At 51.2% G+C, this 144179-nt stretch overlaps 5 protein-coding genes across 8 annotated transcripts in view; 2 read left to right on the forward strand and 3 right to left on the reverse strand.

Annotated features, from left to right (window-relative positions):
* Nucleotides 1-32721: 32721 nt before the first annotated feature.
* Tfb1 (transcription factor B1) lies at nucleotides 32722-44589 on the reverse strand. Of its 3 annotated transcripts, none has more exons than XM_037214870.1 (11): nucleotides 44551-44589; nucleotides 41831-42004; nucleotides 40987-41188; nucleotides 40206-40359; nucleotides 39746-39989; nucleotides 39212-39362; nucleotides 38567-38711; nucleotides 37651-37854; nucleotides 37095-37188; nucleotides 36539-36714; nucleotides 32722-32984 (listed from the first exon to the last, which is right to left on the reverse strand). In XM_037214870.1, the coding sequence occupies exons 2-11, from the start codon at nucleotides 41979-41981 to the stop codon at nucleotides 32865-32867; spliced, it is 1641 nt and encodes a 546-aa protein (XP_037070765.1). In that variant the 5' UTR covers nucleotides 41982-42004; nucleotides 44551-44589; the 3' UTR covers nucleotides 32722-32864. The 3 variants fall into 3 exon arrangements, with proteins under 3 accessions (XP_037070765.1, XP_037070766.1, XP_037070767.1); XM_037214871.1 differs by having other exon boundaries at nucleotides 44565-44586; XM_037214872.1 differs by lacking the exon at nucleotides 44551-44589 and adding an exon at nucleotides 42388-42964.
* A 2134-nt stretch (nucleotides 44590-46723) lies between these two features.
* On the reverse strand, nucleotides 46724-50746 carry LOC119091314 (uncharacterized protein B0303.7). Its single transcript, XM_037214021.1, has 4 exons — nucleotides 50706-50746; nucleotides 50087-50161; nucleotides 49415-49624; nucleotides 46724-48073 (listed from the first exon to the last, which is right to left on the reverse strand). The coding sequence occupies exons 3-4, from the start codon at nucleotides 49547-49549 to the stop codon at nucleotides 47945-47947; spliced, it is 264 nt and encodes an 87-aa protein (XP_037069916.1). The 5' UTR covers nucleotides 49550-49624; nucleotides 50087-50161; nucleotides 50706-50746; the 3' UTR covers nucleotides 46724-47944.
* A 20374-nt stretch (nucleotides 50747-71120) lies between these two features.
* LOC119091417 (choline/ethanolamine kinase) lies at nucleotides 71121-91113 on the reverse strand. 2 transcript variants are annotated; one of them, XM_037214200.1, is made up of 9 exons: nucleotides 90992-91113; nucleotides 84695-84800; nucleotides 81161-81260; nucleotides 79466-79591; nucleotides 78691-78824; nucleotides 76477-76596; nucleotides 74548-74800; nucleotides 73832-74032; nucleotides 71121-73283 (listed from the first exon to the last, which is right to left on the reverse strand). In XM_037214200.1, the coding sequence occupies exons 1-9, from the start codon at nucleotides 91059-91061 to the stop codon at nucleotides 73164-73166; spliced, it is 1230 nt and encodes a 409-aa protein (XP_037070095.1). In that variant the 5' UTR covers nucleotides 91062-91113; the 3' UTR covers nucleotides 71121-73163. The 2 variants fall into 2 exon arrangements, with proteins under 2 accessions (XP_037070095.1, XP_037070096.1); XM_037214201.1 differs by lacking the exon at nucleotides 90992-91113 and adding an exon at nucleotides 86132-86256.
* Nucleotides 91114-95221: 4108 nt separating this feature from the next.
* LOC119091979 (protein mesh-like) lies at nucleotides 95222-119724 on the forward strand. Its single transcript, XM_037214921.1, is given in 22 exon segments — nucleotides 95222-95384; nucleotides 103136-103353; nucleotides 103506-103696; nucleotides 103927-104110; nucleotides 105134-105271; nucleotides 105531-105699; nucleotides 106297-106554; nucleotides 107062-107255; nucleotides 108095-108240; nucleotides 108881-109019; nucleotides 109234-109376; nucleotides 109828-109960; nucleotides 111041-111188; nucleotides 111828-112016; nucleotides 112754-112891; nucleotides 113189-113325; nucleotides 113796-113925; nucleotides 115117-115252; nucleotides 115615-115766; nucleotides 116170-116352; nucleotides 118448-118501; nucleotides 118504-119724. Coding segments are annotated over 22 exon segments (3738 nt in total). The 5' UTR covers nucleotides 95222-95245; the 3' UTR covers nucleotides 118923-119724.
* Nucleotides 119725-129158: 9434 nt separating this feature from the next.
* Nucleotides 129159-144179, forward strand: part of LOC119092111 (uncharacterized) — a 29485-nt gene continuing 14464 nt past the window's right edge. The window contains exons 1-2 of the mRNA XM_037215084.1: nucleotides 129159-129311; nucleotides 130555-130666. The gene's annotated coding sequence lies outside the window, so the exon portion shown is untranslated. The remainder of the gene's footprint in view (nucleotides 129312-130554; nucleotides 130667-144179) is intronic.

Here is a 144179-nt window from a genome sequence, read left to right on the forward strand (position 1 = left end):
ATAGACATGTGATTGTTTCTGAGGACAATGTTGGCTAATTGCTGATGATAGCACCCCTACTGTAAGAGGAACCTCTGTAATTGGGTTATCCTGCAGTGCTCATTCGTATGTATATTTGTTCATATGTAAGCGTGACATTTGCACCGATGCAAATGTGGCGTATTCCAGCATTGTTTTTGCAAACATTGAACTGTAAATTGCATATCCTGCAGCCTACATTAACATTGCAAATCTATATAGTTTGTGTGGTGGTGACATAATGACAAGAGTGTTAATTGTTATGCATGATCAGGAGCGAGGTGACAGCCAATAGGCCTCACAACCTTTCTTCCCCTAAATTTGGTTGTCAGCGGACTCACTATACTTTGTTTTGATCACAGACCTCTTCTATTCTGAATTTATTTGTTTCGTTTTCAAAATAATTGTTTGGGAAGCATGGTGCTGGAAATCACTGTAGCTTGTCCGGTGGTGGCATAATGACAGGAGTGTCAGTTTTTATGCATAATGAGGGGAAAGAAGTAGCCCATGGGTCATGACCAATGAGTAACAATCAGAGAAAATAGGTTTAGTGATAAAGTTAGCTTTTTCTCATATATTTTGGCAATCTTGACTTAGACGTGCTTTATGTGGGGGCGGGGAGGAATTAGCATTTTGGAGGGCCCAACCCAACGTGCGAGTTGGGCAGGGTCCCAAAAATTGGTTTGAATTGACACTAGTGCATGCCTGGCAAGTATCATACGTAAGCTTAGATTTGCATGCTACTTACAGTGCAAAGGGCAATTTTGGCTTGCTGATTAAATTCCTACTGATATTTGGATGTTTGTAGCAAAATGCGTCATTTTGCTACCAACAATTGTACTCGCTGATTTTTCCATGATCTGAGATGCAAATTTTTACGCTAGCATATTTAAAATAAAAAAGGAGGGTGGCCAACAATTTTGATCTTGCACTGATTCACCGTTTTTTCACAACGCTGCGGAAAAACAGCAAATTTTCTTGAACGAAAGCTCAGGATTGGTAAGAAGTCTGATGTCGTTAAATGACCCCACTAGACCAAGTGCAAGGTCAAATTTTCCTGAACATCGAACTATTTCAGCTTTGTATACATATAAGTACGAAACCATGCAGCGTAGGTACGTGGAACATAAAGAGGAGTGTTCCTTATTTGATTATTGGGTCATTGGTGTGTAGTTTTATCTGTTTCGAGCCTATGTTTATAATGTAGGGCTTTGTTAATACAACAGTATCAGTCCTCCACGCGTGGCCCGCGAATCGTCGCTTGCCGCCTGTCGTTCCCCTCCCCCCCCCCCCCTGCCTTGGATCGCCTTGCGGTGAGACCGTCGCTGATCTGAAACTAGAAATGCTAGGGACAAGTTTTTGGTGTGCCGAGGCTATCAATGATTTGAACGCGACTGCGCAATATGTCAGACTGGCATCCCCAGAAAACCTCGGGGGAGCATCGAATCGACCCCCTTCCCCTACGGTCAGATCGAGTATGTTGTTCCCAAAGAGCTAGCAGCCTGATATAGAGTTATTAATAAATTTCATCACAATTTGCTTCTGCAATATGGCGAAATGCGTCCACCAGGCAACACATGTGCCAGGTTTGGAGCATGCCTAAGGAAGAGTGAAGAGTTGGACGACGGTTGAGATGGGGTTCGAAGCGTGCATGTGATTTTCGTAAGGGAGCATGGCTTCGAGGAAGCCTGCATATTGGATGCCATCTCCAGTGCTGCTTACCACTGGTTTTAAGTGTGCCATGCATGCTGCTGGCTATCGAGATCCTTCCTTTTTGTCTTGTTTTTGTTTTTGTTTTGCTGTCGAGGAAAGGAAATCTATCTGCAGACCGAGTTTAAACGTGAGGCCCCAGCAAATCCCGAGGGTGGAAGAAAATTTCTGCTGTGATTGGGCTATCTCATAGTTTACGGCAGATGCGCTTGTTTCCCAGCAGCAACAGTTATACTGACATTTGCACAAGGACATTGTATAATTGAGCGCTTTGGTTGTGCGTTGTGCGAGGCTTTCGGTGATGGTCGATTCTTGATGACGCTACTAAGCATGGACTTCATACAATTTCATGTCATATGGTTTCGCTCTACGCTGCTGGCGACAATTTTGACAACTTTGCCTGCATAAATTTGGTCGGCGACAAAAAAACACATTTTTATCACCCCTGCTTGCTTCGACAAGCGACAGTGCGTCTATGGACGATTTGTGCTCGCGTTATTTCGGGACGCATTCAACACCGCTCATGGGATTTCCTGGCCGACACGAGCTCTAGCTGCAGGGATGCCCGACGAGGGTCGCTCTCCAGATTTCCACTGCGGTTTGAAGCGCTCTCATGAATTTCAGAAGTCCAAGAAAACCGCCCTAGTTACCACCGTTAACACCAGATCTTCCTGATGTCGGTACTGCCACTTGTCAATGCCGATGCAATGCTTTTGTGTTGTAAGACTATTTAATGACTTCAAGTACACCCAGCAAAGCCAATGACAGTGCTGCTTTGCTATAGCCGTGAGCTTCGTTGAAATCCGACTCCATTTCGCGGTTCCCCTTATCGTACCGCTTACAAACCATTTTGCACTCGATGGGTGGTTTCTCAGGCATTTTCCAAAGCAAGATCGGGTCATGCATTTGCTTATGCCCCATTTTTCTCGCCACACCTACACATGCACGCAATCAATCGGTGCGCGCGGTGATGTAAATTTCGCCAGGACTCTGAATATAGTTTTGACGACAGCATCTTGTATTGGGCACCGCGCTCTTTCATATCTCACAGACACCTACATGCATAAGGGAGAAATCCTCGCAGGCTTCACCTTATTTCCTGTCCCACGGAGCGACCTTCCGCTGTATCGAACGGCCGCGATGGCCGCGGAATTGCCGCGCATATCACCGGCCGCACCGACCGAGTCGATATGGCCGCGGCCGCGCATGGGCTCGCTGGTGGCGGCGGCGCCCACCGCGGCACGCGTGACCGGGGGTCGCCGGGGCGCTGCGCAGCGCCCGGTCCGCGACCGGCTAAAGTGGAGCGGCGTCAGGCAGGCACCGCCGGGCCGAGGCGAGCAGACGCTCCGCAGACGAGCATCGGCCCCCGGGCTGCGCGCGCCAACACCGAGCCGTCGGGCTGCTTAGAATCTCCCGGTGTCATGGCGTCCTTTGTCCAGTGACAGCGGCGGCACTTGTGCCAGGTCGGACAATGGCGCACATGCGGCTGCAGCGATCGCCATCGACCCAGGTCACCCGCGGGCGCACCGACGCCGCGTGCACATCTGTGACACCTGCACATGACGTCATGGTGCCACTGGCAAACTGCTTGGACGGGGGGGGGGGGGGGGGGCGGGACGACAGGCCAAACGCGGGGCGTGCTTCAACCGGGTTAAATAGACCTGTGCAACGTATTTCAGTTCTTGGCATGCAAGCTGTTTGGATAGCCACAAATTCCACCCAATAAAATTATTGATTTTGCAGCTTTGAAGGCAGCTGGGGGTATGCAGCCTTATGGACTACCTACGAACGAAATCGATGTGCACCACTTGGTGATGACACGCTTTAAATAGTTTTATTTTTATGCGGTGAATCATGTTGTTTCGGTTAACTTCCCGGTTGATTATGAGCGCGGCGCTTATAACCTCTGAAATTGGAAAATCTTTTGGAACAATTTTATCGTTTTAGGGCACAGGCCAACTGCCGAAGCGTGAGCTCCCTTCCGACAAACTAATTTAAAAAGCTTTGTCAATGGCGCGCTCACGAGTGGAAGAGGCCGCATCAACGTACGCAAGGCAGCCTTGCGTGTTAAACATCCGCGAAGCTGGCGGTTTACTTAATCACGAGCCCTCATGTCAGAAAAACGCCTGAGATGGCCAATTACGGAACCGGAACACCAAATCTCGTGGTTGCTTTTTCCCGATGTCTGTCTGAACACTGGCAGGTTCATATCGCCCTGAAGTTAATGGCCGATTTTGTGTTCTTCAGCAGCGTGATTTTCTTCAGTGCATGGCCTAACGTTTACGCCCTTCAGACCCCGCACTAGCGAAGTCCGGGGTTTTCCATGACCGCTAGTTTATGTGCAAAATAAATTGTCTCAGAATTAAGATTCCGAAATCGGCCGGTAACGTTGGGTAATGTAGTTTCCTGCCAGTTGATCTTGACTTTGACATAAAAACTAGATACTGAAAGGTCACGATTTTAATACGGACGTTAGACCACGCGCTGAAAAAGAATATAACGCTAAAAATAGTGCATTTAGGGTGAACTGAGCTTTCCATCATTTAACCTCAAAGTTAACTGTTTTGTTTCCATTTAAGGGCCACTGAATGTGCTGGTACTCGCCCCGATCAAACAAGACGTGGTCGTATAAGCAACCAATCCACAATATAAACACAATGGCTGCACATGGCGTGCTCCATCTTACACAGATAATTGTTTCTGTGTAATTTTTTGGGGTACGCCATTGCAAGAAATATTCCCAAACATTCATATTGAGCTACAACCATACGTAATTTAATCAATCCCAATCACATGTGCGTGCGTGCGTGGGTGCATGCGTGCGTGCGTGCGTGCGTGCGTGCGTGCGTTCATCCGTCCGTTCGTGAGTGGTATAAGCGTACTGCCAAGACCGGCAGCCTATGAAAATATCTACGCTGCACCATTTGCTTTTTATTGCATCAATCAATAACTGTTCTGAATTCCCCCATCTTTGTTAAATATTTCTAGATCATTAATAGCCTTAAACTCATGATCATTTTTGCGTGCTGCTATTTTTGTGTGCTCATCACCATTGATAGAACAGGCGTTGTAGACAACTGAATAGCAGATCGTTTGGCAGCAAAAATGTAGGTGTACTTTTCAAGGTCACTGACCTATGGCAGGTCAAAGTCAGGCCATGGTCTCAGCAAAGGCAATTCCTAGGGAATCCTTCAATCTGATCGAATAACGGAGTGTTAAATCCAGAGACCTTTCCGTGGGCGTTGACCATAGTCACACCTTGTCACGTTATTATGTTGTGCGTCCCAAACTGTACAGTAAAATTATTGCGTGTTACGCGGTTAGACGAGCGTACGATCACACTCAAGAATGCCTGCTGGGACCAGGCACCTGCCCGCGCCACACGTGTTTGCCGCTCAGACGCAGGGTTGGCAGACCAAAATATGCTGCCATCCGGCAAAAGGTCACATTTGGGCTCACTTTCCATCCGCTTAGAACACAGAGAGGGCCAACGCTGTGTCTGCCGTTATTTCACCCGTGTATCCTGCCGTGCTCTCTTCCGAGAGCACAGTTAGAGCATTTGGCATGATGAATAATGGGAACGCATTCTGCAAGGACACTGCCCCATAATCGCGCAGCGCATAGCCACGCATTACACACGCACTTATAACACCGCATGCATCTAAGACGCACTCATCATATACGCACACCACGCATGCAGCGGTTCTTGCACACGCCGGGGGCTCGCGGATTGGCATAGGTCAGCATTGAAAGACAGAGATTTGTTTATTCGAAGATGTTTGGGAGTTCTCTTATGCTTCCTTACGCTAGGATTCCACCCTTGAGTAATGGTTAGCATGAATAGAATGCTAATGAACTGCAGTTTCTTATAAAGACCAATACAAGAAACGTGACGTGATGGATTATATTCGTCAGGCAGGCTTCAAAGCAGTCTTTCCTCAAGATACCTACATGGCAGCTAGACCGTTGCCTATTCAATAGCGTTTGGAGAGGCAGATGCTACCACCAGACCTGTGCTCGAATCGAGTTGGATCATGAATAGACTCATGAGTCGATAATATTTGGATCAGTCATGAGCTGAATCGATTAACTAGAAAGGAAGTGTCGCTTTGAGTCATAAGCTGAATCACATTATTCGCAAATTTCATCGACTGAATCATCGGCAGCCATCAGTTCAATTTGCCAACGATAGCCCCGTTCACAACGTGCAATTCGTTTGAGCCACCCCACGTGATTTTTGGTAGGTAGCTTACTTGGTCCATTTTTTAGCTCTTTTGGATTTTACGCATCAGTAGATTGATAGGCTACAGCGAGGGAGCTTTCAGGTATCTTGGAACAATTTATAGCTCTCTGTCAACAATTATGTGGTTTATCTTCCACAGGTTCCATATCGAGAGGCTTCAGTTGTGGTGTAGTAGCCAACTATAAAAGATGCTAATAATATCAGGCAGCGGTCATGATTTGTTGTGAAGATTAAGACACAGGTTTGTTCGCGTCGAGTGGACCATTGAGACGAATTTGTACCTAATTTATCGAATAAAGCTTCATGCTGTGAGACAAATACGATAATAATGCACCGAAACGTCACGTTGTTCACATCAAATGTTGACGTAATTGCGCTCACCATCGGGATTTTACCTTCCGAGTTACAATCCAAAAACTTTTCGTCTCGTGACATGCGCTCGGGTGGGAGGGTCAGATTGCCCCCTCCCCCGAAGGTTTTTCCAGGATGGTTTCCGAACGGCACGGCCTAGCCGCGCCAAAATTTTTTCCATAGCTGTAGACAATTGAATAGTGGATAGTTTGGCTTTAAAAATTTAGGTGTACCTTGTAAGGTCACTGACCTATGGCAGGTCAAAGTCAGGCCATGGTTTCAGCGAAGGCAATTTCTAGGGAATCCTTCAATCTGATCTAACAACGGAGTGTTAGACGAAGCCATACATCTCTGAGATGTTTTCTTAGGCAGCACAACAGTTGAATGAGCAAATTACATCGACCAAAGGTCAGGTATAAAGGTCACACCAAGGTCAAAACCAAGCTGTTTGGTTACTCTAGGGCTTTGGTGTGTGGGATAGTTTCGGGTGCTCATTTCGAATTTATTGATGGCAGGAACCGCATTAAGCATCTTCCATAGACTTCTCAGAGGTCAAAATAGGCCATCAACCTAGAAGGACCCTGATCAACGTTTTGTTTTAGGAGCATACTGCCTATCTCTGTCGCTTAGTCAAATGCAAAACTCAAACAATCTTGCATGATTTTGGTCACCTTGACCTTAAAAAGGTGTAACAAGGTCACTGGCCATGAATTAACATGTGACCTTTTGCTTAGAAACGATCATCTAGGTTCTGGGGCACTTCGGAGACCATCCTGGAACTTGACCTTGTTTGACCTTTTTGGCCCGAAGGTCATGACCTAGGACCCTGAAACTTTGACATAAGTGAGTTCACGTACAGGTCAACACACCCTGTGAATTTGGTGTTTCTAGCTTTCTTAGTTCCCGAGATTTCAGGGGAGACTCAAATTGACTCCCCACCCGAGCAAAGGGTATCTAGCCGGCCACCCGCGCGCGTGTTAATCGTGAGAGAGTGTTGGGAATGCCTGACTGAATTTTGTCTCCACAATTGCGCAGGCTAGAAGGAGGCTTCGCACCAACGACTCATAACTCAGAGACGTCATTCTATTTGACAATAATTTGAAACATCCCCTTTTAAATATTACCAGCCGGTTGAAGGGTTAAACAGGTCTGCGGTGAAACACATCCGCTGTAAACATCCCCTCTGAGCCCATGGTTTTATGATGTTTTTTTAGAGAGGCGGTATGACTAGAGAATTATATTGTTTCTGAGACTATTTATTTGTGACTGGGTTTGTAATCGTTGGCAAATTGTATTTAAACATTCAAAAGATCAATGTAAAATGTGGTTGATTTTATCATCCTAGCAGCCAACAGTCTTTCTTCCCCATACGCCAGCTGACGCGCTACGTTGGGCAGTGGCCGGTTAGCCATATGACTGCAATCGGCCTTTGGCATCATCAGGTGTTTGGGCCAAGCATATTTCACACTATTAAGAAAGGTGCTAATATCGATCATCTTCAACACATTGCGGTCATAATTTTGCGCTGGCTTTGTGCGTTTTATTTCATCTCCTTTGTTGCTTCATACGAAACTAAACGTTATCGCTTCGATTTGTGTTATAAATCGAGCAGACGAGTTCGGCAGTGCCATGAACAAATGGACCAGCTTTGATCGTAGCAATGCTTTAACAACACATATCTTTCCCGACAGGGGTAGGATTTCGTCTGTCCCTTTGTTTTATTTCTTGTCGAATCAGAAGTACTCTAAGCTGAATATTCCTTTCCGTTATCGCACTGATATTGGGGTTAAGGTATATTTCGAGCATTTTTGTTTCTTGTAGCAGCTTAATGTTCAGCTCGGTAGATACCTGATCTGTTGTTAGTGTGCCGGTGGACAGGCATGATGTTTTGTCTAAATTTTATTTTAGTCCAGATAATTTGACGAATCTAGCTGATTCATTCAGAGCACCCTTTGAAGATTTGGTAGCCATCAAGCAGTGAAATCGTGTCGTCCGCGTACAGTGAGATGCGGATCTCTTTTGTTGGCGAGATGTGTACTCCTCTTGTGTGCGCTGAAAACTGGGTGATCTGACCTACTAGTGCTCCGACAACAAAGTTGAACAGGTATCCAGGAGATGGATCGCCGTCTTAACCCAATGTCCATGTAATAACAATCCAATCCCATTGACAGAAGATTTAGATAAAGCTCACCTGCCAGATCACTTTTTTGCCAGATAATCTTAACTCGCAACTGACGACCTGCCGGCCCCCGAGACCGCGCTTGCGGATCCACCGCCCACGTTAGATGGCATAACCATTACAGAGGACGAAGAACTGGACGCACTCAACTTTCTCCATCCCAACAAATCATACGGCTTTGACGGTCCCCGGAAAAAGCATTAAAAATGGGTGCCATATTGATAAAGATTCCACTAACTAAACGGTTTAACATGCCACTAAGCCAAGGTATTTTTCCTCCCAACTGGAACAAAGCAAAGGTTCATCCCATTTTCAAAAACGCAAGGATCTTGCTCGGACCCCGCTAACTACAGACCAATCAGGCCACTTCCTTGTGTGTCAAAATTTTGGGGAGAACTCTCTTTAATAGTACATATCAACACTTCCTTGAGAATGGGCTGCTCTCTGAGAAACAAAGTGGATACCGTCCACAACATCGCACACAAATTCAGCTTGTACATGTAATTGACAATGTTTATGCAGTTTTGGACTGAGGTAATGACCTTACAGCCATCTACTTGGACATTAGTAAATGCTTTGACCAGATATGACGGCGCCACTGGCGGTCCCCCTCGGACGCTGGGCGCGGACGGAGGACGGGCGCCCGGCGTCACCGGCGGCCCCCCTCGGACGCTGGGCGCGGACGGAGGACGGGCGCCCGGCGTCACCGGCGGTCCCCCTCGGACGCTGGGCGCGGACGGAGGGCGGGCGCCCGGCGTCACCGGCGGTCCCCCTCGGACGCTGGGCGCGGACGGAGGACGGGCGTTCGGCGTCACCGGCGGCCCCCCTCGGACGCTGGGCACGGACGGACGGCGGGCGTTCGGCGCCACCGGCGGCCCCCCTCGGACGCTGGGCACGGACGGAGGGCGGGCGTTCGGCGCCACTGGCGGTCGCCCTCGGACGCTGGGCGCGGACGGAGGGCGGGCGCCCGGCGTCACCGGCGGCCCCCCTCGGACGCTGGGCACGGACGGAGGGCGGGCGCGCGGTGCCACCGGCGGCTCCCTTCGGGCGCGCTCCGTGGCTGACCGCTGCAGGGGGCGCACGGAATGCTCCAGCACAGCATTACGTGTATCACCGTAACACAGCGATGTGTAGTCTTGGGTTCCACTATGTATGGTGTTCAGTATAGCGGCTGGTAGTCAGGAAATACTTGGTAGTCCTGTGATCATGTAAAAAGCAGCATTTGACTAAATATGGCATTGTCGCTTCCTTAACGAAATTGGGTTGACCCAAGAAAGTCTCATTTTCTTTCCCAGAACGAGCAGAAAATTACGACTACAAAAAGTTTCCTTTGAAAAATGCAATGAATGTCATATATCTGACGGTGAGTCCCAGTAGCGTTTATCCGCCTCAGTTTGTATGTCTGTCTTAGCACTCGTGGCGGTGGGTGAGCGGGAACAGCTGTGTTGTCCACTATTTTGCCCATGGCTGGGATGACCCGCGTCCGGTGGCAGTGGCCGCTCAAGGTCAGTTCATGTCAGAGGGCGGGGTGGACTCTGCCAAACAATGTGGAACATGAGAAACACCACACATTCTTCTGAAAACTGTACGCCCTACGAGCAGATATGTTCAAGGCCCACACCAAGTTTTGTTATTTTGGACACTGGTCCCAGAAGTCCATTCATGGAAAATGGCTTGGGCGAAGTTAAAAAAACGTCATCATTGGACAGCTTTGTGTAACTAATGGGCGAAAAGTTGTTTTCTGTAATATTGTTTTATGCTTGCTTTTATTTTGCTCCTTGCCAGAAATAACCTTTTCGGGGAAATATGTTGTCGGCAACAAAAGGCCATAGTAATAGATGCCAACATGAATTAATTATGACTCGACTTCGTTGCATGACTCCAGAACGTTTCGCGTCTGCAGCCGTATCTCCGACCAGGACATCCTATGGCCGGTGAAGGTGTCTAGGAACGTCCCACACGTGCGTTCGCTCCTGGAGGCCATCGTGAACAAGCGCGTGCAAGTCACCATCACTGGTCGCCTGGAGTACTCCTGAGTGGCACAGCCGATTGTGCACCGAGGACATCGGCCGGAGGGGAGTCGAGAGAGCCTGATGGACAGCCGCGCCCGGCACAGCCGATTCCAGCAGTTCACATTTGTCATGACTACCTAGCCCCGCTTTGCTTGTTCTGGTGGGCGCTAGGCGTTGTCCATCGAGGACAGGAACCTCCTGGTGAAATGTCCTGTGCTATTCGAAGGCTAGCAAAATGTTAGTTTTTAGTACCGTTGGATGCGGAATTGCCAAAGACGTGTTTGTGTTTTTGTCACGTGCGTTTTGTGCAATCGCAAAACGGGCTGAGCAAGTGATATCACTTGTCGGTGTGTGCTTTGCTGAAAATGATTGGTGTATTGTATCGTGTATTTTTGGCTAGTCATATATCGGATGCGGCGGTAATACAAGGACGCATGCTTGACCCATCTTCTCATGATAGAATTCATCATGAAAGCAGCAGGGATTGCAGCCCAAAAACTGTATCATTGTTTATTATGTTATGCCACAATACAGCACTGAGGTAGTGCCACAATGACGCTGTTGACCGCGCCAGTGCACAACGCACCACGTTGGTTGACTAGTCTATGTCAGGCCCATAAGATAACAGTTAATAATTGAGGAATGACTGGTAACAATGAATTTAACGCTGTGCAAAAGGACTATCCCCAGCAAGAATGCCGTTGCATCACAATGGTTATATCAGGGTCAGCTGGCGATTGCATAAACAAACCTGAGCAATACAAATATTCTTGATAGCTCAACCTTCCCATTTTCACCATAGCAATAACAATGGTTTGGTAATCAATTCAAAGCAATGTTACAAATTTATTGTTATTTTTTGAACGTGACTACATTTCCAGCTACAATTAATAAAGTTACTACTGCACACATCACAGGATATTAATGCCCTGACTACAGCACTGCGGGCACCGGTAGGTCGAAAATGCAACACTGACATCCTCAACAGTCCTTGGCAGTTTTGGTAAGACATTCATGGCACGATATGGCGGCTTTCACAGCATGACGTGCATTAATATTACTAATCTGCCATCAAAACTGACGATTGCTACGTTGCTATGTCCAACAGCCCACCGAAGTTTTTCCTACGACCAATACCAAGACACGAAAAATCCACAAACAAGTCATCCACTAAGCCGCCGCCCGACATATTACCCGCCACAAGGCTGGCTGGCTGGTGTCAGCTTTCATGCATTTCGAGGTATTCTTTAGGTCTGACTTCTGGATGCTGCCAGGTATTACCGTCGTCACAAAACAATTCCGTAACGCCATCACACGATGACGTAAGGGGGCGCATTTTTAAAAACTTTGAAATGCTGCTATCTAGGGTCGTTTTTGACCATTGAAAGCCCACCAATAGTTATAAGTAAGCTCTTCCCATCATATCTGATGTTTCTTCCAATATCTTCAAATGTGGAACATTGCCTTTAACACGCGCCTGGGTGGCCGGCTGGATACCCTTCGCTCGGGTGGGGGTCAATTTGACTCTCCTGAGATCTCGGGAACTAAGAAAGCCAGAGACACCAAATTTACAGGGCATGTTGACCGCATGTGATCTCACTTAAGTCAAAGTTTGAGTTTCCTAGGTCATGACCTTCAGGTCAAACAAGGTCAAACGAGGTCAAATTCTAGGTTGGTCACCAAAGTGCTCCCATAATCTAGGAGACTGTCTCTAAGGAAGAGGTCACATGCTCATTTAAGATCAGTTACTTTGTTTGGCCTTTTAAGTGTAATGTGACCAAAATCATGCAAGACCGCTCCGAGTTTTGCACTTGAATAAGCGACAAAGATAACGCTAGGCAGTATGTTCCTAGAAATAAAATACTGACCTGGGCCGTTTTAGGTCAATGACCTATTCTGACCTCTAAGGAATCCATGGAAGACGTATAGTGTGGTTCCTGCTATCAATAAATTGAAATGAGCACCAGAAGTTATCACATACAGCAATCCATAGAGTAATAACACAGGCTGGTTTTGACCTCGGTCTGAACTTCATACCTGACTTAAGGTCAGCATAATTTGCTCACTCAGTACTCGTGTTGCCTAAGAAAGCATCTCAGAGATGTACGGCTCCGTTTAATACTCCGTTGTTGCACCCGATTGAACGATTCCCTAGATATTTACTTCGCTGAAACCATGGCCTGAATTTGACCTGCCACCCGAGCGCGCGTTTAGCGACCTTGGTGACTTGGGCGATCCAAGTTCGCTTTACTGACCGTTGTAGTAATGCCATCAAATATGTTTTGATAAGATGTTTTCTTTCCTTGTCTGACCGCAATTTTGAAATGTTGTTCCACAGTAGGTATCGGGAAAAAATTGATGAGTACAACTACCCTTAATTCGACTTTCCTATCCAGCCTGGATCTACCTCCGCCTGTGCGCGTGTGCGCTAGCCACCGTCGCCCGATAGTGGCTAGATCGTAAGCCACCTAGGTCGGTTACATATTCGATCAATCTCTGATAAAAATGAAAAGGCAGCTCCAATTATGCGATCGAATATCGGTGAACCGGAGACAACTTTGCGTGTATCTTGCGGTATCTTGTTGCGAAAGCTGGCGAAGGGGGTAGTCGAGTTGCCATCCCTATGCCTCCTATATGAGACCCTGCAATGTCGATTACCGCAAAGTTTGCACGGGAATATGTTATATGTAGCTAGGAGATCCAAATGAGCTTGACTGATTCGTGTGCAACTTTGGGCACTTCTCAGAATTCAAGATGTCAGTCGGGGCCATCTTGAATGTTGGTTCAGTTTCGAAATTTTTATCGATGAATCAAGAGTCGTGTGACACCGTTTTTAAGGATTTCCTATGGGAAGGAGTTCATTGCTGCAGTTATTTTTCACGCTTGACGTCAAATTCAACGTCAATTCGAGAGTCAAATGTCAAAGATGATCAAGACTAACGAAAATCACATATTGATCAATACATTTCGTTCGTAGTCTTCTTGTGCTCATTTTAAGATGCCACTCACAGCAGCTACATGCGATGTATACCATAAGTGTATAAACATGGACTACATTAATGGCGCATGCACTGTGCAAGCCGCTTTTTACTTGATTTGGTATGTGTAGTCGAGTTGCCATCCTTGCACTTCTTATATGAGACCGTGCAATTTCAGCCACTGCAAAGTTTTGACGGAAATCTTCTATGGAACCAATTTTATGCAACTAGGAGAGCCAACTAAGCTTGTTGGCCACTTCCACAACTCAATATGTTTCTCAGAATTCATGATGGTGTTCGCCGCAATCCTGAACGCTAGCGCAGTTTCTAAATATTATTTCGACAGCACAGAGAATCGTGTGGTACCGTCTTTGAGAGGTTTTCGATGGCAATGAGCCCATTTTTGAACTTGTATTTAATTTATGTGTCAACCTCAAGTCATATCAAGTTGAAATTGAAGTCCACTGTCAAACTTGATTAAATATTACGAAAGTCCGTACAGTTGGTCGCCATATGCCGTTTATCGTCTTCCCTTACTCACTGTAAGAATTCCTCCCGCAGCAGCTGGGTGTGTTATGAATCATAATGATATAAACAATGCGTTAAATACACGGCCCATGTTTAAAGGAAAATATATTACATACATAGACAAGTACTTTTGGATGTACTACCGTGTCCGTTCAGAAAATCGTCGCTCCAAAGCGACACGCCATGAGTGGCATACAACTCTGCCTGGATGTGACACCCTCTGTCACAAATTATGATACTGTAACTGTATATCGAGGAATGGAAACAGTTAATACAATTTTCGCGGGCTCGTATGGTGATCCTCCAAAGTTGCTGAAGTCCCAATAAAGCGATTTTGATTTGAAGCGAGACTCTTTGGTGTCTAGGAAATAGTGTGAGCCGAAAGACAGCCAGACCCAAGAAGCCGGGTACAGTTTAGAGAGTGCAAAACCGTGAATAAGCATAGTACAATCTCGTTCAAGTAACAGTTGGAGAACTTTTGGGGCTAGAGTGACAACGCATATGATCAGCGAGATCATGGATATGCATCTCGCTGACGCTCAATGTCATGCCTCTTGTTACATCGTTTCTGTACCGTTCCCGCGCACGGCCCCTCCAACAAGGAGCCTGCCCACATCCCCCCGGTCGACCTGCCCACATCCTCTTGGTTGAGTGCTGTCGGGCTGACTCCAGGAGGGCGCTCGTCTACTGGTATGACTTAATGCTACTGAGCAGAATACATGCAGCAGCAAGGCCATTTCCTTACACAGCTCAGGACAGTCATGGGAGTGTGCATCATGTCCGTGTGAAGCGTGCCCGTGCGTCATGAGTGTGCATTATACCCCTGTGAGTAAGCACGAGGTTGGTCCGGCGCCGAGGGTCGTTGAATGAGACTACACGTGCAGTCTGATGCAAGTAGATGTTGGCTGTGAGATATGTTTGCTGCATCCCGAGAGCAATGGAAGTCATTTCGAGACACACAAACGTGGACCGAAGAGTGTCTTACTGTCCGGTGGCAAGTCAACCATCGGCCCGAACACCACGAGTGTCTTAAACTTCAGGGCAGAGCTCGTCACCAGTCGGTCTTGCTGAGCATTGCAGCCGTTCCACTCAGCCGACTTTTCCGTCTGGTGGACTTCTGGCAGTCGTGCCGCGTTTCAGTGCTGACTGAAGCTGACGGCAGTGGATTGAATCCGCGACTCTTCAGCGGACAGAGTCTTTGTCGGGAGCTCGGGTGCGTTCAGATTGCGAGCTCCCTTGCAGCCCTGGAGCTGCATGGCTGGTGGGTGAGTCGCAAAGGGGAAACCGCGCTATCACCGTCCTGCTGCACAGGCTGTACACGAAAGGACCAAGACATACGAGAGCTGAGGAACCACCTGAAGACAGCCAAGGAGCCTGACCGGAAGCATGCGAGTGAAATACCTCTTCAAGTATACACTACTGGTGCTCATGCTCCTGTGTGGAGGGTGAACGATAACTCTCCTTTAGTAAAACTGTCTCAAGGCAATATCGCCGTATTTCTTCGTAGCACGTCACCAAAACTATGTTCGCTAAATGAGCTGGCATGCGAGACAAAATTAAGCATCTTCCGCGGCGTGCCAGGGAGAAGCTACTGACCGACGTGCACGTCTGATGACACTCGGACAGCAGGACCGCAATGCTAGTAGATCTGATGTTGGTTGGCCTCGGTCAGCTGCTGTATCACGTCATCTGGCCAGTTTCAGGGACCGCAGAAGGTCAAGCTGAAATTTTGGCGACACGACTGGCCCACTACACTCCTAGTCCCCCCTCCCGAAGAAGCTTTCCAGGAGCCCCCCCCCCCCCCCGCCCCCTGAAGAAGAAAACCTGGAGATGTTGCCAGCTTCGGCTGGAGCATCGAAGTCTCCACCATCACACCTGCCCTCTTAACAGCAGCAATTACTCCCGAAGCGCTCCTGGATGTGGTGACCTGCAGCTACATCACCGAAAGCAAGGCATGCAGCATTGCACGCTGCAGCTGCAACAGCGACAATGCAGGCCTTTGGTGTACAGACTACTACAAGTGTTAAGGAGAAATCGCATGCTATAGCTGTTGCACCAGCAAACAGATGCATATCGCAGAAAACGAAGAGCAGCTAGATGTACATAGTCATGATGACTTTGAAAAGCATTAGAGGAATGTGATGGGTGCTGGTTGGTAGTGCTGTGCTCGAAGTCACTGTATGTGTCGTTACGCTGCGTCAAAGGTCTTCTCTAAGTTTGATATTTGACCTGAAATTTGTCATTGAATTGGACCCCGTAGCTCACAAAAAAGTCCAGAAATGGACTCGCCACCCATGATAGCCATCATTTACAGGTATTGCACGACCATCTAGTCATCTAGCTGTTAAAAGACGTGTACGAGCGCATAAAAGGCCGGGATTAAAACGGTGCCACTGACTAGCACTCACGCACCGTTGACCTGGTCATCCGGAACGCAGCTGAGGACCAAGCTTCCGCCTGACTGCTCCACAGTCGGTGGGCCTGCTCTGTCAGGCCCAGTAGCCTGCCAGTGGCAACACTTGTCCGGCCGCTGTCAGGGCCGCTGCGGTCAACGCGTGTGCTGACGGCTGAGTCTCAGTCTGACATGTCCGCAGGTGGACCAGGTGCCCCAGAGCCAGCTGCTCACCGCCGAGGACACAGCGGCTCCGCACGCCGTGCCGCGCCGGCCACACTGTGTTGTTGCTTTGTGTGACTTAGTGACGGCGCGGCTGGGTCGGCTGGACACCGAGCCGGAGCGGCGACAGGCCGTGCTCCGTTGGCTGCTGCGCCCGCGCCCGGCGCCCAGCTGCCCTATCCGCCCATCGCCAGAGGCACAGTGCACGGAAACCGCCAGCACAGAAAGCAAGAAAGCAAGGATCAGCGTGCTATCGGCGACTTTCCGCCTGTATATCACGATATCCGACCACCCGCCCGGCGTTCACCATAGACTGCTGCCCACCCGCTCGGCCTTCACCACAGACTGCTGCCCACCCGCCCGGCGTTCACCATAGACTGCTGCCCACCCGCCCGGCGTTCACCATAGACTGCTGCCCACCCGCTCGGCCTTCACCATAGACTGCTGCCCACCCGCCCGGCATTCACCATAGACTGCTGCCCACCCACCCGGCGTTCACCATAGACTGCTGCCCACCCGCTCGGCCTTCACCATAGACTGCTGCCCCCCCGCCCGGCGTTCACCATAGACTGCTGCCCACCCGCTCGGCCTTCACCATAGACTGCTGCCCACCCGCCCGGCGTTCACCATAGACTGCTGCCCACCCGCCCGGCGTTCACCATAGACTGCTGCCCACCCGCCCGGCGTTCACCATAGACTGCTGCCCACCCGCCCGGCCTTCACCATAGACTGCTGCCCACCCGCTCGGCCTTCACCATAGACTGCTGCCCACCCGCCTGGCGTTCACCATAGCCTGCTGCCCACCCGCTCGGCCTTCACCATAGACTGCTGCCCACCCGCCCGGCGTTCACCATAGACTGCTGCCCACCCGCCCGGCGTTCACCATAGACTGCTGCCCACCTGCCCGGCGTTCACCATAGACTGTTGACCGCCCGTTCGGCCTTCGAGGGCTACTTGTAACGCGAGGCAGTGTAACGTTTCGAATCACGTGCGGTCTGAACCGCCATACAGTTATCTGGATCGACCGAAACAAATGTTGGTACCACTGTCATTATCTCGCTTTCGCGAATGGAGCAGCGGTTCACACGCAGTGTTTCAGGCGTGCCATGTGTTTGTTGTGCACGCATCAGGTGGATTTTCGTGCCTGGACCTAGGCTTTTGAACAATACCAACCTTTTCGTAGTTGTTTTTGCCAGGTGTGTGATAAATGACCTATGGTAGTCTTGAACGAAAACCCAGATTTTCATTTTTGTCGTGCGCCTTTCTTGCATGGCGCAAGCGCCAGACGAGTCACTATGCGGTAGCCAGAGATGCAAATAAAAAGGAAGAAGCGTAAAATACCTTTCCTTTGTCGTAGGTGGCTTCAAACCGCAGGTGCTCGTTTATTCCTATGCAAATATCTAATTCACGTTGTCATCCGGACAACTTGTCAACGAGTGCAATGACAATGACGGCCACCAATGGTGGTAATGTTGTTACATTGTCATGTTACTGACACCATTTAGAATTCGTTTTCAACGGCAGTCTTCGTTATAGCTCCAGCTGGCTTTCCGCTAATCGGATGTCTAGAATTTTCTCTCGGTTGTAGTTAATGGCTGCGTGCATAAGACTTCTGGATCAAATTATGAAAGGAGTTGCAGCGCTAACAGTCATGCACCTAGGGGTAGTTTCGGTGTTACACTTTTATGACCTTAATGAATAATTTCGGTAAAAAGACACGAAATTCACCTCTAGTCGGCTCCCTGCTGGGCGGAAGCCGAAACGTTAATTAGCTATTAAGTACAGTTGTAATGGGACCAGGCCCTGTGGTTCTCTGGTTGTGCCCCTGGCGGGGGGACATCCAGTCCAAAATACTTCGAGGAGGCACGCGAACACTGCCTCCTACCTTGAGCATAAAGAGGGGGCGAGCGATTTCCAGCCTCGATATTTCGGAATTCCTAGACAACTAGATGAAGAAGCATGATATAAGGTTGCTTGTTTGGGTGAATACGTATCTTTCAACCTACTGATATGCGGAACTTTGTTGAAGTGGATGATGCGTGCCTAAGCTTGTGATCTACAGCCGAAAAAGTCAGTTTTTTGCACAATGTCGATTTCATTTGCTACCTCGTTGCAATTCATCAACGTTTTGAGATTCCGTTAGCGGAACAATCCCTGAATGTAGCATGACGTTTGAAGCAATTACTGCAGTTTTACTTCATCTATTGCTTAAAAGCCCCGATAAGTATAATGTCACACAATCTGAGATGTTGAGGATGGGTAGCTACCCACTTTCCTGATGCTAGGATGCCACACTAATTATCGAAAATTCAGAGCGTCTTTCTGTCACGCTTGTAAATACCCCAACAACTGGTGCATACACCATTTCAAATATTCTAATATGCACATGGCTAACAATTGTGCACAAAAATCATTTGTTGCATTATTGTCATGTCAAAAAGACCTATTATTCAGCAAGCCTGGTTTAAAGCTGCACTGAGGACAGGTAAACACTGTGTGCTGTCAAAAATGGGTGCTGTACTTGATTCTTATTTTGAGACATTTGTTAAGCTATGTTCAGCCATTCAACTTTGAAGGTACCAAAGCACCAAAAATGAGACTGAAACACTATCCCTGTAAGAGGATTATCAAGTTGTGAAAATGATTGCCTGGAAGTGATGAATACCTGACGAACTAGCCTCCTGCAAATGTGTCTTTCGGTGAATTTGGATCAATTTATTTTAACAAATGACACACTGGATTATTCTTTTAGAATGGTAGACCAACAATTTTTGGTTTATCTGCCTAAGCTGCTGAACTACTGTTTTTAAGCCATTGCCAACAAATGATACTTCACCGTTCGTTATTTGAAAATGAATTCACTGCACAGCATTGCAGGCCAATCAACAATCAATGTGGACCAAAATAGCGTGGAGTACGGTCGCACAATTGGGCCAGAATACAAGCCCACGTCTCATACCTGGCAAGCATCCCTCAGGGAACCCGATAGTTTACCAGGCGCTTACTACCAACACATAGATGCTGAACGGAAATACGTATTCAGGTGGGAATTTAAACTCCGTACATGTATCCGATATCATATAACCCCTACTCCCCCACCTCAGAACTCCATCGGAAGTAGTGCGCCCAAGTAATCTGAACTTAACGACCGAACAAGTGATTAGCACGCACCCGGGTGGCCGGTTAGATATCCTTCGCCCGGGTGGGGTGGGGGTCAGTCTGACTACCCCCTGAGATCTCGGGAACTAAGAAAGCTAGAGACACCAAATTTTCAGGGTGCTTTGACCTGTACATGAATTCACTTAGGTCAGAGTTTGAGTTTCCTAAGTCATGAACTTCAGGTCGAACAAGGTCAAACAAGGTTAAATTGTAGGTAGTTCACCAAAGTGCTCCCAGAACCTAGGAAGCTGTTTTTAAGCAAAACGTCAAAAGCCCATTTGAAGTCAGTGACCTTGTTTGACCTTTTGAAGGTCATGGTGGCCAAAATAGTACAAGACTGCTCTGAGTTTTGCATTTGAGTAAGCGACAAAGATTACGCTAGGCAGTATGTTCATGTAAACGAAATGTCGATCCGGGTCATCTCAGGTCAATAACCTTTTCTGACCTCGAAAAAGTCAACGGAAGATGCATAATGCGTCTCCTGCTGTCAATAAATTATAAATGAGCACCACAAACTATCCCATACAGCAAGCCCTAGAGTAATACATCAGGTCGGTTTTGACCTAGGTCTGACCTTCATACCTGACCTTAGGTCAATGTAATTTGCTCATTCAATATTTGTAGTGCCTAAGAAAGTATCTCAGAGATATATGGCTTCGTTAAACACTTCGTTATTGTATCCGATTGGACGATTCCCTAGAAATTGCTTGCGCTGAAACCATGGCCTGACTTTGACCTGTCATAGGTCAGTGGCCTTACAAGATACATCTGAATTGCTTATGTCAAACGATCCGCTATTCAATAGTCTACAGGTACGCAAAATTTGGGGCGGCTAGGCCGCGCCGTTCGGAAACCATTCTGGAAAAACCTTCCACGGGGGTCAATTTGACCCCCACCTGAGCGCGTGTTAAGAGACGAAACGTTTTTGGATTGTAACTCGGAAGGTAAAATCCCGATAGTGAGCGCAATTACGTCAACATTTGATGTGAACAAGGTGACTTTTCGGGGCATTATTACCGCATTTGTCTAACAACATGAGGCTTTATTCGATAAATTAGGTACAAATTCGTCTCAATGGTCCACTCGACGCGAACAAACCTGTGTCGTTAATCTTCACAACAAATCATGACCGCTGCCTGATATTATTAGCATCTTTTATAGTTGGCTACTACACCACAAGTGAAACCTCTCAACATCGAACCTGTGGAAGATAAATCACATAATTTTCGACAGAGAGCTATAGATTGTTCAAATATGCAGGAAAGCTCCTTCGCTGTAACCTATTGACCCAATGATGCGTAAAATCCAGTAAGAGCTAAAAATAGACCAGATAAGCTACCTACAAAAAATCACGTGGGGTGGCTCAAACGAATTGCGCGTTGTGAACGGGGCTATCGTTGGCAAATTGAACTGATGGCTGCCCATGATTCAGTCGATGAAATTTGCGAATAATGTGATTCAGCTTATGATTCAAAGCGGCGCTTCTTTTCTAGTAAATCGATTCAACTCATGACTGATCAAAATATTATCAACTCATGAGTCTATTCATGATTCAGCTCGATTCGAGCACAGGTCTGGTGGTAGCATCTGCCTCTCCAAACGCTATTGAATAGGCAACGGTCTAGTTGTCATGTAGGGATCTTGGAGAACAACTGCATTGAAGCCTGCCTGACGAATATAATCCATAACGTCACGACGTTTCTTTTATTGGCCAAGAAACTACAGGCCATTGGCATTTTGTTCATGTTAATCGTTACTCAAGGGTGGAGTCTTGGCGTAAGGAAGCATAATGGAACTCCCAAACACCTTCGAATACGAATCTTTGTCTTTTAATGCTGACCTATGCCAATCCGCGAGCCCCCGGTGTGTGCAAGGGCCGCTGCATGCGTGGTGTGCGTATATGATGAGTGCGTCTTAGATGCATGCGGTGTTATAAGTGCGTGTGTAATGTGTGGCTATGCGCTGCGCGATTATGTGGTAGCGTCCTTGCAGAATGCGTTCCCATTATTCACCATGCCGAGTGCTCTAACTGTGCTCTCGGAGGAGAGCACGGCAGGATACACGGGTGAAATAACGGCAGACACAGCGTTGGCCCTCTCTGTGTTCTGAGCGGATGGAAAGTGAGCCCAAATGTGACCTTTTGCCGGATGGCAGCATATTTTGGTCTGTCAACCCTGCGTCTGAGCGGCAAACACGTGTGGCGCGGGCAGGTGCCTGGTCCCAGCAGGCATTCTTGAGTGTGATCGTACGCTCGTCTAACCGCGTAACACGCAATAATTTTACTGTACAGTTTGGGACGCACAACATAATAACATGACAAGGCGTGACTATGGTCAACACCCACGGAAAGGTCTCTGGATCCACCCGGCCGGGCACGCGGCTGAAAAGCGCCCACTTACCAGCACGATACGATGCGACCGTCGTCTACGCCCCAAGGCGTGCCGCGATAACCACCGCATCGGCCCGCGCGTCCGCGGCCGGTCCGGTTGATGGACGGTCAGCAGACCTTGACATAAACATTTTCCAAAGTTCAGCACGTCACGACACAAACATGTAGCCCCCGGGTAGTAGTGACTGGGTAAATGATCATGACTGCACGGACATCAGGAGGCACACATTTCGTGATGCTCAAACTATGAGGGGAACTTGATGCGCTTGGATTAACAACCGCTGTAGACCCCTACGCTATATATTACACAACAGGGGTAAAAGTCCGCCACAATCACAATGACGCAATTACAAATTGTAGCGATTTATCTTCGCAATTTCCGACACCTTAACTGGTGTGCTCCTGTACGAGCATCGTCACGATGATTGAGTTCGGCAGCCGACGGACTCTTCCCACCGGCCTGCGACACAGTCCTCAGCTGCGTATCCGCCGGTTGATCCAGTGCAAACCCCCGAGGAACGCCCGGGGCGCCGACGACTGGGCCTCCGAAGCAGCGGGCTGGCGCTGCAGATGCCCGCCCGCCGAAGAGTGTATCTGTTCCGACACCGTCGCCCTCGGAAGAGCGGTTGGGTCGGGCGCGTGTCCGGCCCGCGCCAGCCGATCGGTGCGTCCACCGGCCCCGAGCGGCCGGCCGCGACCCGTCGACGCCGGACAGCGAGGCCTGAGCCCCGTTCCTCGTAGGCAAATGGAAGCCCATTTCCTACTTGGAGTGAGCCCATTTCATTTATGATGCAGCTACCGACTTACCCACGGCGTCACGGCCCAAGCCCATTCCTCACTTGGCCGAGACGCAAAGTAAGTGCGGTAGCTCGTGGTTATTTACATAGCAACACATAGCAATGCCCATGACGCATTTGCAGCTCGGGTAAGGTGAACATTGGGGATTTCTTCGCGCACACTAGCTTTTGTCCTTTGAGGTTACGTTGTTGCCTTAGAGTAGTTTACTTCTGTTGGTTGAAGCAAGCATTAGTCAGACTAATTTGCTTGCCCTAACTGATATGTCGTCAGAAAATTACAGGCCACAGCGTACCTGGCTGCGGCGCAGTAGGGCATTGGTACATTGATGTGGGGTCAACCATCATTTTCTACTTACTGATTAAGTCGCAAATGTACACTTATATATATATATATATATATATATATATATATATATATATATATCATTAGGTAACCCCTCTGTCCAGGTTTTACTACATTATATGAATGAAAGTGTGTCTGTAATGTAAGCTGGTTTGTTTCATAGGTCTAACTGATTATTTTGAATGACCAACCGGCCGGGGTTGGTATAGGTGTACCAATTGTCAATGATAGCCATATTGTACAAACTTGCAATTGTGTGACCTGTAAGAATGATTGTTGTGCTATATGAAAATTGTATAATAGATATGGCTGCGCTTATTTGCCAAGTCACTTCTTTGCTGACCTGCTGCATGCCTGACAGATAATGGACATGGAGATGGTGGAGCTTTGGGACCCCGATGCTGAAAAGTCTGCTATGGTGACATTACCTAAAATTGATGTTAACAGATTAAAACCTAGTATGTATTTCAGCATACCTCGTTAGTAGGCAACAGAGATGTGAGGTTAATTTCATTGATTAATTGCTAGTGGCATTGAAGTGCATGTAAGAACAAGGCACGAGTATGAAGTTATAGTTGAACGTTTTTATTGGTGCTAAAGCCCACATGCATAATTTTGTGTAATCTGTTAAGCACACATCGGTATATGGCCTGTCTGTCTCTTAATTGCATTGAACGCTATTTAATGTGATCATAACATATGCACAGTTTTCCAAAGAAGCATTTGGTGTGGCCATGGCTTTGTCTGCCGAGTTTGATAAGGTGGGTGAGTTTTAAAAAGTGTATGCATGCCCTTATTCTGATTCTGCTCCATTTAAACATTGTTTAAATTAAATTTTAAGCTCATTTTGACATCATTGGGTAATCAAACAACGGAATAGCCATGCTGTATGTTGCCCGAAGGAATCCCAATAATTGAGCTGACACAAATTGCTGCCTTTTAAATGTGGAAAGTCTGCAGGGTTCTCAGTCTATGTTCCTTCCAAAGGTGCTGCTCCTGCTATTCCACTGTCTGTTTCCCAAAATGCGTGTTTGTGTTTATGCGAATCTAATTAATTGATCGTTTTTTCCTAGTTTCTTTGATCTTCGTCAATGTTTACATTCCAACATTTAACTGGAGCAAGCTGCAGGCATCATCATCTGTGTCGTGAGGTAGTCATGGCACAGATGATGTACGGTGACGACATGTACTGTTGCTTTGTGATGTCCATGCACTGCGCTCGCAGGTCCTGCATGTTGGGAGGCAACTGTGCACCTACATCGGTCTGTTCCAGGGGATCTGCCTCGTAGGGCTCTGCAGGCGCTACATCATCCGATGCGCGACGCTCACGATGCACGACGCTCACGATGCGCGACGCTCACGATGCGCGACGCTCACGATGCACGACGCTCACGATGCACGACGCTCACGATGCACGACGCTCACGATGCACGACGCTCACGATGCACGACGCTCACGATGCACGACGCATGATGCGATGATCGGTGCATGATGCAATGATAATCTCAGCTATATAATCCATGTTTTTAACTTCTAAATGATTTAGCTGCTGCAGTCTGTTTTTTCAGAATGCTGAAAACACGTTCAATTTTGACAAGTGTTTTTTGTATGGCTGTACGGCTCTGGGTGTGGCTGAGGTGATCGTTGCCTCGGCGAGTGGTGACAATCCTTGGGGGAAAGGGGAAAGCTCCTGTTCTCGATGAAGTGTGTTAGATAGGAGGAGCTGCCGCCATGCTCCCTGAGGCCGTAGCCAAAGGATTTCCTCCGGGAAATTCGAGAATCGTGGGCGGATCCCGAGAACCCTGCAAGTACATCGATGAATGCGTCGCGGTGATCGCAAACAGCCAGTAGATGCTCTGCTTGACGATACTGGTGCGTATTGTGAGCAGCTGCTATCTCCTTCCTGGGTGCATTCATGGAGATAAAGGATCCGCCGATGGCCCCAACCACACTCAGGAAACCGGCGCACGTCACGAAACCTGCGATGGTTTTATTTAGCCGCTCTCCTGTTGGCCACACCGTGGCGTCGCCGCGCGCAGCACTAACACATTTCCGAAGTGTTGCCAGACACTAGCGTGGTCCAGATTTTGAAGAGCCAAACTTATCGCCAGCGGAGTGGTGGGACACTGGCTCAGCAAGGTACTGCAGCGCAGGCATGACGTCTTCTAACGGACGCTCCTGGTTGCCCCTGCACTGGCCATGATTATCATAATAAGGAGCCAGCTTTGCTTGGATATTTTTAAAAAAGCTTGGCGCGAGATACGAGCATGCGACTTGAAAACTTTGTCATCACGTCCTGGAAACGTATCGTGTACATGATGTTCTATTTTGTTCAGGCGACGTTGACGATTTGGCAGACAGAACCGCCACGTCGGCGAATGCACCACTGTGTTAGTCACTTTCTGAGCCCTGCAACAGAAACAGTTTGTCAGGAGGGCACGACTGTCGGAATATGTTTTCTATGCATTGAATGCTTTGGAATGTAAATATACTACATAAACTGACGTCACATGGTTCCATGCATATCGCTCTTTTGTGTGTCTAAATGCAGGAATCACCTTCACGTCACGCCTCACAACATGCAGTTTTCCCTGCACACGTGCTCCGAGCAAGGCCTTAAACTTGTCAAGTCGAAACAGCACTTTGCTCCGTACATGCTTCTTAACATCGTTCATCTCACGGGCCCTGACCTCGGTGAGAGCGCATCACGCCTATCCTTTCTTTCCCGTCGGAAGTCATTGATGGTGAAACGAGACATCCGGGCCCAAAGAGGACGTGGAGTGCCCCGCCCCTTAGCTGCATCCCTGATTTCAACCACACGTGCCAAAACTTTTCCATACGTGGCATAATATGTGGACGACGTTCATATACATGTGCGATGATCTTAGTTGGCATAAGGCGTTAAGCTCCCAGCGCCGGCTGAACTTCGTGTCTGTGGCATGATCGATTGCGTGTCCCTATTTTTACGCGATGCTTAAATTAACGTAACATCTTATTAAATCGAAGGCAGTGATCTGCCATTCTTGTTAAGTTGCGTCGTTTATGGTAAAGGCGGTTGTTGTGAAAAATATACCAGAAGCATTTGCGCTTGACTGTTCCGACTCGTCCAAGTCGCCTGTGTGCGCCTCAAATGTGTTTGTTGGGAAACAGCTGATTTTACCAGTCACCATATTTAGGAAATACTTAAAGCGTTTTCCATTACGTAGATGACGTAGCTGTAGGACGTCATAAGTTGTTATCTGAAGGGGCGGAGCATTTGGCAACATTTTCCGATGAGGAACGGGGCCCTGGGGCACCGACCGGCGGCCGGCCGGCAGCCGCGCCGTGTGGGCTGCCTGCGGCGCTACACCTACCCAGGTGGCCGCCGGAGCTGCTGATGGCGATGGTTTTGCGAGATGGGACAGTGCCTCCCATGTGAAGACCGTAAAATACGTCCAGTTTTTCGCAGCAGCAGGTCGTGATAAAGACCCAATCTGGCGGTGATCAGAGACTCATTTAAGTGTCGAGGATTTATGTTGCGGCTATGATCTGAACGTTTTGCGCGCTCGGACCCCTTGTTGCAGGCTGCATAGCGAATTCCACTTCTCGGAAATTTGCACACCACTCAGTATCGCCTGGAAGACGGCGCACGGTCTGGGTGTCTGAGCTAGAGACGTGGAGGTCTGAGAACCTTCAATCCAGCACTCGGAGAGCCATGTCCTGGATGTTCTCGTTTTGCTTCAGTTTTCCGAAGTCGACGCACGTCATGATCAATGTGTTCAACAGTTGCTTGTTGGACACGGTGAGCGTTTCGATTTATTTGCGCGTGACCCTAATTTTGTATTATTGTGTCATGGCTTCTGACTCTCTCAGTTCCTGAGTCATTTTGTTCTCGAAACTGCGCAGGAGCTTTGGCACAGACGTCTGCCTCTCGTTTGGCTGGTTGTTCGACGTCTTCGGCGTCGCCAAAGACAAAGTCCATTCAATCGCTTCTTTTCCATGACTGCACTACACTACTCGTCTGCACGCGCAAGCCCATAAGCATGACCTCGGCTAAACACAATCACTGACCCACAGCCCGGCCGCTACCCTGACCGGTCAGCACATGGTCTGCGGCGGAGCGCAGGCGCCGCGATCCGACCGGGCCGAGAACCAAGGGTCAACTGACCCTAAATTTGACTGCAGGTCAATCTTAACACGCGTCCGGGTGGCCGGCTAGATACCCTTCGCTCGGGTGAGGGGGCATTTTGACCCCCTGAGATCTCGGGAGCTAAAAAAAGCTAGAGACACCAAATTTTTAGTGTGTATTGACCTATACGTGAGCTCATTCAGTCAAAGTTTGAGCTTCCTAGGTCATGACCTTTAGGTCAAACAAGGTCAAACAAGGTCAAATCTCAGGTTGGTCTCCAAAGTGCCCCCAGAACCTAGGAAACTGTTTCTAAGCAAAAGGTCATAAGCCCATTTGGGGTCAATGACCTTGTTTGACCTTTTCAAGGTCATGGTGAGCAACATCATACAAGACTGCTCTGAGTTTTGCATTTGAATAAGCGACAAAGGCTACGCCAGGCAGCATGTTCCTAAAAAAAATCGACCCAGGTCATCTCAGATCAATGACCTTTTCTGACCTTTAAGAAGTCAGTGGAGGGTTTATAATGCGGTTCCTGCTGTCAATAAATTCGAAATGAGCACCACAAACTATTCCATACAGCCAGCCCTAGAGAAATAAATCAGGTTGGTTGTGACCTTGGCCCGACCTATACACCTGACCTTCGGTCGACGTCATTTGCTCATTCAATATTTTGGTGCCTAAGAAAGCATCTCAGAGATGTATGGCTTCGTCACACACTGCATTATTGTATCAGATTGGACGATTCCCTAGAAATTGCCTTCGCTGAAACCATAGCCTGACTTTGACCTGCCATATGTCAGCGACCTTATAAGGTACATCTAAATCTTTGACGCCAAACGAATTGATATTAAATTGTTTACAGCTATGCAAAATTTGGCGCGGCTACACCGCGCTGTTCGCAAATCATTCTGGAAAAACCTTCGGAAGGGTCAAGCTGACACCCACATGACAGCGTGTTAAAAGGAAAAAACTTATGGACGGACTTAATGCGCTGTCTGTACTTAATGCTATCAAGTGTGAACTGACGACATGTGCCCTACGTTTTAAACCATGCGCCGAAGAAGATTCTGCAGCTTAAACAATACAAATCGGCTGGTGGCTCTTGGGGAATGAGGAGTTTCCTGTCACCTGACCTTGATTTTGACCTTCAAAATCGTGGGATATTGACAAACAGATATCAGGTTGGGTGTCCCTGTCGTCATTGACTATCTGACGTACTTGTATTGAATTTCGAGATCGTCGGCAAAAGCATCGCTAAATTAATCGCCATCTTCATTGACGTGTTACATAAGCAAACAAATAATCTGGACCTTTTCAAACAGATGTATTCCTGGGGTCAGAGCACACGCTAAGCAGTGCTTGTTGTTTGGAGTGTGGCCCATACCATCCGATCGTGCAATTCCAGGTCAACGGCACAATGTGATGATGACAGTTTAACGTGCCGCAATGCTCGGCATGGTCCCTCCTGTACCCTGACGTTCCCTAACTTTTACCACGACTGCTGCCGCCGGCCGCAGTATATCGGTCAGGGACAAATAGACGGGGCCTAAAGTGAACCAAAGTCGACCTAAAAGCGACTCCAACTCAGCCTACGACGAATGGATGGATCGGAAGGGAGGTACTCTAACCAACTGGAGCCATCGGGACGGCCACGGATGGATGTGAAGATGTGAATGATATTTTGCACACGGATGTAAAGCAGAGGTTTAAGAACAAATTAATGTGTACAACAACATAGAGTACTATGCAAGCATGCCAGATATGCCGATGGCTTTATTCAGTAATTCGTGCAGACACATACATGCGCTGGGGGAGGGGGCAGGGGAATGAATATGGCATCGCTGTCTTGTGGGGGGTCAATTTGACAGCCCTTGATGTTGAAACAAATTAAGAGAGCTAAAGACATCCAATTCACAGAATATATGGGCCGTTGTGCAAACTCATTTGTGTCATACCTTTAGGTCCCTTAGTAGTGATCCTCGGGGAAAAAAATTCAAATAAGGTCAAACTCCAGATCGGTACGAGGCTCCGTCAGCCTCATGTGGATAATCCGCATTTACGCCGCCGCCTATCCGCCTTTAATCTGGATAACTCGACTTAGCAAAAGGCCACTGGTGGCCATTTCCGGTCAATTACCTACTTCATCTTGGAAAGGTCACGCTGGTAACAAACCCGCGTGGTTGTTCTCATTCTTTAATTTAAAGAAGCGTTAAATATTACGTTAGGCGATACGTTCATAAGAAGTAAAAGGTTGATCGAGGTCATTCTAGGCCAGTGGCCTAATCTGACCTTTATGAGGTTGAACAACACAAATTTGTCCTCGACGTAAACCTGGCCTTATTACCAAACTAAAATTAAATGACTGTAGAAATCTTAATTTTAATTGCATTTTTGTCCAATAAGCCATCTGAAAGATGCATGGCTTCGTCTAGCACTCAGCAACATAGATTGAACGATTCCCCAGGAATTGCCTTCGCTGACATCCATGGGCTGATATTAACTTGCCAAGGGACCTAAGCAAGTAAGTCAGTCTGTGAATATTACCATGCATGAACACTGCATCTGAAATACTTGCCATACCTCAGGGACCTTGTGAAGAACACCTATGCTTTGATATGAAAATATTTACTATTGAACTTGTTATAGCAATGCAAAGCTTTGTGCGACTACGCCGCGCCGTAAGTTATTTTGGAAAAAAAAACTTTTGCGGGAGGCTGGGGCAAATTGACCCCCTCCCAAGCGCTTGTTAAGCGTGAATTCCAATTCAATTTTGAAATTTTTCAAGCTACCATGCTCATCATACCATGGATTACACCCAAATAGATAAAATATCAACTTCGGTCCTAAACGCTCGTGTTAGTTGCAAACCGTTTCGAACTGCTCATATCGTACTCAGGCATATTGGAAAATGGGGCGAAAACAAAAATGGCTGGGTTCTGCTATTTCAATGATGGAAACTATTGAAACTACCACACTGGGTTTCAACATTTGAATGCCGTAAAAGGTATGGCGATATATAAATCAGTTAACAGTGCTGCAAATATTTTAGAAAAATATCGATCAACTACTTTCGTGAAAGCCACAGGCGGATGCATGAAGGTTAACACGCACCCGGGTGAGGGTCAATTTGACCACCCAAAAAGTTTTTACAGGACAATTTCTGAACATGTTACGCGTAGCCGCGCCAGACTTTGCATACCTGTAGAAAAATAAACATCACACCTTTTGGTATATACAAATAGATGTATCGCGTAAGGTCGCTGACCTATGGCAGGTCAAAATCAGACCGTGGATGTCAGAAAAGGCAATGTCTAGGGATTTGTTCAGTTTGATATATCAACGGAGTGTTGACGAAGCTATAAATATCTGACATAGTTTCTTAGGTAATGCAACGATTAAGGATTACAGTTTCTGTTCACCTAGGGTCTGGTCTGCTGGTCTGACCGAGGTCCAAATCAACCTGCCTTTTACTCGAGAGCTTGCTGTATGAGGTAGCTTCTGGTGATCATTTCGAATTCATAAACATCAGAGACGGCAATAAACATATTGTATGGACTTCTTTACGGTCCGAGTAGGCCACTAGTTTATAGTGACCCAGGTCAACACTTTTTTAAAGTACGTACCGCCCAGCGAAATCCTTGAAGCTTATTCAAGTGCCAAAACCAGCGCAATGTCGTAAGACTCGGGCACCTTGACCCCCTAATGGTCATAAAAGGCCGTCACCTTAAATGAACACGATGGAAATGACATGTGCGCCAACTTTAAATAAACACCAGTGACTTTGTGGTTAGAACATGCGCTTAGATTCACGACGGATGCGTGAGGTCTGTAAGTACTTCGGACACCAATCTGGAGTTTCGCCTTGTTTGACCTTATTTGACTCGAGGATTATGACCGGTGGTGCAGCTTCACAAAATGAGTTTGGGAAGGGGGAGTGGCGACTGAATAGTGAAAATGACTTCACCTTCCCCAGCATATACAACCAAATAGGTTTCTCCGCAGATTTGGCCCACTTTCATTCCAAAGTTGAGGGGGACCTAAAGCCTCCCAATTGTATCGGAAAGCACAACTCCGATCATGAGGAAGGAATCTCAAGTTTTGGCACAAGCGAGTTCACATTTAGGCCAACCCACCCTGTGAATTTGGCGCCTCCAGGTCTCTGAGTTTTTTATATCTTCGGGGTTTTAATTGCCCCGCCCCCCATCCGAGCGAAGGGCATTCAACCGACCACCTGGGCGCGTGCTAAATTATGAACTGTCAAAAACAGGCAAAGGCTGCCTGGCAAGACCCGTCCGGGCAATGCACCGCATACCTAGGTCGGCTACCGAAAACAGCTTATTGTACCCTTCCGATGATGATGATGATGATGATGATGATGATTTGGGCTTTGGGGCGCACCGACTACGTTGGTCATATGGCGCCCATATTGTACCCTTCCCACACTGATGAAGGATTGTACGCCATCTGATTTCGCTGCTGTTACCTTTTGTTCCACGCATGCCGAAAATGGTGCTCATATCACCGCAGCCTAGACAGACTAATTGTAAAAACTGGTCTCGATACATTTGTGTCCCATTCAGGCGGCTAACTTAACGACGCCCTCGAATGTCCCTGTCGTGTGTGCCTCCCGAGTATCAGTGCCGTCCTTGTGCGTCGTGTTGGCAATACAAAATCCCTAGGTATGCTGTTCGATAAGAAAACAAGAAATAAATGTTTCTGCTTCAGTTCCCAACTAATCTGACACCGCCTCCGCAGACTTTTGCCTCTTGTGTGTGCGGTATATGTTACTCGCGTGCATCACATACGTGAAAGATTGCGACACCCGTTTCTAGATTAGATTGCTTTCGTACATCTAATACGATATAGATCAGGTGGAAAACCAATACCGCAAACTTCTATGGTTAGTGCTCTTCAAACTGCCACTTGCACTGTCCCTGTTCACCATTTACGCACGCAAACTGTTCATGAAATAGATCTGCAAAGCGGAGTACGGGTGGGGCCGAAAGTTGGTCAACATGTGTACCTACATATAATTAACGTCGTTACAAAGCGCGAAACAGCGCCTCACATGGCACCCCTGCAGCGGCCCGCTAAGGGCATGTGCTTCGTGTCGGAACCGTGATTCACACACGATCTGCCCTCCATCATTTCGTCGCATTGTTTACCTGACCCAGTCCTGAAAAGTCACATGGAAGCAAACCGCAGTTTCGCTCCACATGCACTCAGCCCCGCTTGTCTCACACAAGCAAAGCCGTCGCGCCTCCAGCTGACACCAGACAACTGTACGCAACCTTCGACTGTATTTGTGTTCATAAATTAACGGTTACAGCAACCGGCGGCGGCGCCCACCGGCGGCCAGACTAGGTGGCCGGCGGCGGGCGGCCCGGGCGGCCGGCCGGCTCCCGGGCCGCCCCACCCCGTGCCCATCACAGCCGCTACCGCTGCAGCCGGCGCACTGAGCGCCACTGCTCATACTTGGCGTAGGCGGCGGCCAACATCTGGTTGAGGTGGGCCGTCACGTCCGGCCCCAGGCCCGCCTGTCGACACAGGCCGTCCTGCCGGAGAGGTGCCAGTCATCAGCGCGTCGTCCTCCCACCGCGGGCACGACCTGCCCGTCCACGCACGGCTGTCGTCCCCCCGCCGCGGTCACGACCTACCGGCCGACGCACGGCTGTCGTCCCCCCTCCCGCCGAGGTCACGACCTACCGGCCCACGCACGGCTGTCGTCCCCCCGCCGCGGTCACGACCTGCCGGCCACACGACTGTCGTCCCCCCCGCCGCGGCCACGACCTACCGGCCCACGCAAGGCTGTCGTCCCCCCCTCCCCCCACCGCGGTCACGACCTACCGGCCACACGGCTGTCGTCCTTCCGCCGCGGTCACGACCTACCGGCCCACGCACGGCTAGCTGATGTGCCCCTCTAGTTTGGTGAATGGAACACGCCTCCGCTCAGTCGAAAATTTTTCGTTTTAGCGGTCGTCTTGTCTCGGAAATCTCAAGCCGATGTCAACAACGCCGATACTCTAGACGTGCCCTCGCCCTCTCCCTTCCGCTAAGTCCCCAGGTCACACTCTGGCGCAGTCGACCGCGAGCTACACCGTTCCCACCACGGACGGTGCCGTCATAGTCTGTCCGTCACAATCGACCAGAGCCTACACGCTACTGACCATGCATTTGAGCGCGGATCGATTGTCTTGGCGACGGCTTTGTTTCGGCACCGTTCCTCAGTGATCGATAACACATCGATAGCATGTCGACCATAGCACCCCAGCAGGTAACCATTGACACGAACGTCACTGGGCTTGGCAGTGAAAAGACCCGGCGTCAAGGTCTTTGGTAGACAACCCAGACACATCGCGCATGTCCACGCCCCACAACACGACAGAGGCCGGCCAGAGACATTCAGCCAGGATACAGGTACACTTATCAGCAGCACTAAATCGCAAATCAATTGTCAACAATAATTGCTGATTGACTGATTGAGCATACCGCTAGATGTGTTGTGCCCCATATAAAATTGTTTGCCCATTGAACTGGGGCTCGCTAAAATTAGCTCCGTTTATTTGGTCCGTAAAGCAGATTTTTTGCAGGTGCTAACTGGACTCTTGCACGACACGTAGTCCAAAGGCTACACTTTGATAGGAAACAGGGTCCAAAAGCTTAAGATCACGCGTGGTCCAAAACATACCAACTCCAGTCACCAGGTGAATAACTGATTAAAATACAAGATATATAAGCATATATACCCGTACACATACATACATACATATATATATAAACAATGTCTGCACAATATAATAAAACAATCCAATCCGCCTGATAGGTTACTTGTGAGATACTAAAATGGCGTAGCTAAAACATGTCGAGTGTGTGTCTCTCACGGAGCTTTTCCCGTGTTTTCCTCCAGAACATCGAGAGCAGAATCTGTTTCTGCAAAATCGGACGAAGGAAGCAGCAGTGAGCGTGGTCGCATCCTCCCTCCCCACCACTTTGCGGCGGGCGGCGATACCGGCGCGCTTAAGCTAAAGCCCACTGCCATTAAATTGCGCAGGACAATGAGGTTGTCTCAAGGCCATGCTACTCCTTTGCATTACACGGCCCGACATCGTACGGATACGCATACACGACTTTGCCCTCGTATTATCTTGTACTTGCAATGCACATGCCAAGCCTATGTAAGTGTGCTGGAAATTGTACAACAGAATAACTTTCAGCAATTTGCAAAACAAGCTATCCATGGTTCTTCGAGGGATCGCCTGGAACCCGAATTAAAAGGACTTTCTTCGTCAATGGCATAAAACATTTTTTGAGTCAAATATACCGACGTGTTAGCTAGTCTGTCAGTTCACGATCTGAACCTAACAGGCCTAGCTTCATACGATTTCCACAGATGTTATAGGCCCTGATGATGCTACCTTAAGGTAGCGTTCCATATTTGTATAAAGTTTTGGACTGAAATGATCATTTTGAAGATCACTCGGTGTATTTAACAGCTCTGCCCTTCTCGACACCCGAAGCCTTCTGGTCTCTAAGCGACACGCCCGCATGTGCTGGTATTGCGTGCCGACTTTTTCAAGGTCATTCAAGCATGCAAGACGCTATCGCAACGCCATTCAAATCCGCGGCGTTCAGGACCAGGAGTATTATCGTCCAGCCATTCCGATCTGGCTTCCATGAACAAGATTTTACAACATCGTAGGGGTCAGTTGGTTCTTAATCGATGTTCAGCAAGCGGCGCGAGCTTCAACCACGGATCATACCACGGATCATATCTTGTGGTACTTTTATCAAAAGTCGGAAATATTGCATAAAATTGTAAAATTGTTGGAAAAATGCTTTCACTTGCTGGTAATGACGGAAATAATACTTGCAATCAAATAACTTGATAACGCCATAACCGAGTACAGTGAATATAAGAAAACACATTAAACTCACGGACACACGTGATGAAAGCGGGCCAAAACAAGGGCGCATGAAGATATTTGGCTCAGCGAACACTTGCAGCGCCGCCATTGCCATCTCTAGGCCAGCCTAAAGTACAAGTTAATGCTAGGGTGGCAATTTGGCACGGTTAATTTGGCAGCACCTTAATGGCATACAAAAGTACCATAACACAGTCAGACAATGACGTCTTGAAAAAACACACCCACGAAAAAGGAAGTTCTGTTGTCTAGAGCGGCATTTCCGCTTGAAAGTATACCAATGGTTGTAGGTGAGCTCAAGTCATCATATCCGACGCTTGTTTCAGTATCTTCAAGTGTGGAACACTTCCTTCAATCAGTTCAGGCGTTCGGCAACGCCAGAAAAGATGGAGGGGTGCACCAAGTGTTCAGTGTACGTCACCAAGAGCCGGTTTCACACATGTTCGCAATGCAGACTTTGAACACCTCATATCCCGACGCATTGGTATGGAAGGAAGTTAAAACTGTGAGGTCAAGAGTACAACGCACCAAAGTGTGTCAGCCCATATTTCAACGCACCCATCCAACGGAGAGGTTGCACTACGGCCCAAGATTGTTAAAAGCCAGCGAAAGCAACGGACATTGGCGCTGCCCCACTCCCACCCGGCGAAGTGTGCATGCCATGACTTCATGCTGGTGATGATCACAGCATCACAAAGGCTTCGTAGCAACTAACGACAGATTCTGCAAGTTCTATAGCAGCTTAAATTGTGTGAGCATTACTGGCGTGTTCCAGAACAACTACCCTGGACGTTCCCCAGGTACTTCAAGGGTCCTTGACTTTACGAAGGCCAGAAGGGTTCACGGGCACCAGCACGAGGCTCTGTGAGAATTAATCGTCAGTCAGCAATACCAAGCACGGATCTAGCACCAATACAAAAGCTCTAAGAAATCCGCAGATGGAAAATACAATTTGCCTTGTGTCCATGCATGGAGAATAGCAATGTTAACTACAAGCAATGTTCACTACGCGATCACCGCTCGCATACAATATATAGGAGTTGGGCCTGATGTCAGCTTCCCCACAAAATAACAGGGCGAGCCTTTGCAAATCGTGGCTTATCTCCCCATTCCACTGCATGTTACAAGCTGGTGAGGAAAGGCACTGGACCAACCACTAAAACCCAATTACAAGCACAAGAACTCACCTCAAACTGCCGAATTTTGAGTTGATGGAATTTGTGGAGCGTATCCTGCACTTTGGCAACCTTCTCCTCCAACGCTGGTGTTGATACAGGGAAGCAGGTCCAAAAGTGGCGTAGCAGTTCCCCCGCTGACCGATAGATGGCAGCCAGCTCTGTTTTTACCTGGTCCGGTAGGTCGGCTGTGCAAAATAATATCCCAATGTCACGGAAACGACTTCATAGTGATTTCGTACATACAATGGTACGATACAAATAGTGCTGTCTTGCGCTATAAGCATTACCATATATTGTCATTACCATCTATTGTGTTCACTTGTATCAGTATCCATCTAGGGAATACATGATATAATTAATCAGTCCTGAACCGATATCTCTTCTTACAATTTATCATTCATGGACCTATATCCCTTCCAGCAGCTCACCATTTCATTTCCGTACTTCCAACCCTCATACCAATTGTGCAATGCAACTACCGTCATCGGAATCAACTCACAACTTTAATCAACCATCACCGTTAACTTTCGCCCCTCCTGCCTGCTCCGCGGAGCCGGGTACCCACCGGCAGCGTTGCGCTCCTTGTGAGAGGTCTTCATGAGGGCGCCTCCTGGCGACAGGTCGCCCAGCACGCTGACCGCCGCCTGCGGGTCCAGCACCTGTGCGCCATGGCGGGTGTCACGATCCCAGGACACACACGCTGCCACACAAATACGGCGCAACGCACAGCATCCTCGGGTCTGGCGCCTGCACAACGCACGGGGTCGCAGGGCAGGGAACAGACAGCATAACATCGTGTGACACGGTGGCCTGCGCCTTAGAGACTGACAGGAACAGGTAAGAAGATAATGCAAATATTAGCACTGGCACGCACATCTAGGCAGGATACCGGTACGCAAGATTTCAGCATTTTTGTAGCGAAACATGCTTATCTCGAAGGCGTCTCACGTACACAAGTTCGTAGGCATTCAGTGCATTTGGTCGTTTCCATACATATCGCATATTCCAAAGGTTCCGCGGTTTACCCCCCCCCCCCCCCCCCCGAGACGCGCGGCCCACGCGTCCCTGACGGGCGGCCGTAATGCCAAGCGCGCGTCTCCGCCGATCCCGGCCAGCCTCACCCGGGCGGCGAATGGCTGCCAGCGGCGCACGCCCTGACAGAGGCGGCCGGCGGCGTCTGCTGACGGCGGCTCGGCGGCCGGCCGCGGCGCGTCCGGGGTCGGTCCGCTCAGGTAGCGCTCCACCTTGGTAAGGCTCAGCGCCTGGCCGGCGGCCGGCACCGGCGCCTCCAGGTCCGCGTAGCAGGTGCGTTCCTCCAGCCGTGCCTGCCGCGCACGCCGGCACCCGTCACGGAGCGGCCGCCGATGGGCGCACAGCGGCTCAGGTCAACACCAGCCCATGCCAGCGGCCGACGGGTGGTGGGGCATAGCTGGATGTGTATTTATCCGCGACAAACAACACAGCGTAACGCTGCAATCGTCGCGGGGGCAATGTGCGGGAGAAAGAGAGCGGAAAAAGTCACGTCCTGTTTGCGTATAAGTTTAGGAAGTCAAGCAGCGTTAATGACATGGTGCCATGTGTAGCCGTGTCAGCTATTCCTTGCACGAAAGTTAACACTAGCTAGCAATTGTAAATGGTGCAGCGCCTTCATGGTGACAGGTTGCCAGAGAAACACCCAAATCCAACGTCACCTTCATAAACGCACGTCTCCATTGACCACGAGAAACGTAGGCCGAGTCGGTCCTGACTTCCCTTGCAGAACGCAGGCAGGTCTGGCTCCGATCCGATTTGGACGTGCAGCGCAACCCAAACGTAGGACAGACCACGCCACTCACCCTGCGCACGCCGAGCAACGGACGCAGCGTGCGATCTGTCCGCCACCACGCCTCACCGTCGGCCGGTGGCTGCGCGGCGGCCGGCGGCGCGCGTTCTCACCTTCTTGGCGGCCGGGTCGGGGTCGGCCGGCGGTGCACGTTCTCACCTTCTTGGCGGCCGGGTCGAGGCCAGCCGGCGGCTACGCGCGGCGCACGTTCTCACCTTCTTGGCGGCCAGGTCGGGGCCGGCCGGCGCGCTCGGCTCGCCGCCGCTGGCGTGGCCGTTCTGCTGCGGCTGGCCCGCTGGCTGAGCCGTCGCCTCGGCCGCCAGGCTCGCCTTCAGCACGTTCATGGAGTGCTGGTTGAACCTGAGGCGAGCAGCGCTGGTCAGCGGCCAGCTGTCCGCGGCTGTCGTCACGTCACGTCACGTCGCGTCACGGAGACAGGCTGGTGACGTGACGCAGACAGGCTGGACAGAGGTTGGCGATGGACTTCGGGTAGGCCAGCCACCGGAATAGTGGCATCTGTTCACCAGCCATCACTGGTGAACAGATGCCCCTGGCCAATCTGACATGTTTCTCAAGAGAAAGCTCTGAGGATCTGCTCCTGGCCAGTGTCGCTGCTGGAGCCGCCACCTTCTTCCACTACATCGGCGCACTCGCCGGAGCACGACCTCTACATCGGCGCACTCGCCGGAGCATGACCTCTCACGTTCGTGTCCCGTCAGTGAGTCCACACGCGACCCGCTGCCGTCACCGACCTGGCATGTGATGCGACGCTTCCAGCCGCATCCCCTCCCCTGCTTCTCTTGTCAGCCCAGTTTACGCCTCTCCGATGCACGTCCTCGCGGTGACCGCAGTCTCCTCACCGTCGGATCATGCTGATGTTGGCCGTGTTGGTCTGCGAGCTGGACGGCGTGTCCGTGGAGGTGCCGTAGCCGTCGCCGACCGTGGTGTCGGTCATGCGCCGCAGATCCAGCATCGGGTCCTCCAGGTCCTTCTCCAGCTCGCCTTGTATCACTGAGCACAGGACGAGGCGCGGAGGTGAGCTCACGCCACAGCGGCATCCCGCGTGGGCAGCTGTACATTTCGTTGTTTGTCATTGCTGTACTCTAGCATTCATGTGACAGCCGCGTAATTGCGGGGAAGGCCATAAGCGACTGGCCAGTGTTCTAGGTGTGGTGGGCCACATTTGCCCAGGTCTTGGCACTGCCCGCTTCTCTTGCCTACAAGACGACTCACACACATTAACAAGAACAGCATCTTCCAAAGCCGTCAAGGCATTCAAACAAAAGTGAAAGCTCTTATTTGGTGTGGGCTAGGCAGGGAAAGGCTGCATGCAAACAAAGATGGGGTATATGCAAAGTCAGATAAGGTCGCAAGATCTGCAAACAGATGCTTACCCTTTTCGTCCTGCTTGGCGCAGTCGGTGAACAGGTCCTTGCTGCTCAGGTTGATCCGGTCTCGGTGGAAGTAGTGCGACTGGAAAAACCTCGTCCAAAACTCCGACTCCGACATGCGCCCCGGCACGTACTCGAAAAACTTTCTCCGCACGGCCGGGTACGTCTTGTAGATGGAGTTGATGGTGTCTACGTTGAGATTGTACTTCAGACCATTGCAACCGTCCGTCTGGGGCTTGATGTCCGCCTGAAGACCACAGAGAACACTTGCAGACCCCAAAGTAACGACCTTGGCTTTGTACACCACAGTGATCTGGGCTCGGTTATCACTCACATCCCACCCCCGCGTTCTCAATCATGGCAAAACACTGCTTGAGCATTCCGCGTATCAGACACAGCAGCAGCAGCGACAGGAGTGCGTCCGCCGGCAGCGGCGCTCCTGCTCTGGTCCGGCGCCACCCACCAGAAAGGCACCCGACACGCCGACGTCTTGTTTACAGCTGGTCTTGTTGATAAACTCGGCCGCGTGCTGCTCCCAAAACTCGTCGGCTGTGGCGATGCGCGTGATGACGAGATCCTGGTACAGCTGCAGCAGGGCCGGGTTCTCCCGCAGCAGCCTGCGACGGCAGCGGCACCGGTGGCGTCGGCGTGAGCGCTCGCGACAGGCTGCATCCCGCACACCGGCCGCAGGGCCCTCACAACGGCCGGGATTGGCCATCAGGATCAGTACAGGTGGCACGGCCAGCGATGGTCCAAGGTCGTGCAGGCCTAACCCTTTGCAGCGCCACAAAATTATGAAAACAGGCAATGATAAAGGCTAGGGATGATCATTAATATGAATATCAAAATACATTTGTAGTGGTCATAATCTAAGACCAAATCCCAGTTTGCATCCGTACGTGCACATGCACGGTGATACCTTCGGGTATCACTGTGCACAACACATTGCAGAATGTCCCATTCTCAAGCAGTTAGCTTATTCTTCCCCCCATACCAAAGGAGAGGAAAATGGCTTGTTAGTCCATAACATACAATGCAAACAGCCATAACCACCAAATGACTCATACTGAATATTTGGTGATTAGTGTTCCAGGGGCACCGACCATCGACGTTGTTCCGCGCCCATGACCGCTAACTGAAAAGCTTCAGCGAAACGCTTGTCACACTAACTGAGTACACTGAAAAGGACACTGGCACCCAAAACCATTTCCCAAGCACTCGGTCTGACGCCACGTGTCACTCGCCTCTCCTTCTCCTCGAGCTCCTTGTTGACCTTGCGCTTGAACTTGGGCAGCAGCGTCTGCAGCAGCTCCTTGACGGCGTCGCGGTCGCGCTTCTGCGCCTCCTCGCCGTCAGGAGCGTTGAAGTGGAAGGTGGAGGCACCCCCATCATGCAGCACCACCTGCAGCTGGATCTTGGCCTTGCCCTCTGGGCTGATCTTCTGCACTGTAAGACCGACCACCGGATCATACCTCGCCGCCGCCTGCAGCACTATTTATGTTTCGTTTCATTTTGAGGGTTCAAATCATACACCTCTCAGTATGCACAAATATAGCAGATGCTTATTCTTGTTATGGGTATCTGCATTAAAAACAGATATAGAAATACAGATCAATACAAATGGTCCTAGATGCATGCTTGTGTTGATCTTGAGCTTACTGCTTCTGAACACATGACAAATACCAGTAAACTTGTAAACTACTACCCATTTGTCATGTTTGAAACTATCATTAAGTCGGGATAAAGTTAACCTTAAGAAATATTTCAACCAGCTTGTACACTTGTCAGATAAAGAACCAATCTGATGTCATTAGTTCCCTCTCATATAGTGGTTTTCAATCCAAAAAAACAATTGCAACCAGAAAGGTTAGCACATTACTGTGCAATACATTACATACCATTCATCTGAACAATGCTGGCAAATTGCAATATTATTTGCATACAAGTGTTCACAAATTCATCTGGAAGTCAGTGCATGTGCTTGAAGTCAGGCACTTCAGGCCAAATTACATTTCAGTCAAAAAAGGTCATGCACACATCATGGGAACACAAGCAACTATACATTCAGTGGAATAAAAGCACACTTACTCTTAATGTCAGAATACTTGTAGCTGACAGAAAAGGTGTCTTTTGATCCCATTAGCCATCCAATGCGTTCACTCATGAGAAAGAGTGTACCATCACTCTTTTTGTGTCTGACATTATTTGCTTGCAGCAGGATATCTTCAGTTGTCGTCATGCTGCTAACTCATTTAAGTCACCCTGGATAAAACACAAAACAGTATGAAGGTGGGTGGCATGCCAGGCAGCGCAACCACACATTCAGATCAAGGCCCATAGATAATGCTAATGCAAGTTTTTAAGTGATATTTTCTGGCACCCCAAACATGAGTGTACATGCACACAGGCTCAGCACAGCACAATATACCCAGCAGAGCTTTTATTTACTTGGCACCCTCACAGGCCAGTCTTGACCATGCCCTCAGTGTCAGAATGCCCACTGTGGCACATATGCATACAGCAGGCCTATCTCGATCTCCTGGACCCCCTGGTTAGGGGCCTGCTTGGGAGGCCCAAAGTGAGGCTGTGCCATTAGGGTGGGTCCCTGGGCTGACAGGCTTATTTGAAGGCAGACTGTGACCCACCACTGCAGATGCTGGCTGGTACAGCATAAATTCTACTGTGGAACAATCACTCCCAGTTGCTGTCATCTCTTGGGTAGGAACTGGTAGAGGCCACTGAAAGTCACAGTCAAACCAAGGACCTCCCACCTATGTTAGGAGACACTAGCAATTTTGCTAAGATGGTTATGACAGCTTTTCATGGCTTACAACTGCACCAAGAGAAAGAGTAACAGCAGATGTCACATCTTTATCTTTATTCATAAAATATATGAATTTCCTTTCTTTGTCTATGAGGAATTGAATGATATTTCTGTGTCTACACCTGCCCTGTCTCCATTCCAAATATTGTATGTGTGCATGTCTGTTTAAAGGCTGCAAAATCCTACCTGCTTTTAGTGTCTCTTATTCTTGTTTTTCAGACAAAGAAACAGTGTGCTCATAATGAGCAGCTGCAGGGAAAGCATGGCCTCACAAGGTCTCCTCTTTTCTGTGCATCCATCATTTCAACATGACAACAGTGGCATCACTCACTTCTTTGGTGCACCATGATAGCACATACACAATCAATGCTAAGCAGCCTGTGCTGGCTCATAGTGGAGCTGTGTAGCGCATGACGGTGTGAAATACTGACATGCCACTGTCACTCACTACCTGGACCTGCAATGTAGTAATATTGTGGCCAAGGCATAAGGATGGATCCCATACTGAATTTTGTGCACTTGGGATGCATTCAATTAGTGCTTGACAGTTAAGAGAAGACTACATGAGAGGTAATGCAATAAAGATTCTTGGTTGTGACACATGTTCTTTATGTTGTTCTATAAGCACATTCCTAAGGCAGTTTCTCTAATAATTGTTAATTAGTTGCATGCAAAACATACCAAGCCAATGTTTATTCCTTGCAAAATAAGGCTGTAATGAATGCATCCTATAAAACAATTGTAACTATTTACATACTGATTTACATGGTATATCAGGACTGTGTGAAATGCACATCTTTCTTTAGCTGAAAGCAATAAGAAATCTGGGCCTCAGTTGTATGTGGACAACTAAGTGCTCTGAAAAGCTCCAGTGAGTCAAGCATGGAATCCGTTTGATACCACAAGAACCTTTGTTATCCAGCTCATAGCAAAAGCCAACATAAGCTAGATGGCAAATACTCCATGCAATGTGACAGCTGACAAAGCATCAGTGACATCCACTTTATAACAAGTAGCTAAATCAGCCTGGTTGGAAAAGGTTTGTGGTAATTATGATGACAAATATCTATTGGAATGGTCAAAGTGATGCTATGCATCTTTAGTACTATTCAGGTCAATCCAATGCACTGATAGCTGAATTAGCTAGCACAAATAGAAGGAATATCATTTAGGATGTCTAAGATATCAAGGCAGTAGAACATACATTGCAGCTGACTGTCAGTGGAAATATCAATATCTCAGTGGCTCATGATTTGAAGGAGGGCAAGTCATACAAAATTGTGTGGTAGACATGACAGTAGAGTAAAATGACCTAAACCATGTACATGGCCTGCATGCCTTCATGCTCTTGCCAGTGGCATCTGCTACTTGCCAAACAAATTATCAATTACCTAGGTCATGGAACAAGAACTTAAGGTTCTAAGACTACTTCTCATACAATGATTATCATCATAAGGTAGAATTTCAGTGGGCTATGGGAACTGTCCATTATACCCCACATGGCTGGGTCTGTGCTTAAACCTTTGCCTCCTTATGGTACATCTTTCTTTGGTCACCATTCTGATGCTAATAACAAAATAAAAATGCAGAAATGTAGTGAATGTTGCCACTCTTACTCTGGGATAGGCATGCAACAGGAAAATTCACACAATTTGGCCCTCCTACTCATTAACCCATGGCACAAACAAATGAGATGATGCACATGATCACCCACAGCAAGTCAAACCTTCAGACCTCAAAACTATCACGTTCAATTTCCAAAGAAGAATGATGGATCAGACATCCGTTGGTACAAATACGAAGTTCCCCGCTCCCCTGGTTCTCAAGCATTATGAGTTATGAGGTCAATACAATCATTGCTTGCTTGATAACGTCGTTAGTCAGCACCAGCTAGTTAAGGCCGATTATTTGAGCATTAAAGCTCCAAAATTGCAAAAGATACAGTTTAACATCTTTGATTCTGCACCGTAATTACGACCCCTACTTTTCGCAGCCTACGTGCAGCCCGCGGCGCCTCCTGCCCACCTAGTGACAAATGCAAACAGCCAGGAAATACCCCAAAGTGAGTATTAATACAAAATGGCTCTTAAAGACCAAAAGACACTAAAACACATTCAACGACGAAGGTCCAAAACAAAAACCATAAATTTATGGCATTTAAATAGGTAAACCCAAGCTATATAACGGCTAAAACACACTGACCATATCAGGAGTGCAGCAAAATCATCCTAGGGCGGGAGGAGGGGGAAGCTCAGTAAGTACGCATCTCCCAATAGGTTTTTGTCGGGAGCTACCCCTGTGAAAAACCAAGGCTACTAGAGGGTTAAAACGAATCAGCCCGGGCTCGCGGACAGCCCCCCTCCCCCACCCCACTTTGGCTGTGTCCCTGAACGCAACCGTATGTCGACAAGGCAAAAAGTCGGCGTCAGCATTGCTGCCTTTCCAGAAAATGGATGCGAAACTCTAGCAAACTGCGGGAAAAATAGCGTCAATTGCCACGTCATATATCTTGCAACACACATGGGAGCAACAACTAGACGGTTTTAAAATACCGAAGATTGTCTCCATGTTAACCATAACATGTCTTCACTGCATTGCTACCTCCTACCAATTTACATTTACCAGACTTCCTAAGAGCAAGTTTCATGGCCCTCCCATGGACCAGTTAGATTTAATAACCCGCCACGTCATGCACAGACAATTCTGGCATCTTCAATCCAGGCGCGCGAGCCAAAGCAAATGTCACTTCTCCAGGCAACACGACCGAACGTCGCGCTGGGAAGAGTAGACCAGTGTAAGGCGGCCGTCTACTAGCAAAATAAGGCGCGGCGCCGAGCGGTCGAAGTACGCAAGTTAACGTAAGGGCAGAGGGAGGCAGGCGCTCGTTTGCTGCCGCCGAACGGCAGAAAAATCCGTTCGGCGTGTTCAGCTTTTCAGCGTGTTTTCAGCACTGGACCTGGCGCCGAATCGCCGACGAGTTGAACGAGACGATGTTTTCGGTTGCTCGGGGAAGAGGTCCTGGAATGCTCGGGGAGAGACAGCAAGACAAGAGCTCACTGAAGTGAGTTTATGCCACGATTCAGCAAATGAATTGATTATTTTCATCCCTCAGCTCAAATTGAGTGAATTCAAACGATGCTGATTCTGCAGACAACTCACTGTCAGTGGCACCCAACTCAGCTGAGTGAATACTTCCGTGGTTGTCAATGGGTATCACCACCGTCCACGCAGAAGTGTCATAAAACTGATTGCGGCAGAGGTGTCGCATACGATCGCCCAGCAGGTCCTCTCACTAAGGCGGTAAATCGGCGTCGGAGACGCGAACTCCACGACGGAAGCATGACACCTCAGTGAGGCGGCCAGGCGTTCAGCAGCGCCGATCGGCTCGAGGAAGCTGGTGGATTGACGGCTAAAGGTCGCCCGATATCGGCCATCAGGACCTTAAACGCCTCTCGGCTCATGCCAAGGTACTCTTGGTGCCATTGCGGGCAGCAGTGCGGAGCCCTAAGACAGGATTTAAAAAGCTCGCCACGGGCTCCGCGTCGACGGAGAATCTGCGACACCAACACTCCGTGTCATCTGGCCGGACACCTCTCTTCATCAGCGAGAGGGGCAACCATTAGGTTCGGGCTAGGACAACGCTGATCTCCATGATAATTTGACTTTTGGATTTCTGACGTGTGATCCCTCGAGGTTTTTTAATTGCATTCATTGTTGCTGTTTGTGATCTGGTGTTCTGCTTTGCCAGCACAAGAGCTACAAATTATCCGATGCTGTTGCTTTTGCTGTTTGCTTCTTAAATTACTGCTAGCAAAAATTGTCTCCGCGCTTCGCAAACACAGATAACCTCAAATTTCGTTGCTATTACATTCATAGAGTTTACAATTTCGGTTTTGGAAATATCTTGGCTTATCGTACCCGCTCACATCCATCTACCTAATCTGCGCGTTCAAAAGGGCGGTGTTTTGCCAGTCATTCTGCCATTGGCGAGGTGTCGAATTTTACCAATGGACCGCTGTCTTAACGCGACTGTTTCTCTGGGCAGCACCCATTTCATGGCTTTCAATCATGTAAGGTGCTTGGGATGTTGGTTGAGGGCTTCACCAGTGTGTCTAGTATCCAAATGTACGCCGAGAGAAGCTACAAAAACACGCCGCTTCACAGGCGGAAACCACATTTATTCACGACTAGTGACAGCACAAGTAACCGCACGCTGAGCATGAGAGTAAAGGCACGTTTAGTACGGGACAGGACAGGCGCACTCTCAGGCACAACACGTATCACAACTCATGTTAGACGGGCCAAGAACCTCCGAGCTCCAGCGACCACCTCAGGCTAAACCAACGGCCGCACGGGTCACGGAGGCACGGACGCTGCCTACGGCAGCGCGGCAGCGGGCCCCAGCTGGGCGACGGCGCGCATTCCGCAAGGCTCTCACGTCGGCGCTCGCGGCTGAGAGGGCGCCACGCCTCCAGCTGCTCCCCAGCACTCACTCGGACCCCTGTTCCACCTCGCGCCGATTGCCTGGGTCCGTCGTTGTCTCCCGACGCTACGTCATATAATCGGTACTCTCCTGGCGCTCCGGCACGCGCGCTGACCGCTACGAGACCGGCACGGGCCCCAGCAGCGGCCCGACGCTCGGGTATGCCGCTGAAGACCAGACTGGCCCCTGCTGCCAGAGTTTAGCGGCGCTGGACAGACGTGGGCTGCTCAGCGCTTAGTCTCACGTGTGGCCAGGCGACCCACGATCCTAACGCAATCCGTCGCAATCTAACGTAACGTCTAACGAAACGCCGTTTCAAGACATTTTGAAATAGCCGGCAGTCCACTACGCGGGGAGTTAAACAAGTCCCCGAAAGGGAGCCAATGCCCGCGGCCTGGTTACTTGGTCCTCGTAATTATCAGCCTTAGTATGCACCTGAACGTCTGATTACGTTGCTTTGTAAGGCGATTCTACATTAGGACAACGCTCTTCGCCGGCACAGCAGGCGGATCGGATCACAAGCAGAAACTGGACCCAACATCCCGGTGAGAAATACGCCGCCTGTCGTCCAGGACCAAATCCAACGCAGGCACAGTCATTTCTCACAGCATTAATGCCTAGCTGATTGCTCTAGCACGCATGATATGCACCTGAAGGCACATGTAAGGCCACCCTGTGACCGGCAGACTTTGATAATAAATAAACAAACTTCAGGCCAACAACATCCCGCGCAGCGACGTCCATCAGCATGGCTGGCCGGCGGGACAGCGGCGAGCTTCCCACACAGTCGGCGACACCAAGCGCGAACCGCTCGCTCCGACGCCTGGCCCGGCCGGCCCTTGGTGTGGCGCCCGCAGCCTGCGCAGAGCCGCAGAGCCGCAGGGCCGCTCGCCGCTCATAAGACGGGCAGGCAGCCTGGGTCCACGTCCACGAAGACCAGCGGGAACTGGCCCCTGCGGCCGCCGGCCGACCCACAGCCCCACTCGTCGTTCAGCCGGCCCTGCACCAGCACCTGCTCGCCCGCCTGTCGGCATACGGAGGGTGTCAGGTCAAGTCAGGTCACCGGGCCACTACCGCCGGCCGACCCGCAGCCCCACCCGTCGTTCAGCCGGCCCTGCACCAGCACCTGCTCGCCCGCCTGTCGGCACACGGAGGGTGTCAGGTCAAGTCAGGTCACCGGGCCACTACCGCCGGCCGATCCGCAGCCCCACTCGTCGTTCAGCCGGCCCTGCACCAGCACCTGCTCGCCCGCCTGTCGGCACACGCAGGTGTCAGGTCAGGTCAGGTTACCGGCGACAACCGCCGGCCGCGCGAGAAAGCAGGCCACGGGCGCTGGGGCGGTGATGTAAAAACCATTATCAGCTTCCCTGTCACTCTGGCAAGGTCAGAGGAGATGAGGGGAGGCCTCTTTCCCATCTGTTCGCGCGAACTGGTCAGTATGGAAATTCTGCTCGCTGGAAAGTTCCTACAGCTCGAGCCCCTCATACTCCTAGATGTCCTGTCCGCGGTATTCCATTTGCCTCGGATCTAAGCCCATATTGTGGTAGTATGCCAGAGTGGGAATCTTGGAGATTTAAGTGGCATTACACAAAGCTATAACTGTTGTATTTCTTGTGATGAATTGAATGCAGGTGCAATTATTTACAGAGTAAAGCATTACAGCTTTATGGATTGTTCTTCGGAATGGATCGATGTGGAAATAACACTCGTCCCATGGGCTGAATGCACGCATATCAGTGCTGCAACTGCATTCAGTACTGCAGTTGCACATGCCGAGCTCAGAACCGAATGCACATACATTCCGAGAAAAAAGGAATGCGAAGGCAAGGAGCGGAAACTAGAAGCATGAAGAGGGACGGTACAGCACGATTATTTCTGTCCCGGATGCCATTTCGCATCCAAACTGCGAAGATTTGTCAAACTGCGAAAATTTGCGAGACTGAGTTCTGTAACACACAGACCTTCGCTCCTATCCAGCCCCATAGCCTTTCTCCACTCCTACTAGCCACAAACTTACAGTGCAGGAGAGCCCTTCACCACAGCCCTTCGCCAGCTGCGGCGCTGTGGCTGGCTCCACGGCGCCGCCGCGTTACCCTGCTGGAGACCCGTGGCCAGTGCTATGTCCTTCCCCGCTCCACACTAGAGACCCACTGTCAGCGCCAGGTCGCCGCGGGTTTCCCAGGTTTCCGCCGCGCGTTACCCTGCTGGAGACCCGTGGCCAGTGCTATGTCCTTCCCCGCTCCACACTAGAGACCCACCGTCAGCGCCAGGTCGCCGCGGGTTTCCCAGATTTCCGCCGCGCGTTACCCTGCTGGTGACCCGTGGCCAGTGCTGTGTCCTTCCCCGCTCCACACTAGGGACCCACCGTCAACGCCAGGTCGTCGGGTTCCTGCGGCGCGAAGTCGTAGAGGGCGGTGGCCGGCCAGCCGTCGGCGCGCGCGGCCGGCGGCTCCTCGTCCGCCAGCGGCACTGTCACCCGCACATACGCCGCCGGGAACATGCCCTGGCGGCGGCCGCAGCGGCCGCGCAGCCACTCGGCATTCTCGCGCCCCTCCAGGTACACCACCTCGTCCGCCTGCCGACCAGGGCGGGAGGGGCGGGTCAGACGCCGCCGCCGACGAGGCAGCAACAGGCGTGGAAACGACGCTTCGTGACCTTTTTCTACTCGGGGGTTTTGTGCTCCGGCATTGTGATTGAGCCAAATGCATGGTTGTATACCCAAGCACGAACTTGGTAAAAAAGCCCTTTGTTTGGAGAAGAGCTCGTATTTGACCTAGTCACAGTCCTGGAGTGCATCGCCTCTTGGAGTGTGGAGGGCACTGAGAGCACGGAGATTTTCCAGATCCTGCAAGTAACACACCGCAAACGGCAAGAAACCAAACTGGACGGCGGCAAGTAAGCGGCCAGCACCAATCCTTCAAGTAGCAAACTCAAACAAAAGAGTCCGGCCAGCAGTCCGAAAAGATAAAGAAGCTGGCCCCATTCCTTCCCTTCGGTCAACCAGAAGAACGACACCACAACAGTCCCGCATTCTCACCTGGAAGTTGAGATCGCCCGGCACACCAGACTGGAAGTCGTACAGCGCTGTCGCCTGTGGCGCGTCCGCTCCGAACTGGAACAGAACGTCTTTTATTCAACCTTTTTCCCCGTAACACCCCGTACCAGAGGTGCCGGGTTCGATTCCCCGCGGTGCCCGCCCTTCCTGCCAGGGTCAGAGGCAGGCGACGCCATATAGCCTCAGCAGCTGAGCGCGTCGTAAAGCCCCAATGGCATGACATAACACACATATTCAACCTTAATCTAGAGACAGCCCCCAGAAGCAGGATAAAACACGTAGGCACTGGGCACCTGACAAATATGGCTCCACCCACGAATCCGACACGTGACTCGTGATGTTTTCATCACTTTTCCTTTTCACGTCGACGAGAAACCACAACTTAACTCATAAATAGTTAGATGACGGCATGAAAAGCTCAAATGTCTGAATACCGACAGAAGGGTGCGAGCGCTCCCCTGCTAAAACAACACACTTCACGTAATGCCAGGGCTGCTGGACTGCCCTACCGAGAACGGCTTCCCGGAGACTCCACAGCGTCGTGTCCCCGTCGACCGTGCCCCACAACCAGCAAAGCGAGCGAGAGAAAACGCACACCCACCGCATTCGGGTCGGCGCGCGGCGGCGGCGTGGGCGGACGCACGGCTGGCGTGCCGTACAGCTGGCCGAGCACCGGCGGCGGCGGCGGCGGCACCGACGGCATCGGCGGCGAGTCCCGCTCCTCGGCCGGCTCGGCGGCGGCGGCTGGCGGCGGCAAGCGCAGGCGCGCCAGGCTGCGCGCCACCGCGCCGGCAGGCTTCACCGGACGGATCACCGTCACTGTCGGAGCCGGGGCCGGAGCTGGGGCCGGAGCCGAGGCCGGAGCAGGAGCCGGAGCCAGGGCCGGCGCTGTCTCAGAGCGGCGGATAGAGGCCTGTGGTGGCGTGTCCCAGGTGAGCGGCGCCACAGCCGCTGGCAGCGGCGGCGCATCAAAGTTGATCAGGTCGTCGCCCTCGGTTGGCGGCGGCGCTGAGCTGCAGCGCTCGCCGCCGAACCCGAATCCGGCCAGCGTGGCCGCATCCTCACGCAGCACCTGCTCGTAGGTGGGCGGCGCGTCCTGTCGGGCAGGAAAGGCCGTCAGTCCGGACAGGACCGGCGCGCAGACAGGCGCAGCGACACAACAGTTCAACAGCAGTGTACGCGATGATGGAACCGCACATTTCCACACCGCGGGTCAGGCCAGCGTTGCAACTTACATTTCGAGCGTCATACGGGTTATGTACCTCCCTGAGGCACGGCTGTAACATCCTGTTTCCTGTGTTATAATGCACCTTCTCCATCTACAAAGCCAGTCCGAATGGGCGGTCGGCGCTACCTGGAACTTGGGCGGCGGCGGCCGAGGCGGTGGCTTCTTCTTGGGCGGCGGGCGGACGCCATGGCGGCGCGGGGCGGTCGGTGGTCCGGACAGCTGTGCTCGGGCCGGTCGGGACGGCGCCGGTCTGGGGACGCCCAACGCCTCTAGCACCGACTGTCTGCCGGACAACGGGCGGGGTCATAAGGAGCACGCGACTGCCTACACGGCACGGCACCGCACGGCACGAACCCACCGACGCCGCCAACCGCAACGGCACACGGCGAAGATGCACCAAGGCAGATGCCGCCCATTGACGCCGTCCATGCGGAGATGGTTTTTCGAGCAGCTCTGTTTTACAAGTTGCAACATTCCACAGAAACGTGGCAGCCGACGTCCCACATAAATACCAGCAGCGATCGGACGCCCCGTTCCGGTCACGAGTTCCGTGCCGGGTGGCGACGGCGGGCGTAGCGGGGCCGGCCGGCGACCACCACCGCCGCGGCCAGGGGCGGCGCCACTCGGCGTCCGTACAAAGGTCAGGGGGCGGACACGGGACGTTCGTCCGCGCACGTCCGAACAATGCCCCGCTCCCTCCCTCCCCCGCTGTCCCAATAACACACACGGAGGCCAGCGGAGCGGAGCCGCCCGGCTGGCAGGCTCACGGCCCGGCGCTGGCCCCACCGCCAGCCGGCGGCAGCGGGCCGACCTGGGCTCGGTCGACCACGCCGACTGGCCAATACTAGACGACATGCCATGGAACACGATGCGCCACATGGCGGCTGTGTTAGCGGCAAACACGTGAGGTGTGCCAGTGCCGGTCGTCCAGCGGTATCGCCGCGCAGCACTGAGCGACACGCCCGCCCCGCCCGCACGCCGCTCCACTGTCGGGACAGGCTGTCCCGCTCCGGCTCGCCAGCCGGCGACAGAGGTCACGGCTGTCACTCGCCGTTCAGCAATACCTTTTAAAACAGCCGTGGAGTCGAGTGGTACCTACCATGCATACGAGCAACGGCCGTGCCTGATACAAACAATGGACATGAGGGCAATCTGTCCGCGGCAAATACAAACGAAGGGAAAATGGAGCATACCGATCCACTTCAGTGGAAACGTGATGTGTATCAATGTTCTATCCCGCCTGACAGTGCAGATTCCATGCTATCGGAAAATGACGACGGCGACGGCGACGAAAATCCGCCTCAAAAGAACATACAAACTGATGGCTGATGTCTCTGCAGAAGAACCGGATAACCCGCCGCGATGTTTCAGACAACTCAAGCCCACATGTTCGATTTGCCGACTGAAGAGGAAATTTCCGGATTGCAATAGCCAACAAACTAGAAAATTAACGGTGTGCTAATCCTTGTCCAATCACGTCGGGGTAGCACTGGGTTGGTTTTCAACGAAGCAAGTATCTTACACGGCGCAGTCGCAGAGCAGCCAGGATTCCTCAATACGCACTTGCAATGCAAACCGGGCCATGCGGTGAGAACGCACATCTGCTCTGCAAAAGATCGGTCTTCGTGCATTTTGCGCGCGCGTGCGACCCTCGGAGCTCAGCAGAACCCACGATTGGACCCTGAGCACATCCTTTGTCAATAGGCAGTTCCGGTGTCTAAAAACGTCTTAGCTCGACTTGTCAGCACTTGGTCACATCCGCCGACCGGCAGCTTGGCTCGTGCCGATTGCTCGCCATTTGGAGAACACAATTCTCCCCGACAGGTTCATCCCGAAGAAAAACAACTGTCAACGATATTTTGACGCACATGGAAGGGAGCGTGCGCGTCACCATAACCTCCCTTGTTTCGCATATTCGGTGTGTTTGCACGGCACTTCTCGTTCCGGTATCGCGTTACATAAGCGGGGTGGTGTGCAATTGTACGCTGCCGTAGCGCACGCCGCGTTACATAACACGCGTCCACACCGCAACTCATTACCGCCCGCTTGGGAAACCCGATGTGAGCCGCCGAACGCATGTTTTCAACAGTACTACAAGGCTCAGTCACACGACCAGTAACCCGAACAGCGGGGTTGTTTGCCTTGCCACCTGTTCCTCACTCAACCTTTACCCATGGAGCGATGGTCTACCACAAACCAGGCTGCACAAAAACTTGTTCGGAAGCGCGGCTTGCCCGGCGCTCCGGCGGCGCGCGCCCCAGTTCGATCGGCAGCAACGCTATCACATAATCGCCGCATGCTCTGAGATAACCTTGGGCTCAACGAGCGATAGCCTTGCGTTCGGGTGCAGCGGCCGGTCACGTCCGCACCTGGCAGTCGGCGCCGGCCGAGACAGACACACTTCAAAGGGGGCCACAGGCCGCGGTGCGTTGCACACGCCCGCTCGTGACCGGCACCTACCCGGAATCGTGGCCCACAGCCCGGCCAGCATTCCCGGCAGGCGTAGCACGCAGCGGTACGGAGAGGGGCGGGGGGCGGGGGGGGAGGGTAGGAGAGCCGCGCCGGCCCCGACTGGCACGGCGCCGCCGCTCTGTGTACACACACGCCCGCGCCGGGGACAGAGGTCAGGCGGGGACGCGTCACGGCGGCGTCTCGGCCCGGTACCGATCCCGGTCGGAATCGGCCGACGGGAGACACGGACACACGTCGCACCGCGCCACCGACACTCTCCCAGCTACCAGAGACACGGACACCCGTCGCGCCACGTCACCGGTACCCTCCCAGCTACCACCCATACGTACACAAACGCGTACGGCTCGGGCTGAGGAATCCAGGGGCGGCAAGGTCACGCCCGTGAACGTGATAACAACCTGCCGCCTAACTGCCCAGGGTTTGACTTGGTATGCAATACGTGCTCGTGTAGCATGCAATGGTTCAGAGCTCAGACAGGCTCATGGTAGGCTAAGGGGGCTGTACCTGGGTTGAAAACTGAAGTTCTCCCGCCATGAAAAAACATAAAAAGTGGGAAATCGCCCCTCCACGCAGCTCGGTTAAATATGACAGGATCATAAAGGTCGCGCATCTGAGAGCCGTCAGCTGGCTAGCCGACTGAGTGGTTGGTCCTCTCCGAGAGCGAAGCGGTCAACGCAGTAACCTGCTGCGCTGGCCCTGTCCCAATCTTGTGCGGTCGCAGCCGGCCGTTGGTCATTTCCGTCCAAATGCGAGAAGAGGAAGTCTGGGCCGGAAGCGACGCCGTGGCTACGACCAGCTGCGAGCACCAGCTGCCAGGTGCTGGGGTCAGCCAGAGACACGCCACGTCCGGCTTTTGTGCTGATCAGCAGCCACCTCTGGTCCCACTGACCAGCGGTCCGCTAACCTGAGCTGGCGGCGGCCGGCCACCCACGGCCGCTTCAACAGCCAGACGGCTGGTACGGCGTCCGTTACCAGACCGCAGACACCTGTCAGCTGCCTCCCGGAAACCAGCGCCTGGGACGGGGCACCCGCCAAGTACCCCAGAGCGCCAAAGCGGTCAACGGTGACGTTTCACTATAACCCCATTTGAGCAGCTGAGAGGAAGCTAAACCTGCTTGCCCCGCTCTTCAAAAAGATGCGCCGTAAACACCTGATTAAAAGCCGTGGTCACAGCCGTGACGTTTGGTTACGCCAACCGGAGGGACCACGACGCGTCATGCCTATTGACCAACGGGAACGGCACGTCACGGGAACGCCGTGTGTTGCGCGGGGGATGGGCGTTCGCCGACGACACGCCCGTCTGCCACTGGCGCGCTTACAACACGGCACGTTACGGCGGCGGGCGGCAGGCGGCCGACCGTGACGGCTCGGGCGGCGGCGGCGGCGGCGCTGACCGCTCGCGCCGGCGCCGGGCAGCGGCCGCGCCGGCGGACTCCCCGACACGGCACAGCGCCATCCGCTCCGGCAGGACCGTGACGCTTCGGTGCTAGAACTTAACGCGGTCGGCGTTCAGTCGCCACGTCGGACTTCATTTGGACGATAGCGAGACAAAGCCTCTCCCTTGATCAAACGTCTTCCCAACACGTGTTTTCGCCAGTGTTCTAAAGCAATCGTTCGAGGCCGAGTCCTGACGTTTGGGAACTTCGGTCACCTCTTACTTATATACACGTCAGGCCTCCAGTTTAGTTAACAGCGGTTCCACAGCGTTAAGGGAGGCGCATGGGAAGGACGTGGTAAGTCGTTAACTGGGAGCAGCAATGAAGTGGTCATCGCATTTCCAAACAGGAAGTCTATTGTTATTTGGGCTCAGGGTCGCGCCGACAGCAACGGACAATATGTGTTTATGCACTCGTGTGTTCGCATAAGCAATGACAGACATCAGTAACAGAGGCGGAATCAGGCGGAATCAGGTGAACAGAGGCGGAATCAGGGTGGGCTGCAGTAGTAGTACCTTCCTCGCTCGGAAATAACAAGGCCAGCTAAAAATGCATTCTGCTCACACTTCACCTCCCTCTGTGAAGTAACAACCGAGCAGCAACTCAGTCACATTATCGAGTGGTGGGCGTCAGCCGCCCATCGCCACGCCGGACGGCCGCCAGGGGCCATTTCTGTCGGCCGGACTGCCCGCCACGCCCCCCCCCCCCCCCCCTCCCCCCAGTGTAGCGCCGCCGCCAGCTCTGCGCGCACCGCTCCAGTGACCCCGGCTTTCACGCGGCCGAGTTCCGGCGCGCCGCGCTCCCGACTGTCGGGTGTGATGGCCGCTGCAGCACGCGGAGCCGAACCGAGGCCGCAGTGCCGTGCCGTGCCGTACGCAACGGCAGGCCCCAACGGCCGCGTCCGACACCAACGGCTCACGTCCGCAGGAGATTGGCTAAATTCGTCACATGATCATGCCTGAAATTATTTGAAGTCACTGGCGCAGCCAAAATTGGACAGCACGGCCCACGAGAACGCCCCGTCGTGAATGCTTCGCCGGCATACTGACGTCATGAATTCTTGACGGCCCGACCCCGTCAATCTACGTCTGATCACGTTAATTCAGTGCTCTGTTGATACCTCAGTATGCCTAACGGGTATTACCGCGGTCATGGATTATCTCGCTGTGGGAAGACTGTGACGTCACTGCTGACGTCAGCCGTTCGTAACGACGCAGATTACAAACGGCAAGCATTCAGGCAGTAAACACAGACTACGCTGAAAGTGACGTACATTCGAGGGTAAACGAGCCCTGACATTGAGCTCGTTGAAACGCCATTACTGAAACTCCCGTGGCAGAATGGCGCATGGAAAGTTTTCACCGACTGTTTTAATGCACCAATACTAATGATTTTATTTGGCATCGTAAGTTGACCTCTTGCGTTCCATCTCTGATCCGCCAGACAGTTTATGTTTTCTGCTAAAATGCTTGGGATGAATTGTAATGCACACGTGGTGACGAATGGATGGGTGGATTAACGGGGATCAAATTAAGCAATGGATGATTTAGTTACATGAGCACAAGGTGTCCTGTAACTGAATGACGAATTCGCACGCTAACGAACCCACCGTGATCCGCACACTCATCGGCGCTTGTGACCTCGAACAAATCAGCTACACAAGACACAATCGCGTAGAAATAACCCTCCTGTCTCCTGGTAGGTCATGGCCAATGCTATTTCCCCTCCATGCAGCGTTGTTACGCACCAACCCAGACATTGCCACAGTACCAATGTGATCACATACACTTATAAAAGGCTCTCTACTCCATCGTGTCCCATTCACTCAGAATCTTCCCACCAGTCAGGTACAAAGCAAATCAGTAGCCATCGTCCTCATTCACCCTACAAAGCCGATGGCTGACAACTTCAACTAGATCTGCCATTACCATTATTTTCATAGATAAGACAGTAGTATTAGCCTTATTCCTCGGAAAACCAGGAGAATGGAGGTACAGTTAGGTGGATATTTCGGCAACATGTCTTTGTCGAAACAATAGCAGAAGTGAACTGAAGGAATAAGGAACAATACAAATAATGAGTGACATATTCCGAGGAATAAGGCTAATACTTCTGTCTTATCTAAATGAATAATGTTCCTCGGTAATGCACTGACCAACTTACATTTATTTTAGTCAACAGGGGTCAAATATAAACACACACGTCAAGGGCTGGATTAGCGGTTTTTAACATCTGACTTTTCAGGTGTTTGAAAATGAAGGACCTCGCACTATCACACAAACAGCAACCTAGCCTAGATTATCGTAGCAGAGAAACCAGCCAGTCGCCCACTCCCAACCGCCACAAGCATCCTGCCACGACCTCTGTCAGCGCCGCGACGAGCCGGATAGCCGAGAAGTTTCCTCTCGCGACGACGACATTTGCTGCCCAGTTGGCGGCGAGAAGGCGGCCCCTGCTGCGGGCAGTATCCCTGACTAACCACGCAAACGAATCTTTTCCTTATTTGTTCGAGGCATAGATGCCAGATAGCTCACCGCAGGGCTACCAAACCGGTCCGGGCCACTGGTCGAGACAAGGGCGTTGCTATTGCAGCATTGACCCCATTCTGTCTTCCGTAGAGTGTTCAAGGGCGTGCGTATATGCGTACGCATGTGTGACTGGCATGGCCTTACGTCCACTAGCTGCACTTCCAGCGCAGCTGGGCATCGCCAGGCGGCGCAGTCAATGGTTCAGCGCACAATTTGTCGGGAGTGTAGCGGAAACTCATTTCGCAATTTAAGTCGCTCGTGATGTCGAAATGTGTTGCAGGGCCTACGCAATTCCCCACTTAGCTGCCTCGGTTCGACCGCCGTTTGCTTGGCTGTCTGGCCAGACCACTCCCCAGTCTTCTCCCTCGCGGTGCAAGGAGCTACGCCGCGAGGCACCGCTTATGTAAGAGGTTAAGCTGCACGTCTGCGTAACCTGAGGCACGGGGTTCGATTTCCGCGGTGCCCACCCTTCCTGTCACGGTAAGAGACAGGCGACGTCCCATAGCCTCAGCAGCTGCGTGCGTCGTGAGGCCCCAGTGGCAGTGGCGGAGGCAAGAGCGTCATAACCGCGAGGGCCGGCACAGGTGCGTAACCCGCGTGGGACCATGTTCAGTAAGGTCACGATTAAGTGCTCCCCGCTTCACATCGAACGTTGCATAGACCAGGGAGTGGAGCAGGAGGACTCAGTACAAAGGGTTTGAGATGTACCGCTCCCGTAAAAATGAAACCGATGGGGGGGGGGGGGGGCATACGGCAGCAAAACATGAAACCTGCATCTCCGCCGAGCTCGCCTGATTGTTCACATTCTTTGGTTGCCGGCCTTGCCATGAAATAACTACAAAATAAAAACAAAGTAATACAATATAAATAACAAAGTAATTGGGGCGGCTGTTGCGGGCCCAATTACTCACCACCCACAAGTCGGCAGATCAACACGACAAACAGGCTGCTCACAACATCCCTTGGCAAATACAACGACGCTCAAGCAACACGCTGCCATGCTGGTCTTTCGGTACGGCTATTCTAAGGCATCTTAGACAGTCCTAACCAGTTATGATTGGACGAAGCTGTGGCGTTGTGGCCAACGACAACCTGCCATGCAAACGCCGCTATTACATGTCATACACTAGTTTTGTTTGAGTTTCATGGGTAGAAAATGCGATGTACTACCTGTCCCATAGGCGACACCCGTGTTTATTGAAATCAGCAAAATTTCAGCTGTTCGCCAAATAAAGGTGATTGTCACAACAACTACGCCACAGCAGATTTGCTCAGCAATTAAACAATTCGTGTCCGTAAACCGCCACTGATAATTCCTTTCCAGATGCTGGCCATCGAGTCCAAGGAAAAAACAGCTCCAGACACAGCATTCCATCGCATAAACCAGTCTACGAGCTACCCATGGACCGTGCATGCCATTTATAGAGGTGAGAGGACAGTGAGACTACAATCAAAATCAAAACACTTGAACCCACCAACAGTTTGTCACCTGCCTTGACTTTGGAGCCACTTTTGACCCTAAAAACAGGTACGCATCGGAGCACAAGGAGGAAGAGCACATCGCCAGCTCCATGTGACAACTGATCACCTAGAAATCCTGGGCCAGGTTTTAGAAAGTAGTATTCAGCATGGCTGGGCTTACTTAGTGCTGGTGTCGGCGGCAGGGCGGCGGACGATCGAGGCCGGCCGACCGGTGGGCGGCGGCGGCGCCGAGCGGACTGGCTCGTGCATCCTCAGACACCTGCTGTTGATACTCTGCAGACAGGGACAGATGATGGTGTTCATGATGTGGCCAGCCAGCTTCTCACTCAGAAAAGCCTACTGAATATGTACTATCATGTCAGCTTAGAAATGGGAGCATCCAAGATGTTGAGACCCTGCAAACTGTTCTTTTTATGGATTGCCACAGGGTTCATCTTGAACTTCCACATAAATTATGGGGTGCTGGAGCAAATACATCTTTCCCTTTCCTATATTTGACATCTATGATTATCAGAGCACAAATTTGAGTCTTAATTAATATTCAACATTTCTTTTCCCTTTTCAATATCTGCCATCTATGATAATGAGGTCTTAATCAAACAAAAACCATATTTTCAGACTAACTGGCCTAGCCAGGGTGATGTGCACTAAGCTTTCTGCAGGCTAGTGCAACAGCCTATGTAATTCTTGATTGTATATAAATGTAATTTTCAGAAATGAAGCAATAACCTTTTTTCCAAAAGTAAAACTCAATTCAAAGTTGCATTAATCTAATCAGTTCAAACCAAAATCAATTTCATGTGCTTTCACTTGGTCACCACAGATTCTGGTGAAGTTGAATCAAGCAAAACTGAGTGACTCTGAATGAACCATTTACCTGTCTTATAAATGAATGCTTATGATAAGTCTTCCCCAACCTTTCCAAGTTGGTTTAAGAGGATTCTGGTGTCGATCAAAGGAAAACAAGCAATGCTTTTGCTGGACCTTGTGCCTCCTGAGCTGACCCTTGATATCAGTTACTATGAACCCCCTCCTATGATGACCAGCAAAGCAAACAGCCCTTTACCTATGACTTCCCAAACAGAGCCTACACAAGCAATGACCATCAGTTTCATGTGCTGTGAATTAGTCACCACAGATTCTGCTGAAGCTGAATCAAGCACAAATGAGTGAGTTTGAATACACCATTCAATTGTCTTAAAAACAAATACTTATCAGTGCTCCCTGACATTTCCAAGTGAGATATATGAGGATTCTGGAGCTGATTCATGGGGAATGAGGGAATGTCTATACTGGACCCTGTGCTGCATGAGCTGACCCTTGGCATCAATTACTATGAACCTCCCATCCTGGGATGACCCAACAAAGGGACCAATACTTTATCTATAACTTCCCAAACAGAGCCTACACAATCAATGGCCATCATGTCATAAGTAACACAAGTATGTACATGCTGACAGGTGTATGACTAAATACAAAGGCAGGTACCTACCTAAAAATCAATTAAACCATGTATATACATACAGAACACTGACATTGAACTAGCAGATACCAAAGAAAGTGACAACACTTCTTCTATGCTGTCGTCACGCGACAAGTACCACCAGGGACATGTGGAACACTGACATCGTCAACCAAAGCACGAAACAAAGCAGTCAGTTCCAATCTGACATATTCTCAACAGGTGGCAGCGACCATCCAAGATCACCTTTTAATCCCGAGAGCACCGCAGTTAAGTGCTGAATGTCAATACTAAATCATTTACCTATGAAGCGCGACGCTAGGCCGAGCTGACACTTTGCTGCGCAGCGAACCCGACGGCCTACCCTGGCTCCCAGCCGCCTGCAGACCACTCAAATCACTGAACCCCCGAATCAACAGCTGTCCCAGCTGATACTGGTCGTTTATCAAGGACACAAATACAGCTACGTTCACTAAGCGACTCGCTTGTATTAACCGCCGGTGGAGCTGTGACGTCATTGGTAGCAAAGCGTTCTCTGCGGGCCAAACACCTTCACGAGAAGGATTTTCTATATTCGTTTCACCTTGGACCCACCTTGGGATTGGCTCATTTCCACCCGCTATTATTTCCTAATCGGTTGTTACAATCCGTTGCATGCCCGATTTTATTTGTTTCCGGACTGCTTACACCCAGATATGCCTTTGTGCGGTGTATGACGGTAATTTTAAAAGTGATATGAATGGGGAATGAATGAATTATGACTTAAAGAAGTGCGAGCTGTAACATTATGAAGCATAACTCGAAGCGTCCATCGGTGATGATATTTGAGTTTTAAGGTCCCCTCTCCAGAGCACAAGGGTATCCCAAGGTTGGTGATGGAGGGCGACTTGGTGTTTTAGGGCTCGTCGGCATAGGGACCATTCTGCACCCACGGGTATCCCAAGGGAACCCGAAGGTGCCCCTTTAGTCTCCGAAAGCGCTCCAAACCGGCTGAGCGGATGCAGATATCTAAATCAAAGTGCAAAATGGCGGTTTCGGGCCTCCCGACTGCTAAGAAGCGCCAGACACAAGGATGAATGACTCAGGACCAGACAACAAAAATCTTGGCTGATTAGAAGGCATGCAGTTGGAAAATTTTGAGAACCTGTTGCTGTGCCCAGGGGCCGGACAACGAAAACGGATCCGCATAAGTTAACTTACTGGGTTCTCCCGATCATCCAAGGGTATTTCACAGTGGTTTTTGGCTCCTCCCATCCGCTAGGAGAGCCTTGCGCTCACAGGCCTTTGAAGTGCCCGGAGTGCTACATACCAGCTTTGCTTCGCCCCAATGTTGTAAACATATATAGCAATATACGGAAGGCAGATCAATATCAATAAAGGTGAAAGAATAAAGAAGCAAGTGAAGTTTGCTCAAAGTGGGGCTGATTTTCTCAAGTAGTTTCTTAAAAGGTATCTCATCTACATTCAACGTGCAATGCGAGACCTAGCGGCCCAGGGGCTGCCCAGAGAGGAAGGGATTCGGCGTCAACATGGGTCTGTGTACAAATATAAAATGCATGGTGTCGTCACGGCGTCATTGGCGGCGTGAAGTGACGTACCGTGAGCGTGCAATATACGTCAGCAACTACCGAAATGCCTAACCTAACCTATCATTGTAGATGCAGCAAGGCCGACAGCTCGCTTCACCTACCGACCGAGGTCTAGGTAGGTGACCGCCATTTACGATGCAGCCACAAGCTGGACTGCTGGCGACAACTGAGCCATCTAGCCGGGATGCGGCCGTAAGTCTCTATTCCAGTGTCACCGATGCAGTGAAATACTCGGGTTACTGCTGGTGTCACGCGACAGAGCAACTCCTGGCGGTCAGTGCCACACATGAAACACTGCATTGGCATGTTTCGTCTAGCCTTTTCGCATCGGCTTGTACTGAAGTCTTGTTTGCCTGTAAGTGACCATTCCATGACTGTGGAATACCACATGCATCTGGAAGCCGTCCGCATAGTGACTTACCTTGAACTGATCCTCTTGAGCCCACAGCTGAACAGGAGCTGTGGTTGTGACGATATGATTTGGATTTGCTTGAACTAAGGCGTCTCAGCCCAATCATGGGATTGCACATCTTTGCGGACTCAAAATCATCGTAGGACTGGGATTTTCCTGTTATTGGTCGTTGAAAACTAGTTTTTCATTTCAGCGGAAGTGATAGTTACGAGACAAAATGTGAAAGCAAGGTGAAAAGGTCTGTTCGCTCATTGTCTTTTATAAGGGTAATGTAGAAATGATTCATGTTCGGTGGTGAAATAATAACCGAGGAGTTTGCTATGTTGACTGCATTCTGTGCATGTAAGAGTTATGGGTTTTATGGAACAAGTGGTTTTATGGAACAATGTACACACAGCGGACGGGCTTCCTTCTGACGAATGTCGCTAGAAGTCGGTCGTCGGCAACACGAATCCCTGTCTAGCACCTCCTTTCATCTGTTTTCCAACATTTTGTTCACGTTGCAATGAATTGATGGCGTTGAGTTCGGCGACAAACATTACGGTACTGATGCATAACATATGCGTATGCATTCGTATGCACGTATGCATTCGTATGCATTCGTATGCACGTATGCATTCCATGTGTCCATGCCGCATATAGTAAAACTATACTTCAAGTCCATGAAGTTCAAACCATGGAATAAATTCTAAACTTCCTCAAAAAGTGAGCGTGGTGGGCCTGAACTGAGAAATTCATTTTGAAGACCGTTCGGTGCAGTTTACAGAACCGCTCTTATCAAAGGAAGTATCCCACCTTAGAAACATAGTACAAATACATAATTTAATGAAATCTCAGGACCTACCCAGGCGTGCATGACGCCCTAGAATTTCACTAAAATACTGTCACTCCATTGGTCGTAAAGCGCTCAAGGCCTAGCCAAATATAATCATCGTGGTATTAATTTCTGAAATACGTGAGTGCGAGCTTTGGAACAAACGGAATGAAATTAGCTTTCAATTATTATACCGCATTTCGTGCCAGTTTCAAGCACGAATCACGTTTTGCGCTATGTAGTATGAGAAGCTAGACAATAGCACAGGTTATAATGAAATCAAGGCTTGTAGTGGCATAACTTAATAATATAGCCATTATGTACAGCTAAATAATATTGCCTATATAGTCGAGGCTGCCAATGTAAAAAATATAAAACCACGGATTTATATGCAAGAATACGACGGGAAACGGCAAAATACGCGCATACAACATTTGGATTTTGGAAACGCCGTGTTGAAGTCTACAAGTTAGTCAGCATGTTCGCTGAGTGGCAATTTCCCTCGGCCAGTTTGGTGGTCCTCCTGACGCGATACAAAACGTTCCTTAATGCAATGAAACGATGACTTATTGAGAACTTTATTTCCTAAAAAGTGAAGTTGTGTTTTCTAGACTCGGCAGTTGCACTTAAAATTTATATTTGAAGCCAATAATTAAAAGTGAGCTTATTTCATCATACATGATGCTTGCCTCAATGTCTTCCGATGCGCCCTCAAGCCCTGTGACCAAAAACCCGCCGGGCGATGCGGGGAGCCCTGAGCTCCGCTGTTCCTAACCTAATGAGAAGAAAATATGACAACGTTTCAAACTTTAAATCTGGTGCGGAGAGTAGGACCGAACGCACTTGGCAGCACTGGTTAGCACAAGCGCCGGCGTTTGATTTTTCGTCTGATAGCACTGGTACAACTTTGGTGAGCGTCTTAGCATAGTGCACAAAACGGTACAGCATTTTGAAATACCTGCAATTGCACACAATGAGGTGGAACGCATCGTTTGATATCACCGACTCTGGGCTGTAGGGGACGTCCAAGCATGGGCCGGGAAGGCAGTGCCCATTTTCGTTTGGTGTGATCACCGCAAGGCGTATTATCGAACGGTTCACGGATGTTTCAGTCGTGGAGAAAGTACAGCGCGTTTTCAAAAGCATTCATGATCGAGATCGGTGAATGGGACCAAAGAGGCTTATGAGCTCTGAGTCACCTCACGACAGCTGAAACATCGGGCCTCTGCACCGCCGCCTGTTGGTTCGATGATTGCTGTTTACCTTCATAATGTTCGAAAGAAAGCGACCAACTTACGTTCAATGTCAAATCAAAAAATAGGTCATCAAACAAGCAGGCCACGGTGCACAGGCCCGACGTTTCGATGACGTGAGGTAACTCAGAGCTCATAAGCCCGCAATTTACGAGTTAAAAAACATAAGTTTCTTAAAACATGAGTTTTTTGGCTGTTGTATATTGTGCACCACGTTCCAAGATGCAGACGACATTAATAATACGCCGTGAGAGATCATATCGGCACAAATAGGTGGGGTTGGCCGCGGCCGGTGTTCAGGTCTTGTTCGATAGCCTTGGAATATAGCAATGAATTTCGTCACTCCCAATCACCAAACTAGTTTGGCATATTTTTAACACGCTGCATTATTTTGCTCTCAAGATCGTGTGGGTCCTCAAAAATGTAAACAATGCCGGTGAAGACAATTAAAGGATAGGTGGAAGTACCTAGACATCGGCAGAGGACAGAAAGAGTGTTTTGATAGAAAATAACATAAGGCCAGTTGTGAGCATAACTATAAGGCCATTCGTGGGCACACCGCCCTGAGTGACAATTGAAGCTACATTGGCGGCTAGATTTGTTCGCTCAAAAAAAATATATTTCCGACAGCCACCCGTGAACCGTTTGATATCGTGCTTTGTGTACCCGCCACTTGATACATGTAGGGAACCCGTCATCGTCAAGCTTTGCTTCCGCCTAAGGCGCTGGGGCACCTTTCAGGTATGCCATTGGTCGTCACCTGGACGATGGCTTCATTCAGGCTCCCGAGACTCCCAGGACACCTCTTGCGGACTGTAAATTTCACAAATCCCAATAGCTGCACATCTAGAGGTCAAATTCGACAGGTGAGCCGGCCATGTTTTTTGGCTGAGCTGGTGCGCTCTTCGAAATTATCCTCCAGCTGGGTCAGGGCCATTGTTACTTTAATTGTCTTGTCTGTACGGAGCCTGATCACCGCATCTTTGCTATGCATATGGATGCACAGCGTGAGTCGCAGATGCGTCGGAGGAGCCACGGCTACCGAGCTGGCTCTGAGCCACTGAGCCGGCCCCGAGCTATCGAGCCGGCTCCGAGCTGCCGAGCCAGCTCCGAGCTACCGAGCCGACCCCGAACTACCGAGCCGGCTCCGAGCGAGACCGATCAGCCGCTGATCCGACCGTGCAGACGGCGGCGTCGCCCTCGAGCGGATGAGGTCACGGTCTAACATCTTCTAGGTTCTACTTTTGGTATTATGTTCGTCTGGGTTAAGTCCGCCGGAACCTATGGCGACCTCCGTCAACCACGTGGATGACTATCGCGATGGGAGCTTATTTGAGATATAAGCCTTTCACCGCGACGGAGATAATTGCCTAACAGCACGGGAGGACTTGGACCGTTTCGGACGTTGGAGTTCATGACGTTCATGCCGTGCAGTTGGCATCAGACGTTCATGCCGTGCCCCTCGACGAAATCCTGCGTGGGCCCATTCGGCGGGGAAGCACCAAACCCTTCATTTTGGGGCACCATGACCATTATTTTCAAGAAGCCCCCAATTCCAGGAAGTACCAGAAAGGGTCTCGACCCTTTATTCTGAAAGAGGCATAAATTCCAGGGGCATAACTATGTTGAACTTTCTGTTCTGATAAGATCCTGGGTCGGGGGCCTGACAGGCAGTCCCTGACCAGAACGTTTTAGCAAAGCAACTCAATTGGTTTACCAGTTGATCCTCTGGACGAAATTCGCAGTTGCAGCATTACGGGCAGGACAGATTACGCCACTGCATCTTGCATCCGTGGTGCTCTATGCGGTAATCTTTCCCGACCACTAATCTTAAAATTGCACCGGTGAAATATCCGGCCCGGGACGGCTTTTGTACGTGTACCAACTGATTTCATAAAGCGTTGTAGGGTACTTATTTTCGATGCGTGGTCATTTCTACCCGCCTGCTGACCTCTGCCCGGTGTTGCTGCAAGGTATCGTATCCTACAATGGTGTAACTACAACATTTTTGTTCCGACGTCTCACACAGCGCCTCACGGATCGGGCACCAAGGAATTACATGCAGTCCGACAATAATACTCTCCATACGCGCCAAGCAATTGCACAACACACTAAATACGATCAGCTACGCACGAAACAGGAAAGCTCAACATTCTGAATGCATTACTCATTCATGACCAGACACAACTTCTAAGTAAACAAATAAATCGGACTATTGAATTATCTCTTCGGAGCAGCATGACAAATAAATCATGCAGACAAGGAACAAAACACTGAGGAATGGTATGGGTATCAGGTGATTGGCATGCAGTGTTGTGATTGGCCGTGCTGAATGTGTTATTCACAGTGTGTAATGCTAATGATGTCTTCTGCACGGCTAACAATTTGTGTGTTGTCAAGCCAAAACGGCAGTGAGTGCTGTCCAATGAAAAGTTTATTGTTGTTTGCATGCTTGTGTTTTATGTTCTGATTTTAAGCGTTTAAGGAGCAGACATGAAACGAAGAGCTAGATATATAGAAGAGTCAATCACTAGTCATATACCGTGTAAACTCTGGGAGCTGCGTCTGTCTGTGGTCAAAAAGTATATATATATATATATATATATGTATATGTATATATGTACCATTATTTAGTGCTTTATGCGAATTGAGCAAAATCACTGCCCAAAACTGACAAAAAACACATCGCAAGCACCACATCGGAGGGATCGGAAGCAGTAAACGCCACGGTAATTGCATCTCCACACATCTTCACCTTCAAAATACTAGAAAACTGGAGAAGACCTCTTACTTTGTGAGTTCCATTGAGTTTAGGGTTCCCTTCCACAAGAATCCTCGTATTCTGGTCATTGAGTTTTGATATTCTTATGAATGGAATTTCTCTACGGGAAACCAGCTTTCTGTCGCAGCTGTGGAAAACTACGCGTGCTATGCATGCAAATACATGGAGCTTGTTCGTTTTCTCCAGATTATGGTGGATACATTTATTTTGGCGCTAAGTATTTATGAGAAAACATGGCAATATGCACTTAAATTTGCTGCTAAATACCACCAAAATCAAACACGTACTCGATTCGTAGTTTATATGCGGCAAGCCGGCGAGTTGACGAGATTAGATGATCACTGAGGACTAATGCGGAATTCTTGCTTTGTTTGTTGCGACGGAGTACAAAATAGTCTAGCATTCAGAATGCATTAAAAACGCACTGTACGGGCCTAATAACCGTCACAAGTTCTGTAACCAACGGAAATAATATGCGCGGCGTCAGCGGCGCGTAAAATTATTTCCGACATTCATAAGTACAAATTCATCGGCGTACTCGGCATAGGCACACATTCATTCATAAGTCGGCAACAGGTAAAGCCCAAATTAAAATTAGTAAGATTTAGGTCCCTCTCAATGGCGTTAGCCCTCCTATAATGTGGAAAACCCGAGACCAACAGCGACGGCAGCCGAGAGATCGAAGCTGTCGCGGCACGCCAACAAAGATGCTCCCGTCAACAATGTCGGGTCCTCACAGCAAGCAAGAAGAGCCGAACACCAATATGGTGAGACTCCTGAATGATAGGGAGTGCCCCGGCAGGCTAACATGTAGGGTCCGGCCAGAGCACAGGATCTCCTGAGCAAAGGGAATAACCAAAGACCAGCGCACATGAATTAATGCCCCTGTGTGATCAAGAGTGCCCGGTCAGCTTAACAGAGAAGGGTCTGACAAGTGAAAGGTTCTCAGCAAATGAGCTCAAGGGGAAAGACCCATAGATCAGTGAAGAGGACCCCTGAGCATCGAGTGTCTCGGTGCGTTACCTTGTATGGGTTCCAGCAACAACGCAGAGTCCTCCAAGCAAGTGGAAAGAAACCGATACCAATATGAAGGGTCCCTGGGCAACCGACCGTACCCCGGCATGTGGGGCCCCGGAAGCGTCGGCGGGGCGGGAGAGCCCGCTTGTCCCCGGGCGCAGCGGTCCCGACCGAGCCAGCGCCGGCCCCCACGCCTCTGGTAGCGGCGCTACCTGGAGCGACTGCGCTCAGTCCGGTGGCAAGACCCGGGGAGCGGCCGCGCCCAAGTCGGACAAGGCCTCCAGGCGTCTAAGTAATTTAAAGTAGCCATGCTTTACTGTACGTATCACGTGATCATCGATGGAATGCCGGGTTGACTATGCCATCTGCTGACAAAAGAAGGAAACAGTAGCAGGGGTAAAAAATGCTTCTGTAGCATCATCTAGTAGCAGAAATCCGAACTAACCTGAGTGCCGCGAATGCTGGACGTTTTGAACACTGGACGTTACGACTCTGAAAGTTGCGACTCTAGATGTTGCGCGCTTGGATGCCATAAACGCCCCCAATGGGCATGGAATTGGACGCATGCTGTATGTTATGAACGCTGCATGCTGCGATCTTGGATAATATAAGCACCGGACGGTGCCATCTGGGACGTTTTGATGGCACCCCCTAGCGTGGACGCATGCTCTAGTAATGCGTATGACAACCCAGTATATTACTAATGCCCTCCCCACAATGGAACGTAAGAAAGACATGAGGCGCAAGAGACTGCATTAAAAACAGAGTTGGAACAATGTTGGAGCATTCTTGGTTTCACTTCTCATCTCAAATGGCTGAAATCTCACTCGGAGTGCACGAGTGTCATGTCTTAGTCGAAAAAAACGTCGGGGTAGGGTGACGTTTTTATTTGAGGTAAAATTTGTGGCCTCTTTACAACTACGATGCAGTGCTGCGTCACAAATTATCTCACAAGGGGGCTTATAATGCTCAAACGGCACCCAAACTCCCTTCAAACGGCCTCCTTAAACATTGTCTGCTTTTTGTGACACATTTCTGTACCGTCCTTTGTTTGCCAAACGGCGTATGATATTCGCTGACGTAAGAATGAAGAAAAAATGACGTCAGTGACGTTCTTTTAGAATATTGGCTACTGGGTCATTTTGGGTTAGTTAACTACGCGGACCTTAAAGAAGTCCACGGAAGATGTTTGTTGCAGTCCCTGTTATCGAAAAACCGGATATGAGCACCCGGTACAGCTGTCTACCCCATACAGCAGGCTCCGCAGTAAAAACCAGGTCGATTTCGACCTCAGTCTGACCTTTACGCCTGACCAGTGAGATATGTTGCTTTGCCTAACACTCCCTTGTCACATCAGATTAAATGATTCCCAGAAAGTTGCTTTGATGACAGTCACAGCATGATGTTGACCCGCAATAGGTCAGCGTCCTTACCAAGCACATTCAGTTTTTACGCCAAAAAATTCGCTATTCAGCCGTCCATAGCCGTCAAAGTTTGACGCCGCTACGCCGCGCTGTTCTAAAATCCTTTTGTAAAAACCCTTCGGGGGTTAAGCTGGTCAAGCCGACTTCTGCCCGGGCGCGTGTTAACATAGCCGTCCACGCGCGATTGTCCCAGCACAGGCGCTGGATTTTGCTGCATGCTGCATCGCTGCATGACGTCCTGCGGGCACGCCTGTACGTATCTGTACTCAGCAGTCTCTGACCGGCTTTACACAAACGCCGCTGCTTCACAGACGAATCAAACGCACGCCCCGGTGCCTATCAGGTGGCTGATCTTTGGCAGAGCACTGCAGCTGTGGGCTCAGGCTGGACGCGAGTAGCAGCGGCGCGCCCAGAGGGAGGCAGTACAGTCAACCACAAATAGTGTACTTTGTTTTCAATTCTTGAGAGCGATGCATGGGAGGATATCCGTCAAGCACTAGAGACTTCAAAAATAAAAAGCGCCTTGTCTTGTACATATGCACCAGCGTGTCCCTAATATGTTAGGGAATCCTCACATATTTGTTATCGACCTTAGTACATGCTTGCTATTACCTTTGCGTAGACATGCACCAATGTCCATTGCGCTATATTACCATCGCCGACCGGCCGACCTATTTGCCTGCGTAGTGACCCAGAGCAAACAAAAAGTTATCCGTACATGACAATCCCTGTGAGTTACGCCGATCGCTGAGTAGACTTCGGGGCGCCGGCTGGCGGTCGCTTGCACCGCACACAGCTGTCGAGCCAGTAGGGCACATGGCTGTCGAACTAGCACAGCACATGGCTGTCGAGCCAGCAGAGCTCATAGCTCTCGATCCAACACAGCACATGACTGTCGAGCCAGCATAGTACATGGCTGTCGAGCCAACACAGCGCATGGCTGTCGAGCCAGTAGAGCACATGGCTATCAATCCAACACAGCACATGACTGTCGAGCCAACACAGCACATGGCTGTCGAGTCCACCACATGCACCGTGCTGATAACAGGAAACTGCCATGCAACTAGACAGCGCATGTTTTGCACGCTTTTGGGGTTGAAAATGAAACACAATCGCAGTAGTTTCATGTCGTGTATATTCAGCGCCAGTGGCTTCACATGACTTGTCGTTTACAAATCACAAATAGAACTTATCACGAGTAGACAAGCGTGCCAATCTCGAACCCTTGGCACCCTCCGAGAACTTGTCGACACGGAATCGCTAATCGAAAGAGGTTTGTGATGTTCCGCGCGGGTCCAGAAGGATGCAAATCCATGCAGCACGGGTGCAATATCAGTGCATTTGGCAGCAATGGTGCCATCTGAATAGCGAACATAGATATCTACGATTACGAACATTGCAGTGCCGTCTCATAGCTGGAAATCACGCCACAGCACTAACACACGCCATAGCACACACTGAGTTTGGATTTTTGCCAAAGCAACAGACTTAACGAACCGGGCCTTTCCTTGGCCGAGTTTTTCGTGTATGCGCATGTTACTTGTTTGAAGCTTTTGCTTAGCCCAACCTTATGAAACTGTTTAGGGGCGCCCCGTTAACAACTTTAGGAGGCCTGCACACAACCCATGACAAAACATTTCCAGAGGTCGGTGTAGTGCACTGAATCCAGATGTCACAAAACGGAAATCTAACGGCGCACGGCAGTGGCTACAGGAGATGAAAGAGCCAATTTCTCTTATCGGGGATGGTGGAAGGGATCGCGCCAACTGAAACATCTTCTTGTCCTATTTGTTTTATGTGGTGAAAGAACAATTCGAATTTCAAGGCCACATCTGAGCTCCGACAGATCCCTAACCGTGCAGTGCCTGCACCTTTGCTTTTCGTTTTCGGCTCACAACGCTGGGAAGTCAAGGCATGGCTTGAATTTCAACTATCAGTCGTATAGTATTTTGGTTTTGTTCGCAACGTTACGATAGAAAATGAAAAGAGATATAGCTAGATATGTTTGTCCTGAATATATGTTGATTGCGTTTAAATGACAGATACTCATATCACAAGTCACAATGACACGATGCTGAAGTCATACACCATTTTGACACCCTAAAAAAGATTCCGTCACATTTCCAACGTTCACAGTCACACAACGTAAAGGAGTGGTTCAGTGCATTAAGCCATGGGGCCAAGCCATTCATCGCTGCTCATTTGCATAGCGCTGCAACGCATATATTTGGTCTCCACTGGTCATGCCACCGAGCTCAAAGTTCAAACTTCTATCGCCATATAAAATGTACGAGCACTCGAGACCGTACAGTGTCACACCCGGAATGTGCAGTCAGCTCGACGCACGCTGTCGCCACATCGAAAGCAAACGGTGCTTGGAATGGTGGGTCTTCACTTGAGTAAGACCTGCTCACACCGTGGCTGTCCTCTGAGACTTCTGAGCCCAGACAACCGTCCCTGCAAAATTGCTGACCAGAATACGCACTGGTCAATGTCCCGGGGGTTCCACCACGCACAAAGCAGTTGATGGTCGCTTGGAATTTATCCTGCCGTGACATTGCTCTCGCTGTCAGGAAACGGCTGCGTAAATGCGCGCGCCTCTGACCCATGACCTCTGTGGACCCTTCACACATGTGAATCCAGTGTGGCGGCTGACAAACGTTGGTCCGATAATACACACAAAGGATAAGAGAGCAAAACAGAAACCTGGAATGAGCCGGCCGCATATTTTTGCACGTCACGTGCCGTGCAACAATTTTCGCATGACAAAAAAAACACATTAAGAACAAATTACTGGCACCCGCTCCTGGATCCAGCCCAGTCACTGTGAGCAATCGCTTTACCACACCGCCACTCCACAGCCGCCGAGAGAGCTAGCGAAGCCTCATGTCTCAAGCAGGTGTCCCTGATCTTCTGATATACTACCAGCCAGACCTCACTTGTGCTCACAAAAGGCACGCGGCAGGCTGCTGCTGTGCTGGCGCGCATTGCCGCGAGGATCGGCACACGACCGACCGGCTCTGCCGATGACCGGAGGTCACGCCGTCTCGCTCCCCGCCGACGCTTCACCCGAGCCGACGTGGAGCGGCGGCGGCGGCGGCGGCGGCGGCGTAAGCGTGTCCCCCTCCCCCTACAAGGACATCCGTCCCCTCCCCGTGGGCTAGTCCAATTCGTTGGCGGACCGCTTGAGGCCCTGGGGTGTCTTCGAGCACTGGGGGTCCGACTCGAGCAGGTGCTGCTTGTGTCGCTGGTAGGCTCGCAGGCGGCACAGGCCGTACTCCTGACAGGGGCAGAACAGGGCGACGTTGGTGTCCACTTGCCACAGTGAGCCAAGGTCAGACTGAGCCTTGTTCAGCATGTTAACGGTTCACATCAGTGTGCAGTGCGTGACGGAACGCGTAGGAGGGCTTGAGGCATGAAGTCAAGAGACTGTCGCACAGCTTCCCTGAGATGATCTCACTGGCTCTCACGGGACTCTTAGGCTTATGCTTTGTTAATGCCCTTCATTCGAACCAACGTTGTTAGGACAGTAGTAATAGCCCAATTCCTCGGGGAAAAACTGAGGGAATGGAGGTAAGATATGGATGTGCAACGCATCTATATCTCCATTCCCCGGTTTTTTCCCGAGGAGTAAGGCTATTACTACTGTCTTATCTATGTGAATAATGCTCCTCGCAAATGCACTTAATAAGTAACGTAATTTTGAATCAATTTGGTGTCAAACGCGTACGGAAACAGAGAACATCAACAAAATATGTTTATGGAGCAATATAAGGTGAGTAAATCGTTATAAAAACACTTCACAGTCGCAAATGAACAATCGCTCACCCAGTAGCCAAAAGGAATGGTGGACACTGGTGCATTCACGATGCTCCAGAGTGTCCAGAAGAGGTGCGATGCAAGAGTGAAGACTCTGACTTCCTCCAGCATCTGCTCCTCTTCGTGAGGTCCGGGACTGGCGCTGCTGGAGTCGGTGTCGTTCTCGGGGGCCGCATCCCGGGTTCGCAGGTACGCGCGGATGTAGCGCAACTGACGGTTCGGAAATGTTATCAGATGTATTACAGCTGACAGTTCGTACGCACACGCACACGCACACGCACGCACACAGATGATGGTACACACGCGCTGTTGGGTGGTAGGAGAAAGTCCACAGATAAATCGTAGCTTGGGGCCCACTATATCAATATAGAGGGCATAACATAAACGTTGGTGCACTAATATAAAAAGCGAGATGATTTCTGACAGTAAGCAGGCATAGCAGACATGTGTCTGGCACTCCGCGACCTGGTCGTCTCAGGTCGCGGAGAAATGCAGATTACTGACGTGGTTCGCACACAAACGGAAATATCGCAACCCGAATATCAATCTCGCGCATGCGCTAACTCAAGAACAACCTGCAAATGACACGACCATCCAGCAAGAGGGCTGTAATTCTCAGTCCGCCGCTGACGACCTCCATCAACAGGTCGGCAGGACGACCCCCTCGGCCTGAGCCCTGAGCCCTCAGCCTCGGTGGACAAGAGGCCGGTGCAGCGCCTGCTAACCTGTTGCTCCCGGTCGGGCCACTGGCCGGGCCGGTCCCGGAAGAACGGGTACTCGGGCGGCGAGTAGTCGTACATCCACTCGCAGAAGTGATTGGCCAGGTCGAAGCCGCGGTGGTTGTAGCTGCAGTACTCGTAGTCGATGAGCGTGAGCCGTGGCTCCTGGCTGCTGCTGACGTCGTGCCTCAGGATGTTGCCCTCCTGACAGTCGTTGTGGCAAAACATGACGGGCGATGACGTTTTGGCGAAGTATTTTCTGCGGAGACACGCGGCGAAAGGAAGCTTTATTTGAAAAATCATGGCTGTTGGGATGTTCTCAAGACAGCCAACATAAGCAAGTAGGCGTGGCGTATCCTCATCGGTTTCTAAGTTGAAGCAACGTATGTATTTGGCTGTCCATTGCACAGACAGCACGAGGGCAGAATCATCACATCACGCATGTCACAACTCTGTATCATGACTCCTGCCCGTGCGAAACTTAAGGCGTCAAAATAATCGTTTTCTGCTTTTTATTTTGTAGAACTGACTTTGATTGATTACAACAGCACGGCGACATCATTCGAACTCACTCGGCAAACAGCGACTTTGTGACTTTATCTATTGTTTCTTGGCTACGTGCGCGTTACTGTGCGCGCGCTGAGTGACATCCTGACGGCACCAGTGGCTGGGCATGCTATGTTTTGCTCATTACGCCGGGCGCAGCAATGGCGAACATCATGTCGGGGCGTCGCGCTACGTCAAATTAACAGTATAATACGCATAGTCTTGGTATTTTCAGACAGCTGAGTTTCAAAAAATCACCGCGTGACTGCGATTAAGTTATTGAAATTGGATTAACACAGCATCGCATCCTTTTAAGCTGTTTTGAGTTCAGCAAAAAAATTATATTAAAAAACACTTTTTTGATCGTTCGGAACACGAGCAACCTAAGTATGGCCGATTTACGCCTAGCTTTTTTATTGAATTGTGATCGGCTAAAGCACTAAAAATAGAAGCACCGATGCAGTGTGCTCCCTTCCCACCAGCTCCATGTAAGAGACAAATAACTTCAAAATTGATATAGCGCACGAAGTGATCTAAAAAAAAAAAACAGGCATAACGGTTTAATACAGAGGGCATCCACGAATCTGTACACATACATGAAACTCAATGGCAATTTGTTCGTACGTGCAATGCGAACGATTTTAAACATAGCTGAAATTTTTGTCAGCTGAGTTAGCATTATTAAGACGTGCTTAAATACTTAGAGTGAATAAATCTTCAAAAAGACACTTAAGCCTTTCCCTTATCTAATACCCATATAATGCTGCCAAACAGTTATCTTTCGACTGCTGCCAGTCTATCAAATAGTTCGAACCAGCTGCCTTTGCCGATGGAGTGGAGTAATGCCGCGCGAAACGAGAATGGACGCCGCGATTGATGCTCTGGGGCAGAGACGGGTCCATCCGGTCAGTGGGCTGGGGAACACAAGATGATAGACCTGACCGCAAACATCGACGCCTCGGCGGATGGAAACAGCCTCGTGCAACGCCACAAGTCAAAATGATCTCGCAGAAACAGCAACAGCAACAAAGCAACTGGAAAAGTGTGGACCCATTTAGTATGGCCAAACTACTTTTTCGTAGCCTCAACTTCATGTTTGTGGACGTATGGTGCATAAAATCCATCATACATCGACCAATGCGCATCCGTGACCATTGCTTGTGAAAATGTAACTAACGGTTTGAACAGGCGTTAGCAAAAACAGCAAAAACTTACTTTGACAAACCTGATTTAAACATTTACATACGGCTTTCGTGAGAGTGCAGCAAACTTTAGCTTTACCCTTTTTTGTTCCGCCAAGATGATAGTTCATTTTGTCCCCCCCCCCCCCCCTGGATTCGCCTACACGCCGGGGGTGGACACTCAGTGGCAAGTTAGCTGCCAGCTTACCGCATCCAGTCCATCTCCTGATCGTAGTTACAAAGCCTTAACGCCTTGATGATATCTTTCTTTTCGGGGTTGTCGGCCAGCGTCACATCGCTGAGTGATGTATGAGATAGCTGGATCCACCTGCAGAGAAAGAGGGCCAATATGTCATAGTGGTAAGCGCAACAGATTGGGCTACACCTAAAAAGCACTACAACCATGAAAGTACGCAGTCTTTACGCAGCAATCCAGCCAGCAATTATTGTAATGAGCCTGAGCAAAGGGGGTCTCACATCGATGTTGTAGTGAGTACGCATGCCACTCAGACACCGACATGGTAGATAACGGGCATGGAGACGAGGTCAGCTTCGGCTTCTTCCTCGGCTCCTCGAAGCTGCAGTTCTCCTCCAATGTATTCGGGTGCGGCTTTAACTTCAAACTATTTTATTTCCCATCCAAGCGTCGGTTGCATGCCATTTTGAACTCGCTTCGCCTCGGCTTTAAAAAGAGGATTCTTTCGCTGTCGTTACGATTCTGCTTCACAAAAACAGACTTGCCCATCCCGTCACCCCAATATACCGCACGGCTTTTAGACATTAGCACTTACACATGGCTATAAGCTCACGCGTGGTATACCAGCTGATCAGCCAAGGAGTAATTAGCATCTGAAGAGAGTCGCGAAGTCCATTGCCCGAAACGTTGCGGTATACTGTCACACAAGACGGGAACCATAGTCTGAACAATCGCCATTCGAAGCGGTAACACCTCGTTTCTATAACTCAGCAAACCCTGACGACAGTCTTTGATCTCATACATTTTTAGCAGCACATGAATAACTTTACTTTCGCAAAACAACGTTGTACACTATATTTTGCTTCAGTTCCGGCCTTGTGGTTTTAAACTGACGGGTTTGGTTCTGGCTTCGCGTTTTTTTTTTTATTCGAAGCCTATGGCTTCACTTTCGGCACGCGGGTGCGAGGTTTGAAGGCAACATTGCAAAGCTTTGTTTTGCTTTGGTTTGTGGGTTATTTATTTTAAAACATCCGTCTTCGGCCTTGACTTCGGTGTCGTGCCGTTGTCGTATATATGCTCAGTACACAAGGCCAGTGTTTTAAAATCTGAAAAACGGATCATCTGGGACCTGAGAAATTATCTCAAAGGGCTTAAAGAGTCATGGAAACGGGCAGACACAAACTTAGTTGATAAACTGTAAGTGGAATTAATCTCGTGCTAACTGGCTGTGGTTAATGCGTGCACTAGGCCTCGTCCACGCATATTCTTGAAGCTAAACGCGTGCTTTTAATTCTAGAACGTGTATAATATGACAGACGATGGAAATGCGGAGCAGCTGTCTGTTGCCCGCTCCTATCTGGGACCGTGTCACCAGTGGACGCGCACCAGCGCTGTCTGGGACCGTGTCACCAGTGGACGCTATCTGCCGCACCAGCGCCATCTGCCTCGTCCGTGGCGGAGCGCTGCGCGTCGCTGCATCACGCGACGAGCCAGGAAACTAACCAGATGGCAGCAGCGGCCGACACTGGCTCTCACACGCTATTCCATCCTGATGACAGATGGCAGCACCAGCACCTGCCCAAGCGATCAGTTCCGCTAACAAGTGGCAGCACAGCTCGCCGGTGGTCCATGGTGACCTGCCGCCTTCCCATGAGGGGCAGCATTACTGCTCGCCCAATGCCCAGCTTAGGGGAAGATCAGACCATTAGCGCTCCCACTGGAAACGGATAAGTGGAGGCTGAACAGAATGAGCACCCACAACAATCTGTCGTAGAGCATGCTCCTGTTCGATAAATTTATCCAGCTCTCTTATCCTTGATCTCGCTTAATCCTGCATCCTCGCGACGCCTTATTTGTCCGAGGCAGGCTGCGTGCGTCAGCCATGAGTGGGCCGAGAGGCCCGGTGGGGAGGGTGACTCCGACCGGACGCCCAGTGCACATCCCGGGGGGTCCCTAGAGGCCCAGTGGGGAGGGTGACTCCGACCGGACGCCCAGTGCATATCCGGGGGGTCCCTGCGCGGGCTAATGCTCAGCGGTTGACCACGGACGCCTGCAGTCCTACCCCATCTTTATCCATTCTCCTTCATCCCATAGCCCTGAAATGAAAATTCCTGGTCGAAAAGGCTCTAATTCAGAGAATCGAAATCGATAAATTTGTATTCCATTTCTTATCATTACCAGCATACAAACAAGGCCTCGTTAAGTTACAACCTCAAAATAGCTTACTTTTTCATAGTCTGCCAGAGGAAGGTGGGCTCTTTACAGATGGGCACCTCCAGTGAATGCACCATGGCCATCTTCTCGGCGATCTTCTGGCTGATCTGCGGGTCACGTAGGTCACCGCAGGAGAGTGGGAGCGCCTGCGGACCCAGAAGTGCGCGCGTGTTATGCATACCGGCATGGATAAGCCGGAATCTGACGACACTGGGTAAAGCATCCGTGATAATGAGCAGCCTGGCTGCTGCATACAGGCGGGTGGCACCACACCATCCCTGAACAGGCTAACGTCGCAAGGGCAAGGCATAAACACGGCATGGCCCGTTCACGAACGCAGGCAGCATTGTTGACACCTAGTGCAAGCCGCTGGAAAAACCCAAAAAAAAGCGCCGATCATTTACAGAAGATCGGTTTGGGACGGTTCAGCGGGGAAGCAGAGGACAATTCAGCGGATAGGATACCCCAGTCTGTTAAGAAGTCCTATGAAAATCCTCAGGAGCCGAGCCCAAAGTAAGCTAGAGCTTGTTATGGGCCAAAGGTTTCTCGTTGGGTAAGGTGCAGGACTGGCTAATACTCCGTAAAGGTAGTTTTGATATTCCATATGAAATGGAAAAAAATGAAGAGAGTGTCCAATACTCCTTGGCAGATCGAGACCAGGGAAAATGTTATGTGCAACGGCGACGGTTAACGCCGTCTAATGTGTTCTGCTACCCAATGCTTCCCTCCAGCCGTCCGCCATCGAGTGTGCCGTGCAGTTGAGATCCTGACAGTACAGCTCACTGACCTGGATGTACTCCTCCAGACGGCCTCCGGGAAAGATGCCGTACAGCTTCGGCCCCAGCCGACGCTCAGCCAGCAGGGTAAAGATCACAGACTCGGTGATGGTCGACTCGTGCGCCCCGTCCCGCACCTGATCGTCGCATCAGGTCAGCAATCGCGCACTGTTCGTGGAGCACCGCGGCTCCTGCAGTAAACTGGGTGCTATCAAAGCTCATCTTGATGGTGCAATAACACATTTTGCGCCGTCGCAGTGATGTCATTTACTGCACTTCCCTACAATGGGAGGGGAACGCTGCAAGCAGAAGGTATATTTCATGGTGGGCTGTGCCCGGCGACGTACGCCGTTTGGGGTTATGCCCCGGGGAGATTATCATCTATGACCGCCAGATGCACAGCCATGGTCAAACGCAGCGTACGGTCAAAGACACACTCTAAACCCAGCTGAGCCACGCAGACCCCCTCCCCTCCCCTCCTCCTCCCCCTAGCAATAAACTGAAGCCGATTAGCATGCGCCCGGGTGGCCGGTTGAATACCACGCGCTCGGCCAGGGGTCGGTTTGAACTAAGGAAATCTTCAAAACTAATACAGCTAGAGACACCCAACTGACAGTGTGGGTAACTTAAATTGTCTTATAGTCTAAGAAACTACCTCAGAGACTTCTCAGAGACAGAGGCCTCGTCTAACACTCCGTTGTCCCACGAGTTGGAACGACTCCATAGAAATTGCATTCGCTGACAGCTTCTGCCTGGCTTTGACCTGCCATAGGGCAGCGACCTAACAAGTCACGTGATAGTTTTCAGACCAGGTGATTCGCTATTGAATTGCCCACAGATATGTACACAATTTTGGGAAGCTGTTATGGAAAAACCTGCGGGGTCAAATCGCCCCTCATTCGAGCGCCCGTTATGAAAGAAACAGGCTGACACCAGTCAGTGCAAACCCAATCAAAATGACAGAGCTTAAGATTCAGACGAAAACTTTAAAGCTCTTCAAAACCGTTCGTTAGCCTGGTTTTGATCTAAATACACCAAATAAGCACATAGCCCCCCTGGCTTCAATGTGACAAGCACATCCAAAAATGACTTGAAGTTTCATGCTCAAGTTCGTACGAAGACCGTATTTGTCAGGGCTGCCTGGGATTATACGATCGATATGCCACGATTTGGCACAAAGGCTGAAAACTGATACCAGGATATGCAGATGATATCTTTTTAAATATATATCTTATGTCTTGTCACTGGGCAGGGGTTTTCGATTTTTCATTTTCAGTGCAATTGTGATGAGAGGTTTTGAGAAAGTTGAAAGCTTTTGCTTGCAGAAGAAAAAGTGTCAGTTCCCCCAAATTTTCGTTGAATGACATTCAGATGACAGCACGCCACTTTTGCCTCTTCCATCATGATCCTATTAAACAAATCATAATGTTTATGCTCTCTGTCCTTGCCACACACATTTACACGTGAGCATCCATTAACTGGTTATATTCATAGGTATAGGTAGCTAAGTAGCTTATGCCCATATATATATATATATATATATATATATATATATATATATATATTATCATTTATGTAACCAGGACCAAATCACGCTCTGCCTGATCATAACTGTAAGCTCCCTCAAAAGAGCTGGAGACAATATCTACCATCCCATTCACATGTATATTAGCCGCGGTAGGTCGTGTTTCACCCACAGTACTCACTTGACCATACATTCTCAACAGGACTCGGGAAGGCTCGTCGCCTAGAGGTGGCTGACATCTTGGTAGTTCGCAGAAGAACAGAAGGTTGCTCAGGCCGCCACTGGAACACATTTATCATGAAAAGATCACCTCGAGCCCTCTGGCTCCAGAATGTGACGAACATTGGACAAGTCTACAATTTACTCAGTCGGAGGTGCAATACTTACGTCACAAACCTGCTCACTTTGCTATCCCTATCCCGGATCAGGATGCTGGCGGTGAAATCAGGATACTGGCGGTTCACTCTTGTCTTCGTGTTGGAGTTTGCCCAGTGATGACAGGCAGAGCCCATGGTCACTATGTATAAAAGGTGACGAGTATGTATGTATGTATGTAAGCCTCTTCTTTGTATGTATGCATGTATGTGTGTATGTATAAGCATGAGTCATCCATGCTGACTCAATTTGCTAAAGACTGGGAAGTGCCGGCCGAAATGTTTTACTGGTCTTGTTAATATGGACGGTCAAAGGCAGTTCCAGCTGAAGCAGGAGGGGATAAAACAGGTATGGAGCTCCACCGCGGACGGCTGTCGAGCTCCACCACGGCCGGCTGTGGAGCTCCGCCACGGACGGCTGTGGAGCTCCACCACGGCCGGCTGTGGAGGTCCACGGCGGACCGCTGTGGAGCCCCACCACGGACGGCTGTGGAGCTCCACCGCGGCGGCTGTGGAGCTCCACCACGGTCGGCTGTGGAGGTCCACGGCGGACGGCTGTGGAGCTCAACCACGGTCGGCTGTGGAGCTCCACCGCGGTCGGCTGTGGAGCTCCACCGCGGACGGCTGTGGAGCTCCACCACGGTCGGCTGTGGAGCTCCACCACGGTCGGCTGTGGAGGTCCACGGCGGCCGGCTGTGGAGCTCCACCACGGTCGGCTGTGGAGCTCCACGGCGGACGGCTGTGGAGGTCCACCGCGGTCGGCTGTGGAGCTCCACCGCGGTCGGCTGTGGAGCTCCACCACGGTCGGCTGTGGAGGTCCACGGCGGCCGGCTGTGGAGCTCCACCACGGTCGGCTGTGGAGCTCCACCGCGGCCGGCTGTGGAGCTCCACCACAGTCGGCTGTGGAGCTCCACCGCGGATGGCTGTGGAGCTCCACCACGGCCGGCTGTGGAGGTCACCGCGGACGGCTGTGGAGCTCCACCACGGGCTGCTGTGGCGCGACCGGCCGCCGCGGCGCGCGAGAGGATAGGGTACGGGGGCTCTGACAGGGGCCGAGACAGGGCTAGCTAGCTGAGGTACAGGAGATATATGGATCAGGGGTGGTAGACACAGCAAAATAATGCGGACGTCGAGACTGGAAAAGAGAAACACGAAACCTTGAGACAAGTGACCACAGGCCTACATCTGGACACGCCACTGCGACTCGCTCTGTCAAGCCCCCCTCTGTCAAGCCCCCCTCTGTCAAGCCCCCCTCTGTCAAGCCCCCCTCTGTCAAGCCCCCCTCTGTCAGGCCCCCCTCTGTCAAGCCCCCCTCTGTCAAGCCCCCCTCTGTCAGGCCCCCCTCTGATCGGACGATCTCTCATGGGAAGGATTCTAGCCGCTGCGGGATTCCAATTTCACGAATGTCTCGCGGGTGCTAAATGTGCGACAATTTGGTTGAAGGCCGGGTGGCAGCTTAATTTGAAGAACAGCTGCTCATGTGACCAGGGTGATATTGCCCGCAGCCGGAAAACGCCTTTGAGCCAACTCGGCATTCAACGATGATGGCACACTGCGGACGGGGAGTCGATCGGGAAATTGTACATCAACCTAGCACTTACGGAGTGAGCGATAATCAACAGAAGTAAATATCAATGGTTATTTAGACCTGCCTCTCTATGAGATGACCAGATCCCCAGTCATCACATTAGATTTAAAGGTATCTTATGTGGTTCGCGTTTGTTGAAGGTTCTGGGAAGACCAGGCCATAAATATCGGAGCATGAATTTGTTCGCTTGCAGGACAGCAGTATGCTCACTACTTTGATTGCCTTCATTTTAGGAGTGTGTTAAAACATCTAAGCCCAAGCTAAGACATTTAACAATTTACATTTGTGAGTATCTGCCTGATAATTTCAGATGTAATGAATGCGCTCGGTATTTCCTTTTTGTCTGCCCACTTTATCAGAACTGTTTCCGTCGAAATAAATCGCAAACCTTCTCTTCATTGCAAACATGAAAGGTGAACCATCTTCCGTTACCCATCTCTGGTTGAGAGACAAGAATAACATATTTCGAGAGAGACATCCGATCACGTGCTTAACGAAAAACACGCGGCCGTGCAATGTTCACGACAGAGCACGGCTATCACGTATCCAGAGTCACAAAAAAATGCCGCCAATGCGTCCAAATGTATAGCTACCTGGTGTGTGCGATAAACAACCCTGGAATGTGGCAGCTGCGCGCATGGTCACAATACACAGGCCCTAATCATCGCAAATACACGGACATGGTCGCCATGAGCCATAGCTGCCATTCTGGCAACTGGGAACACATTCCCCTTCCACGACATGCTGGGGTCTACTTGACTTCGTGCAGCACCTGCGTGCATGGGTGTACACAAACCGACGGGATTATCATTTTGGATCATTTTCACGCGGTATGACAGTCTGCCGCGCACAAACCGGTCCGAGACATACGAACGATGATCGAGCTGTTTGAACAGGGAGCACAAGAAGCAAAACAGTATTGAGCCAAAGGTCATCGCTAATGAACAGAGCTGAAGAGGCCGATTCACCTTGGCCCCCGGTCCGGGTGAGTCATCAACAGGTGGCGCAGGGACTACTAGGGAGTCTTTGTGGCACAGACAAAATTAGGACAGATGGGTGGCAAGGGCCGAAAACGGTTGAATGCCAGGGCTATGTCTAGGAACCCGCTACGGAACTGGAAACAGTTGTAAAACAATAGCCCCAGATGGTTGTGTGGCATTTCACGCTTGAATGTTACAGTAGCGGATTTATTTTCGTTCCTTTCGTTATGTTTGCTGCATTTGTTATAACGTGTTGCCGATTCGAAGAGCCTATCTGGAAGACCGCACGCACACATTTTTTAGTCGTTTAATCATCGGTCTTGGCCCGCCACAGTCTGGAGTTGGGGGAAACCAATCCTGCCTAGACAAGGGCGCCATCTAGCTAACCGCATGCACATTGCGCAACTAATGATCAATGACATGCTACACAAAATTGTGGGGAAGGATCCACCGAGTCCCTGTCATCGACGTGCCTTCCAGTTTAGGTTGCATCAACTGAATTCGGCTCTACTCGTGTCACTTGTCGTTATCGCATGACGTCCTGGTCTCAAATCCCCTTGATTGCACGAGCGTGCGAGAGTGTAAGGTATACGCACCGTTTACACGCGGACGGCTACTGGACCATAGCCATTGCTATCAGTCAGAGTTCTCTCCAACGCCACATCCAACCGTCGACAACAGTTGTCACTGTGCTCCCCGTGCCCGCCGCGCCGCGGCGACACCGAGCGGCAGCCTATTGGTCGAGAATCGCTCGCGTGTGCTGAGCGGCTCACCTGATTGGCTTGAAGACCATCTGATCGGCGGCGATCAGCTGCCAGGCGCCATGCAGGTAGTCCCTGCAGAGGGCGTACGCCTTACTCCGCATCTCCTGCCCTCCGCCTGGGGACAGCGCGGCGCGGCATGTGCTGTCAGTGTGCTTACGTTGACGTTCCCCATGCCGATGTGACGTCAATTCAGGGGCAATACAAGTGCTCCAAAGCTTGGAGGCAGGGGGGGGGGACGATCAGGACTTCTGTTTAAATTTTCAGAACGGGGCTCAGCCCAACTTTTGCCACGTGGTCCCCCAGGTCCCTGGGCGTTATCGCCGGAAACACACGGCCACTCGCATGAGGAATTCCGACTCAGCGGAGCCGGACTTTGATAGCACCATGGATCCATGCATGCTGGGACAGAGCTCTCAAGGGACATTCCTGGATTCCAGCGTTACGTCGAGCTAGTAAACACGCCGTCACGGGATTGGCCATAGAATGCAACAACACCCCGACATAAACACATCGCTCCGACCCCAGCGCAGTACTCGAAGGCAACCACGAGCTCCGGCGTTATCGCGTGACCCCGACATCACCACACAACTCGGGCTTGACATCGGCACAGGCCTGATGTCACATCACCAAACCGAACCGACGGCGACGCAGACGTCATTGCCGACTACCGCGCCTTACGCCGGCGCGCCGGCGGCCCGGTGCGGCCGGGCTTGACATCGGCACAGGCTTGACGTCACATCACCAAACCAAACCGACGGCGACACCGGCGTCATTGCCAACTACCGCGCCCTACGGCGGCGCGCCGGCGGCCCGGTGCGGCCGCGTCGCGCTCGGTCAGCGGCCACCACACCGGGCCCGTCACGCTCGGTCGGCGGGCGCATCACGGCCGGTCAGCGGCCGCGTCACGTCCGGTCAGCGGGTCTGCCAACTGTGAGTGGCTGGCAGAACACCGGGCCGTCGACGCACAGACGCGCTGACGTCGCCACCGAGCGACGCTCTCGCCGACGTCAGCCGGGACGGCAGGGGCAGACACCACGCCACGGCCACCGCAACACGCCGGAACGGCCACCACACCGGAACACACCGGAACACGCCGGGACAGCCACCACACCGGAGCACACCGGAACACGCCAGGACGGCCACCACACCGGAACACACCGGAACACGCCGGAACGGCCACCACACCGGAACACACCGGAACACACCGGAACGGCCCGCCACACCGGAACACACCGGAACACGCCAGGACGGCCACCACACCGGAACACACCGGAACACGCCGGAACGGCCACCACACCGGAACACACCGGAACACACCGGAACGGCCGCCACACCGGAACACACCGGAACGGCAGGCGCACCCGAACGCTACGCCTGCTCGGGCTGGCTGTATCGTCGGCCGCGTCACTTGACCCCACTCGGGGCGCGCGCTGCGGCCGCACTCACCGACAAGCATCGCCGGACGGTGACGGTGTGCGTGCCCGCCCGGTCAGCCGGCTCCGGCGGCGCTAGGCCTTCTGACCCGGACTGTATTGATCGCCAGTGAACAGGCCGGGCCGCACATGCGCCCGGGGCGCCGGCCGGGCCACCGGGCGGGCGGGCGGTCGGTCGGTCCGATCGGTCCACCGACCCGCCACGCCCGACAGGGTGGCGTCGGTTACTGCGCAGGGCGGTAATGCAGGCTGTTTACTAGTTGACGCCGGTACCGCCTGGCGGTACCAGGTCATAAAGGCGTTTTCTCCGGCATTTAATGCGAGTTTTGTAAAAATCTGGCGCCGGTGCCGTGCGGCGGCGCGAGTCTAAATGCACTGACCCGGCCGTTGTGGATCCCGAATGTTTTGACTGGCACTCTCATCGGTACCAGCTTCAATGTGTTCAAAGCAGGCCTGCATTTTCTGCACCAGCTGGTCTTAGCTTAGTTTCAGCATGGCTGGGCCGGGCACAGGGCCAGCACCACCGGTGCCGACTCAGCACCGACTGCCGGCGCCGTCACACTGAAATCTTGCAGCTCCAGCGCTGAGACCCTCTGCCTGGCGAGCGCGGCAGACGCGACATACACCCTGAGCACAGCTCATCGTCTTCGGTTACAGGAACCGTAGCTGAGGGTATAGGATCTCCTGGCGCGGGCTAACGTCTCCGATCGTCTGTGCACTGTGATAAGGCTGGAGCCGTAGCCCATTGAGCGGATGCCGTGAGTTTGAGCATATGAATGAGTGTACGGGGATCGTAATGTTTTTTTTCGCGGAACCCAGCCGCGAGTCTAATTTGTGCTGAGTCGCCCAGCCAAAAATATACTCTTGATTTCGCAAACCATCCTCGATTCTAGTTGGAACGAAGCAAAGGGTTGTGTCTGAGATTTCCGCACATTGTTACAGACTTGTGTTACCAGGCTGGAGAAGCCGTAAGTGCAGCTCCCGGCGAGCACTGACTGGTTTCGTAAGTCCGGACAGCGGTAAAACTAGTCAAAGCTGCTATCCTCTGCACCGCTACAGATAGGACACCTTCTCTGGGTAGCACTGGCTGTATTCACAGAAGCCCAGCCGTTGTGCTTACCGACAGCTCTTTTCTGCCACTTTTCGATCGCACCGCCCCACATAGATGCGCCGTGAGAGTAGCAAATCATTCCTGTCCACGTCTCGGCGGGAAAGGACCACGTCAATCCAACTCGTTTTTCTCGGGACTTCGCACACCCCGGACGATCAGCTGCTACCGCTCACCAACACATGTGCTGCTAGAGCAGGTGGACCTGTCAACTGATGCGAAATGAGACCCGAGAAGCAGACCGATGATTAGGGCTGTGGGAGTGACTGCTGTCTGCGTGCCGGCACACGCTGGTGTTAAGTGGCAACATCGGCAAAATGTCGTGACATTCCTTGCGACTCTTTGTCACTGCTACAGTATTACCCAATGAGGTGTGGTGGGTTATTGTGGGGCATGACGGAGGGTAGGCTAGCTCAGATTGCATTAATATTTTCTCGGACGTGAGTCATAAGCCAATGACAACTCCACTTTTGTGCCATTCATATTCTTAGTTAATTAACTGGAAGCAGCTTTAAAAGGAGATGAGGACCCGCAGACGAACTGCTTTTAACTGAAATCACTCCTTGGCATTTGCTTCAAATGCATACAAGATGAAGATGTCGATTCTGCATACCATTTCGTTTCGCAGCCAAGAATTAAAGAGTATGCTCCACTTCGTAGCATGCAATATTTTGGGAAACCAAACGAGTCCACTTTTGCGGAATTGTGCCAAAATTTGCGTAATACCTATTCTCACATTCTACGTATAAGATCTCTACCACATCAGCTAACCCTGTTTTCATGTCAGGTATCATATTAAGTCTTTCGTGTTTTTTTAATACGTCCAAAATTATAACGGCGCCATTCAAACCGGCTTAGCTTACTGAAAATTCGCGACTTTTCCACAAAAGTTCAGTCCATCACATCAAGCAAAGACCACTGCAGAGTGGATTTGGGGAAGCGCGCCAGGACGAATCATGGGGTGTTTAAGGCGGATGTGTCAAGCTGGGTCTTTGACCCATTACATGCAACCGACGTGTACCTGTAGTTAGCTATGATATGTGCTATTGCATCATGGCTGATCAACTTTAGGCAGGGGCGTACGTAAGTTTAACAATGCTGGGGGACGCAACTAAAAGAAGTTACAAAAAACGAGTTTAGCGCGCCGCTGGCACGCACGACCTAATGTATGTGGTAAAAAGCATCGCATGTTTTTTATCTTCTCATCGTCCCGTGTCTACCTGAGATTTTTAAATGTCAACATTATATCATGAGCAGATTAATACATGCCCTACATTTTGTTAGGGATGGGGGCACGTGCCTCCGGGGATACAGTATGCATACGCCCCCGTCTTCAGGGATGTGTGATGTGCCTTAGTTGCCACATGCCATCACGTGTCAGGAGCGGATCCAAGAGTAATATGATTACAGTTTTGGGTAATCAGCTGCCCGCATGCCCCAAGACAAATGCATGACGGAGACAATACAACCTAACTAGTCAACGGTCATCGAAAGCGTCCATTAGAAGATTGCGCACAGGCGACACACATCGCAGACACCGCCCGCCACCTTGTTCGTGGAAAGACGACGCCAGGCAACTTAACTGGGACGAGTTACAGCGAACATGGAAGCTGGGATCAGTCGCTGCTAAATGTGGTTGCGGTGTTTCTCTGAACTGGGCGCTTAATGAGGCCATGAATTTGAGTAATATCTCATAGGTGTTCAGCTGTGTGAATAAGAACAGTGTTAAGCAATAGGGATGGAAGGTGAATGCTTGCATGCGGAATTTTAACGGCTGCTCCGCTGTCTTATATGGTGATAAGTTTTTGCATGTTTCCAGTACAACGAAACAGGCGAAGTCAGAAACATAAAATACCCCCGCAATGCATTCTACCCTGGAGAGTGATTTACCTACAACGGCTGACTTAAATCAACCGATTATTTAGCATTTCCATATCCACCACAGGCAAAACAACCTGACCTCAGTATCCTTATAATCCAACCGGCGCTATAAGCCCGTTGTAAACCGATGTTTCGATTATTGTAGCGTTGCTATCATTGCTGTAGTAAGACCTAATGACTCAGGCCTGTAGGCGCCTTCTTGCTTGGTGACCATGATGCACCAAAGACGTTTGTTTCCGCTAAAACTATGATAAATCCCCGCCTTTAGTATTTGTAACCATCTATAGAAAATACAAGCGGAGAAGATTGCGAATAATCGGGGGTAACATTTATCGCCAAGCTGTTCGTTCTTCCATCCGCCATTGGTACGGACACGGCTCGTACGCATCACACCATACTCTTGCCCAATCCCATTCATTTAGGTAATGTGTCGTTTAGATGTACGAAATATCAACATGAAAAACTAATTTTATCATCATCCCTTTCAATAAACGGGATCTTTGAACCTTTCACGTAGAAAGAGGGTTTACTTTTAGGCTACCATTTTGAGCGCCGGACGTCCAAAACGACTGAGTGGATCCCGAGATATCGGGTTTGAATCGCTCCCATAAAATTCAAGCGAAGCACATTTCAAACCATCGCGAAACGCCACCATGCCGGGCATCGTCACGAGCGTTTTCCAGCAATCGAGCTCTGCCACGAGCTGCTCCGACGCGCTCCGATGGTCGCTGCGGATTTAAAGTCACGCTGAGGTGAGCCCAGGTAGTCAATGCAAACTGATGCCTATACCAAGGAAAGAAGTCACGCCCTATCACACGCACTGTGTAAGTTCCACGTGGATGACGTCACGCAGGTCGGGTAGTTGACACAGGAGTTCGCAATCTCAAGCTTTACGTTTTGCCCTGCTCTGTGTTTGGCTGCGCTGTAGGATACTTAACTACATACTGCGCATGCCTCCCGAATTGGATGATGGATATGATGCTGCCGTGTTGCCTTGTCTTGCTGGTAAAGGCTTATAATTCCTCTCTGCCCTGCAGGTGGCGCCGAACTTCGGGCTCAGATGGCGCTCCCATCACCTCACCGCACGGAGATCACAAGCACGGGGATCACAAGCACGGAGATCACAAGCACGGGGATCACATTCATGGATATCACAAGCATGAAGATCATAAACGCGGAGATCCCATGCGTAACAAGCACGGAGAAAGGCATGATGATCGTTGATGGACTTTGTGGTAGGGTGGCACAGTCAAATGGATGCCGAGTGGGCCCCAGACCCGATTGGCTATTTCGTGCTTAGAAAACAGCACTAAGGTAAGTGCATTTATTCACAGCTGTAGCGATGGTATCACTTGACAAAAGTATGTTGCCGACTGATGAAGGTACCCTTGATTTCATCACTGGGAATGCTAACGTGAATATATCACTCGTAATATTGAGTCGGTGCATCACACATAGCGTCAGCGTGTCGACGTTGTGTCACGCAGGACGTCTTGGTAAAATTGCGCTATGTGTTACCTTGCCTGAAACATGTGGCAGCTCGCTGAAGAAAAATTATCTGCTGTGCTTGTTGAATACCAAGTAGGTGATTCAGGCATGTGGAAAAGCAGCAGTCACATTCTTCTTACTTAACGTATGTTTAATTGCTCGATTCGTCCATGGTAAATGCCCGAGAGAAAAGTTAACGCACAGAGCGCAATGCGACCTCGGTAGCTCAAAGCATGCGAACGGTAAAAAGGACGGTTGCGATGGCGTGAGGTGCACGCGATGGGACAACGTTTAACTTTTGGCTGCCTATTCCGCGAGGCCAGAGTGGCGGTGCCGGGATTCCAAAGTCATGCTTTTTGCGAAAGTCGCCCCAAAAGCATGAGTTCGCGTACTCACCTGTCGCAGCAGTCGTGTGCGATATCTGTAAGGCGCCGAGGGCATCACCGAGACTCTTGCGGTCGGTCATGTCTGCTGGCTGCTGCGCCGCGTCGCTGGCTGTTGCGACGCCGACTGCGGATGGCGGCTCAGTGGTCCTGCCCGTGTCTGGTCCAGCGCACCGCCGGACGGCGCGGACTCTCGCGCGACACACGGAGACAGAGTGGCCCGCCGGCAGGCACAAATAAGCAGCGGGCTGGAGCAGAGTCCCCGCTGGCCGACCGGCCGGCGCTGGTCCAGCCGAGCAGCTACGGCGATCAATATTGATCTGGAGCTGTACTGCTCGGTGCTTAAACCAAAACATAGAGCGTGTGATCCGGGACAGGCAGCTGGCAATCACCGTATGGGGGACAGACTAGTTTCATGATGAAAAAATTGATGGGGAACTGAGACCGGGAACAACGGACAAACTTAGTGCAGGTGCGTTGCACTTGTCTTGTATATCACCGCCACCTAGCGGGGCCTCCGAGCGGCCGCGAACCGGCAGAGGGGCCGCCCGCCGCCCGGGTATCATCCAGCACGACCCTGGACCGTCGGGTCACACATGCACGTCACCGCCACCCAGCGGCGTCCCCGAGCGGCCGCGAACCGGCAGAGGGGGCGCCCGCCGCCCGGGCATCATCCAGCGCGATCCTGGACCGTCGGGTCACACATGCACGTCACCGCCACCTAGCGGAGTCGCTGGAGTGCTGGCAGGTGGCTGACAGAAGCTCTGTCGACTTCTCAGCTACCGTGCCGGCGTGTCTGTATGCCTACGACATGATCTGCTTCCCTGCTGCCTCAGCTGTGCGCTTCTGGATCCGGTCCACTGAACAGGGTATACACACATGCAGATTGTACGGCTGCAAGTGCGTAGTTTGATGGCACATGTCCACAATGTCCCTCAATGTTTACCGCGGCGCCTCCCGCCATCATGCCCCTTGCCCTCTTCCAGTTGGGTCGAACAGACGCCTTGCACCGTAAACATGACTTGGCGAGAGAGAGAACGGTCTCTAGAGGCGGCGGGCTGTAGCGCGCCGACCTGAGTGGGCCATTTCTCATTTCCAAACAGCGCACGGCTGCCCAAGGTCACTGGAGCTGCTGCCTCGCCAGCTGGTAACACTTGAGATGAATTCTAGCCTTGCAAACGTATGTTTCTTTTTGGCAGGAACGCTGCTTAAGCTTCATTCGTATTTTCGTTCTGGAGGTTTATCAATATTCATCGGTTTACCTGAATCGGTTTGCCTTCATCGGTTTACCTGTCAATTGAACAGCCTTGTGAATATCAACAATAATTTTCTGACTCAGTTTCGTCCTCGACGCAGCAAGCAATGGTTTGGCGAGATAACTTTGGCGGCATATACCATGTTACTCTTGGAGGTTTGCATTTATAGCCGGGAATTTAAAATATCTTCTGCCGTTTTATCTCATACTACGACAGTAACTTGGATCGTATTGTGTGCCGCTTTGCAGGTAGGTAATATTGTTCATCAGTATGCCGATAAAGCTACACACGATATATCACCTTCCCAGCTATCAATGCAAATTCCATGAACAAAATCGCATATCAAGCAAACAGCACCCACACGAGTAGTAAGTAGCTGAACTACCGAGGGCATTTGGACATAATTTCCAAAGGTCCCGGCTCGATTTCCTGATAAGCTCATACTTTTAGTGTAAGTAAAATGAACACATCATCTATCTGCAAAGCGGCTGTACTATCCGGTCCCTCACAGCCGGAGAAGCGCGGTGAAACAAAACACGATATGACTTTGGCATGTTCCGTTCACGTCGAAATGAGCTTACATTTGCTCATGAAGAACGTGCTTCCGTGGTACATGCAACCGTTCTCAGGCGGGCCACGTCGCCTCGGTGGTGCATGCAACCGTTCCCAGGCGGGTGACGTCGCCTCGGTGGTGCATGCAACCGTTCGCAGGCGGGTGACGTCGCCTCAATGATTCATGCAACCGTCCCCAGGCGGATGACGTCGCCTCGGTGATTCATGCAACCGTCCCCAGGCAGGTGACGTCGCCTCGGTGATGCATGCAGCCGTCCCCAGGCGGCTGACGTCGCGTCGGTGATGCATGCAGCCGTCCCCAGGCAGGTGACGTCGCGTCGGTGATGCATGCAGCCGTCCCCAGGCGGCTGACGTCGCGTCGCTGCGGGCTGCCAATCCGTCCCGGGCGTCAGCGCTCTAGGATATGGCGAGAGAGCAACAGGTCGCGCTCAGGCCGAATCGGAGGGAGTATATTTCCGTAATGTCCCCAGTGACGAGGTGGTAAGTGGAACACAGATCGAGGCGAATCAACGCCAGAGCAGACGCGTCTGGTGCATACAACGCTTGAACGTGTGCACAATGATGATGCTGAGTGGGGTTTAGGGGCACCAATCGCTGAGGCTAGTTCGCACCAACAGCAGTCTCAGGTGACAAGTGAGTTTGTAAATGGCTGAGAATGCTATGTCAAAAATGAAAACAGCTGAACTGTGGCAAGCGAGCAAAACCCATTGGCACTAACGCCAGGATGAGTAAGAACTGGCACACCTCGCCTGAAGTGAAGACACCCCACTGCGACAAACTCTGATTACCAGATGAGAAGTGTTCACGTTCGAACACAATCCAAAACTGTTCGTTGGACACTTATAGTACCTACGACTGTGATCATCGTTTCTGAATGCTGCGTTTGTATTTGTAGCGCTTTACCCTTGTGACTTGCGTTCTTCTTTTCACAATCGTCCATCAGAGAACGGGCGTGAAAAGGTAACTATATTCGGCCGTGGTCCGCTCACGTAGCACAGCGTCGCGACCCTGGTCGTCGGGCCGCGTCCTCGAACCTTCGACGTTGTGCAATTCTAAGTGCGCATGTGAGCCCCAATGAAACAGCAGAGGCGCGCTATGCCACAATCATTGCATAAATCAACTCCGGCTGCGGATACCCACACCCGACTTATCTAATAATTAGCACAAAAAAGGAGTAAACAAGGGAATGTATCACCTCAAGCATGTCATCTTCGTAAGTGCTTCGTTTTCGTTAGTGAGCGTCCCGCTGACGCGCCACGCGTGACATATTGCACGTTACGCTATTGCACATTACGCGTTACATATTGCACGGTGCGTATCATGCATGACACTGTACACGATATATGACAGTGGGAATGCCTGCAGGCACAAAGTAGACTACATCGTAGAAGTCGTGGTGCTTGCCGACTGTTTTGCAGTGCGGTTGTGTTGGTTCGCTTAGAGGCTCTTCTGTTGGGTGGTTGCCGATCAGGGTCCAGCCGGCGTGGCGCAGGGCTCCGCCGCACGGTCTCCCTTCCGACGCCTCGAGGACGGCGGCGACCAGCGGCTTCTCCCGCGACTCCACGCGGTCTCCCTTCCGACGCCTCGAGGACGGCGGCGACCAGCGGCTTCTCCCGCCACTCCACGTGACGTCCTCACTCCAAGGAAGAGCCGATGTATGCGGATGTCAGTGCCGCCTCCTTCCGGCCGTCTTGGAGTTGAGCCGCCACCGGCTGCCTCCTTCCGCAGTCCCAATAGGATGAAATGCCAGTTTGCGACGCTGTTTCGTCGCTCCTTGAAGGCATATGGGCGTGGCGTGCCGGAAGCCGCACAACTGAACCGACTCCTCGCATCCATCAGCTATGCGGGCATCAAAACAATAAATGAGCTACCCGTCACTGCATAATTTGCTTCCATGATGCGATCCAAAAGGGTACATGTTGGCGGCTCGCTTCATCAAGCTCACCAGCGCAGAGGGCGCTGGACCTATGCCCACCACGCTGCGTCTAGACGCCGCAGCTAGAAGACCGGTTCGGACAGATGGTAGCGACGCACTCTCTGGTTTTTCCGATGTTGTAGCGGATGGTCTGTTCCAGACTGGCCAAGCCCCTAGATCGCGAGGGACAACGTAATGCTGCTGTCACTATTTATCCCCCCCCCCCTCCCCCACCCCCATCTCCGCCTCCCAATGTCTCTGGACCATCGGTGAGGGCGAAGGCGCCCGAGATGGCTGTACATGTGCGTCGCCCTGTGCCCGAGCTAGAGCGTGGGAGGCTCAGTTCGGAAGTGAACTGGCTCTGGGGAGAGAGGGGCGGGGGGATAGCCGTTGGCGAAGGCGCCCGGCACTATCTGCTATCAGGTCTGCTCTGTGATAGCTGCGTTTGCACAGTGCCCGCTGATTACGTTGACCGGGGCCACCGGCAGTGGCGCGCACGTCGCGCGGAGGAGTGGTATCCAGCATGGCGGCTCACGGCGGCTGCAGCTCGGCGCTGTTGGTGATCGTGCTGTGCCTGATCGCTGGGATCCAGGCGACCGGCAACAGGACAAAGCGGCAGGCGGTCTCGGGCGGCGGCAGGACCATCAACAATGGCTACTACAGTAAGTGAACGCATGTACACCGGAGGGATGGTGCCGACGTTCACAGTGGTGTAGCCAGGGGCGAGGGATGGGGCTTTCGGAGCCACGCTTCCAACCCTGGAGGGGATTTGGCCTTTTGGGGTAAAGGCCCCAGTGCTTTTCGGCAGTTCAAGACGCTCGAGAGGCCTCTAAAATATACGGCGGACCCCCGGCGCATCCAAAAGAGATGCTGAACCTAACACGCCCCCACCACAAAAATTGGGCCAACAGCGACAAAGAGAAGCCCCTTGACTTAAAGGGCCCCGTGACTTGATTTGGCTCCCTGATGGCGAAGCCTGGTGTAGTACATATGTACTGACGACGGTCCCAGCTGGTGCGTAGCCAGGCCGGCAGCAGCTCAGACTGGCGGTAATCCGGGCTGGTGTCAGTCCACACTGGAGATGTCGGTCCACACTGGCGGCGGTCCATGTAATCGGCGGTGCAAGCTGGTGGCGGTAACGGTTGTTGGGCTCCAGACTGGCATATCAGTACCGGGGTGGCGATCCAGGACGACTGCAATCGTGGGTTTGCGGTCCAGGCGTTTGGTAGTCCTTGTCGGTGGCAGGCCGCGCCGGCGGTAGGAAAATCGGACGATGGCACAGGCTGGCGGGCGGCGGTACAGGCTGGCGATGATACAGGCTAGCGGCGGTACAGGCTGGCGATGATACAGGCTAGCGGCGGTGCAGGCTAGCGGCGGTGCAGGCTAGCGGCGGTACAGGCTAGCGGCGGTACAGGCTAGCGGCGGTACAGGCTAGCGGCGGTGCAGGCTAGCGGCGGTATAGGCTAGCGGCGGTACAGGCTAGCGGCGGTGCATTCTAGCGGCGGTGCAGGCTAGCGGCGGTACAGGCTAGCGATGGTACAGGCTGGCGGCGGTACAGGCTAGCGGCAGTACAGGCTAGCGACGGTACAGGCTGGCGGTGGTACAGGCTGGCGGTGGTACAGGCTAGCGATGGTACAGGCTGGCGGTGGTACAGGCTAGCGATGGTACAGGCTGGCGGCGGTACAGGCTAGCGGCGGTACAGGCTAGCGACGGTACAGGCTGGCGGTGGTACAGGCTTGTCGTAATTATCGCCTACCGCCCGCTCTAGTAATAGTGCCGGGAACATCCCGCCCCAGGGATGGTACCGGGGCCCGCCAGCCCCAGGGATGGCGCCGAGGTCCGCCGGCCCCAGGGACGGCGCCGAGGCCCGCCAGCCCCAGGGACGGCGCCGAGGCCCGCCAGCCCCAGGGATGGTACCGGGGCCCGCCAGCCCCAGGGATGGTACCGGGGCCCGCCAGCCCCAGGGATGGCGCCGAGGCCCGCCAGCCCCGGGGTCGGATGACGACGCTGGGCAGGGAGCTGACGGAAGCAAGATCAGAAGTGAGCAAAAAAGAGCGCTTTGCGTTAGTGCGATGCTGTCTCCAATGAGCCACGTGCGCGTTGGGCTGCACCAGCCGCTGAAGACCCACAGCACATGCCGATTTTAAGCCATATACATCTGTGGTGACGTTAGAATGTCCGACCAATGTATAATCAAACTTTTTGGGAAGACTATATGGCTCCCATTTTTCATTTCTGGATGCAAGTTCCTTTCCTCGGAATAAATGACATTTACTCCATGAGTGTAACCACTAGTGGCTGGGTGGAGGGGGACATGATGCCCCAATTGTCAGAAAACAACATTTTGTCCACTCCAAATTGGCATGGCAAATGCATGTTTGTCACATTTTTGCATTCAAAAGGACATCTTCAGGTCAGGATGGCCCTCAGATTCCAGTTTGATACCTCTAATCCTGATTTGACCCTCATCTCAACATCAGAGATGCGGTTACACCCATGTTGTATTGCAGGGCCCAGGAAATATTGGTTAACGTTGTCGTTGAAAGGAATGTTTCACATTTAAGGATATTGAAGCAAGCATCAGATGTTGTGAAACAAGCTCATCTTGAACTGTTGACATAATTTCACGTAGAGAAGACTGCTCTAGACTGAAATGAAAATTAAACACGGATATTGTAATATCTGAGAAAGGAAGACATGAAAGTAAAATTGGCCAATACATTAAAGGTCGTTTCATTTCGGGGTGACATCTTTCTGTTGAAAATGACGAAAACACGGGCACTGAAGGCCACTGACGCTGGTATCCTATTTTACCCGATCTGCCTATAATGTCCGGTCTTCTCATTTTATTGTCCTAATAACCATCATAACTCTGGCAGTACTCGCATTGCGGTTATCCCGCTGATAAACGGTTTATTTTGTGGGAACAGCGAGCTGTACTGCTGTACTGTCGTAACGGATCGAGCTCATGCAGGGCACACGGTACTACGGAACAGGACCACTGACGTTTGTGTTTAAAGAAGACACCGATTAGTTATATTGGTGCATTGCAATATATTGCTTTTGCAGTAACCATTACCCTCCAGAGATTGTAAAGCAGGACAGATCCTTGAGTTGGCAAATGAGATGGAAAAACGACGCGAGCTCAACTAAGAAGTCGCTAATACCAGCAGCTTGGATCGACCACACGGAGACGTTTTATGCTCAGGAGATTATTGAAATGGTCTTAACTGCCTCGTATAGACGTCCGGATAATACTCTTGTCGAGAAAACGTCTCGTTGCGAGGGCCCTTGCCATCACTCCATCCTAGCAATTCCAGCTGAAGGGGTAATCTTTGCCAACAGCTTTTACGCGCATAGCTACCTGGACGACAAAGCATCTGTGCCCTCAACTCAATGTATGACGTCATACCCCAAAGATTCCGCGCCCTCAATGTTCGCGGCGACCCGGACGACCGTGACATCGCGCACAATGTGGTGAAATGATTGATGGGTGGAAATAGAATGGACGACGAATAAGTGAGCGCTGTGTTAGCAAACATAATGATTTGTAGTTTCCAGTATTAAGGGGTACGTACAGTGCATGCGAATGAAAATGTTGTGCCTGGAATGTGCGATTATTGTCACGAAAGTTATGAAAATGCTAACAGAAAACGTGTCACGCTGTAAACACGTCGCACAAAGAATACGTGACGGCACTTAGAATGACCATTTTTGGCGCGCCGTAAATATACACTTCCACATTCCACACAATGCCATGACGTCGGTTAGCACGGGCGGTTTTCATAGACCGTCATAGACGAATTGCACAAGGCTCTGGGTGATAAAGATGTTCTGTGCCCTCTAATCCATGCCATTGTCGCACAGCGGCCCGATGTCCGCCGCTCTGTCAACTGGGATGTGAGTTCGGGACGGGCAAAATCGAATAAAACTGTACCAAATGTTCAAGGCAGGCAAATGCCGGGCATTTCAGCTTCTTCTGGAACGGCTTCTCCAAGCTCAGTCAGCTCACTTTCAGTCTGCAGAACACGGGGCGAATCAGCCAGCTATGGCTCAGCGAAAGGCCGGGCGCGGTGGTGCAATGGCGTCCGTTGTCGGGCGCTATCGGGGCAGGCACGTTATCAGTCAGCTATCAGGGGACAGCTCAGATTCGCGCGTCAAGCCCAGCGCCGCCCGTCCCACGGTGTCATGATCCCGTATCAGTGCAACAATATGGCGAACAGCTCGCTGCGCCCAGAGACCGAAAATTTCGGCTGAACGAAATACCACATGATGGCTGTTAAGAGAAACATCACAGCCAGCTGGATGATCGATGGGGTAAAAAAAAATCCGTTGATTGATGTCTCATGGTTCCGGCTTATCTGAAAATTGTGATCACCTACATCCACCCATAAATGCCTCCAGGAAGCATACATTGATAGCCCGATGGTGACAAAGATATTTACATGAAAAACATTGGCTTACCACAAAAACTATCACCTTACCCTTCTTAAGCGAAGGCAATGCCAACAATATTTACGATATGAAACATGCATCGTGGTGTATTTGTCTCTTAAGTTGAGCCAGGTCAAGAAGTCAAATATTCTCTCAGCTTCAATGTCAAACAAAATACATGTTGTACGCATCGATTTCCGTGAGTGACCTTTATAGCACCTTCAGTATAAGATGTCTAAAATGTGTAGTAATTAAATATACCTTGATTTGATCTGAGCCTGTAGACGTATATAATGAACTGATATCTAGTCATGCCGCGACACCCTAAGAGATTTATCACCAAGCCGCAACCCCAGTCAGCGTGCCTGGTCGTTAAATAGGCTTAGAAAACTGCCAGCCGCTTTAAACCGTTTAGCCGTCCGATTGTGTAACACAATTTGGATGCGATAAGCGGTACCTAAGGGCCTAACTTGATCTTCTACGAGCTCGTTACACAAACTGTGTCTGATCAGCAAGATGAAGTATGCATGTCACGCACGAAAGATAGAAAAGAAAATGGAATACATTGTATTGCATCGGACTAATTTGTTATATCAATGTGACGTGATTTCGGTTTCTGCAAAAAACGGAAGATGGAATGAAATTAGATGCATGCCTCACAGGGAATTGTGGGCAAAAGGTATTTTTCAGTCTTTTATTTTGGTGCTTTATTTTATTACTCTATCCTGCCTTATTGTTTTACGCTAATAGTCTCTATTTCGTTATTTTCTTTCCGTTTTCCTTCTTGCATTTTCCCACTATTTTACACTGCTGCATTTATCCTGACGACTTTACCATTCGGTCATTTTTCATTCGAGCCTTGACATCTGTCCACTTTTTATCATTCATCATCTTCATCATGATCATCATCCATATCTGGATGCTCTTGGTTGTCAGTACTATCTCTTTTGTTAATTCATTTGTGATCATTTTCGCTCGACATCTTGTTATTTCATGCTTTGCATTCGACATTTTTCCCCAGTAAGATCATAGAAAACAAAAATCTTGTCAAAACCATTTTTCGTCAAAATTTGATAGATGGTTTTGACAAAGCGTGTAATTTTCTAACGCATCCACGCGAAATAAATTCAACAAACATTACGAGGATGGGAAGCAGCGCTGTAAGGAATTCAAAGTACCGTGAAGTTTGATAAACAGTTAGCAGGAAAATGAAGTACTTATATAAGAATTTAAACGGTTACGCAGGATTCCCAAGCCTGCTTTGTTGCAAACAAATGCACGGAATGTAGTACAAGTGCACAAAGTTTTTAGAGTGCATCGGACATTCAAAAGCTTAGAGGAAATTTTAAGCCCAAAGATAGACTCGAGCCCTATCACGATAGCACGAAGTGTTAGCATGTTAAATGTCGTACAAATTCGCGATTTCATGGCAGATTAGCGGTTTTCACGAAGCCATTTACTTTATGTGTATCCTCAGCGGCTGTTCAGCTTAGGCTGAATATCTAAGTAACTAATTACAAACATTGATGCTTGCCGTATAAATATAGCAGGCAAGGTTTTGTGCCCATGACGTTTGACACTTGTAAGTGATTTCAACTTCCATCGATCTCATATCTCGATAGGACATGGCAGACTCATTCCATCTTCTCAGGCATGTTTTGGTAATCCACGTAGGTTCTCGCTTGCCAACAATTTACTTGTCCTTGAAAATCGAAGTACTTTTAAGAGCACCAGGAAAAATCTGGAAGGAAAAGGGCCAGACATGTTTTTAAAACATGGTAATCGTGCTTAGCATACAGCTCAGCCACATTTGAGCTAGCGTTATAAAACTTATTGCCAATTGCGAGCTCTTAATGAGACCAATCCACAGTTTCGAAGCTTATTAGTTTGAAAGGGGTAGGAGGCATGGAGCCCGCTATCAGTCCGTGTATATTAAGTTAAATCAGGGTAAAGGCTTAATGTCGGCCTCACTCACCTTTTAGTCAACCCGTGCCGAAGCTATTAATGGGCACTTGGGCAGTGATAATCTGTGTAGGTAATTTGTAAAGGATATGCTTGCTTACACAATGCGACTGGTTTCAAATCCTTGCTTACTATGGCTGCCGATATTTGACGCTTATACCCAACGTCCCAAACGGACAGATCAACGGTCCATGCTTAATTGCGTCTGGCTTTTTGTACTTAACTATGCGCATTGTGCCAGTATGCGGAGCTTGCAAACTGCAACTCAGCAACTCTGGATGTCAGGCAATGACGATACCTGACAGCAAATAACGGCAGTGCTAGTCGTTATTGGAATACAGCCTCCTTTCATGAGGAGAGAGAGAGAATTTGTTACGATGAGTGCCATTCTAAAACTTACTGCGTTATATGTCATCGGTATCTCATGTTGCGTCAAATTGGGCGCACTCATTCGCTTTTCGTCAAAAACACGTTTTGGAAACCTCGTGATTGAAGCAACACAAACACTGTATTTTGGTAAGCTGCAAGCGATAAATTTTTAGACCCCTGATAGTGCGTTTGCATAGTGTCTTCTCTGTGAGGGCTGGTTATTCCCGTACCGCTGCAGCCCAAGGCTGGCAGGGTTTCGGCCTGGCTTCTTTCCGTATCGTGCCATTTGTTCCCTGTTGGAAGACCTGATGTTTGCCATGTTTGTGTCGCATTTTTTGGTAATCGCATTGTCTTGTTTGCGTTACAATGGCGCTTTCACATTGTCTTGTTTGAAAAAAGTAGTCGCTGTCATTTCACTGGCCACCTAACGTCCCACGGGTTTTGCGGCTTGCCACCGACAGCAATGCATGGTTACATAGACCAGACGTAAAAGCATGGCAGAAAGGGCTCGACCGCCTCGAGGTCCAGTCACTCGGATTAGACGACGTCATGGTAGCTGGCACAGTATCTTGCTGACTGATGTGGAGCGCACCACGTCACACCCGCCACTGACACTGGCATCGGCTTCATTGGGCGGTGAACGAACACCGTCAAAGCGAGGATCCAAAGCGGGGCTGAGCCCCTGAAGGAATGATACACCGTCGGTGTGCAGGTCTTTGTTCTGTTCGAGACGAGTCACCTACACTGTCGGCGTAAGATACCCGTGAGAGAGGACGATGCCACCGATAGCGTATCTCACCATGAGTCATCCAGTTCACTCGGGCTTTCGGAACAAGGTTCGCGCGATGGCTGAAATAACAGTGGTAAAAAGGGGATAAGGTGCCAGCGGTCGGACCTGTGCCACACGATAATGGAAGCCTTACTGCGAATGCAATCCACGGATGCCTATTAATTCGAAAGTTTGCACCTATGTTACGCTGTAAGTTGTTCGCTCCGAATCCGACACCGCCGTCGCCTCGCGGGCCTGTATGCCTGGTTGTATGTGTAGTGAAACGGCTAAGTAACACCTGGGGCAGAAACTGGAACAGGATGTCGGCGGCGGGTGAGTGGCTATTCCTCACATCGCCAGGCGGGTATGCCTCATGATGGAGCAGCGAGAAAGACATTGATTAACATGACAGTGCTTGTCTGTCATAAGTACTTCTTTCGTGCCTTCTCTCTTCTCCGAAAACATGTTGAACTGTTCTTGCATGCATTCTTTGCACAGTGATTTACGCACGCTACGTTCACTGACTGGTTCATTGATGAAGTTATTTCGGTGGCATGTGGGTCTGTGCCCAAAGGCAAATACCAGCTTGGATGATCCTAAAGCACTTACATTAAGTATAGAGGCACAACCAGGGACCGAATAGACACCGGTCCACTGCTCGTTGGCTGCGTCGGTTAGAAGTTTGCCATGGCGGGTTAAAAGTTGCTGGAAAGCTGATATAACTGTAAGGTTGCGTGGACAGCGAGCAACGTTTAAACTGCCACCAGGATGCTAAGGCCAGGACTCAGGCGCACTGCCGCAAAAGCCGGTCCCTGTGCCAGCGTCCTTGTTAGAAACGCTAGCTGATCTCTGTGTAACGCTGCGTTCCTTCGCCGCCAGGCGGGCCTTCCGGGGGCCTGAACGCCTACCAGATCTGGAACGACGATGAGCACTACGTCATCACCGAAGACCGGCTCAACGAGATCCGGTCGGAGATGATGTACCCCTTCAAGGATCCCAACGACTACCAGAAGGACATCAACGACCTGACGCCGCAGATTGACAAGAAGCTCAACTTCAGATTTCCCTACTACGGCTTTCTTTTCAACTACACCTGGGTTCGTTCTAGTTCTGAAATGATCGCCTTGAAGTACATCTTAGGTTTTTCCTCTTGCCTTTCCCGACCTCCGTGATCATATTTGGTGAACTCGAAGGAGCTCCAGAGCGGCTCGTGGGAGAAGACCTGACCGCTGCGGTGTCCTGCCTTCAGGTGTCGCTGCACGGCTTCCTCGGGTTTTCGCAGCCGACCTCGCAGCCGAACACCTACCCGCTGACGTTCCCGCAGCCGGACTGGCCCGTCAAGAACGACCCCTCATTCATCGGCCCCTTCTACAGCAAGTGTGTGATCGGCGAGATCGGGGGCGAAGAGACCGACACTCGGCGGCCCGGCATCTACTACAGGTACGCTCCGAACGCACCGGTCCTGCTGGCTGAAATCCCTTGACTTGAGTGGTGTTCATCACGTTTATAAGAGGGAGCGGGGACACTCCGCCGGGCCGTAATCCAGCCGAGGTCACGACTGTCCGTCGGTGTGCGCGACAGGATCGAGCGCGACCTGTAGAGGGAGCGGGGTCACTCCGCCGGGCCGTAATCCAGCCGGGCTCACGATTGTCAGTCGGTGTGCGCGACAGAATCGAGCGCGACCTGTACGAGCGCTACGACCAGTTCGGCGTGGAGCTGCGCGAGCGCGCCAAGTGGGACATCCGAGAGGGCATCGTGGGAGCAGAGGCCTTTACGCCCAAGCACATCATCATCACCACATGGAAGAACGTCTCATTCAACGGCGGCAACTCCAACTCCCGCGCCAGACGAGTGGTGAGTGCAGTCCGGTCGGAACATGTTAAGTGCATATAACGGCTGCTGTGGTGTGGAAATGTACAGCCGTTCTGTTCACGTATTTACACCTCACCACCTTCTCATCTATCACCTATATCTGTTACCTATTACGATTTCAGTGGCCATCGCTTGGTTGATATAACGTTGTGTGCGTAATTGATTACAACCTGTTTATTCACCAACTTTTAATATATAGATATCCGAACTCGCACAAATCTTGCGCTGAGGGCATTGGCTTGCAATACAGTCTGAGGGACACGGCCATTTGAAACGACGCCTCGTCCGTTGCACGGACCGATCTGTATCGGTCCAAGACCACGCCCTCAACGTGGAAGTTTCCAGACGTGCTGACAAGTGTTGACAGAAATGACAGCTGCCGTATCACAGCCAACGCTCCCCATCTGCGCCTCAGTGTGACGACAGAACGCACCGATCAGAGAGCAGCCATCAATCTCCCGCTTTTGTTGACACTGACGTGCCAGTGGTCGTGGCTGTTGAGTGCCTGTCTCCCTTGCCAATGGCTGGCATAGAAGTGCCGATGGTGGGGCGCTGCCGAGTGCCTGTCTCCCTCCCCCGATTACCGGCACATCAGGATCGGTGGTGGGGCGCTGCTGAGTGCCTGACTCTGTCCCCGATAGCTGGCACGTCAGGATCGGTGGTGGGGTGCTGCTGAGTGCCTGTCTCTGTCCCCGATTACTGGCACAGGAGTATCGGTGGTGGGGCGCTGCTGAGTGCCCGTCTCTGTCCCCGATTACTGACACATCGGGATCGGTGGTGGGGCGCTGCTGAGTGCCTGCCTCTGTCCCCGATAGCTGGCGCAGGAGCATCGATGGTTGGGCGCTGATGAGTGCCTGTCTCCGTCCCCTGTTGACTGACACCGACGTTCCGATGATGACACCGATGGAGAACCACCGAATGCAAAACTAGGTCGGTCCTCCGTCGACTGGCTCGGGCGTGTCAGTGGATGTCTTAGGTCTGTTGAACGGGCGTTCTCGTCCGCAGACCAACACGTTCCAGCTAATGGTGGCCACAGACGAGGTGCGCTCGTACGCTATCTTCAACTACCTGCACATGGGCTGGACCACGCACACGGAGGCAGGTGGCGACATCAACGAGGGACAGGGCGGCACTCCTGCTTACGTAAGATACCCTTCTGCTCTGTCCACCGCGTGCTTATCAGATACATGTCTGGTATAATTGAGCCAGAACTATTTTCCAGTTGTATAAGCCTCATGTGGTTCCAAGAGCATTAAAATGTAACACAATATTTGTAATAGACTGTTCAAGGAGCAAGGATAGTTTCACTTAAGAACAGTCCTCAACCAGCCTGCCTGTCCGGATTTCTGAGCGAACACCCGTGTCATCCACGAGCTCATGTCTTGGCATTAACCGTCTTCAGGTTGGCTTCAACGCCGGCAACGGCAGCAGCGCCTACCCGTACACGCCGTACTCCCAGACCATGTACATCCGGGACCTCACCTCCACCGGCATGGCCAACGGCTTCCCCGGCCGGCACATCTTCAGAATGGACGAGAAAATCTTGGCCGGAAACTGCAGACACGAACTCTGTGAGTCGGCACTGCGAGGCACCGTGATGCATGTCGGTGGCCAGTATCGGCCTGATTGGTTTTCTTCCCGAAAAAATCGACCTTGTGCATGGTTCTGGTTAACCCTGAACGGATATGGCATGCGGGGCTCAACATATGAGCGTTTTGGGTACAAATAGTGTGCACCGTTTATACACTGATATTTATGGCAGTATTGTATATTGTGTTTCACCCGGCACACAACAGGCAGCATATACGGAATTATACACCTCCTGTTTGATGGAGTTATCGATGAAATTACATAAACATTTCATTAAGCGCTGCAATGTACTTCACAAAGAAATCGTTTGTTTAGGATCGTAGGGCAATTAGTACTTTAGCAAGTTCCGTCACTAGACGATTCAAAATCTTAATGTAAAATTAGAAGAATTTTACCTTACAGGATGAGACGCTGATAAACGTTACTCACCACCTCTATGATTCTACCTCGATGATGTTAAACGTGATATTTTAACCCGCCCACATGGAAGCTCACAGAGCATAGTCTGGTATTTTTGGCCAACCACAGAAATGCTCCCACTTCGTTTCTTTTATCTGTTAAATCCCGACCTTCCACAGACGGCTCGAACCTGCCACTGGTGTTCGCCCCGGAGCAGGGCAACATGCTGGGTGGCAACCTGGTCAACATCTCGGGCCCGTGCTTCGGGCCCAACACGCTGGTCAAGTGCCGCTTCTACGACCGCGAGGTGGAGGGTGTGGTGCGCGACACCAACACGGCCTTCTGTGTGCAGCCGCGCCTCTTCGCCACCGGCTACGTGGACATCGCCGTCTCACTCGACGGCGGACCCTACTACTGGAAGGGACAGTACTACGTCGGTCAGTGTCGGTAGTGGGTGTTGAGGGCGGGATGGGATGGGCGATGGGTGTCAAAGTTTTGGGGCACGGATGTGACGCTGTAAACAGATTAGTTTGGTGGGTAGTTTGGTTCAGCTTGCAGTATGTGCAGCATTTATTTTACAAGCAGTTAATGTTAGCAAACTTTTGTTCAAATCGTCCTCGATGAGTATCCATTTTTGCTTGAATACGATAAGTTCACCTACTATTATGAAAGGAAAAGGAATGAGTTTCGAAAATTCTGATGAATGCGTATGGTGGAGGGCATGAGTCTTCGCACCGGCCCGTGCCGTCAAATGCCTGAGCTCGACTGAGCACGTCAGTCATCACTGAATCCCGGCAGGAAGACCGCGTTTTCCCTCGCCGTCCTCCAACAGAAACATCGCTGACTGCAACCAAGGACGTCATGTTATCCCTCGCCCTCCTCCAGCAGAAACGCCATTGATATCAGCCGAGGGCGTCACGTTATCCCTCGCTCTCTCCCCGCAGAAACACCATTGACATCAGCCGAGGGCGTCATGTTCGCCAACGACGACTATCAGCTGGCGGAGCCCGGCTCGCTCAGTCTGCAGTGGCTCTGGCACAACCTGACCATGGACCAGAGCGCCAAGGTCACCATCTCTCTGTACGGCTACCGCGAGTCAACCAACACACCGGAGCTGGTGTTCATTGATACGGTGGCGGTGAGTCGACTGACGCGTGTCGGCAGGGTATTCTGAGACGCCCGACGGGAGGAGAGTTTACTTACACCCAGACGGCGCGCCCGTCTCCCGCACAACCGTCCTTCGGCAGTGCGATGGTCATATTGCCAGCGCTCTGGAGAGAGCTCGTCTTCACTGTAGTGCGATGGGAGTGTGGTAATCAGAGTCGAGTTGAACACTGTCAAGCCGGAGAGGATTCCAACCATATATCAGTGTAGGCTTTTGACACCTGGAGTTAAGTGTAGCCCGTTCAGGAGAAGATCTGTGAACAATAAGTAATTTGATGGGCAAGGAAAGTTGACGCATCTTAGGCCCTAAATGGTTGACGCATTTTAGGCCCTTGTGGTAGGGCCTAGCACATTGCACTCCTTAAAGTCCGTCGGCTATTTGGGATTATATTTGCAACGATTAATATTCTCGCGTGGAACATTGTAAAAACCATAAGAACCATCCAAAACCATCTTTTATTATTCCTCGCAGAATAACCAGAAAAATAAAGAGATAGATGGACACATATTTCGGCTGCATGCCATTATTGAAACGGACATCGGTAATGGTGGTTGTCTTGGTTATTTTCAGATGAATAGGGTTATTACCATTTTCTTATATATATATATATATATAATGTTCCTCGCAAATGCACCAACCTACTTATAACAAAGCAAATAACCATACTTTGGGGTTCTCGAATTTCATGGACCCTTTGGTATTAGGTTCTGGATCTCTGAGCCGCAAACAAATAAGCTTTATCTAACATTTTCCGCTTACAACGTCTGACCCCTAGCTTATGTGACCTCTCGACGACTGAATCGCTCTGGCAGGACACCAGCAACGATGGAGAGCTAACGCTCTCGACGTCTGACTACATGGGTAACGACAATTGGGACTACCTGGACATCGAGGTGGGCTTGCTCCAGATCAACCTGACCAGCCCGGGCACCTACCTGTCGGGCCTCAAGAACTCGCCGTGAGTCTCTGCGCACTGTCCCGGCCACTCAGTTACTGATAATCGGGCCCATGGTGCAGGCTTTGTTTTGTTTTGTTTCGCTTGCCTTTTGTCTCGCGAAACGGAAGAGGGATGCGAAGGTTTAACAATGTGGTGGCCGTGGAAAGTGATGCGCACTCCGCCTGAGCCCGCTTTATCAGAATGATAATATTGAGCCAAGTGAGCTTCTGTGAGCTCTGCGCGGCTGGTGTCACTTGACTGGGAGTCTGAAGCTCAGAGCCATTTTGGTGTTTTTCTTTTAATGCATCGTCATCAGCTTAGACTAAGACAGCTAAGACAGCTTAGACTAAGACTAAGACAGCTAAGACATCAGCTAGCAGACTTGGTTCTAGATATTCCCAAGTGTTGAAGGACTCAAGGCCACAAGGCGTTCCGTACAGCGATAGATTCCGTGCAAACGAATTGGCCTAGTGGTCGAATGGCCTCTATGCAAATGAATATATACGCTAAAAGTGCATAGTTCTTTCAGTGGTCATCCAGACGGCTTCAAACGAAACTGTACGCTCCTTGCCTGTTTCCTCCGCCCAATAATGAGCGCAGTGTCAGCTGGCCGCACGCAGCCTGTGCGCGGCTGCTCACCAACGCCGGCCTTACCCCACAGCACGCTGTGGAGCCAGCCGATCCCGCTGGCCTGGTACTTCGGGCCGCAGTGGAGCCGAGTGTACGGCACGGAGTGGGCCGCCCGCGTCTGCAACCGCTGGATCGAGAACGACCGCAACCTGAAACACTTTGCCGGCGAGGTAGGCGGCGACGAGAGTCAGAGCTAGTCGTGTGATGAGAGTACGGGTATGACGCACTCCCATACAGAAAGCGCATGAAAGAAGCACGCTGCGCCAGCACAAAATGCGCATGCCAGCAAGCGATCTTCTAATTCGGGACACGCGCTACCAGGCCATCTGATGTCCGCGTCTTGTGAAGCACGCCGAAACGGCTGATATAACGCACTTGACGCAGGTGACCCGCTGTCCGTGCCGTGTGGAGCAGGCAGTGGCCAACAAGGGCCTATTTGTGCCGGACTTCTCCTGCGACCGGGACGGCAACACGGCCTGCGACGAGCACAAGGGTGCCATTCACTGCGTCCGCGCCGGCATGGTCAAGTGAGTAGGACTTGCGACACGAAGGAGCTGAACGTATTGATCGTCACGCGCTGAATGATGACCGCTAGATGCTTAACACCAACTGGCGGATGCTGAACGTGGCGACCCAGTGCCGAAGGAGTGTCGCAACTAATTTTCGGCCTACGTCTCACAGCCCAGAGGCTTGCGCCACCAGACGTAAACAACCCAGACGCTTGCCCCGCCAGACGTGAACAGCCCAGACGCTTGCGCCACCAGACGTGAGCAGCCTAGAGGCTTGCGCCACCAGACGTGAGCAGCCCAGACGCTTGCGCCACCAGACGTGAGCAGTCCAGAGGCCTGCGCCACCAGACGTGGGCAACCCAGAGGCTTGCCCCACCAGACGTGAGCAGCCCAGAGGCTTGCGCCACCAGACGTGAGCAGCCCAGAGGCCTGCGCCACCAGACGTGAGCCATGGCGCCACGTGTTTCAGCGCTGACGGTGCCGGCCAGCAGTGCTGCTACGACATCGACGGCTACCTGATGATGACGTCGGACAGCATGTGGGGTGGCAACCCACACCGCGCCCACAACCTGGGCATGAGGCCCTTCTACGAGGCCAACAAGGTGATGTCCGCGGACGAGTCGCCTGACGCACGTCAGTAACGTTGTCGCCTGACGCACGTCAGTAACGTTGTCGCCTGACGCACCACGTCAGTAACGTTGTCGCCTGACGCACGTCAGTAACGTTGTCGCCTGACGCACGTCAGTAACGTTGTCGCCTGACGCACCACGTCAGTAACGTTGTCGCCTGACGCACGTCAGTAACGTTGTCGCCTGACGCACCACGTCAGTAACGTTGTCGCCTGACGCACGTCAGTAACGTTGTCGCCTGACGCACGTCAGTAACGTTGTCGCCTGACGCACCACGTCAGTAACGTTGTCGCCTGACGCACCACGTCAGTAACGTTGTCGCCTGACGCACAACGTCAGTAACGTTGTCGCCTGACGCCACCACGTCAAGTAAAGTGTCCGGCCTGAGCCCACGTCAGTAACGTTGTCGCCTGACGCACCACGTCAGTAACGTTGTCGCCTGACGCACCACGTCAGTAACGTTGTCGCCTGACGCACCACGTCAGTAACGTTGTCGCCTGACGCACCACGTCAGTAACGTTGTCGCCTGACGCACCACGTCAGTAACGTTGTCGCCTGACGCACGTCAGTAACGTTGTCGCCTGACGCACGTCAGTAACGTTGTCGCCTGACGCACGTCAGTAACGTTGTCGCCTGACGCACGTCAGTAACGTTGGTAAAGTACGGCCGCAGTCGCCTGACGCACGTCAGTAACGTTGTCGCCTGTCGTCAGTAACGTTGGTAAAGTACGGCCGCTGATCGGCCTATATGGTAAAGAACTGGAACGTATCAATATATTTTTATTTGCTTCGCCTTTCTTCTCTTCGTTGACAAACAAATAGCCAGAGTCTAGGATTTTGTCTGTCATTCTGGTGATGCATCGACCGTGTGGCTTTGTCTCACAGCAACGCTTAAACCTGCCTTTCCTTGAGTTTTGAACGTACAACGTAATGCAGGCCTCCTCCTCCCTTTTTCGTCCTTCCCCTCTCCTCTTCATCTCCGGTTACTTACTTTTTCTATCTGCTCCCCCATGTCTCCCTCTCTGGAGTTTAACCGTGAGCTCCCTACCGACAGATGCCGTCGCTGTCGCACTGGTACCACGATGTGGCGCCGTTCTACTCGTGCTGCCGCTGGCAGGGCGAGCAGAGCCAGGGCTGCACCACATTCCGGTTCGAGCGGCGCGCCTCGCAGGACTGTGTCGGCTATCAGCCGCCGTCTGCAGGTCAGAGCACTGCTCGGCTGCCGGCACTGGTCCTCAGCGTGCAGCACCGGGCCGGGCGCTGGTTCTCAGCGCGCAGCACCGGGCCGAGCGCTGGTCCTCAGCGTGCCGCACCGGGCCGGGGGCGGGGTCCGGAAAAAAGCCGTCTGACGTGGTCTTGGATTGCATTGATATAGTGAACGCAGGCGGGAAGCTGTGTTTGAATGGCGTCCGCGTGCGTCGGGGCAGCCATGGCGTGGTGTTTTCCGACTCTATACATGCATTTCGGAATGTTCTGCTTCGACACTTGATCGAACTGCGAGGTGCTGAATGCTTGCGCTGGACTCTGCGCCTCCATTTTACGTTATATCCTCCTTGTGCATGTTATTGTTGCAAGGTGTTCGTGCAACTCGACTCTGAACTCAACTTTGACGAAGCAGTGCAGTGCACACCGGTGAATGCTTCGCCTTGCTGTCGAAATGTCACTCAAGGTTCCATAATTCTCGGAAGGCGTCCATGATGTCCGGAAAGCTTCAGTCTCCGTGAGAGAGGAACCAGTGTCGATCGGTGGCCTGCTAGTTCGAGCGTCAAGCTGTCGTGTCATCGGCGATCGCGGCAGAGGTTATGTCTCCCTGCAGCGCGCTTCTTTGTATTCGTCCACAGCCACGGTGTTCGGCGACCCTCACTTCTACACGTTCGACGACACCCAGTATACGTTCAACGGCAAGGGCGAGTACGTTCTGACGCGCGTCAACACCAACCGCAACAAGCTGGACGTGCAGGCTCGCTTCGAGCAGGTGCCCGACAACGACCGCGGCCCCGTGCTGGCCACCCAGCTGACTGCCATCGCAGGTCAGCCGCCGGTTCCTCCCCAGCTGGCGGTGCGGCGTGTCCGCTGGCGTGTCGGTGTGGCGTGTGGCGGCGCGTCCGCTGGTTACGTGCAGACGCAGACCAGGTGCTGCACTCTGCCGGATGCTCGCTTGTGTCCAGGCGTATGTGCGGAGTTGTTGTCGATGTGATCATGCCCTGCGTCCAGGCGTATGTGTGGGGTTGTTGTCAAGGTGGTCATGCCTTGTCATCGTCGTTTTACGTGCGTTTGGACTTCTGTTATATGCTACATTCCGACGGAAGGCCAGGTTGATGGTGTTTGTCCGAGACCGTCTTCATACTCTCAGTGACGTCAGTATGTTGACCGACCATCAGTGGTTAAAAGTCCTCCATTACAAAGGAGAGCAAAACCCAAGGCTTGCGGAACAGTATCCACTTACCGTCATAGTGAATAAGACGAGGCTGCAGACCTCTAAGTCATACGCAACGGAACAAGATTGGATGGGAAGTGGGCTCAACACACATTTGAGGTGTGAGGCTCAGGAATAGAATACTGTATCGAAATACTGGCATCACTTGGAATGCGAGATGTCGCTACCGTAACATCTGTTGTTCGCAATATCTGACGTTTGAAGCAGCTGTCGTTCGTAACATCTGGTGCTACTGCCGAAGCATCTGGCTCCTCGCTCTGGTGCTCCCCATTCTGAGGCATTTCTGTGAGCAAAGGAACTGTTTATCAATGACATGAATACCAATTCCAGCGCGAGACAACTTCTCCACCACGGTTGAGATTCGACTGCGGCCTACCGAAGCTCAGTGGCGTTACAAGCTGAACGTGCTGGTCAACAGGCAGTACCTCTACTTCGACAGGTATCCGGAGAAAATGCAGATCTTCAGAGGTAAGTTCCGGCTAACAGAGCCTTGATGTAGGAAGCGTGAATGTGATTGTGATGTGTTAGACATTATGTTTCAGAATAGTTTTTGAGGATTGACCGTAAAGGGAATCTGTTAATTTAGGTGTGGCTGCTAGCTTCTTTGACATATTCTGGAACCATCTAGTGCTAGCCCATCATCCACAGCCAACACAGCTTCTAGGTCTGCAAGCAGCGATGGCAGACAGAAGTCCCCCCCTCCCCCCTCCCTCTACACTCTCCTGAAGTGAACTGTGTTGACATAGATGTGCCTCCTCTCGACAGGCATGCTGGTGTACGTGCCGACTTTCATCCACAACCAGTCGCAGGTGATCGTGCTCTTCCAGTCGGGCGCCGGCGTGGAGGTGCTGGAGAACCAGGGCCAGATGTCAGCCCGCCTCTACCTGCCGCTCACCTTTATGGTACGCCACTGCTGGCACGCAGCACCGGTAGTACGGGGCTTGGGATAGAACCAGCTCCAGAACACATCACAATAGGACTCTGGGCTGACAGAGACTAGATTGCAGCAACCAGCCAGCTTCATGACATTACGATATGACGCTGGCTTGGATGGGGATATTTTCTGACAAAGGCGCCCAGCTTCGTGGTTCGAGCAGTTGTCAAAGCATAAGGATAAGGCGAGGTTGTGTCCAGATCGATGTCTTAAACTGTGCTCTTCTAATGGATATATTTTCGTTTTAGGACTTGGTACGCAGTTAATGGTTTATGGAAACACTATGGCCATGCAAACGCTTGCTCGCATTGCTTGTGCGCAAAAATTGCACGTCTTTGTCATTGACTTCGTTTTTAACTTCAGACTTCATTTCAGTTACTGGATGCTTGCTATTCGTTCATAAGGTTTATCTTTAACACCTGTCGCCACCCATTCTAGAACCAGACGCAAGGTCTCTTTGGCAACTGGTCTAACGACCCTGTGGACGACCTTGTCACCCCGGACGGCAACATCGTCACCGTCGACATCAACAACATGGAGCGCGTATACCAGGACTTCGGACTCAAGTGTAAGACAAGCGCCACGCTTGGAGCAATCTCTCGCCACCGCGCGAAGTTGTTCAATTACTTTTTCCCACCAGGCGGGGATACGATCGTAGTAGATTTGCCGCATTGTACACGTCGTTGCCTGAGACAACTGAATACAATGTCCCTGATCCTCCAGCCTGTCTGTCAGTTAGCATGTCCCCGCAAACATTCGAAAAGCGTTGACACCCGGGCCATAAACGGCAGAGGGTGAAAATCCCATCCCCAGACTGATGTGCAAAGTAATTCCCAGTGAGTGAATAACACAGTTTTCAGGGCCGCGAGTGTAGAGTGGTCTCTTCGGCACAGGAAAGGTAGCGGGCAATTCCATCAACACATTTTGACGCTCGATCTTCTTAACCTTATCTGAACCCAGGGTTGCGAAGATGAAACGCTACACAGGTCTTGCGAACTGAATGGTCAACATTCCCTTCAACTTAAACGTGGATCGCAGATATAATTCACCGCCGATCCTCGTGGTCCATGAATTTTCTTTCAAATCTGATCCGGCTACCTATTGTGATAATGGTACTCTGTATCATGATCGTAAGTCCACTTTTGTACATCAGTGCCATAAGGCATTACCAAGCAAGTGGTGCATGTACCCATTTACTTTTCAGCATTCATTTGTAGTGAACATAAACAAGAACGTCATATTGCCGTCATAAAAATAGAACAGCACGGGAGGTTATCAGTACCAATGCCCTTTCACCACCGGTAATGATACCATTTTGAAATTTTATTCAGTCCATGTAAAGTCCAATCGAATGTCTAGATTACTGCTTAGTTCGCATACGCATATTTTCGGCAAATATCCGTTAAGAGCATAGAACAGCACCTGGGAAGCGACAGGCGGTGGTGCGGCTAGTCAATGCATTGGCCGGGTTTCATAGTGAAAGCGAACATTTTGGAATGGGTTCACTTATGCTGGGACCACATAAAAAGGCGTTTCGTCTCGAATTGTAGCATCTTAAATTCATTTAACATCCGCAGGAAACGACCCTTGCTTTCAGTAGGGCAGGTGAAGACACCATCCTGCGCGATTGATGCGCCGAAATAACAATGATGACATGTATAATATTTGTTTTGCCCGCTTCATTTTCCAACCGGGTGCAGAACTGAACAGAAAGGCTATCTTCGGGTTCTCGGGTGACACGTTGCGTTACCACTGACAGGGCTATTGGACGACAAGGAGGACCCTTTGAAGGGCGGCTCCCTTTTCTACCACGAGAACGGCCGATCCTCAAGCAATTACTATGATCCAAGCTTTCTTCCGGTCTTTGACCAAATACCGGACATCCCTGATAACAGGTATGGAAATGTGTGAGCTGTTGGAGTGCTCTAGACATGGCAACATATACGAGCATGTCATAAAGGAAAGCACGTCAGCATGATGAAATCTAGCCATTCTCATTTCACCATATTTGCTAGCTGCTCCCAGTCTGAACAAACCGGCAAGGCTTTACATGTGTCAAGCCCTTTAATTTCGCGTCACGTGCCGACGGTTGAAACATCAGGCACGACAACGTTCTCTATGGTGAAAAACTCCACTCTTACGATACACCGTCCGTTTATAATGCACGGTTATGATGGAAAGCTTAGAAGTAGCAGTGTGGTGCATCGGTTGTCGTCATGATGTCGTGGTCATCCATAACTCCTGCCGTCACCTTCAGCACTCTGACGGCTGATGAGGTGAAGCGAGTGTGCGGCGACTCCTACCAATGCTCGTACGACTTCATCATGTCGGAGCGACGCGACGTCGCCGTCTTCTCCAAGTTCTATCAAGACGAGTTCGTTAACACCAAATCACTGGGCCTTCAGACAAGTGAGTACAGCGAGTGAATCAGTGCATTCGAGTCACGCAAGAGACATATGAGTGAAAGCTGTTGTGGATTTTGACGAAATACGCGAAATGCATAATTTGGTTTTGTGGTATCAAACAGTTCACCACATCATGTGTTGCCATGGCATGATTGGTGCCTGGATATCCAAAAATGCTGAAAGCAATATGTGTTTAGCTGATGAAGTGGACAGTAGACGTTGGTGGCCTGCACCCATGTACCGTACAATGACAACAGAATTTACCACCATTATCTCGAAGCATGAGACCGTCAGTCCCATCCCACAATGGGATGCAAAAAACCGAATGTTAAAACATGCGTCTGCCGCCGCAGAAGATGTGTCCGCAGTCGCATGGTGTACCCCTGAGCGTCCGTGTGTGTCCACAGTCACCTCGTGCGGCGCACTGCCGACGCCGCAGAACGGCCGCAAGAACACGTTCGCCTTCACGCCCGGCACCATGGTGAAGTTCGAGTGTGACCCGGGCTACATTCTGGTGGGCGAGGCGCGACGCTGGTGCTACGCCTCGGGCGACTGGAGCTGGCCCGAGGATGGCGAGGTCAGCTGTATCAGTGAGTACCACGGTCACGTGACGTGGCCCGAGTACGAAGGCCGACGACGCCAGCAAGTTTGTCAGCACCCAAAGACAGGAGGAGACATGAGGCCAGAGTTGACAGTTTTTTCATGAGGACAGTCGACATGTGCCCAGAGGGTGTCCGTAGCCTGACTGCCGTCTCCTGTGTTTTTTCATGAGGACAGTCGACATGTGCCGCAGAGGGTGTCCGTAGCCTGACTGCCGTCTCCTGTGTTTTTCATGAGGACAGTCGACATGTGCCGCAGAGGGTGTCCGTAGCCTGACTGCCGTCTCCTGTGTTTTTTCTCATGAGGACAGTCGACATGTGCCGCAGAGGGTGTCCGTAGCCTGACTGCCGTCTCCTGTGTTTTTTCTCATGAGGACAGTCGACATGTGCCCCAGAGGGTGTCCGTAGCCTGACTGCCGTCTCCTGTGCTTTTTCATGAGGACAGTCGACATGTGCCGCAGAGGGTGTCCGTAGCCTGACTGCCGTCTCCTGTGTGTTTTCATGAGGACAGTCGACATGTGCCGCAGAGGGTGTCCGTAGGCCTGACTGCCGTCTCCTGTGTTTTTTCATGAGGACAGTCGACATGTGCCGCAGAGGGTGTCCGTAGCCTGACTGCCGTCTCCTGTGTTTTTTCATGAGGACAGTCGACATGTGCCGCAGAGGGTGTCCGTAGCCTGACTGCCGTCTCCTGTGTTTTTCTCATGAGGACAGTCGACATGTGCCGCAGAGGGTGTCCGTAGCCTGACTGCCGTCTCCTGTGTTTTTTCTCATGAGGACAGTCGACATGTGCCCAGAGGGTGTCCGTAGCCTGACTGCCGTCTCCTGTGTTTTTTCATGAGGACAGTCGACATGTGCCGCAGAGGGTGTCCGTAGCCTGACTGCCGTCTCCTGTGTTTTTTCATGAGGACAGTCGACATGTGCCCAGAGGGTGTCCGTAGCCTGACTGCCGTCTCCTGTGTTTTTCTCATGAGGACAGTCGACATGTGCCGCAGAGGGTGTCCGTAGCCTGACTGCCGTCTCCTGTGTTTTTTCATGAGGACAGTCGACATGTGCCCCAGAGGGTGTCCGTAGCCTGACTGCCGTCTCCTGTGTTTTCTCATGAGGACAGTCGACATGTGCCCAGAGGGTGTCCGTAGCCTGACTGCCGTCTCCTGTGTTTTTCTCATGAGGACAGTCGACATGTGCCGCAGAGGGTGTCCGTAGCCTGACTGCCGTCTCCTGTGTTTTCATGAGGACAGTCGACATGTGCCCCAGAGGGTGTCCGTAGCCTGACTGCCGTCTCCTGTGTTTTTCATGAGGACAGTCGACATGTGCCGCAGAGGGTGTCCGTAGCCTGACTGCCGTCTCCTGTGTTTTTTCATGAGGACAGTCGACATGTGCCGCAGAGGGTGTCCGTAGCCTGACTGCCGTCTCTGTGTTTTTCATGAGGACAGTCGACATGTGCCCAGAGGGTGTCCGTAGCCTGACTGTCCTCTCCTGTGTTTTTTCATGAGGACAGTCGACATGTGCCGCAGAGGGTGTCCGTAGCCTGACTGCCGTCTCCTGTGTTTTTTCATGAGGACAGTCGACATGTGCCGCAGAGGGTGTCCGTAGCCTGACTGCCGTCTCCTGTGTTTTTTCTCATGAGGACAGTCGACATGTGCCGCAGAGGGTGTCCGTAGCCTGACTGCCGTCTCCTGTGTGTTTTCATGAGGACAGTCGACATGTGCCCCAGAGGGTGTGCGTAGCCTGACTGCCGTCTCCTGTGTTTTTTCTCATGAGGACAGTCGACATGTGCCGCAGAGGGTGTCCGTAGCCTGACTGCCGTCTCCTGTGTGTTTTCATGAGGACAGTCGACATGTGCCGCAGAGGGTGTCCGTAGCCTGACTGCCGTCTCCTGTGTTTTTTCATGAGGACAGTCGACATGTGCCCCAGAGGGTGTCCGTAGCCTGACTGCCGTCTCCTGTGTGTTTTCATGAGGACAGTCGACATGTGCCGCAGAGGGTGTCCGTAGCCTGACTGCCGTCTCCTGTGTGTTTTCATGAGGACAGTCGACATGTGCCGCAGAGGGTGTCCGTAGCCTGACTGCCGCCGCCTCTCCCTCCAGGCGAGAGCCAGTACAAGATGATGTACGCCGGTATCCAGACGGCCATCGCGCTCTCCATTTGATCCCCCTGGTGGTGGCGCTAACGTGCTTCTACATGCACGCGGTGAAGAACGGGCCGCAGAACCGCGTGGCACCGTCGCCCGCGGCCTACACGTACCAGGCGGCCGGCTCGGAGCCGGAGGAGCCGCGGCGCGAGCAGCAGGTGCCCCTGCAGTCCGGGCCACACCAGCGCGGTGACACGGACAGCGGCGTCAGCGGCAAGAACGGCTCCCAGCTGTCCAGCAGCGACGTCGACACCACCTTCAGCAGCGAGGGCGTCAAGGGCGTCAAGGAGCCGCAGCACATGGATGGCTCCTACTATACTGGCGAGCCACTGCCCAACAAGCCCGACATCGACTTCGCCGAGAAGCCGATGGATCTGGAGATGCCGCTGCGGGATGAGCGCGAGCAGGCGTCGCCGTCGGTGCGCATTTGAGCGCGCCGGTGGCGGCCTCTGCGCCGAGGTGGGGAGGGGGCGCTGCCTGCGCCTGTGTGGCGATCCGATCCCACGTGTGGGTGATGAGGGGTGAGCATGCCTAATAGGGCACGCTCGCCGCTACTGCTGTCCCGCTTAAAGGAAGGTGACGACGCAGGCGCATTTTAAATATCGGTTTGTCGCCCATCGCAGCTGAGACCATGGTCGCGGGCCACATGTCAGGTTTAGCGTCTATCTGTCATATGGGCTACTCCCACACAGTACGCGTAAGAGTAAGGTGGACGAGCTTTGTTGTCACTGTGTTCCGCGACAGCAATGGTGCCCCTATAAGGCTATGGCTGGCGCGTTGTCTGTGCTGGCTTACAGTTGCAAGTCACGGGTGAAGCTCACTAGGAGGTTTTGTCATGTTGTTTGTGCACGCATAATCGGTGGAAGCGAGTGTGATTTGGAACGCTCTCCTTGCACACGTCTGGTATGTGACCCGTCCAAACTGGTTAAAACCAGCTTTTGGGTTGTGTGTTTTAGCCCAATTATGTAGCTTTCATCAGTTTAAGCCTCGCTATGATAGATGCTTATGCATCACTGGTGACACTGCCGGCGGTATGTTTTTTTTGTCCAATGATGCAGTATGTTCTTCGCGGTCATGCTTCCTCCATTTGGACTTTCAAATAGCTTGATTTACTTGCTTGACAGGCAACGTAATTTCTTCAACAATTTCATCACAAATATCAATCATCGTCCGTACAGATTTTGTATATTTTGGTTTGTTACCTTCATAGCAAATACAGTTTTAATGATCAAATAGCGTTTGTTTGCACCCATGATGGACACCGCATCTCAGCCCCACTTGCACTCGTACGCCTACATCATCCGACGGGACTGTGCGACACAGATACATATACGTTCCCCTACATCATCCGACGGGACTGTGCGATACAGATATAGATACGTACGCCTACATCATTCCGACGAAGACTGTGCGATACAGATATAGACACGTACGCCTACAGCATCCGATGAGACTGCGCGATACAGATGTAGACACGCCTGACGCTTAGCCGTGCGCAGTTGCGATGATGCGATGCATGTGTTACGGCTTCCATCACCGCCAATGATGCCGCAGCTCGCTTGCACCAGCCATGCGTCCGGTGCTTCGGGTACACATCATTCACACACGCATGCGTATGTGAATAACGTTCTGTTTGTTCGGTGTAGGCAGATCGCAGTCTGTAAACACTGAACAAACAGGTTACGCGTTCAGCTGTGGCAAGAGTAAAGGTAAGCTGGAGCAGCTTTGCCACCACCAGGCCTGAGGTGTGACCAATGCCACCGGAGCAATGGTTGTCGGGCAATGTATATATATATTGGGATATGCAGGCACAAAATTGGCTTCTATATAAGTGTTGTTTAAGACGTTCAGATAGGTGCATTTAATGCGTTTTTCCTGCACTTGTTCTCGTTTGCTGATTACGATTGCCTGGTTATCATTAAGACTAAAAGGAAACTCGCTGATATTTGACACCTGTTAGTTGGTCTGACATTTTGAAATTACATATTCCATTTCAAAAGCACTCACATACAGCATATAGGCGACAAATATATGATTACATATTACAGTTAGGTATAACCAGTAAGGTATAACAATTTGGTATTATCAACTTTAGTTCGATCGTCAAATCGTACAGAGCCTAACTTAGGTAGTTGACATTCTCTAGGAGCATAATAATTCAAGCGGCAAAACACATGCTGAAGAGTAGGATATGCCATCTGCTGGTGGTATCGATCGTCCCTAAATAAGGTAAAAGGTTTTTGAGCGGTTGTTTTGTTTGTTCCTATTCGGAGACGATGTCTTGCTCGTGTCAGCCTCCAGGATATAAAGCCTCCTCCTGTTTGATGATGTTATTATGGTGGTGCTTCTGGTGAGGTCGTCGCGGTTAATGTTCCGGCCGTGTTCTTTTCTCTTGTGCTCGTTTGGGGTACTGTCAGCCAAGCACATAGTCAAAGGTCTTGAAAGTGTGATAGTGTTGACACCAATGTAGCTTGATTGATTTAGGAGCCTGCAATCCCCAGTGTCACAAGGCATTGGTAAACTACGCTGGTTCGTTTCAAGGGGTCAGATCTGGCCGTGGGGTTATCTTCCGTGATGAGTTGGGTGACCTTCCTCTTACAAGATGATGAGCGGTGTCTTTTCGTCCTAGCTGACTGGCTTGACGTTGTCAGCTATTACTTTCTTGAGGATGCGCTCGTCCAACTTATAACTACCAGACATTTGATTCAGATAGAACAGTCTGATTGGATTTGGTTGATGCCTGATGGTGTATGCATGGCCAGGCAGCAACGCACCAGCTTTCAAGGAAGAGTGTCGTTTGGCTTTCGTGAGAAGATAGTTGGAAGAAGAGGCAAAGCTGGCATCATTACAAAGCGAACAGGTGAGGAAGCTGACAAGACAATTCCATGAATTAGATATTTATGTCAGCCTCAAATCGTCGATAGAAACGGAGCATGCGCATCTCACTCAGTCAGCTGGGAATGCCCCCAAATAGAAAACCCTGAAGAAGTTGTGTTGCCTCTATGATGAATCTGTCGTTTTCCAGGAGAAAAAGGAAGGCTTTATCAAACTATCTACACAGGACTTACAGGAAACGTCTTGAATTTGGGTTTAAACTGCCACCTACAGCCTGAATTCAAGGCAACAGACAAGAAAGTAGAGCTGAAATTATCATATCAAGACATTTTGAAACTACGCTGTAGTAGTAAAGTTGAAGTAGACCCGGAGTTACGGAATCGACTGATTGGAGAAGGTGCCATCAGCCGTAGCTACTCTAAAAGCAAGATCCTGACCAAAGAACTCAGAGCAGCCGCAAGACTCCCAGAGGTAACGACGAAATTACGGTAAGGAGAGCCGACAAAACATCCTTATTCGTGATCGTTGACAAGTCTGATAACCATAAAAAGACCAATGAAATACTTTCAGATGAAGTTAAGCTTGAACACATCATGTGTGACACTACATCCAGCTTGAAAACCACAATGAACACATTGATAGACTGCGCAAATGCTGTCAGGGATGGTGTTCATTTCCAAAAGGCTATTGAAAACTACCAGCTCGGCTACACTTATGGTTATGCAAAATTTACAAAACAGGAGACCCGCCGCGCCCGAGCAGTTCACAGCGCCCAACGCCAACCTACCAACTGGCCAGGCAACTCAACTGCCACATCGCACAGTACACTCCTATGAAGTACGGCCTGAAGTTAGCGGACGAGTTCTCGGATATCCTAAAAAAAGCACGCTATCTTCTGGTTTGCATCATTGGACGTTGAGTGCTTTGTTACAAACGTTCCGGCAAAAAAGACAGTAGAAATCCTTCTTGAAAACACCCATAACCATGCAACCATTTCTCCTCCTAAACTTAGTCGCTCCCTTCTGGAAAATCTCCTGCGAGCATGTACCACAGAGGCACCACTTCGTGCACAAGATGACAAACTTTGCCAACAAAGGAATGGAGAGGTCAGGGGTGCCCCTGAGACCGCTTTTTGTCAACGCCCACATACGCCACGTAGAAAACAAAGTCCTTCAAAATGCACCCCTCTGTCCCGCATTTTACACACGATATGTCGATGGCCTTTTCGTAAACGTCAGTGGCGGATGCCAACTAATCGAACTAAAACATGCAATGCAACCAGCTTTAGCTCTTCGATTCACCGACGAACTAAGCGTCAATAATTGCATTGTATTTTTAGGCATAGACATCACTGCTGACCAACAGCGATTCGTGACAACAGTGTACAAAAAGCCAACAGATGCTGGACGATGCCTCAGTGCTACAAGCAAACATCCCGACCGGTACAGGATCAGTGTAGTGCGCTCCTACCTCTGAAGAGCATTTAAACTCTGCGCTGATTGGACGCAACTACACAGTGCGTCCAATCAGATGCAGCGCGCCCATCAAACGAGTCATAGTAAATAATGGCTGCACCAACAGTGCCACCGACCATGAGACCAGTAGCTTTATGTCACGATATCAGACAAAAATGACTCGATCAAATATCGACCGAATCCATAAAACTCTTTTCTGTATGCATATATATATATATATATATATATATATGCATATATATATATATATATATATATATATATATATATGTATGTATATGCATACCGAGTTTTACGGCCCGTAACACCGCGTGGATTGCCCGGGACGGAAACAAGTTGCAACTATCGTCAGTTGTGCAGCAAGTCCCTAGATCTGGTAGACCAGAATCTCCTTATGGAACATAGCAGCACCTTCCGGAAATTTACAAAAACAAGTGACAATACTTTTGAAGGTATCTTTCGGATAAACTTCTCAAAAAAGGATATTTTCATGGCCAGCTTTTTTAGTGGAAATGTTACCGAGAATATTTTTTAGAAAAGGTGACATGGACATCGGTATACGCCATTCAGGTGGTGAGGTACCTTCGCGGATAGTTAGGTTGTGCAAACGGTACGGAGAGGCAGCGAGGCAACGAGACAGCGAGACAGCGGGACAGCGAGCCAGAGAGACAGAGAGACAGAGGAACAGAGAGACAGAGACACAGAGAGACGAAGTCAGAAGGACAGAGAGACAGAGACAGAGACACAGATGGCAGACAGAGAAACAGGGAGACAGAGAGACAGGGAGGCAGAGAGATAGTAAGACAGGGGGCATAGAGAGACAGACAGAGAGAGAGAGAGAGAGAGAGAGAGAGAGAGAGAGAGAGAGAGAGAGAGAGAGAGAGAGAGAGAGAGAGAGAAAGAGAGAGAGAGAGAGAGAGAAGAGAGAGAGAGAGAGAGAGAGAGAGAGAGAGAGAGAGAGAGAGAGAGAGAGAGAGAGAGAGAGAGAGAGAGAGAGAGAGAGAGAGAGAGAGAGAGAGAGAGAGAGAGAGAGAGAGAGAGAGAGATACATTATCGGTGAGTCTGCGTACTTCAATACATACCGATGAATGTAAGAACACTTCTCTGTTTTGAAACAAACGGGGCCTTCGTGTCGCTCAACAATATAAGAAATAACACATACCGTAGGTTATGTCGAACAAATTATTCTGACTCAAATTGGCGCTGCAACGACCTCAGGCGTTGACAAAATAGCGAAGTGTGTAAACGACCTACATTGCTGAAAAGTGTTGCAGATTCTGGAACTATGGCTACACGTAACACTTGCTAAATGACAAGCAAAATAACTCATGCTCTTGGACAAGTATTGCATAACTTACCTCGCCTGTGGAGCTCACCAGCCGTCAGCCAAGGCTAGGCGACTTCTGCCAGCACTCCAGCCTGCCAGCGTCATATATGTCCGGGGCAAGGGTTTCCACTCAGTTAGCTTCCGTCGATCTCCGCCACCCCATGCACTAACCGACCTCAAACGACACAGTACCTCACTAAGACAGATGACGCAAGCGGTTCCGTCCCTGTCGGGCAAAAGATCCACATTGAACCAAGTCCACGACCGTATACGTATTCTACGAACGACACCACTCCTTCACGTCCACACGCTGACCGCAGCGACTACTGTCGTAGCAGCTATCCTATAGCGCTCCTTGTCATTTCAACATCCGGACCAAGATGTATGAAAACAATACTGCCTGTATTCTGCCGAAACCCAAACGCTCCGCCTGACTCTGACATTCCAGGAAGATCAGCAAGTGATTTAGTTCACAACGAGTCGGACAAGGACGTCACCCGCTGGTCACCCGCTGTGTAACCGCTGACCGTGCTCCGGTCTCACGGTTCGAACGCCGTACCTTGATCAAGGCGGTACCTGCTCACCTTGCGTCGCACCACCGCCCGGCCGCTTCACCTGATCGGGCTACTGGGTACAGCTCACCGGAGTCAGCCCTACCATGGATGCAGCCCAGACCCACGTGTTCAAGTCCCGATAGCCTCGGACCCCATCATCGACAACACACAGAGCAAGATCCGGACAAGGCTCACCTAGGCCGGCGGATCATGCAGTATCACAGTATGACGCAGCATCACACGTATCACGCCGTATCACATGGGCTACTAAGTCACCACATCAGGCGAAGACCAGCTCGCTGTGGTCACTGTAGCTAAATCAACGCCGGCCACCATCGACCCGAGCGAGCGGAGACGAGCCTCTGCTATGAGAGCAGCGCCGACCGTCTCAGGGAACTCACATCCGGCAGCCAGTGGACGCGCTGCTGTCCACACGATCTCAACTGCTCCGGTGTCAACTCTAGTCAGATGTTCAGCTGCGCGTCAACTGACTTAACTGGAGAGGCCGTAGTGGCCGCCTCTGCCAGCATAGGTGCTTAATCAGCATCCGGTCGCCGTCCCGCGCCGCACTGCCGGCCGCCGAATCGTGCGGCACCGCCCGGCCGCGTGACCCGCTCGCCGCGCCAGCATTCCCCACCGGCCTCCCGCGAACCGCGTGAACCCGGCTGGCACACGCCTTCTACTGTCGTCAGTAGATGTGTGCCAGAACACAGCTCTGAGGCTTAGGCTTTGCACTGACGCTTAGTCTGTACCCAAGCAGTTACGGGCCTGCGATGAAAAGTGTGTCCACTTGTTAGAATGGGCCATTCAATAGAACAAATACATTATTATGAGTGAATGTGTTTGATGTTATGTCTCATTACCGTTTGTGCGTTGATTAGTACGTTAATGTTTTTTCATGTTGTCTTATCACCATGAACAGGAGCTATAACTTTTTAACGCGTTACATTGATACGCTACACAGCTTGCCCCAAGGTGTCAATCGGTACGCGCTTGTGATGTCATCCGTTGACGTTTGGTCAGCCGGCCGGGCCGAGAGGGCTGCCGCCTGCAGCGTCAGCACCTTGTATATAGCCATGCTAACACACACCAACAAATCTTATTTAATGCCATGCAACCACACTGCAGCAAAACAATCCCGCTACCGACCGCGTCCGGCTCTGCGCGCCGGGCCAGTCTTCTCTCGAAAGCCGCCATGTGAACTGTGCCAGTCTTCTAAAAGCCGTCATGTTAACTGGACTAGTGTTTTCCCAAAATCCGCCGTGGTAACATTAGTAAACTTAAGCTCTGCCCCTTCTGCCTCACATAAATAGTGTGAGCGCGTGGGCGCACGACCACACGCTCGCCGCAACTTATGTCAAAAACAACTGATGCCACCGTCTACCAAGGTGTTACCGCGAATAAAGACAGAGCTAGTTTTACATATTAATAATCTTATTTAAGGACGTGCCATAGTGAAAGAATGTTCTGCAGTGCTTATGTATTCTTTGCAGATGTGTATCGACTGTTGTGGCTATAAGCCATGGAAGTTGTCATAAGAATGCGCTACAATTTGTTTTCATGTCATGCTCGCATTGAACAATGAGAAGGACAAAATTTTAAACATCGATTCAAAATTTCACCAAAGGGACATCACTCTGTGATGTTACCAAGATATATCGGGTGCAGGATCTTTCCTGGCTACATGTTTTACCCGACGTGGAGCGATCAGAAGCTCCAGTATGGGTTAGGGGCCGCAGATCTGTTACCTAGCTGGTTTTTGTTCAATCTTTGTTCATCCCACCACAGGCAGCAACCTGACTCCGGCACAGGGGCCTTCTGGAGCAAGAGCTTTCCTTGATACCTAAAGAAGCATTCTGATCCAGAACAAGGGCTTTCTGACTTAAAGACAGTGCCTCCTAAGCCGAAAAGGGGTCTTTTGATTCACGAAGAAGGTCTCTCGAGTCAAGGCCCTCTCGATCCCACCCTAACATAGAACGGAACTTCTATTCTAGAGCAGAACATCACTAACTCGTAAAGTGGCCTCTTGATGTAGCAAAGAGCATCCTGAATTCGGCTGAGGACTATGAGTTTCAGCAATGAGGCCTCCTCGATCTGAATTTTGATAGCACATGTGTAAATACAAAACTGTCAGCTTGGATAAAAGGGCCCTCCACAGCGGGAGCGGCAAAAACATATTCTCGCCTCTCGCCTTCGGATTTTGTCCGGAAGCGACCCCGGGCGGTCATTTACAACAGGATCTCAGGACCTGCTTGATTTTGAAGCCGCCCGATTTTGCAGACTCTTTGCATTAGCCTTATATCTTCTGCACTTGCATTCTTTTGGCTTCTTTTTTCTATTTGAATTTGTCTTTCGACTTGCGTTGATCGGATCATCATCCCATTTGATTTGTTGCTTAATTGACTTAATGTGTCTGATCTGTGGCATGTTCACTTATACCTCCTTGAATTTTATTTCTTTTGGCTTATTGCCTGTTTGCATTTATGAATTTTGCTCTTATTCCATCCTAACTCTTGCCTGTTTGACGTTTTTACTGCCAAATTTTTGCCCATGTGATTTCTTGTGTGCTATCTTTATCTTTTGGCTTTTGACATTATACTTTTTTAGACCCAGTTAGATTTGATTTCTTATGGCTTTTTCCGTTTGTCTTTTCACATTTGATGCGATGTCCTCAGACTATGATGATGACTTTCTTCCAGTTATAAACACTACTGACAACGCTGGGGCGATCTCTTCGGGACTGGAGGAGAAATTGACATGAGAAATGCTTCGAAAGAAAAATGACACCATTGTGGAACCCTGGTCAGCAGTATCAACTTGTTTAAAACTGACAGATGGTTTCGAGGCCTGCTTTACCTAATAATGGAAATATGTCTTTCTGAAACGTTTCACGAAAAGTAAGTGATTATACACATCATAATTACAATATGTATCTCGACTCTGGGCAATATCACCTATGATGATCGTGCCCCCACCTATAATGACCCAACGAAACTAAATCTTCAATACGAAAGCTCGGAAGGACTGAGAAGAAGACTGATGAGGACTAGATATGCCTTGATATATATATATATATATATATATATATATATATATATATATATATATATGTGTGTGTGTGTGTGTGTGTGTGTGTGTGTGGTGTGTGTGTGTGTGTGTGTGTGTGTGTGTGTGTGTGTGTGTGCGTGGGTGTGCTTGCGTGCGTATGTATGTGACGAGGACGTTTCTAAAGCTATTACATATGACGCGTGATACATGTAGCACCGAACCTGTTGTGCTTTCTTGCTCTACTCGAACAAAAGATTGGTGTTGCATGTCGTTCCTACCAACAGTCACTTGCATATCATGATCGGCTCGAAGTACTATAACCGTGTTAAAAGTCTGTGCATGTAGCCCACTTTAGAATAGGCTTGAATTGCTATTACCGTGATAAAAGTCGGTACATTTAGCCACTTGGCAAGAATCACAACTTCACGCTTTCAGTAAACTAAATCTGGGTTGGATTATGGGAGTACGTCTTGTTTTCATTACGGTACACACTGCCACGCACGATGGTGTCGACGTGATCAGACCGCTGTCAGACTTTCAACGCCTGCGTGTATCAAGCTGCAGCGTGCTGCGTGCTGCTGCTGTCTGGTGTCTCGGCGGTACCCGCCGCCGACCGTGCGGCCGCCGCCGTTCCCCAGCAGCGGTGTGGCGGGGAGGGACGGCCGCCGCAGATTCGCCCGCCGCTCCCGGGAGGGGCGGTGCCGGGGGCGACGCGCCGGCCTGTCGTTCGTCGCTGCCGACGAGCGCTGGCGATCTCCCCGCCCCCGGCGACCGACGAGCGCAGCGTCGGGCCGAGAGCCAGTGTCGCGCCAGCTTCGGCCGCCGGCGACATGCACATGGGCGCGCACGGTCCGGACATGGCCAGCCAGCTGTGCGACCTCGACACCAAGCAGACGGTGTACGTGTCGTCAGCGTACGGGACGGCACCGGATGGCCGGCTGCATGCGGCACCGGACGCCGAGTGGAGCGGGCCCTACCAGGCCTGGACGCCACCAACCGGTCAGCCCAGTCCCGACCCGGCGCACGAGGCGTCACTCTCGCCTGAGCTTTTCGGTGAGCAGCGGCTGCGTGCCGTCGCTGCAGAGGAGGCGTGTGGCGGCTTGCGACCGCGCTGTGCGGAAGCAGAGGCCGGCCTGCTGGCGCCGCGGTGCGAGGAGGTCGGCCTGCTGGCGCCGCGGTGCGAGGAGCCGCGGCTGCGGGCGTCACCGACCAGCCGGGCCGACTGCGACGTGGCTAGCCTGCTCTGGCTGCTCGACTACCGTCTGGACCACCTGCTGGAGCCGGCGGCGGCAGACTGCCGGCAGCAACAACTCACTCCACAGCAACAGCAGCAGACCGTCCAGCAGACGCAGAATCACCACCACCATCAGCAGCAGCATCAGCAGCATCAACAGCACCAGCAGCAGCAGCAGCAACAACAACAGCAACAACAACAACAACAACAACAGCAGGAGCACCACCACCAGCAGCAGCAGCAGCCACAATCGGCGGCGTACCCTCCCCAAAGCCACTGGGATGCCGCAAATCTGCAGACGGTGGTCGAGGATCCGTTCAAGATCGCGCAGAACAGAGAGCGACAGGGTAAGAGCGGCGCGCGCGCACATCTCCCGTACGTAGCTGTCGCCATTGGGGCCTCACGACAATTCCAGCTGCTGAAGCTATGTGGCGTCCCTTGCCTCTCACTCCGGCACCAAGGGTGGGCACCGCGGGGAGTCGAAACCCTTACATCTGGTTTTCCAGACGCGCAGCAAGGTTAAGGTCGTGCCAGGTTAACGAAAGATTGACGTAAAATGGGACCTAGCTAGCGGATAAGAATAATGGTTCAAAATGGCACGTTAAGAAAGAAACGCCTGGTTTGCTGAAGGCCAAGGTGATGCCAGTTCTGGTGTCGAAAACACGGAAACAATGCCATTAGGCATTTTTTGATCCACTTGTTTGATACACTTGAGATTGCATGTTCAAACTTATCCAAAGGGTCATGGCTTCATGTAGCATGCGGTAACATCGGACCTTCTTTACGTTCTGAAAAGTAAACGGCAGCATATTTGTGTTTATTCACATTTGCGTTGCTCGACAGACATACCATCAAGCCCCGTAGGAATAACAAAAGCACGATAAGAAATCATTTGAGACATGGATCCCGTAGCATAATTTGTGTAATTATTTTGCCGATATGCGTGAACAACGCGCCAACAGTGTTGCAAATATTTTCCATCCGATCAGTTTGAGCGGCCAGATACAGCTGGGTTCAGGATAGTTGTCAAACGAGACTTGGTGCCCTTCCCTTAAATTCACGACCAAAGAGGTACGTTTCCAGTGCATCTGATAATTTGTTTCCCGCCCTCCTGGCTAGAAACCACTGCTGAGACGTCTATTTCATGTGACGTGATATGTAACCAATCAACTGAACGGGACAAGACAGCTGGGACAACATGGCGAAAAGTCTCGCGAACTTGTCTCAATAATACGAACTCAAAGACAGGAAACAACAGAGAGCAAACTGTTCTTTCCGCTCGTGCCAGCTAAGCGATGCCATTCTCTTGGTCCTCGTCGTTATAAAATTCACTCGACATACTCATCATATCCCTTCACTCGCTCAACTATCTGAGTATTGTGGAAGTAGCTTACTTCACTATCACTCCCTTATTTGCTAAGATAATTGTGCATTCTGGAAGCATCAACCGTTTGCAAGGAATCGCAATTACGTTTCACCTCCATATTGTGTTTATATTTTGGAGCGAAGCAGATGCACACAACCGGGATTATTCCTGCTACGGTTCACTGATGAAGCTGATGTCAGCTAACAATTTAATCGCTATTTCAGGTTATTACGCCAGCTCGACGAGCAAGCCTCCATTTACCTACACTGAGCTGATCGAGCAAGCCCTGCTTGAGGAGGGAGAGCTGACAGTGTCGGGCATCTACAGGTGGATCACGTAAGTCGCAGTGACGACGGCTGTCTATACCTGAGAGGGCTTTACAAGTTCCTGAGACGATTGCCCGTAACAGGGGGTCACAGAAAACCACTGAGACGAATTCTAGCGGTGAGAAACACGAAGCCAATAGCTTGAAAACATGACTATAAGCCGTTGTTTGATATCGCTTCCAGAGTTCTTTATTACGTCAAAGTGAATATGCTGCCGGTTTTTGCGTTAGTGCCCACAATGAGGTACACGCACATGTAATACACTTCTCAAATTACGTGACGTCATAGATGATCCTGCCCATGCGGAAGGTAGACCATTTTTGATGGCTGAGTATATATGTTTATATTAACATTTGAAGCATTTTGTAATAATGCAAACCACCTGTGAATACTGTGTGGCAAAAATATAAAAAGACATACCATGTTAAACACGGCATTTGCACAGTAAAAGCTCACCTGTCGCTGCCTTTGTTAGAAGGCTAGAGTGGCGACAACGACGTGGTGAAGCGCTTTAATTCAATATTTATGGCTGAGAAGGCCTCCTGTCGTAAAGATACAAGAGGACGTACAAAAAGCGCCCCCATTCAGCCTCGGTCCCCACACACGGGTGCGATTAATCAACGTTCTCACGATAATTTCAAGATTTGGGCGTGGAAGTGGCCTGAAATTTGGACGTCAAATAGCGTAGTTCCCTGGTACGGTAAATACTGACGTAAGTCAGTAAGCCAGTAGGCCACACAGATGAATGGCGTTTGACGCACTTTACGCTGGTCACCGGATGACTGCGTAACGCACCTTCCAGTGCGTCACAGAAGCTCTTTTGCCAAGTTTATTTGACGTTTACCAATCTAGCAAGGAATCATACCCTCTTTTGATGACTGCACGATTTTAATGGCCTTCTCTTCCGATATATTCTTGTTATCTGAAACTCATCTCGATACGGTACAAAATCAACGAGCGTTTTGTATCGTTTTGAGATGTTAAATTTCACGGAAAGTCTCCTGAATGAAAATTGTAGAAAACACTCAAAACATAGTTTTCGAAATGATAAGTTGAATTCAACGTGCACTTTCATACAGCAAACAGAGGCATGATGATGGAGCATACGTTTTTTTTTTGGGGTGTCAGATTCCGCCGGGTCCAGCTTCTGCGACGTGAAATCGAGACAGCGTAGTGATGCAGTCACATGTTTTCCGGACATTCTTTATCACCGTCAAGATGTGTTTATAAAGTACGTCGACTATTATGTGGGGCTATGGCGATCTGGTTGGCATGAATATCATAGCAGAAAGTGGGGTTAATTAATACAGTTCTCGGTTAATTGAGCGCTAGGAACACAAGGCTGCCGAGTGATCGCTGAGTCCCGAAAGCTTATCAATGTCTGCACAAATGAACGTCCATTAAGCAGAGCACTAGGTTTTCCTATTTCTTCAGATATCTTTTCATTAACAATTCAGCCGCTTCTCATACTTTCTGACTGATGTTCAATGCTGTTTAGTGCATGAATTGCAAAAAAATCGTTAGCGATTGAAGTGAGAGGTGGTGATAATCTGCCGTCTGATTTCCATGACTATGTGCGATTTCTGGCGTGGTCTTCGATCAGTTAATATAGCAATTATCATGAACGGGTCTCTAAGTTTTAACTAATTAAAGAGCGCAACATAGTTAATAATCCTAACAATATGCATCGTATGCACGCGCCAAAAAGCCAACAAGCTAAGCCCCATCGTCTCGTAAAACGTGTTCCCACGCCCCCAGGTTTGATCTTTCATAATGAGCCCAGCGCTCGGTCATGGCGAGTCGCCGCCGGGTACACCAACTGCCTCGTGCCGCCGTCGTGATCGCTGCAGGGGGGGGGGGGGGGTCGGGCGGTCCGCCCCCGCTAGATTGCCCACTTTCCAAATACTGCCGCGTGGCTGCTCTTACAGCAGCCGTGGGGACCGTTTGCGGTTAGTCCCCTGCATCGGTGATCAAGTCAAACTTTCAAAACAGTTTTTGTGCGGCCCTGGACGATGATTGGCAGGAGGAGTTTGGCCCGGCGGGCCTCTGTCCCCTGTCGCGCTTAACTGTCGGTGCGTCAGTCAGGCGCGTGCCGCCGCCGCAGACCCCTCCCTCCGGGGAATGCTGAGGGCGGGAGTGTTCAGCGTGCAGCAGCAGCCGTCAGCCACTGAACGCACGCCTTGACAATCAGTGACGCCGATTACCACGCAGCTGGACGGCCGCGGCAGAGCTGGTGTCTGCTGGGATCGCGGAGCTGGACGTGTGGCTAAGCGTGTCGTTCTATGCGCCGCCACAAAGTTGTCCAGGTTTTAGTACGCGCGACAGAGGCCGCTTGTGTCATAATGCTGTTTCATGGGAGTCAACGACTGATCCTTAAGTTTGGAATCTGTATTTTATGGATGCAATTTACGATGGTGCTGCAAAATATATCGATAACCCACGTGACAATGCTTATCTGTTTTTCGCTCGAATATGCAGCTGAAATGATTATCTGGATGTTGCTTTGCTGGCAAAGGTAATAACAATAATCAATATCTGGTTATTTACCTGCTAAGCCACCAAGGCTGCTAATGTACCACCATTAGGAAAAAAACCGGAGGCAGTGAATTTGTTTACTGTAGTGGATATTAAGCTCAATCTCACGGCACACATCATTGCGATGAGAGATCTCGGAATTTAACACTGCCGCACGCTCTGACTACCACACCACTTGCATGCAGTATTTGAGGGCAACCAACCAACCCCTCCCCCCCCCCCCCCCCCAACAACAAAAAACAGGATGGCTCGTGTGCTGGGCACCTTTTGCACAAAGTTGTCGCGACCACGCGTGTACTAGTATTCCTTACTACTGGCTGCATCACAGTTGACGAAAATAATACCTGCCAGTGTAAAAATGTCATTCAAAGTGTCGGTGCAGTGTCTACTGGAATCCAAAGTGTAAAAAAATGGGCATTTGATGCGACCCGCTCGAGTTGTTGGTATTTCGCCGCGGGACATTGCGCGTATGCGGCCTATTCAAATTTAGCTGGAGTTCATTTTACCAGTGTCATTACGTTTGTCCTGCAATCTACAGCATATATCATTTCACTGTGCATACATCCCTCATATGTAATGTGTGTACTAGTATAAATACCATACGTTATATTGCGTTTTAAACACAAGCGCTGACGTGCAGTGCACGGATTTTGGCTCTCTGAGATCGAACATTATGTTAATTTATCAACGCTTTCGGACCTCCACACCAGGAATTTTTATTTCACAATGGGTGATCTTTCCACAAATCTTTAAAAATGAGGCACTCGGAACATACTAAATTTAAGTGAACAAAATCAGTCGTATTAACAACATTCAGTTAGCACCAAGTGCATATTATCTTGGATAACGATTTTCATTATTCATGCCATCAAGCGACATGTGGTGCAAATCACACCATCCTTAGACGAGACAAATTTTCGAGGACCTCGGTCATGATTAAGTCTAACTTCTACTTCAGCCTACGGTCTCGGAGAGAAAATGCGACAAAGACCTCGGTCATGGAAAACCTATTTTACCGACCAAGTATGGTTTAATATCACTTCAGACAATGTGGCTGACAACTACATAAACGCAGCATGAATGCAGAGACCATGGCTGTTCACGTTGCAAATGCTCTTTATGCTCGGAAACATAATAAATAAATCAACAAATAGTTAAAAGTATGGGGTTCAGTACGCGTCCCAACTCAATCCAATGCTTTCCTTCTTTTGTTTCCAATAATTCGTGGGCAAACCCATTGCCCCATTTAACATTAAAATAAGCCATGCTTTAATTTCTCACCACCGAACCACATGTGCTACATGATGCCGGATATTCTTGTATGACGACCGCGGGGTAGGTAGGAAGTAGTTGACTGACGGTGGCTTCGGATACAGATCCTAACGGAGGCTTTGTCATGTGTTTGGTCTATCGGCCGAATCAAGCCATCAGCCCGACGTCAGAGCCCGCCCTGTCCCGCCCATCTGCCTCACGTCAGAGCCTGTCCAGTCCCGTCCATCTGCCCACGTCAGAGCCCGCCCTGTCCCGTCCATCTGCCTCACGTCAGAGCCTGTCCAGTCCCGTCCAGCTGCCCACGTCAGAGCCCCGCCCTGTCCCGCCCATCTGCCTCACGTCAGAGCCTGTCCAGTCCCGTCCAGCTGCCCACGTCAGAGCCCGCCTTCCCTGTCCCGCCCATCTGCCGTCAAGCGTCAGTCCGTCCAGCTGCCACGTCAGAGCCGCCCTGTCCCCAGCTGCCTCACGTCAGAGCCTTCCATCCGTCCAGCTGCCCACGTCGAGCCTCCCGTCCGTCCATCTGCCTCACGTCAGAGCCTGTCCAGTCCCGTCCCAGCTGCCCACGTCAGAGCCCGCCCTGTCCCGCCATCTGCCTCACGTCAGAGCCTGTCCAGTCCCGTCCAGCTGCCCACGTCAGAGCCCGCCCTGTCCCGTCCATCTGCCTCACGTCAGAGCCCGTCCAGTCCCGTCCAGCTGCCCACGTCAGAGCCCGCCCGTCCCGCCCTCCCACGTCAGAGCCTCCATCCCGTCCATCTTCCCACGTCAAAATCCGCCTCGCCACCACTCGCTCACGTACTCCATTCCCGCTGCCCAGAACTCCCAAGCCCTCCCTGCCGCCCTTCTCCCCCGCCCATCTGCCTCACGTCCAAGCCTGTCCAGTCCCGTCAGCTGCCCACGTCAGAGCCCGCCCTGTCCCGCCATCGCCTCACGTCAGAGCCTGTCCGTCCCGTTCCAGCTGGCCCACGTCAGAGCCGCCCTGTCCCGCCCCTCGCCTCACGTCAGCCTGTCCAGTCCCGTCTAGCTGCCCACGTCAGAGCCCGCCCTGTCCGTCCATCTGCCTCACGTCAGAGCGGTCCAGTCCCGTCCGCTGCCCACGTCAGAGCCCGCCCTGTCCCGCCCATCTGCCTCACGTCAGAGCCTGTCCAGTCCCGTCCAGCTGCCCACGTAAGAGCCCGCCCTGTCCCGCCCATCTGCCTCACGTCAGAGCCTGTCCAGTCCCGTCCAGCTGCCCACGTCAGAGCCTGTCCAGTCCCGTCCAGCTGACCACGTCAGAGCCCGCCCTGTCCCGCCCATCTGCCTCACGTCAGAGCCTGTCCAGTCCCGTCCAGCTGCCCACGTCAGAGCCCGCCCTGTCCCGCCCATCTGCCTCACGTCAGAGCCTGTCCAGTCCCGTCCAGCTGCCCACGTCAGAGCCCGCCCTGTCCCGCCCATCTGCCTCACGTCAGAGCCTGTCCAGTCCCGTCCAGCTGCCCACGTCAGAGCCCGCCCTGTCCCGCCCATCTGCCTCACGTCAGAGCCTGTCCAGTCCCGTCCATCTGCCCCGCGTCAGAGCCCGCCCTGTCCCGTCCATCTGCCCCGCGTCAGAGCCCGTCAGTCCCGTCCAGCTGCCCACGTCAGAGCCCGCCCTGTCCCGTCCACCTGCCCCACGTCAGAGCCCGTCCAGTCCCGTCCATCTGCCCCACGTCAGAGCCCGTCCAGTCCCGTCCATTTGCCCCACGTCAGAGCCAGCCCTGCCCCGTCCATCTGCCCCACGTCAGAGCCCGCCCTGTTCCGTCCATCTGCCTCACGTCAGAGCCCGCCCTGTCCCGTCCATATGCCCCACGTCAGAGGTCAGAGCCCGCCCTGTCCCGTCCATCTGCCCCACATCAGAGCCCGTCCAGTCCCGTCCATCTGCCCCACGGCAGAGCCCATCCAGTCCCGTCCATCTGCCCCGTGAGTGGAGTCAGCTTTCAGACGGGCACCCCGTGCAGAGGCGTGCGTGGCTCACCAGTTTTAATTTGATTGGACGCATGCACTCTGCCCGATGCGTGACAGTGCCTGCCAGCCGGCATGGTCACAGGGCGCGGGTCAGGCCAGCCCGCCGCCGCCGGTTTAAAACACACCGCGTAATTACATATTTAAATCAGCCGGCCGCCAGTTTGTACCACACGCCGCAGGTGGGTCCAGCGTTTGGCTCCCACGCCCTCTCCCGTCCCACCTCCCCTTCACGTGAGGTCCTGCCAGGCGGGGGACCGGGGAAGGGGACCAGCGTCCGCCGGCGGCGCCGGGCGCGCGTCCGGTGACGGGTGTGATGAAGCGACGCCCGCCGAACCCCGGCGGTGTTGGACGTCTGTGAGTGGCTGCAGTCTCCGTCGGCAGTGCCGCGCCGGCAAGTACCGCGCTCCGTCCGTGGTTAGCGGGAGCTGGGGCATGCCTGGCTGGACTGCCGAAGACCTATTCTTTTTGGTGTTCCCCTGTCAAGGTGGTGAATGAATCCTCATGTTTGTGAAAAGTATGGTTACTAAATCATTTGAAACTTAGTCTTAGCATTGTGTCATGTTTATTACACCTTTAAATTGCGTACGTTGCTAAGTGTTTTTGCCAGGAACATTATGCGAATAGAAACAGAATTGTATTAGCATCAGTTCTCGGAGAGAAAAAAAAAACAGGGACTGGGATATAGATGCCCTGCTATTTCGCCAACATGCCTTAATGCCTATATCATTCGAATACGCACAAACCGCCTGGGACAGGACAAATATCTCCAATAAAAACACCCGCAACTCTAATAAAAACACCCGCAACTCTAATAAAAACACCCGCAACTCTAATAAAAACACCCGCAACTCTATGCAATTAAAAAGAGATTTACCAGAGTGCCAGCACTCGATCGAACCCTTCCAATATAACGCTATTGTTTACAATACCCGAAACGCGTTGAATCCCATGAACACATCCCATTCTCCAAATCCTCTTGAGCCAGGACCATTTTTTCGAGACAAGATTATTACTCAAAGAAACGAACGTTGAAGCTTCAATTGTATTTGCCACGAATATTTAAACACATGCACTTAAAGCCCAAGAACGAGCACTGCGAACTGTTTTAAAGTTGATGAATCAAAATTAAAGAGAACAAACAAGGGACCATCACTTTGCATGCACATGCACAGTGCAAGGGCTGTGCATAATACCCCCGTGCGATCAAGAATGGCCGAGCAGATTAACAGGAAGATGCTCAATGGGAGGGAAAAGTCCTCTGCAAATGAGGTCAAAGGGAAAGAGCCCTCCGTCAAAGAAGAGAGCCCGAGTAACTAGTGTCTCAGTGTCCGACCTTATGTGAGCCCCAGCAACAGCACAAGGCCCTCCGATTTCGGCCCTGCGAGAAAATTCAAAGAGATTAAGGGCAACGTGGAAAGCCCCTTAGCAACCACATTGGCCCAGCAAGTGGACATGTAGGGCTCGGGCAACAGCGTAATGCCTCTTAACAGCATAGTGAGCCGAAAAATTTTACGTTTGCAGCACTTTCTCAATCAGCGAAGACTTAGCATTTTCTGCTTACGATCTGTTGACTTTTGCTAACAACCGTCTTGGTCGTTCGTGGTCCAAAGACATCCAAATTTGTTGTGTCATTGTTTTGTTAGAACACTGCGTCCCTTCGGCCGGTTATGGGCACCTTCGGATCCTTTAGGTCCCCTCGGTATAGTCCATGTGGGCATGGTCCCGTGTCTCCCCCCCCCCCCTCTTTGTGTCCGTCATCGGCCCGCGCAGCTTAATGTATATGGGGCCCGCCAAGAACATAGGATCATCCCTTAAAATGAGAAGTACCCCGGAATGATCGAGTGTGCCCGAGTTAGCTATCAGATGGGAACCCCGACAAGAGCGCAGGGCCCTCCATTCACCAGGTTAACAAGTGGGGCCCCGACAAGAGGTTAGGACCCTACGCAAGTATAAGGGAATTGGAAGTGCCCTAGACCAATGATAGGGGTCTATGGGGGGCCAATGGAGGGGTCTATGAGCATATCGCGAGTGTGTTAGTAGGTTAACCTAGAACAACGTAAATGGCCCCCATGAGCAACCGGGAATACCTCAGCAGGTTGACATATGGAGGTCCGGCTATAGCTCACAGAGCCTTTCTGGCAAATGGAGAAAAAAAACTGTGGAAGGCCCCCGATTGACAACAGCGCCCCCACACGCCAGCAGGAAGGGCGCAGTAACAGTGCAGGGCCCTCCAAGCAAATGCAAAGAAATAAAGGGCAATGTGGAAGGCTCCTTAATGATCGGAATGATCCTGCAAATGGGCATACAGTTCACCCGGAAGCAGCATAGAGCCCCTGGACAGCGCAACAAGGCTTAAAATTATCCATTAACAACTTTCTTAATCATTAATTTTGTTTGTCTTTTCGTGGGCCCTCACTTTTGCTTGCAGCTGCTCTTTGTTGCTTGGAAATCCAAAGATGCCCAATTTCGTTGCGTTTTTTTTTTGGTTTGTTTAAAAATCTGTACCTGCCCGGTCGGCCATGGACCCCTTTGGAGCCCATGGGCTTCTTCGGGGCCAAGGGAGTGTGGCATGACCCTCGTGCCCTCCCCCCCCCCCCTCTGTATCTGCCCTTGCCTGATTGAGCGAAGTTCCCCAAACGAGTGTGGTCCTCAGCTCAGCAAGGGGACAGAGTGACGTGGGTGTGATTAGGATTGGTGTGTGCATTTTGGGTCATGTTTCCAAAACCTTTGAGCTCAATTATGAGAATGAGCATTTGTTTTTCAAAAGGATGCCCAACACGTTTGGTTATTTAAATTTTATGCTTCAAAGTCTGCTGGCACTTCATGTCAAACCATGCAGTGTAATTGGCCTTGGTAAAAGGAGTGAGCGCATTTATGATGCCTGTTTCCACAATGCCCAGCGCATGAGCCCTTTGGTACACGTGCCAGGTGGTGCAGGTCGGCAACAATACTGACTCTCTGTGATCAATTCAAGTTATTATGGTCGTGTTCCTAACTGCATGGCACTTCGCAAAGTTGCCTCGTCATTTCCTTACGATAATCAATGGAGATTCAAGGCTATACGTTTGCTGGATCGCTATTAAATACAAGAGGCCACCATGTGTCCACAGAAAGGACCGTTCGCGTCGTCATGGAAAGTCTTTTCAAATTAAAGCATCTGAAAACGTTTGCTTGCGCCTATTATGGGGAATTAGTCGGCATGCGTAGAAATGGCCCATTATCCCCATGCCTCTCACACTCCTTTAAGCCTGGAATTGGCCCCCACAGCTTGAGGGTTAGTGTGGGTGGCCGTAGCATGGTCGTGCAACATTTCTAAATGGCTCATTAGGACTCCATATATTTTGATTATCGCATAAATCTGCCTTTATGTCCTACGTTAACCCTTAATTGATGCCGGAGCTTGCGTGCTGATTTGAAAATTTTCTCCCCGAAATGGTTATGGAACTCCATGCACAGCTACTGTCCATGGGTGAATCAAACCTTCCGCTATGCTCCCATTAAAGCGTATTTTCATCCAAAACTCCTGCACTCAATCCTTTCTTGACAAATGAGGCGGACAGCCCTGGGATACGTTTGCTGGATGGTCGCTGCCGGCGGCTGAAACTTTAATGGCCGTGTCAGTCTCGTGGAAGTGCGTGCCTGGCGCCGTCAGCCTGACCCTCTCTGCAGGAGCGGGACCCGCAGTGGGCGCCAGGCACCGGCCGCCCTCTGTTTGTGCGGCCGATGCATGGCAGGCGCTCCGCCGGCGCTCAGCGCGTGCTCGTCCTCGGACCAGCCGAGTGAGTCGTTGTGCGTGCGCCCGGACCGCTGCCGGCTGTCACTCACAGGCCTCTCGCCGAGTCGCCGCGCTCCCGCGCCGCCCGGCCGGCCGCCGGGCACGCGAGGTCCCTAAATTACCGGTCACTCGCGCGCGGCGGCCGCCGGCGCTCACACGTCCGTCGACGCGTGATTAAACCCAGCCGTCGCCGCGGCTGAAAGCGGCGCGATTACGCCGGCGTGCGCCGGCCGGCGGGGGTCCGCGCCCCGGCTGCGGGAGGCGTTCGTGGCGTGACACCGTCGTGAGAACGGTGACACTGGACGTGGGACGGCACGTGCCGGCAGCGCGACCGCACGCGGCGAGACAGCGGTGCGCTCGGACGTGCACGCACGTGGCTCAATCACGGTTGTGCGTTGTGGATTTAAGCGGTTGTCTCCCCGTTACCGCCGGCACTGTGGGAACGGTAATAATACGAGCTGTTTTGTTATATCCAGCCTCGCACATCCCTGCTTCTCTCCGACAAAATATTGTTGGTGTAGTCTCGAGGGAAAATCGATGATTACGCTGACCTAAGACACTGGCCTAGGGATGTCTAGACGCACTTTGGCCACACATAAGATGTTTAGCCTGAATTTCCCAGCGAGTTACACCGCCGTTCTGAAAAATATGGTATTCTTACAGAGCGCCATGGCAATGTTCTGTAAGCCGTTAATTTGCTACGTCATGTCGGACCCTGTCAAACTGACGTCATTACCGTTATCCTAAATAACGAATTTGCTGATCTCACTCGCGTTTTTGGTTTCCTTAACGTGCTATCAAGCTGAGCTGGCGGCGGGTCCAAACAGGTTGCATGTATCATCAAAAGGTTAGAATAAGTTATTCCGACCTTGTGCTAGGGCATGCTTATAGGCTCTAGACCAAAATTCATGATTCACATGGAACTTAAGTCGTCCTAGGTCAAGATGGTGCCCTGAAGACATTTTTAAGAGTCCCTGACGCTGCTCTCCCTATAGTCATGTGGTGTTTAGAAATATTGTGGACCTTACTGTTGATCATGCTTGAGCAAGAGTGATGTGTATACAATTGGGAATGTTACGTTTTCTCTGCTTTCCTTGTGACTTAAAACTAGCTTTCGAGCTGAAAACCTTGCCTTCTTAAACGAACTTGATTTTGTTGGAACACCAAACCCTGTTATTTGTGATGTAAGCAGTAAGGGTCTTAACCTGATAAGCAGGTGAGGCCTTGGGTTTTTGGTTTTTCGGCTTGTCAGTTTGGAGTTTGCACGCCCACTGTGACCGACAAATGAAAGTCAACTGCTGTTTGCTACAAACTCATTATCCTGTTATATGGTAGGTTTGTTTTTGCAAAGCCAGAACAGACAGTATGGCAATTTCAGCACCAGCTATGACGCGCCCGCGTGTTCTGGTCACGACTATGTTAATGCGTGCATAATTGTAGATGTCCTTTACATCGCTTGCTGTTAATGCTACCCATCTTTCTAAGCTCATTCCAGAATTCTTCATGTGGGTTCGTGTTTCCGTCATGAGCCATTAATGCGAGAGATGTCATAGCTTTCTACGAAGGAGCCTCTATCAAATAATTCACCTGCAAATGCTTCCCGGCGCTGCGATGGAGTGTATTGGATTTCGTATCCCGTGATATTTCACCGTGATGTATGACTGGAAAAGCTAAGTTAAAAACACCTAAACAAAGCAAAACATTTCTCTCAACACTGTCAATCTGCACGACGCTCAAACAAGTTAACGTCCCTCGCTAATGCCCAAATAGCCGGGCGTAATGGGATATTTGCCATGGTCGCGATCTATGCCTCTGTGTCCACGTTTGTGACAATGACGACCCGGGGCGCGCTGACAATGACGAGGCGTATCCGGTGTGCGCAGCGCACGTGCGGGCGTCACGCCAGCGCCCCCCCCCCCCCCCCACCTGGCACACCGGCGCCGCTGCTGCCGGCGGCCATTCAGCGCGCCATTAACGGCGACACCGGTGCTGTCCGCCAGCCAGGCCGCCAAACCGCCCCGCTCGGCTGCTCGTAAAAATCCCTGCTGATTGATGCGCCGCGTCCATGCGGTCGCGCGTTAAAATCAATTCGGCCTGGCGGTCACCGGCCGTCGGCGACAAAAGCGGCGCACTGAGGCCGTCCGGCGGCGTCAGCTGCGCGGCCCGGCGCCGGCCGAGCGGCGTGGCGCCCCGCCGCGTGAATGCGGCCCGGCCCGGCCGGGGAGGCAGCGCCCGGTGCGGCGGCGTCGCCGCGGCAGCCGCGCCGGGGGCGAGCTCGCAATCGATGCCGGGATTCTCCGTACGCCTGGCACGGATGGTACGGCCAGACACGGCGCCGCGGCCGCCGATCAATGGCGGTTGCCTTCCTCCGCAGCGGGACGGCGCCGGCGATCTGCCGACTTGGGGCCGCTCCATCGCCGACAGAGGCGGTACTGCATTGCGGAGGGCTCCAGCGGCGGCGCTGGATGGTGCACAGGCTCGCGGGTCCACCACGCCTTCGGGGGCTGCGCTGTCTTCTGCAGTGGCCCACTGCCAGCATCCGATCCTGTATGAACTCGGCAGAAACATATTGGTAATGCAGGCAATATTGGGTTCAGGAAAACCCGACAGCGCACATAGGAAGCTCCGCTGAAGCATACCGCCACTGCCAGGCGCCTCTCCTGTCTTACAGCCTGCGAGCGACCCCTGTATTTACATTGCTCTATCCGACTGTCACCTTGTAAACGAACCGCTGCAGCCTAGCTCTATCACGAGAATGGCTCCGGGAGATATAGCCTCTCCCTAGGCCCAGATCCAGTCCCGTCCCCACATCACTACGCGGACGGGGAGCTGTCGACGACCCACCGACGTGCAGAATCGTGCTGTACGTATACCAAATCATGTGCAGGTCACGAGCGCGCTTCTCACAGGTGGCGAATGAAGCTCCGGACGTGTGTGTGTGCAGGGCCTGCCAAAGACCCTGGCTGAGCACGCCATTGCTATCTGTCTCTATGACACCAATCGGTTTGGGCGTAACCCCGGAGCTGGAGGCGGCACAGGCTGCCGCTGGCCATCTGTGTACGGCAATCCTTGTTCAGCGCGTCCCAGCCCGATGGCGGGGTGGGGAGGTGCGTGCCGCCGGAACCGACGCACCGGTCCCGTCAACACGTGGTGGCCGCCTTCTGAATGCAATCGGAGCCTCCATCATCGCCAGAGTGATTACTGTCGACTCGTCTTTGTGTCGGCTGCCATCCCCCAGGAAATTGAAGCAAATTATGCCCGGTCGGCGCGCGCCGGCGGCAAACAAAAACCTGCGGCGTGGCGCCGGGGAAATTAGTCATTTACGGCCCGGACAAATTGCATTCTGGTACTGGTCGGGAGGGAATATGTCAATGGCTATTGAGTGCGACGCACGGCACCGAGTACCACAAAAGGGCAGCTGCTCCGACTTAACCCATACACTCCTGAACGGCGCAAATGCAGCACGTTCGATGGATGGCACGTATGTATATTGTGTTTACGCTTTTATTCGACATACACCCGATGGAAGCGGCATCGACGCTCATCCAAGAAGCTTCGCAAAGCCGGAGTTCCGCTAAGTGACTTGACTCATGAAATAAGTCAGACATGACTTACCTGAAACACGCCACTTCTTGCCGAGAGTCCAGCCCTTCGCCCGTCTCGGGATGTGTGCATTTGTGTGTGTTTGGGGGGGGGGGTCGGTGGGCTCAAAGTAATAGCATAAATTCTCCCAGTACACTGCAAACACCCGTTATGAAGCGCCTGTTACGTACCGGCTCGCAGTGCGTGGGGCACGCCGCTAGACTCTGCCCTCCTCACTGGAGCCGGTCAGAACAGGTGGCCGGAGACCGGCTCACGCGGTCCGTTCTCAGCCGTAACTCACGGCACCGCCGGATCATGCGCAAAGTTAGCCCCCGTTTTGATAGCCTGTAATCAAAACAAAGCCGCGCCCCGGAGCGAGCGG

Source organism: Pollicipes pollicipes, unplaced genomic scaffold (genome assembly GCF_011947565.3).
Source record: "Pollicipes pollicipes isolate AB1234 unplaced genomic scaffold, Ppol_2.1 Scaffold_3447;HRSCAF=4054_pilon_pilon_pilon, whole genome shotgun sequence".
In the NCBI taxonomy this organism is placed as follows: domain Eukaryota; kingdom Metazoa; phylum Arthropoda; class Thecostraca; order Pollicipedomorpha; family Pollicipedidae; genus Pollicipes; species Pollicipes pollicipes.

What these genes read in the sequence shown, in the direction of transcription:
- Tfb1 (XM_037214870.1), bottom strand. Translation starts at nt 41,981, where the DNA reads ATGACGACAACTGAAGATATCCTGCTGCAAGCAAATAATGTCAGACAC. An exon ending in CGCCAAGCAGGACGAAAAGG is followed by an intron (nt 39,363 to 39,745) that starts GTAAGCATCTGT and finishes TCCTGTGCTCAG; the next exon opens with TGATACAAGGCGAGCTGGAG. An exon ending in CCGACCTGGCCGCCAAGAAG is followed by an intron (nt 37,855 to 38,566) that starts GTGAGAACGTGC and finishes CGTGCGCGGCAG; the next exon opens with GCACGGCTGGAGGAACGCAC.
- LOC119091314 (XM_037214021.1), bottom strand. Translation starts at nt 49,549, where the DNA reads ATGTTCCCGGCGGCGTATGTGCGGGTGACAGTGCCGCTGGCGGACGAG. An exon ending in CCGACGACCTGGCGTTGACG is followed by an intron (nt 48,074 to 49,414) that starts GTGGGTCCCTAG and finishes GTATGCCGACAG; the next exon opens with GCGGGCGAGCAGGTGCTGGT.
- LOC119091417 (XM_037214200.1), bottom strand. Translation starts at nt 91,061, where the DNA reads ATGACCGACCGCAAGAGTCTCGGTGATGCCCTCGGCGCCTTACAGATA. An exon ending in CTCTGGCAGACTATGAAAAA is followed by an intron (nt 76,597 to 78,690) that starts GTAAGCTATTTT and finishes CTTTCTCTGCAG; the next exon opens with GTGGATCCAGCTATCTCATA. An exon ending in GGCCCGACCGGGAGCAACAG is followed by an intron (nt 74,033 to 74,547) that starts GTTAGCAGGCGC and finishes CCGAACCGTCAG; the next exon opens with TTGCGCTACATCCGCGCGTA.